Here is a 144,179-nt window from a genome sequence, read left to right on the forward strand (position 1 = left end):
TCCAAGAGCACCATGTAAAAAATATCTTGGCCATTAAATGAGGTGAGCCTCCATGAGTGCCTTATCGCCTAGGCGCTGCCTTGAAAACTATGATAGGAGTCACACAGACCCTCAAAGGAAAGAAAAAAACAATTACCACTGTTGTCACTACACACAGTCACCACTTCTGTCTCGTTTAAAATGTTCATATGAACCACAGAAAGAAATAAGAAATGCAAATAACAACTTTATCGTTTACTGGTTCACACTAACCCAAAAATGAAAGCCCAGGTCTGTAACAGCACCCCTAACACCACTGCTAGTTCATACAAAGGGATAAACAAAAGGAAAAGACCCATTGTAACATTTAGATCACAGCCAACATTAAATGTTGAGCAAAACCCATGAATGCATATTCGAATGGCACCCAGAAAACGAAAGAAAAACAGAGATAAAGATAAGTAAACAGAGATGAACACAAATTTACGTGGTTCGGCTTATAGCCTATGTCCACGGGTGGAGCAGAAATCTACTATGAAATCAGCAATGGAAAAGAATACAAAACTGTGCACTCACTACCTCACTCACAGAAAACCCTAAACCCCAAATACACCCAAAGTCTCTCGACTTCTCTCACAAGACAAAGACAAAAGAATACAAGAGAGAAACATAACACTTCGGTTCGGACCCACAAGCTGAATATGGATCGGACGTTTCCACCACAAACCACTATGAAATTTTGCCTTCGGGTTTTTTTATGAGTATTTGCCTTTGGGTTTTTCTCAACATAATTCAGAGTGGATTCATGAAGCGGGTCGCAACAAAGAATTCTAGGCACAACCATAACATTAAATAAACTGTTTGGAACACAAACTGTTGAAACAGTTCAGCACAGGGGCCCTCTTCCAACCAATCTACTTTCCAATCTTTGCACCATACACCATGTAGCAGAATGTCCAGCAGTTAAGCAGCAGTCAATCATACAACCAAGAGAGAATAAGAAAAAGTGTTGTCCTTGGAATCGATCAGGGCAGAAGGGTTTTCTCCAGTCTTAAGAAATATAGAAGAAAAAGGAGAAAACAGAAGAAACAAGGGATCTAAAACAGTTTTTGCTATGATACAATGTTTCATACAGTAGATCAATTGGAGAAAAACAGGAGAAAGAGAAATGAAGAAAAACAGCATAAGTTTTGAGAGCCAAAATTGAGTGGCAGAGCCCACTCTTGTTATTATATATTAAGAGAGTCAAAATAATGTTAAATGACAGTAATGCCCCTGTGGAATGTATTCTATGTATTACAACACATACAGATTATCCAGCAATCTATTAGCTATTAGATTAAACTTTACCATATCTTTTGAAAAATGAACTAAATACTGAACCAGCCAGTTAATGGATTAGCAGTTCAACCATCTATATGTAACATCCAAAACTTCAAAAAATAAAACAAGGTCAGTGTGACGCCTCCTCTTGAAGGTTTCCTGAAATTAAACTTTGATAGGAGCAGTCAAGGCAATCCAGGTCCTTCGGAAATTGGAGTCATAAGAGATAAGAAAGGGTTTATACTAGCACTTTACTCAGGACCAGTGGGGGTTGGAGACTCTTTAAAGGCTGAATGGTTTGCAATTTGACAAGGTGTTCAAATTGCAAAAGACATGAATTTGGAGAACCTGGTGATTGAAAGGGACTCCAAGGTGGTGGTGGTAGGTTCGCTAAGAAATCCAGACTCAGTGATTTGCTGTTATAGAAATGAATTGAAGAAATTCCAGTGGTTAACAAAACAGATGAATCCAAGTATACAATGGGTGGGAAGGGAGGCAAATGCATTGGCTGATGCTTTAGCAAAGCAAGGGGTAATTAGGGACCAGTTGTATTGGGTGCAATTGTAATTACAGTGTGAGCTCTGAATTAATAGTGAGGCTGCATTTTGCCCCTCCCTTTGGGATGCTTGTAACAGTGCCTATCATTATTGTTTTCAATGAAATTTAATGATCTTTTACTTATCAAAAAAAAACCGAAAACCATCACAAGTCAAAGAAACAATCATCAAAGAAAACTATTAAAAGCACCAAGTAAATGGCTCCTATACAGAAACCAAAGCCTGAATAGAGGTTGACCAAGGGACAGATCAAGGTTGAACCAACCTTTTCCACTGACCATTTTGCAGTGTGAACAGGTTTACAATCTGGTCCTGCCCAGATTTTGAAAAACTAGTCTTAACTGATGAGGTAAAAAAGGAATTGAAAAAGCTATCATGTCTCTAGCACACACAAATGAAGCGATTAGGTTGGCAGAATTAGAACTCTGGCTCCTCCATACTAGCAAAGATATACCTCCCCAAATCGCCTAAGATAGGTCCAGCACCAGCAGCTCGAGCTTCTCTCCCATCTTCGGTGAACCCATAAGAGATTGTTCCTGTACCTGCAATTAATACACAGCCATGAAGGTTCCCCATTGTCCCACTTGCTAGAGCTGCCACAGCGTCATTGTGGACAAATAATTTTACATGGCTTGGGAATACGTCCCTGGAAAAAAGATCGAGACAACAATCAGACCCACCACTACCAAAAAAGATAAACAGATAAAACACATTCTTACTTTTGTCTATGTGTGTATGTGGGGGATGGAGGGGGTTAACATACAAGGAAAATGACAAAGCAAAACTTATCAAGGGTCCCTGCCCTTTTTCAACCCAAAAAATAATTACTTCATACAAGCAGCAGAACTGACAATGGACAAGTAAGTGCAGTATCAACATATAATAAAGAAGTTGGCCATTTTGCAGATCTGAGAACCAGTAATTAGAGAGAAGAAGAAGATGTGAAACTACATATTGAGTTCAACAATCTGCGTATTCAACATTATTGTTAGGTTAAGTAGAAAATGTGAAACTACATATTTACCCCCCCCCCCCATATCTCTTATGTCCCTCTTCTGCCCATTATATTTCTCTACTCTCCTCCTCAAGTGAACATAGACATCATTCATGCTCAACTTGTCAAGAATCGCCTCTGATTTTGTTTTTAGAACTCCTTTCGTTAAGAAATCAGCTGGCTGGTAAGTAGTCTTCATAAAAGAAAGACAAACTTCTTGGGCTTCAATTTTCTCCTTGATAAAAAATGATAGTCCAACTCAATATGCTTGGTGTGGTCATGTCAAACTGAATTATATCTCTCTAGGAGGAAGAATTACATTAATTAGAGCCACACTGTGAATCTCCCCACATATTTTATCTCCACCTTTCAATTCCCTGTGAGGATAGCGGGGCAATTAGAGAAATACATGAGAGACTTCCGTTGGAAACCAAGAGAGGACAGAAAGGATCACCTAGCCAAATGGGAACAGGTTAGTAAGCCTAAGGAAAAGAGGGTCCTAGGAATAGGAAACATAGCTTTGAGAAACACTGCTCTACTAGGTAAGTGGTTATGAAGATTTCATTTTGAAAGCAATAGGCTTTGACACAAAATTGTAAGCATTCATAGGCCGGAAAGAATTGGCCAGGATGCTAAACTAACCCCTCACTCTTCCTCGGCTTCTCATTGGAAAGCAATTCATGAGGTTTAATCATTTTTCAACTCTACTTGATTTGATGTGGGAAGGAAGGGGGAATAAAATATGGTTTTGGGAAGATTTATGGATAGGGGATACTCCACTTAAAGACCAATTCCCTGGGATCTTCTCCCTTTCGCTTTTAAATGGAGAGACTATATCTAGAACAGGATCACCTTCTCCAACTGGGATGAATTGGAACCTAGGGTTTAGAAGAGGTTTGGGGGAAATGAATGCCCTTCTTTGATCCATCTGCTAGACAATCTAAGGCAAGTTCACATGGACCCGTCCCTTGAGGACTTTAGAGTTTGCTTGGCTTCTCCCAATGGTTTATTCACTTGCTCTTCCTTTTTCAAACTCCTTGTCTCGCCTAACTCTCAAAGGGTGGACTTCCTATTGAAAGAAATTTGGAGTAAGCTTATCCCACCTAAAATTCAAGCTTTCTATTGGGAAATCTTTCTTGGTAAGGTAAATACTTGTGATAATGTGTAGAGAGAAGGTCTTTGATTTTCCTTTCTCCTCATATGTGCTTCTTATGCAGGGGTAGTGGTGAGACCTTATCCCATTTATCATTATCCTGTCCTTTTATGCAAAGAATCTGGGTGTTTTTTCCACTCTCTTTGGATGCAAGCAGGTCCCCCCATAAGATGTAGTGGGCATCTTCAATCCCAACTTCTTAAGGCAACCAAAGAAAAGAGGAAAAGTGCAATGGAGAGTCAATGAAGCAGCAATCTGTTGGGTGGTTTGGGGAGAATAGGATATTCTCTAAAAAGAGCAAGAGCTTAGAGGATGTGATAGATAGCAAAAAAATTAAGGCAGATTTATGGGTAAAGACCGCGGATTGCTTTCAAACATTTTCTATCATTAACATCTTAAGAACTTGGACTCAAGTATCTCATTCATCAAGAAGTTTAGAGTAAGAGTGGAATGGAAACCTCTAGAAGGCAACAAAGTTAACCTGAACTTTGATGGAAGCTCCATAGGAAATCCAGGAAGGGCAAGAATAGGTGGGGTAATAAGAAATTTTGAGGGAAGGATTCTGGCATTATTTTCAGGACCGATTGGTTTGAAAAACTTAGTAAAGGCTAACTGATGGATCTTTTGCAAGGCCTTACATTAGACAAACAACTAGGCTACAGGTTAATGGAGGCTGAAGGGATTCAAAAGTAATCATTTCATGGGAAAACACAAGCATGTCACGGTCTGACACAAGACAAAGGCATATCCCTTGGACTTTGAGATGTGATGAGGGAAGTGGCTAAGATTGCAAAAGGCATAGGGGCTGAATTTAAGTGGGTCAGAAGGAGTTTGTACGGATTTGCTAACTCTTAGACTAAACAGGGTGTAACAAGACAATAGTTGCTTTGGCTGGTTTGTAATGGGGTTTTGAGCATAAGGAATAAATTACATATGATCAAATTGTTGGAAGGGTTAGAAATCAGATTTTACAAGGCCGGATCAGGTTTAGTGGATGGCTGAATTTTTAAATTTTTCTAACCAAACCCGAGAACCGATTTCCTAACCATTTGGAAATCTCAAATTTTGAGATCAATCTTGCATTGAACCAAACCAAATTTGAAACCCAAATTAAAACTGATTATACCTGATATGGAGACCATAGTGTGCAGCTCTTAAAGTGGTAGTTCACGCCCAATATCAATCCCAAAATCAGCCTCCAACTGAAGATGGCGAGTGTGTATGTGAAGCTGATTCAGCAACACCGTTTCAGAAAAACCGATTCCCAACTTGCTTGGACCAACGTGGGTGTATGAACCCAATATCCTCTAATGCTTTTCTTGCAAAAACACAATAGGGAACTGATGGAAATCAGCCCCTATCACTATTGGGTCGAATTAGGATTTCTGAGAGGCAAGAGAGAAGAGAAGAGAGCAAGAGATTAGAGAGAACTGGGTTAAATTGTAGCTCCCCTCTTAGCCCCTTATATAGAGCACACTCCTAATCTAATTAGGAGCTGATCCAAATCAAATTTAGATTAGGACTTTATCTTTAATTGATATGCATTATCTTCTTAAGAGAATGGGTGCTCTATACCCAAATCTATACCAATTTTCAACCCAAATCACATGACAACTTAACTAATCATATTAGTATGGACCTTGGCCTATTTTCTTTAATGGTTCACGTCTAAAGGTGTTGCATGGACACTTTTGGCCTGAATATTGTATGGCGTTGGACCCACAAAGGCCTCACACAAGTCCATAAGGGTTCAGCCCCACCTCTGGAAGAGGTTAGGCCAAATTCACTACTCGGGGGTAGTTAACCCTAGACCCAATCAACTTGGGCTCAATTTGGGCCCAATATTTACACATAAAGTCGATCAGGTAATCAACCCCATAATGGTCTCTTACACCTAAGCTTTCAGCCCATAATCATCAAAACACTACCCACAGGGAAGAACCTCTTCCCTGACTACAAAATGCAATGTCACACTCTTTGCTCAGATGGATCCCAAGAATAAAACCTTTTGCAAACCTTTTTTCATAAAATAATAATATAACATATAAATACATTTTTGCAAATCAGATTTCAAATATAGTTGAAATCCACTGCCGACAGTTTAGGTTTCCATCAAAGAAAGTGTAAGGCCATGTTTAGGAGTGCTTGTGTTAAAAATAAGTGCTTATTGAATAATAAAACAAGTGCTTATTCCAATAAGCATTTATTTGCATTTAACACCCAACTTATTCAAGTGCTTATTTAAAAAAAAAAAGCACTTATTTCATATTGAGCATTTGGCAACCTTTTTCTCCAATAAGCACTTGTGAATATTTTGCCCTTCATTTTCTTTCAAATTTTCAAAATATACCTTGTGGGCGGTGGGCTCTCTCTCATACGGTTAAAGACTTCAACAACCCGATCCCATGCAAAGGATCATATTCAATAGTCCCATTTTTTTGGGCGGTTTCTCATCGCCTGGAACCGTTCTCACAAGTCCTAGTCGTATCTCCTTTCTTCACTCCCCGAAACCTAATCATCCATTTCTCACTACACTTGTTTTGCTGCCTCAACCAAGAGGAGGAGGAGACATGTCTAAATACCCCCTATTAGCTCAGTTTAGTTTCTTCACAAAAAGAGGTTTAAGTTCAATATCCGTTGTCATCCATCACAAAACAAAGCAATATACTGTTCATCGTCTTCTCCAGGACGAAAACAAAATAGCTTGGCAACAACAGTTCCAGCAAACATTACCAATACAAATTGGATCCAAGCATAGCTGAAGGCAACAAAATGGGGTGGAGATATACCTCTTTGATGTTCGTTTCTTTCTCTACCATTCTGTTGTTCAATCACTCAACTAACATGTGATGTTTTGCCTATTCCTTCCCTATCAATTATCAATTACTTAACCGTATTGGTATCTCTATGAAATTCCACACTTACCATAGCTCCTAAGGACTCGAAAGATGAGTTCGGAAGTGACATTAATTTGCACCTTCTGGAGGGTTTGTTCCATGTAGAAATTGCGGCAAACAATGTTGGAGATGGGGGGGATGGCGGTAAAGTATTCATCGTTGGGCTTTCCTCTCTCGTGGTGGTTGTCGTCGTCGTGTGGGAGTTTTGAAGTTTAAGTCGTGAAAAATCGGAAAAGAAAAAGAGTTGCAAAGGAGATAGAAGGGAAAGTAATTGGTTGTACAAAGGAAGACGGTATGAGTAAATGGGGACAGTTTTGGTAGAAAAAAAAATCGAATAATTGCTTATTGTTTAAGCACTTAAAAAATGGAAATTTGGGCTTAAAAAAATAAGCACTTATTTCGGGCTTATTTCCCAAACACCAAAAAGTGCTTAATGGTGTGGTCCCACACAAATAAGCCCTTATTTTTAAGCACTCCCAAACATGGCCTAAATCCTAATATTCACTTCGTCAAACAAAAGGGTTGATCCTATCACTATGATCACCCACTTAAGTAATTTCCTAAATTGTCCCAACATACCCAGATATTTGACCCTTGATAGATCTTACTGGTTGGCATATCAAATAGACAAAAACAATTCAGCCCAAAACCTAGTGCAATATCATAATTAAGTCTGGGATCAAGTGCAACTTTCCACTGCCCATCTATCTTCAAGGTCAAGGGCATAGATGGAAATTGGTTCGGGTTCAGTGTTTCTTTCAAACACCCACTAGTTGTGCTTGGGGTCTAACCCTAGCAGCTCAGCAACGAAGGTAGGTAGAACCCTGGGTTTGTTTGTGTTGCGAGGTGAATCCTTCACAAGGAAGATGTTTCAAGAGTTAGAGGAACGTTAGGGAGAATGATGGAGATCTTCAAACACATCAATCACTAACTGATGAGAGTAATATTTTTTTATAGATACTGATGAGAGTTATCTATACTACTTTAAAAAGTACGAATAGCCTCAAGAATATTTCTAGAATTTTGTGATGACAAAACTTACCCCTCTATATTTAAATTTATTGATAAAAAATGAGAGAAAATAGGGTAATTAGTTATTAATATTAAATGAGTTGAAAAGAGTAAATTATAAAATATTCAATGCATTCATATATCTCTCATTAAATACAACATTTAAGGTATTAATTTGCATTCACTTTCATTGAATCATATATTTAAGGCTTCTTTGTTTCTTCTCATCATTAAATTCTATAATTAAATACATACATAATAAATTAACAATTCCAATAACATAAAAGCTCATACTTTTAAAATCTACCAGGAAAAAATAGTATTTTCATCTAGGTGGTGGTAAGAAATTAAACCATTTGGGTCAAATGGGCCAATCCATGTTGCCACAATTAAATAGTAAAATAAAAAATATATAAAATGAAAAAATATAGAAATTAAAAAAATGGGAACGTTTTTAACATCATATTTTCTACACATTAAAACAATAATAAATATGACAAACAATGTTTTAAAAACCAACTCAAAGGCCGACCCACTTTTACCTTCGGGTCACAAGTCACCAATTAGACTGTCGATGTCAAATGAGTCAAACTGCTTTGCGGCAACACTATGTGTGTGTGTAAAAATACATATTTTATCAATAAATAATATAATTATGTTTTACATATATTATATGTAATATATGTATTATGTTGCATTTATGTTTTTTAATTCCGTTTTAATTTTTTATTTACAAAAAAAATATTAAAAGCTGCAATTTGGGGTCAAAAAAGGGTTTTTTTTCGCAAAAATAGCAAGGCAAGGCGCATAATGCCCTTGGAACGTATCTTAAAAAGTTACTCAAAAAAAATATAATCCCAATCAGACATCTAAGTTCAAAGTTATGGCTTCCAAAAGTTTGCACATAATTAAGTGCACAACCTACGACTTGGTTACTAAGTCTAACAGGTAATGGTTGAACCGCCCAAGTTAGATGGTTTTTAACCAAAAAGGGGGTTCAACAAAACCAAACCTAGAATCAAGGCTGAGTGACGGTTTGAACGGTTCAATCGGGCATGTTAGTAACAAGTTGAAAACATTGATTATAAATAAGAAATGCTTTTATTAATGATGGAAATGAAATGTAAAATTTAAAACCAATTAGAAGTAAAACTATTTTCCTACTATATCTCATTAAATCTCATATCTAAGGTATATTCTCTTATTAAATCCTATATTTAAGATATATTTTTCTCATCATCAAATTCTACTAATTAAATCCACAACATTAATTTTAATAATATAAAAAAATAAATATTTTGAAAAATAATTTGAAAACAAAACCGTTTTCTTCTCTCTCGGTGGTGGGTAAGCAATTCAACCACTTCAAATCCATTAATAAACAATGCCATAATTAAATAATGAAAAATTAAAATAAATAAAATATATAATACAAAAAAAAAAGAACTGGGCATGTCATTTATATTGTATATTCATTATACTGAACAAAAATAAGTATGAAATGTAAGAAGTATTTTTGTAAATGATGAAAATGGAATGCCAAAATTAAAATCAACCTAGAAATGAAATGATGTCATAGTCAAATAATAAAATTTTTAAAAATAGAAAATACAAAGAATCACAAAAATAAATATTATACATTAAATATAATTTTATCAATAATGGAAATGTAATACAAAATTTAATGTCAACTTAGAAATCAAACTATTTTTCTTTTTGGGTCATGGGTTAGTAGTTTGGATCAAATGGATTAATCGATGATATAAGAGTTAAATAGTAAATATTTAAAAAATAATAAAAAAGTATAATTAATCAAAAAATATATAAAAGATGATGTATTAATTATGTCAAACAAAAATTAAGTGTGATAAGTAAAAATTATGTATATTATATAGATGAAATATATAATTTAAAACTGATCCAAAAGCAAAGTTATTTTCTTATTTAAATGGTGGGTCAATGATCCAACTTTAAAAAAAAAATCATGATATCATAATTGAATAATAAATAGTTAAAAAAAGATAGAACACAAAAGATAAAAAAGTATAGAGTTTGTTAAAGGCATTTCGGAACATTTCTAACGTTATATAATCATCATATTAAATAAAAATAATTGTTAAAATAAAAATTATTTTTATTTAAGACAGAAATGGAATACAAAATTTAGTAGTAGGTGCACATTTAGTAATAATAACAATAATTGTTATTGTAATTTAAAATTTCTGCAAGTCCACATTTTGTACAAGCATAGTTGTCAAGGCGTCACCTAGTCGACTAGGCGCCCTTGGCTGGGCACCTCACCCAAACGCCTTGACATTTAGCAACTAGGCGCCCGCCTAGGCGACAAAAATGACAAGGCGGGCGTCTTTTATAATATCATTTATATTGTTGTATCTTATTAATGTATGTGTTAATACATTTTATTATATGCTATATATATCAATTATATTTTGTTTTAATGTTTTACTATTGAAATTTAAAAGATCAAAGGGTTTTAAGAAGAGAAAAAGAAATAAATAAATAAATAAATAAATAAAAGAAAAGAAAAGAAAAGAAAGGGGAAAGAAACAATAGAATAATAAAGTTCTTTTTTCTATTCTCTCTCTAATTAAATAAAACAGAAACTTCATCCTTGTTTTTTTTTTCTATTTTACTTTCCATCTTAAATATTTATCATATAAAGTTAATAACCTTCTTTAGCTACTAATTAACATGAATTTGCTCTATTAAATACTTATTATAGTAGTACTATTCTTGAAAATAATGAAATTAATATATGTAAAAGATTCTTATCTTTTAGATGTGATGATTTGCCACATTTTTAGAGGAAATTTAATGTTCTTAATAAAGAGAATTGTTATTTTTCAATTAACATACATGCTGAATGGTATATTAATTATGTAGATGAAATATATAATTTAAAACTAATCCAAAAGCAAAGCTATTTTCTTATTTAAATGGTGGGTCAATGATCCAACTTTTCAAAAAAAAAATCATGATGTCATAATTGAATAATAAATATTTAAAAAAAGATAGAACACAAAAGATAAAAAAGTATAGAGTTTGTTAAAGACATTTCGGAACATTTCTAATGTTATATAATCATCATATTAAATAAAAATAATTGTTAAAATAAAAATTATTTTTATTTAAGACAGAAATGGAATACAAAATTTAGTAGTAGGTGCACATTTAGTAATAATAAAAATAATTGTTATTGTAATTTAAAATTTTTGCAAGTCCACATTTAGTACAAGCATAGTTGTCAAGGCATCGCCTAGTCGACTAGGCACCCTTGGCTGGGCACCTCGCCCAAACGCCTTGACTTTTAGCAACTAGGCGCCCGCCTAGGCGACAAAAATGACAAGGCGGGTGCCTTTTATAATATCATTTATATTGTTGTATCTTATTAATGTATGTGTTAATACATTTTATTATATGCTATATATATATATATATATATTATATTTTGTTTTAATGTTTTACTATTGAAATTTAAAAGATCAAAGGGTTTTAAGAAGAGAAAAAGAAAGAAAGAAAGAAAGAAAGAAAAGAAATGAAAAGAAAGGGGAAAGAAACAATAGAATAATAAAGTTTTTTTTTCTATTCTCTCTCTAATTAAATAAAACAGAAACTCCATCCTTGTTTTTTTTTCTATTTTACTTTCCATCTTAAATATTTATCATATAAAGTTAATAACCTTCTTTAGCTACTAATTAACATGAATTTGCTCTATTAAATACTTATTATAGTAGTACTATTCTTGAAAATAATGAAATTAATATATGTAAAAGATTCTTATCTTTTAGATGTGATGATTTGCCACATTTTTAGAGGAAATTTAATGTTCTTAATAAAGAGAATTGCTATTTGCCACATGCTGAATGGTATATAAAACTAGGAAACTAGCCAAAAGTCAGTTTTTCATTTTATAAAATTTTTATCGCCTAGGCAACTAGGCGCCCCAATGTCGCCCAGAATCGCCTATACGCCTTGAAAACTATGAATTCAAGTATTGAAGTTTATTATTAACCATATTGTTACTTTTATTAATTTTCAATTTCTATCCTAATTATGATATATCTAAAATTAAAGTAATTAATATGAAAAAAATCCATACATGCAACACACGTGCTTAATTACTAGTATCGACTAGAGTACAATTAGACCAAAGGAAGCTAACAATGAAAGAACTACAACATTGGTGGATGTTCATTTTTTATAGAAGAACACTGTCCTAAAAGTGGAAAGGATTAATGACAACCCTTCTTGCTCATTAGAATCCAGGAAGATTGTTGCAGCAAGTAGAATATACTTAAAAAACAAGGAAACATGGAAATGTCTTGGTGTCAAAGGCATTCACAAGACTAAAAGGAAGTCTCTTTGGAACTGGATCAAACAAGAAGTTGTTGAAGGTCAAGAAAAACCTCAAGAAGATGTTAGTGTTTTAGTTGATCAAAGGTCGTAGCTTGTGAGTTGTTCTTGGCTTTGGTTGTTATCAAGTAAAGATGTGTGCTCGTGGATTTGAAGTGGTTCTTGTCTTTGTTTGGCTTTGAGTTTTGAAATTTGTCTTTGGGTTGTTTGGGGTCTTCTTCTATTGTGGGGTTTTGTCTTGTGGTGATTTTGTAGGTTCTGATTTCAGCTGGTTTTGTTGAGGATAGGATGGCTTGGAGTGCTTGTGTTGGGTTTTAGAGTTTTGTTCTGTCCCTTTTTCTCTCTCGGGTGACTTCTGGTCACTCTCCTCTGTGATTTCTTTTTTCTTTTAATAAATTTTATTTTATTACCAAAAAAAGACAACAAAGATGCATTTTAACCAATATACAAAAAGGAAATTGTAATTGATCAAAAGACAAAAAAGGAAATTGTAATCCAAATATCAAGAGGACAAACCTAAGCCAGTTCAATATATGTTGCTGATCTATAGGATGGTTAACACCAGATACTGCTAAGCAAACAGCACGTACAGCAAATCGATTAGAACCAGCCTTTGAAAGGGCTTCTGCCATCACTTGTTCCAATGTCTCCCTTGCTGCACTTTCTATAGAATCCAAACCACCAAGAATTAGAATAAATAATCATATCATGGCAGACACTTCTTTCCTATTAGAGTTTTTATTTAATTCTTTTCTTCCATAGATGATAAAGAATTTCATTCAAAAACATCAATTATTTCCTCGCAAATTCCTCCATGAAGTTTACCAAAAGAAGACATCTCCACATCAATTTTCCCTTTTTCTTCCTAGGGGGAGATCTAGCATCTCAAAACCTAAATAATATCATGCAAAAACATCCATTAGATCACAAATTGCATCATAAAATGATTCCAGAATGAAGAAGCAACAATAAATAAAATGAAGAAACGAAAATAACAAATCAATCACCTCATCACCTCTCCACAACCTAAGAACTTCATCCTTCTAACTTGACTAGGGATAAAATGAGGCTCAACTTCTGGCGGTTACAAATGATGCCACCACTATACTATCTCTATCATGTAATATTGAACTCACTATAAAGGGATAAGAAAAAGAATTTTCAACCAATATTCTATATACTTCCTAATTATTTTCAAAAAAAAGAAAAAAAAAATCTATGCACTTCCTGATGCTTGAATTACCTCCAGTTTCTGTTTCTTTCTCCAATTTTCCCTTGGCATGGACAACCACCGGCAATCCGGTGTAAGCAGATGATTGAGTTCACCTTCTCAAAAATACTCAGCCGGAGTTATGGGTTGGAACTTGGAAGGCTACCTTAGTTAGAGTCAAGAATGCCCAATTCAACATTGCCAACCACCCAAAATCAATCGAACAAAAGTTTAACATATATATATCCTTGTTGCGTATCGTTCTGAATTAATGTCGCAACTAGATACATAAACGTAGAATAATATATATTAAAATTGGGAGCCTTTTACTGAAAGAATGCCACAAATCAGAGAAGCATGGAACAAGTACAATAGAACAAACGGGAAAAAATAGATAAATCAAAAACAAGAAAATATAAGTAACCAGGAGGGAGATCGACAAAACCCAGAAATTTAGAAGATAAAGAAGCCCATCAAATCTAACATCCACATAGAGAAATACGAAAATAGTACGAGAATGGGAATCGTATCAGATAATCCGGATCGAGATAGATCGAACAATTGGGTTATTACCTCCAACACTGTTGTGGTTGGAACAACCCGCGACAGCCCTCGCGAGAACGGGAAGTGGGTCGGGAAGTTGCTCGGAGCAGGGCATGACTGGCAAGCAAACGCACACCGTCGAAGTCGCTCCTCCATCCAACCCGAGAATGACGTCCGACCCATCTCGACTAACGGGCATTTCGCGCTCGAAGTCCCAAATTTCTCCATTTCGATACCTCTTCATCAGAACACTCTTCGACACTAAAAACCACAGACAAATTGCAGGAGAAAAATTGACCTTCACAGCTAATCCATGAAAATACTGTGATGCGAGCGAGCGAGCGAGAGAGAGGGGGGGATTTGAATTCAGACGCCAGAGAGGGGTCAAATATAAGAGGTTGAATTGAATATGGAAGATATTACAGCCGTTTTCTCTTTGTGGGACCAATCCATGTCTATTTCTCCATCCAACGGCTTGAAATTGGGGAGTACTAGACGGATTTTGTGACCAGCTTTCCCTCTTCTCCGTGATTCTCTGCACGCGATTTATGGTCGGACATATTCGGTTGGTGTTGGCGAGAAGGCGTTGAAAACAAGCAAGCAATGACAAGCAAGGCCAACTGAGGGGTCGTTTAGCTGTTCCTTTAGTAGAGACGGGTATTCAAATCCCGCTGGCACCAAAATTGGGGGGAGGGGTGTTTACTTGCTACACGTGCGACGCACGGGTTTTATTAAGAAAACTAGTGAAGACCCTTAAGATGCACGAAAAAATCTGAAAGATTTAATAATTTTATTTTTCATTTAATGTTGATTTATAAAAAATAATTATTATTAATTGAATATAAATAAATATTTTTAATAAATTTAGTTTATTAATAATTTGTTGTAATTTTAATAATTTTATTTTTTATTATTTTTAAATGAAATTTTGATTAATTTTAAATAAATAAAAATAATTATAAAAATTAACATTTTTATTAATTTCACTAATAATTAACAATTATATAGGAATGACAACGGCGTGGGTTCAAGGTAGGGCACCCCATCACTTTCCCCGCCCCATAGTCAAGACACTTTACCTCATCCCCGCCTCATCCCTAGTGTCACGCGGGTTCAAGGCAAAGTAATCACTCCTCAATGTTGAACGAGTTCAGGGGCAAGGCACCCCACTCCTCATCAAGGATGAAGAATCCTTGAATTTCCCAGCCCCGTCCCCAGTATTGGGCGGGTTCAAGTAGAGGTGTAAATTGGGTCATGTTGTATCGGCATGACACAACCCGCATGTGGCCCGCACAAAGTGCGAGTCGTGTCATGCTGGCCCACGAGGCGTCCTGGGCCTTGCCTCCCTCCTCTATGATAATTTGGGGGTCGGTTCGGCACGGCCCACAACTCGAGCCCACATAGGCCCGTGCTGTGCCATGGGTCAGGTTGGTCCATGGGCCAAACCTTGGACCAGGCCATGCCGCACACCAAGCCAAGCTCAAGGCAAGGCACCCACTCCCTGTCCAAGGTTTTTAAAATTGGACTGAATAGGGAATTGTTATGGGGTCAAACGGTCTAACGGTTCTGAAGAGATGAGAGATCCATCATATGGATGGCCGAACCCTGTAGGAAGGTTGGGCGAAATTTCAAAAATTTATCTCTCTCCCATCTGGGAATCACATTCCCTATTTTAGAAAACTGCAATTTCAATGATTAATCTTGAAACAAACCAGACCAGATCTGAAACCAAAAGGGAGGAGAGGGATATACCTGATACGGAGTAATAGTAACTCCCAACGAAGGTGTTCACGCCCAAGGAAAAAACCAAAATCTGCTCCCACTGAAGATGACACAGTGTGAGGTGAAGCAGAATCAACAGGATGACTCTTCAACAAGAACTGAATTCTTCAACAATAATGTAGTAAAGGGCTGGTGAGAACAACTTCAGATTACCTCCTCTAGCAAAAAGCAATATCAAGAACGGTTCTTGATCACTTCCACTGGTGGAGATCGAACTGGGTAGGGTGGCAAGAACAGGAAGAAAAGAGCAGAAGACAGGAGCAGTCAAATGTAAGTTGTCTTCTCTCTTAATTCATCAATAGACTGTGAGTGTGTTTGGAGGTCCGCCCTGCTCTCCTATTTATAGCCTTAAAGAGAGGTTCCCTTAATCCTATTAGGAGTTTCTTAATCCAAATTTTATATTTGGATATGGACTCTCTTTAAGAGATAAGGATAATCTCTTATCTTATCTGCAAATAAAGATCAATCTTCCTAATCAAATTAGGAGTTTCCTAATCCAAAACTTTATCTTATCTGCAAATAAAGATCAACCTTCCTAATCAAACGGGCTTTAGGCTCATTAAGTCTATGTGCTCACTTAAACTCTTAACTTGCTACCCAGTTGACTATCCTTGTATGTCGTGTGACCCAAACATTGATCTACACATCAGCCACATGGGTTCAACCCAGTCTTTGTTACAAGGCCTGGTGGAATTCACCGTAGGAGACAATGAACCCCTAAGTCCATCACCATGGGCTCTTAATGGGCTCAACATTTACACTAAATGGTCATTGGGTCCAGTCACCTTATGAAAACCCAAGAACTGTGGGCAGATGCAAAATTAGCCCATCAGGTATTACCCTCAATGGTCTTACATTTAACCTCTCAGCCCATAATGATCAAACACTGCTCAACAAGAGAGGACTTCTCCCTCGGCTGCAAGGTACAGTGCTACACTCTCTACTCACATGGATCCCAAGAATTAAATCCTTTTGCAAACATTTTGAAATCATAATATATATATATATATATATATATATGTATGTGTGTATGTATATCTTTATATAAATATATTTTGCAAAAAAAACAAATTTCAACAGTTGAAATCAACTGCCGACAGTTTAGGTTTCCATCAAAGAGAGTGCATCCCCGATCATTCACTTTGTCCGACAAAGGGGCTGATCTTGTCACTATGATCGCCCACTCAGATGAATTCTCGGATTGTCCCAACATACCCAGGTTTTGACCCCCTCTAAGGATCTCACTGATTAGCATATCAAAGACAGCCTAATCCGACACCTATTGCAGTATCATAATCGAGTCTAGGGGTCAGGTGAAACATTTCAGTTTTGCCCATTTATCTCAAAGGTCTAGGGCAATACGAGAATTTTGGTCTGATTCAGGGTTTTAAGAAAACCCCCACTGCGTGTACCTTAGGTCTCACCCCGACAGTTGAGACAAGCTACCCCAACCAACTTGGTGGCACATTAATGTCAGCCTTGGCAGGATAAATCTCCCTGGATCTATCCAACGGCTGTGAAGATTCTAAACTAACACGAGTCTCATTAAGTGTCCAGTTTAAGGGTATTACATAGAAACACACCACAATGACATGAATCAATTATGTACTTTATTCATTTACAATAAATGTTAAAATGTACATCAATCTGATTGGAGCTAAGGGCATAACTGTCTAACAGGTTCGGTCCAAACAGATGACCCACTCTGACAAAAAAATTAAAAAAACAAAAAAAATGCCAAAAACTGTTGTCCGAGTTGACGGTTCGATCGCCCAGGTCAATGGTTCTCTAACCAAATAAACAGTTTTGGACAAAAAGCGGTTTTGAGGTGAAATGGCATCCGGTTCCCAATTTTTTCCGGTCAAATCATCTGGTTTGATCCAGTTTTGAAAACATTGTATCCGTCAACCTAATATTCAATTTGATGATGGAAATGATCAAAATGATATATTAAGTATCAACCACATGGTAAATTTCTAAAAGTACACTAATTGTCTTTAATATCCAAAAATGTAATTTTATGAAAATTTTGGAAAATTTATTTTACTTGTGTAATTTTGAAAATTTATTCAAATTTATTTAAATTTTTATTAAATAATTTATTTTCTTTTTAAATGGTTTACTTACAAAATTATACTAATTTATCTTATAATTTCTAATATAAAATAACCAATAATTTCCTTTTTCCAATATTAGACTAATTTATCTTAATAATTTGTGTAATTATTTGTTTAAATTATAGTTTTCCATTTCCCATAGTCATTTATCTTTAACAATTATCAATAAATTGCAATGAAAATTACATAATTTTTCAATGGTTTTCCAAAATCTATCAAATGTAATAAATTTTCCTAAAATTTCTAAACTATTCAAATAATTTCCAATAATTATTTAATGTATTTTAAATAATCTTTCAAATACTTTATATCTTTTAATTTCAAAAATGTTATTTTACGAAAAATGTAGTTTTATGAAAATTTTTGAAAAATTTATTACATTTGTGTAACTATGGGGATTTATTGATTTTTTTTTTAAATTGTTATTAAATATATTTTTTTATTTTGTAGTTTACTAACAAAATTACATTAATTTATCTTTTATTTTTCAATATATATTAATTTATAATTTCATTTTCTAACATTATAATATGTTGTTCCCCTATTTGTATTTGGTTATTAATTATAATAATAACAATAACAAAAATTTTATACATTGTGATGATTGTTAAATATATAATTCTCAATTTTATAGTAATTGGTTAAAGAGTTTTCAATTTCTATAAAATGTTATTAATGAGTTAATTAATAACAATATTTATTAATTTTTGATAATTTATTAACCATACTAATTAGAATATTTAATTTTTGTTAATTTACTAATCGTATTTATTTACTTTTGGTAATAACACTATTTAATACTCATTGAATATATAGGTGCGAATAAATATTAACCATATTTAACTATTTATTAATTAATATTAATATTTTAAATGAGGGAGAGTGGATATAGATTGGAGGGGGATGCATTTTAGGAATTGATTAGGGAGTGGGGCAACATGATAATTTTCTACTGGTTTAAATGAGATACCTTAGGAGAGAGATTATAGGAATATTTTTAGGTAGTTGGGTGACATGGCTTAATGGGAGTGGTGGGAAGGGGAGAGAGAGAAAGTCAAAGAAAATGCAGGGTGGGGATAATGGAGCAAGGAGACTTGACCGGATCGATTTGGTTGGCAACAACCTACAACTGAACTGAACCAATCATTGAACACTCATAATTTCAACTAAATTTATATTCTAATCTCTAATAAATAGCAATAGTTTAATCTTCAATATTTATTGAAAATTTACAGCAAACGTACACAATCATTGAAAATAAGTTTATAATGAATATATAATAGATATCAAATAAAAATACAATAATTACAAAAAATATAGTAAATACTAAAAATATACTAAATTAGTCAATAAATAGTGTAATCTTAAACAATAGTTTAATCTCTAATAAGTATTAATCTATAAACTATAAAAAATATATAATTACTAACAGTTGTTTAATCTCCAATAATTATTGATAATTTTCTATTAAATAACAAAAATAAAAATACATTTATAAATAATTATTGAGAGCATATTTATAAAAAATTAAATAATAATGAAAATAAAATAAATACTAAATATAGTATATATATAAATATATAATGAATATAAACTATAATTATACAATTATTACTAATAAATATAATTTTATTGATAGTTATTTTCCATAATTATTAATTGATATAAGTGAAATTAGTTATTTACAATATTATTTAGTTATTGAAATAATATTTTTATTTAAATTCTTAAAATATTAATTATTTATTGAATTTAATAATCCATAAAATTACAATTGTACTATTATTACCTAATTGGTTATTAATTTTGTAAAATATTAAATTATTATTAATATGAATATTATGAATTCTATTATAATTATTTTTCTACTTTTAAGATTTTTTTAATTTATTACATAATTTCGTTATTTTAACTATTTAAAATTTTATCATGTTAAATATTTAAATAATATGTAAAATATTTAAATTTTTCATTATTTGAATTTTATTACATAATATTAAATATTTTTTTATATTATTTAGCTATTTTTAATGTTTTTTATTTAAGATTTTTAGTTATTGAAATATTTAAATAATGTTTTATTTTTTAATGTTAATTTTTTATTATTTGAATAACATTTAAATTGAATAATTTGTAAAATTATAATTTATTTTGTTAGTACATAATTTCATGATGAATTTTGTAAAAATATTGAATTATTAATAATATGAATATTATTAAATCTATTATTTTTTGTGTTTTGAATAAATATTTAAAATTTAGTATATAATTTTGTTATAACATTTAAATAGTTATATTTTTTTTAATTGAAACTTTCTTTAGATAGATATAGATAAAAAGTGGGGGAGAGGATAAATAAGAATTAGAGATAGTTTAGGGGAGAATCTCTCTACTAAATTAGAGATAATTTAAGAGATAAATAGGAGTTAGAGATAATTGAGGACATAAATAGGAATTAGAGACAATTTAGGAGGAAGTGGGAGAAAGTAGTTCCACTTGGCTAAACATTAGAAAAGCAAATCCCTCTTTCTTTTTGGTTGTGTTAGAAATAATTAAACATATGAGATTTCCTTATTGGTTTAATGGGTAATTATATGGAATTAAAAAATAAAAAAAATTCAAAAAAACAAAAAATTAGGAAGGGGGTTTGAAGCAAGGAGAGGGCTGCTCACATGGTAGGACCAATTTTAATATATATATATATATATAGATAGATAGATAGATAGATAGATAGATAGATAGAGAGAGAGAGAGAGAGAGAGAGATTTTGAGAAATGAGCTTTTTTTTCTTTTTTATGGCATTTCCCATTAAACCGTGTTCATGTAAGTCCAATTCAATCATTTTTTTTGGATTATGTTTAGTTTATTCGATCATAATTCAAGTTGCAAGTGGTTAATTTCCTATGTATACTTTTTGTAACTTAATGCTAAACTTTTTATTAATTTTTAAGACTTTATGGTTTGTAATTATTTTTGTATTATTTTGAGGTAAAAATATTTTTTGGTTTGTAATTATTTATGATAAATTTTGTTGAAGCTAAATTTGGTATTTAAAGAAAATTAGTGTATTACATCAACATTTTCTATTTCGAATACTACAGGAAGGAAAATATCTGCACTTTTTTTAGAAAATAATATAAGTGGTCTTTGTTAAGATCAAAACATATTCATAGTGTAACTACATGGAGCTAATCATCATGATGAAGACATCCATTGCCAGAACATAAACACAATTGTATGTCCATGATCTAAAATCGTAAATACACAATGTGCAGTAACACCAAAGTTTGTGATGACGCTTACAACATCGCACTGCCTTTGTAGTAGCAATAATATTACTCCAAACACACACTTACGGAAGATACCCTTGTGATGCTCTCAGGATTCCCATAAGAGGGATCACATTACAACAAGCAAGTTCCTAGAAGAGGTTGTAGCTTCATACATGCAAACTTTAAGGATAGGAATTCCCAATCCTAAGGAATTCTCATGGACACGTGGCAAAACCTTGAGTCTCTTACTTATTTAGCACTTAATGAATTTTAAATACCTTTCCACGATGGGAAAATTTCATGGGTCTCTCCCTAGCGTTCCTCTAAAAACACTAGCCTTTTATCTATGTAAGGGAAAAGAAGCCTCCTAGACCCCAATGTTAGACACCATTATATAGCCCTAACCGTAGGGTTTCTTGAGGGGATCTCTCTCCCTCTTTTCCTCTCTTCCCCAATATTCTCTCCAGACCTTTGGAGACTTGACCAATCGATCGGAGTCCATGTCTTTTACATTAGAATCTTTGGTTCTCGTCTCCAATCTCAAGAGGAAAAAAGGAATCTTGGGGATTTTCCACATTATGGAACTCTGATACTCCAACCCTATTCTAGTTCTTTGCTTCAATATCCCGTTCTGATTATAACAAGAAAGTTTCAAGTCTTTATTTTTTTCTTTTTTATGAGTTTTCTTTTCTTGTGATACAATGGTGAACCATGGATTTTCAACAAGGTGTAAGGGAGGATTCATCATTTTTGAACTACTTGTCAAAGAAAACCTTGAGCCCTAGTCCCAAATATGCGCCTTCATATAGCCTCATTGATGAGAGTAGAATTTATCATATTTTTATCCCCAATTACTCTGCATTTTATACTGAATTAGCACCTAATTGGACTCATATTTCTGTTCAGGGCATGAAAGAAGGCATCAAAAGCAAAGAAAGACAAATCGAATGATTTTTCACAGTTTCGACATCGTTCAGTGATTTGGGCCTAACTCGTGTCTCCGAACTCCGAATGGGCTGATTTAAGACCCACTAGAAAGATAAGAGAAAAATCCACACTTTCATGTTTTGAGATTTCACAGATTTGGCCTGCATCGAAGTCAAATCCGAGCCCAAAGTCGAGGAAAATTCGTAGGAAGGCCCAATCCGCGGCTGAAGCCCAATTCACAGAGGAGGTTTATTACAAATCCAAGAACAAGAAACTAAGAAGAATCCTTCTAGATCTAAATTCTTGATGTAATCTTAGAGTGATAAGGGGATTGAGTTCAAGAGATAAAGAAATAAGATTAGAATTAGGATAGGACTTTCTATTTCTTGTAAAGATCAACTTCAAGAGAAAGTAGGAGACCACCCCTTCCCCTTTAATCTATATAAAGGAGGGGGCGGACCAGCTTTAGGCATCACTGAATCACTGAATCACTCAAATTCTGATTTGAATCAAGAAGAAAGGAGCAATCAGTCAAGAAGGGTTCAAGAATTCAAGAAACTTCAAGAAGAAGGTGGCGGCAAGAAGAGGAGATCTCAACACCATGGGCGAATTCAAGAGTTCTTTCTTCCCCTTTGTTTGTTTTAATTCTTCCATCATGAACTGATTTGTTTTCTTGCTAGGGCTATGGAAAGCCTAACCATGTTAATGAATATATTTTTATCTTCTTGATTTATCCAAGATTGTGATTTCATATAGTCTATGAATTATTGTGCTTATTGCAATTAAGAGCTTGGCCACCTCTTAATTGATTTGGGTTATGTGAATGAATTGAGAGAGTAATTTACATAATTGACAGAATAATTCATAGTGTGAATTGAATGGTATATAGAGATATATATACATGATTCATCTGAATTTAATGGTTTTCTTGGACTTAATGCACTTCCATCTTGAGAGCTCTACTCGAGAGATCGAAGGGTTACCTGATGGGCGTAGGTTTAGTATATCTCGAGAGAGAATATTAAATAAATTTGGGAAAATCTCAGCTTATGGGAATGACAATTAGTCTTGGATAATCGGACCCATCAATATTCATTACATTGGTTAGGTGGACCAAAAGTTCTAGCGATTTCATCATTTGCATATTCGATTAGTGATCACCCTTGTTTTTATTTTCTTTGTTCCAGTTTTATTTTCAGTAGTTTTTGCTCAATCCTAAATTTTGATTGTCCAAATAATTAGGGAAAACTGTGATTCTAATACTTATTTTGTTAAATCTCCGTGGGAACGATATTATTATACTACTTGATAACTAGTGCACTTGCTAGGGTTATATATTTATAGCTATCAAGTTTTTGGCGCCGTTGCCGGGGATTTAATCTTAAAATAATATTAGAATTTGTTAACCTTGATTAATTTGGACCTTTTATTTCTGTTATTATTTTATTTTTATTTGTTTTTATTTCTGTTACTATTTTTTATTTGTTCGAATTTTGCTGGTTCAGATTTACTAGTGCATGACACGCACTAGACAGGAAGGTTTAGCAGAATTTGATCCTGAGATTGAAAGGACCCTTCGCTTGTTGCAAAGGGCCAACAAAGGAAAAGCAAGAGAAGATGTTGTTAGTTGCGAACCAGCCATAGAGATAGAAGGAGAGATGGCAGAAGGAAATCACACCCTCTTGGACTATGCTTGTCCAAATATTGATGGGGCGACATCCAACATTTGCAAGCCTACCATTCATGCCAATAATTTTGAAATAAAACCTGCAATAATTCAAATGATCCAAACTAGTATTCAGTTTAGTGGGTTACCAAGTGATGACCCTAATGCACACATCGTTAACTTCCTTGAAATATGTGACACCTTTAAACATAATGGAGTTAGTGATGATGCTATTAAGCTAAGATTATTTCCTTTTTCATTGTGTGATAGAGCTAAAGATTGGCTCAACTCACTCCCTGCAGGAAGTATCACCACTTGGAATGATCTAACCCAGAAATTTTTGGCTAAATATTTCCCACCCTCCAAAACAGCAAAGTTAATTAATGATATTACTACCTTTGTTCAATTTGAGAGGGAATCCCTGTATGAAGCATGGCCTGGAATGACTACCAAGATTGACCATATCCTTCTCAGATCAGAATCATCCACTTGACTCCTTACCCTAATCCATGCCTATTTACCAAATTGTAGCTCAAAATTCCCCTATTTAATTCATCGTCAAGCTAAGATCCTATTTCATCAAATCTCATTAATTAAAGCTTACCATCCATCATCCTAACTTCACATGACAAATCAGACCTTACCACTATGTTCGGAGACCCAAAAATCCCCTGCATGTCAAATTTCATGACTAAACACCTCCGTTTAACCGTTAAAAAGGTAAGATACCATTTCAGGCCCTTTCGTTGGTTGAAAAACCATAAGCTAAGACTGCGATCTGAACTAAAACAACCAATCTATAACTTTAATCAAAGATCCATCACTTCCAGGATACTCAAATATGCCAACCCACCAAATTTCGTCCCAAAATTTCTTTATTTGACCACTCATCAAACAAAGATTCTATTTCAACAAATCTCATTATTCCAAACTTGTTAGCCATAGATCTCAATCATCTCAACCCCATTTGTTTGGTCAGACCTCACCACTATGTTCAGGGACACAAAAGACCCCAACACGCCAAATTTCACAGCCTAATTCATCCGTTTGACTGTTAAACTAGAAAGATATTATTTCGATGCACAAGATTAAATTGCCATGTCATCTGTCCCAGCCAGAAGCCTCAAAAGGGTGATGGATGATGTCAGACCCATTCTTGACTCATTAAAACACCTGGACCAATGAAACAATGCCTAATAAGCTTAAAAAGCTCAAAATACCAAACAAGCCGCCACTTAAAGCTAGGAAAAGACAAAACCACATTTGAAGGTTCATCAAATTTATGTTTTTGCCACTGTCAGCCCCAAATATGGGGCTACAACGTCTGGCACGCCCCAAGATCCCATTGGATACACAAAACCCATGAAAACCACCCCCAAATCGAAGAGAGTTTTTCACTAAACAAGAAATCTTGACAATGCACCTATTTCTTTGAAGAATCTTTGTCTATTTTTATGAAAACCTCTGTTGAATCCTAAGCACTGTAGCTGGGCAAATTTCAGACCTGGCCCCCTCCCTTTCTCTATAATTACTGATATGATTCAAGCTTAAAAGAGGCAACCTGAGGAAGGGGGAGAGACCAAGGGGACTAAAAGGAGGGAACCTGAGAGAGGTCCCTAGAAAAAGAAGGAGAGAGAAGGAAGATGAGAGTTTCCTAACTTCTGTAACCCACCTGTTCTGCTTGAAATCTCAAAATCCTTGAAGCCAAGCTCAAGCCTCATCCCCTGTCTTCGAAACATAACAACAGAAACACTTAGCCCAGCTCCTGCCTTACTCAAGTTTCGTTTGAAGTCCTTTTAGCTGCTGAAAATCTTTTGGCAAGGTACATGATGTGGCATGATCCGAGCACTCTTAGCTGGCTGCTGACTGGCTTCTTGTTGGCAACGAACGACACTTGAGAAGATGAAGAAGAAGGATTCCCGGGGATTTGCCCAGTGGGAATACTCCGCAGCTTAAGTTAGAACGCTGGGGAGGAAGAAGAGAGAGTATAAGAGGCTAAGAGTGTAGGTCGCGCTAGATCACTATGTCTCGAGATTAGCTCGTGAGCAAATAAAAGTGCAAGTTCAGATCTAATTCGAGAGAGAGAGCCTGTCTCTCTGTTTAAAGGGCTTTTATAGGGGCGTTCTTGTCAAATCAGGCATAACCGCCACTGGGCTCCTGTTGCAGCCGTTACCTGCCAGGGCTGCACAGGTGATGGTTACAATGTACTACCCGCTTGGCTGAGTGACACGTCTTCGAAGGGAGAGGCACACCACCGTCTATCGAGAGACATGGGGCAGACTGTCAATCGAGCAAGGATTACGCCGTCAGTCGAGAGATGTGGCGCAGTCTGACGAGTACGGTCTTGTTAGATGGAAGCTTCCTGAGAGTGTCGCATCACAGTCGCAAGCTACTTCATAGTGGGCTACCCCTGTCGCGAGCTACTTTGTAGCAAGCTCTTAGGGGTACTTCGAGGTGACCCTTATCAAGGTTGGTCTTTGGGCCAGTTCTTCTGCCCAGGTGTTGGAGCGAGCTGGTTTCCCTAGCTCGCGAGCTGAAATAATCTTGGAGTATTCCCTTCTCAATAGCTTGGGGGATCTGGAGCTCGCGTTATAGCGAGCTCCCCCTATAGAGAACTATGACATAGCGAGCTGTTCTACAGACTCGTTACTTGGTCGCAGTCAAGCCAGGCTGCTGAGCTGTTGCTCATGCTGAGTCAAGCCCACGTGTCATCATTTCAGTAGGTCAGGTCAAATCATCCTCCATCAATTGCCCCCCACTCCTCGAGCTAAGAGTGTTTCCTTAGTGCGAGGAGTTCATGGAGTGTGATGGATAGATTTGACCGAAATTCAAACTTGATTGACTGCTCATATTAAATGCCTGCGTGGGAATCAAGGGATTTTTTGACTTTTTGAATACCGAAAATGTGCTGAAGTGGCTCTTAACTCTGGATGTCGTGCAACCGTCATTACACCAATCATGAGATACGTGCAACCAATCATATTTCAGTTTCAGAAGGCGTGCGGTCAGTTTGACTGCGAACCGTCAGATCTGCTTCGATCTGGGCCATTGATTCAGGGGTACAGTGACTATAAATAGGAGGACCCCCTGTGCCTCATTTCCTTTCATGCCATCTTGCTGTCTTCGGATTCTGAGGTCACGCATTCATCTAGTCTACCCGAGTTCCTCAGTTTACTTCGTTTCGTCTTTTCTGGTGAGTCCCAATCACTGTCAACCATGTCTAGGTACCCATACCATACCTACCACCGGGTGGTAACCAGGATGACGATGCTCCCTCGAGCTCGAGGGGAGCTTGGGAGCAGGTCCCGGAGGCTCGGGAGACCTCCGACGATGTAGCATATACTTCCCGGGGGAGGGAGCTTGACACTTTTGGCCCTTCCTCCATGACGGTGAAAGACTCAGGTCTCTAGTCCGCTATTTTCACCTCCATGGGGACCTGGTCTACAACCTCCCCACTGGCAACTTCCCTTGGGAGCTTGGTCCTAATGATATAGTTATCTTCCAGGAATAGCTCGAGGCTGGCCTGCGTCTCCCCTTGCACCTCTTAATAGTGGAGGTGCTAAACCATTTTAACGTCACCATTGATCAGCTCTATCCCAACGCTATTCGGAACATGGTTGGGACTATATCTTTGTGTTATGAGTATTGTCTTCCTTTGAACCTTCACATTTTTGCCTCTATTCTTTGTATAAAAAATGCCACTCCTGGGGTTCCACCGGAGAGGCGCTTTTACTACCTCTCTCCCCGCTGCGGCTATAAGCTCTTGTATGAGCTACCAAATAAGATTCCCGCCTGGAAGCGGGATTATTTTGTGGTCCGTAACCCCGAGGGGTGACCCTTCCCCACTTCTTGGAGGGGCACTATCCAGGACCCCGGGGCCGAGCTGGACCCCGAAACTCGGAAAACGATGCTGTCCTGGGCATCGGTAGGCTTCCTCTGTTCGGACTACTTGATCGAGGAGAAGCTCGTGCAGGCCGGCCTGAGTCTGGGTAGGTTGTCTTTTTAGGTCGCGTAGTGTCTTGTAGTAATATTGCGTGTATACATGTACTATGTTCTTTACCGAACTGACGTCTTGTGGTTTCTTTTTTGGCAGCCATCATGTCTGGTGTTGATTCGCGCCGCCTCCGTCCGAAGGAGGTGCTGGCAGGGCCAACCTCGAGGAGGGCGAGCTCCTGCAGCAAGGGGTGGTCCCTCCAGGTCCTTCTCAGCCATTTCCCAACCCGCGGTTCCCAGTGGGGAACTGGGAGGGTGTGAATGACTTCGTTGTGGCTCATCGGAGGAGCCGAAGAACGATCTGCAACGAAGAGGTCGCTAAGTGGGGGGCGATGGAGCCTGGGGATCTTGCCGCGCTCGCCGCCTCTCACTGTATGGTGGTAAGTGGTCCTTCTCTTCTTCTCGTCTTTCGCTTCCTTTTGCTGTCCTTTGACTCTAGTCTCTTATTGGCAGGTGAACATCGCCATACACGCCATGGCCCTCCAGACGCATGTCCACTCTTGCGATGCTCATAACCAGAAGGTCAATGTTCAGAAGCTCCAGGGCGAGCTCGACCGGACTCGGGGCAAGCTCCTTCACACTCGCAAGGGGAGCGAGTCACAGGAGCTGCTCGTCCGAGACCAGGAGGCGCAGATTGCCAAGCTTTCTGAAGAGAGCGCGCGCTACAGGGAGGAGTTGTCGAGGGTGGCAACGGAGAGGGAGCTCCTTCGCCAACAGGTTTGGGACTTGGAGTCCACTCTTCTGGACCGAACTTGGAACTTCGACAACATGGTGGAGGCCGAGCGGGAGAGAGCGGTATGGGACTTCAAGGACTCCCAGGAGTATCACGACTTCCAGGTGGAGTATGGCTCGAGCTCGTACCTTTCCGGATTCAAGCTCTGCCGTTGGTTGGTCCGAAAGAAAATTTTTGGGCTCAATCTTGACGACATCACTGTGAAGGGCCTGTCTCCCGAGACGACGGACTAGGCGGAGGAGGAAGAGCCTGACTCCCTGGAGGACGAGGACGAGGACGAGGTGGACCCCTATGGCTGGCGGCGTCGATTTTCTGCTTTGATTTCCGGTGGCTCCCAGGTGCCATAAACCTGGTCTTGAAAAGATCATTGTTGGGCGATTGTGCCCCTTTTACCTTCTATTGAACTTTCTCGAGCTGTTTTGCTCATTTTTTTTTGAAACAGTAATGAAATTTCTTTTCTTCTTCTAAGTATGGTGTGCTCTTTCTATTTTTGCTAAAGCGATCTCATCACTTCGAGCTATTAGGGCTACATACCCAAAATAGGACCTTTTGGCAGTTACGTTTAAGGCATCCCTATAGTATCCCGCGGAGTGGTTACCATGTATGCCCGAACTATACATTTGTTGCTTATACCTTAGTTCAACCAATGTGCCGAGACGAGCCATGCTTCATGGGGTTTAAACCTGAGCTGCCTACGCCTCTGATATTTCATACTTTTCCTTCGCCACTGAAGTGGCTAAGTCTTTCCTGATGCCGAGGTCTTTGTTAGCTCGGTGTTTTATCCCTTAGGCTGAGTGGGTGACATAGTCTGCCCTTGAAGTTTGCCCATGCCATGGAGGCGACTGGGTCTTGTTGCGCTGAGGTCGTGTTAGCTCAGCATTTTGGCCCTTAGGATCCGGGAGTGACTCATGGTCTACTCAGTAGTTCGCCCATGCCATAGAGGCGATTGGGTCTTATTGCGCCGAGGTCTTGTTAGCTCGGCATTTTGGCCCTTAGGCTCTGGGAGTGACTCGTGGCCTACTCAGTAGTTATAGGTAATATTGCCTTAAGTTGACAATATTCCATGCCCGAGGTACTTGTTTCCCTTCAAAGGTTTCGAGCTCGTACGTTCCTTCCCCGAGAACTCATTTCACTTGGTAAGGTCCTTCCCAATTCGGTCCGAGCTTACCAACGCCGGGCTCAGGTACCATAGTTTTTCGAAGGACCAGGTCAACAACGCGGAGGTTCCGCTTCTTGACCCTGGCATTATAGTACCGAGCTACTCATTGTTGATAAGCTGCGGTCCTGATATATGCAAGGTCCCTTACTTCATCGAGTAGGTCGAGGTTGGTACGTAGCTCGTCTTCCTTTTCCTTGTCGTCGTATGCTTCCAATCGTAGCAAGGGAACCTCAATCTCAGCCTGGATGACTGCTTCGGTGCCGTAGGTGAGGTTGAAGGGAGTTTCTCCTGTGGCGGTCTTCTCTGTGGTTCGGTAAGCCCATAGAATGCTGGGTAGCTCATCTGCCCATAGTCCTTTAGCTTGGTCTAGGCGTGCTTTGAGTCCGCGGAGAGTAGCTCTGTTCGTGGCCTCTACTTGACCGTTTGCTTGAGGATGTGCGACCGAAGTGAAGTTCTGTCGGATCCCCATGTCTAGGCACCGGTTCTGGAATTTGATGTTCTCGAACTGCTTGCCGTTGTCAGAAATTAACACCCGAGGTAGCCCGAAGCGGCATACGATGTTCTTCCAAAAGAAGTTCTGGACATTTCGGGCTGTGATTGTTACGAGAGGTTCGGCTTCTACCCACTTGGTAAAATAATCCACTACTACCACTAAGAACTTCCTTTGGCCTGTCGCTGGTGGAAATGGTCCAAGTATATCGATGCCCCATTGCTCCAAAATCCACGGGCTAGTGAGAAACTTGAGATCAGCAGCGGGCTGATGGTGGATGTTGGCATGCCTCTGGCACTTGTCACACTTCCTGATGAGCTCAATGGCGTCTGCTTTAATTGTCGGCCAGTAGTATCCCTGTCATAGTGCTTTTTGGGCGAGGGCCCTGCCCCCAAAGTGTCCGCCGCAAAGACCCTCATGAGTGTCACGGGGTACGAGCTCGGCTTCGGTAGGTCGCAAGCAGCGCAGATAGGGGAGCGTATAGGATCTTTGATATAGCCGTTCGTCTATCATGACATATTTGGCCGCCTGACGCTCTACCCTTCTGGCGGCGTTGCGGTCTGCAGGGAGGGTCCCATGTAGCAGGAAGCTCGCGAGCGGGACAATCAAGCTCGGCTCTACTTGGACGACAGGAGCGACCTCCTCTGCCCCCCCGAAAATGCTAGGCCGAGGCAAGTTCTCTATGTTAGATGGTTTTGTATGCCCTTAGCTTCAATCAGAATGATGTACTTTATGAGTTTATTGTAAATGAATAAAAGTGCATATTTGATTCATGTTCCCTTGGTATGTTTCTGTGTAATACCCTTAAACTGGACACTTAATGAGACTCGTGTTAGTTTAGAATGTTCACAGCTAGTGGATCGGTCTGGGGAGACCTATCCTAACAAGGTTGACACTGTGGTGCCACCAAGTCGGTTGGGGTGGCCTGTCTCAGCTGCCAGGGTGAGACCATAGGCACATACAGTATAGGATTAATTGAATCTTTGAACTGGACCAGATTTCCAGTATTGCCCTGGACCTTGGAGATTGATGGGCAAAACTGGAAAGTTACACCCGACCCCTAGACTCGATTATGATACTGCACTAGGAAATTGTTCAGCACACGCTAAAAGAACGAGTGCAGACAAGTTGGAATCCAAGACCAGCCGTTGCCTATTTGTAGGCTACCCAAAAGGCTCTGTAGGTTATCTATTCTATGACTCAAGTGAGCAGAAAGTGTTCTGCAGTCGAAATGCATGATTCTTGGAAACCGATTACATCCTGGACACCCGTCGTTAGGAAATTGTTCTTGATGATGAGAGCTCAGGAGCAGTGGGAGATGTCCCACAAGTTCCAGGTAGTGACCAACCTAGAAGATCCACTCGGGTATCCAGGCCACCAGTCCGTTATGGCTATGACCAGGATAGTTACCTGGTGGAAACCTTGACTAGTGAGGAGGATCCCGTGACTTACGTGGAAGCTATGTTGGGCATAGATTCCCAGAAGTGGGTGGAGGCCATGAGGGCAAAGATGGACTCAATGGAGACCAATGGAGTCTGGACTCTAGTAGATCCGCCCTCCGGGGTAAAAGCAATCGGTTGCAAATGGATTTACAAGAGGAAGAAGGGCCCCGATGGTAGGGTTGAGACCTTCAAAGCTCATCTGGTGGCGAAAGGGTACACTCAGAAAGAGGGCATCGATTATGAGGAAACCTTTTCGCCTGTGGCCATGCTTAAATCCATTAGGATCCTACTGGTTGTAGCAGCATACCATGATTATGAGATTTGGCAGATGGATGTCAAAACTGCAATCCTGAATGGAGATCTTACTGAAGATATCTATATGCAGCAACCACAAGGCTTCATTGCTGCAGGTCAGGAAAACATGGTATGTAAACTTAATAGATCCATTTATGGACTTAAGCAAGCTTCGAGAAGTTGGAACATCCGTTTTGACTTTGCTGTCAAATCGTTTGACTTCGAGCAGAATCCGGATGAACCCTGTGTCTACAGGAAGTACAGTGGAGATAAGGTTACCTTCTTGGTTCTGTATGTAGATGACATTTACTCATTGGGAATGATGTAGGAATGTTAACTACGGTTAAAGTATGGCTTTCACAGCAATTCTCCATGAAAGACCTTGGAGAAGCCTCCTATATACTGGGTCTTCGACTCTATAGAGGTAGATCGAAGCGGATAATAGGATTATCCCAATCTGCTTACATTGACAAAATAGTCAAGAGATACAGCATGGAAAACTCCAAGAAAGGAAATGTTCCTTTTAGGCACGGAGTCACTCTCTCCAAGAAGATGTCTCCCAAGACTTCTGAGGAGATTGATGGCATGAAAGACGTTCCCTATGCCTCTGCCGTAGGGAGCATCATGTATGCCATGCTGTGCACTCGTCCTGACATAGCTCAGGCAGTGAGTGTAGTAAGCAGATTTCAGGCCAACCCAGGGCAGGAGCATTGGACTGCTGTGAAAAACATACTTAAGTTCCTTCGAAGGACAAAAGAGTTTTGCCTAGTATTCGACAGTAGCTCACTACAGATCCAAGGGTATACAGATGTCGACTTTCAGTCGAATACAGATGATAGAAAGCCTACATCTGGATATGTTTTCACAATAGGATCGTGTGCTGTTTGCAGCAAACAGGGGTCCACTACAGACTCCACGACCGAGGCCGAGTACATTGCTGCAAGTGAGCCTGCCAAAGAAGCCGTGTGGATGAAGTTCGTTCACGAGTTGGGAGTAGTTCCGTTCAGCACATCACCCATTCCATTGTTGTGTGACAACAATGGAGCCATTGCTCAGGCTAAGGAGTCACGAGCCCACTCGAAGTCGAAGCACATCGAGGGGAAGTACCACGTACTGCGGGAGATTGTTGGTAGAGGGGACGTCCTGATTCAGAAGGTAGCGTCAGCGGAAAATGTAGCAGACCCATTGACGAAGCCACTATCACAGAAAGTGTTTGAGAAACACGTGGAAAGCATGGGACTCTGGCTAGTACCTGATTGGACCTAAGTGCAAGTGGGAGCTGTTAGACAGTTTTGTATGCTCTTAGCTTCAATCAGAATGATGTACTTTATGAGTTTATTGTAAATGAATAAAAGTGCATATTTGATTCATGTTCCCTTGGTATGTTTCTGTGTAATACCCTTAAACTGGACACTTAATGAGACTCATGTTAGTTTAGAATGTTCACAGCCAGTGGATCGGTCTGGGGAGACCTATCCTGACAAGGTTGACACTGTGGTGCCACCAAGTCGGTTGGGGTGGCCTGTCTCAGCTGCTAGGGTGAGACCCTAGGCGCATACAGTGTAGGATTAAATGAATCATTGAACTGTACCAGATTTCCAGTGTTGCCCTGGACCTTGGAGAATAATGGGCAAAACTAGAAAGTTACACCCGACCCCTAGACTCCATTATGATACTGCACTAGGTGTCGGATTGGGCTATCTTTGATGTACCAGTTAGTGAGATCCTTAGCAGGGGTCAAAACCTGGGTATATTGGGACAGTCTGAGAATTCATCTGAGTGGGTGATCATAGTGACAGGATCAGCCCCTGTCGGACAAAGGTAATGATCGGGGATGCAGTCTCGCTGATGGAAACCAAGACTGCCGGCAGCCGATTTCAATCGTTGAGATTTGTTTTGCAAAGTATATTTTATATGAGATATAAAAGTATATATATTATGGTTTCTAAAATGTTTGCAAGAAGGTTTTAATTCCCGGGATCCATACAAGTAGAGAGTGCAACACTGTTCTTTGCAGCCGTGGGAGAGGTCCTCTCTTGTCGGGCAATGTAATTATGGGCTGAGAGGTTAAGGGTAAAACCATTGAGGATAATACCTGATGGGCTAATCTTGCATCTGTTCACAGTCCCTGGGTGTTACAAGGTGGCTTGGCCCAGGGACCACTTAGGGTAAGTGTTGGGCCCATAGAGCCCATTTGATGGGTTTTAGGGGGTGCACTGTCCATAAAAGTGTGTTCGGCCAGGCCTTGTAACAAAGGCTGGGCCGAACCCATGTGGCTGATGTGTAGATCAATTCTTGGGTCCCATGCCAAGAAGGAAGCCCAACTGGGCAGCAGTTGGGAAGGTTAAGTGAGCACATAAGCTTAATGGGCCTAAAGCCCATTTTGAACTGGGCTATTTTATTAGTTAATAATGGGGCGAATTCTAAGATGGATTAGTAGATAGGATAGGGTCTTGACCCTATCCACTCATAGAGTGCAGATCTAAATGTGATTCCGATCTAAAAACCTCCTAATGAGATTAGGAGAAAGCTAATGTGATTCCCAGTTGAAGGGAGAGAAAACTTTTTGAAATTCGCCCCTTATTCTGCAATCTTTGGGCGTCCATGGGATGGATCTCTCATCCCTTCACTCTATGTACACGGTTCTCATGGTATTATTGCTGATGTTGGGTAACCGGGACAGGGCATCGGCCTCAGCGTTCTCCGACCTTGGGATTTGCCTGATGAAGTATGACTGGAAGTTGAGCAGGGCCTCCTGCACTTTTGCTAAGTAAGCAATCATAGTCGGTTCGCGAGCTTCGTACTCTCCTATGACCTGATTGAACACGAGCCGGCCTGGGAGCTTCGGGCTCGCCCGAACTAGAGGCCTCGTGCTCAACCGGCCTGGGGACTTCGGAGCTGAAAGTGCATTCTACAATGAAATTTGCTAAGGCTTAAGCTTTAATAGCAGTCTGCGGCTTATATTGGAGATCGTACTCGCTGAGCTCAACGGACCACTTCGTTAGTCGACCAGAGACTTCGGGCTTGAGTAAGACTTGCCTCAGAGGTTTGTTGGTGAGAACGATAACAGTGTGAGCTTGGAAGTACGGGTGGAGCTTTCGTGCTACGATAACCAGTGCGTAGGCCGGTTTTTCTATCTCAGGTTATATTGTCTCTGCTCCCTACAGCACTTTACTAACATAGTAGATAGGTCACTGGACCCGATCTACTTCTTTTATTAGTATCGAGCTGACCACTTCGTTGCTGGCGAGAGGTACAGCTCTAAAACATTGCCCTCTTCAAGCCTGGTTAAGACTGGTACAGCTCTCGTCTACATAACATTCCACCTTTTGGCCAATCAATGGCTTAAACAGTTTATTTACAAGTCTTTGGATGGTCGCCCCAACATTTTTTTAATCTGAAGGGCATGACCTTGTAATAGTACAGGCCGAGCTTGGTTATGAAGGCAATTTTCTCTTCATCGGATGGGTCCATCCTGATCTGATTGTAGCCCGAGTAGGCGTCTAGAAAGCTCAGCAACTCATGCCCCAAGGTCGCATCCACTAGGCGGTCAATCCTAGGGAGTGGGAAGCAGTCCTTTGGGCAAGCTCGGTTCAAGTCGGTGTAGTTGATGCACATGCGCCATTTACCGTTAGCCTTTTTCACCAGAATGGGGTTGGCCACCCAACTCGGGTAATGGACTTCCCTGATAAAATTGGCTGCAAGGAGCTTCCCGACCTTCTCGTCGACTGCCCTCCCGCTCTGGGGCTAGGTTGCGTTTCTTCTGTCTAATGGGCCTAACTACAGGATCAATATTAAGCTTATGAGTTATGATGCTGGGGTCTATACCGGGCATTTCCGCCGCGGACCAAGCAGAAACATCTAAATTCTTAAGTAGAAAGCGTACCAGTTTGGATCGCAGGGGCTCCTCGATGGAAGCACCGATCTGAAGTGTTCGGGCAGGGTCCTCTGCCAAGGTTGGGATAGAGACGGTCTCCTCTGTAGGCGCAGCTCACTCCTCACTCTGCTCCATGGGTCGCTCCAGCTCTAGGTTGTCGGCCACATTGTCTTTTCCCTTGAGGGCGGCGACGTAGCATTTGCGAGACTCAAGCTGGTCACCTCGCGCTACCCCGATGCCAAAGTCCATGGGGAACTTCATGGCCAAGTAGTAGGTGGACACCACTGCCCGTAAAGCATGGGTAATCGGCCGACCTACTATGGCGTTGTACGGGGAGGGGGTTGCGACCACCAAGAAGTCGTGGTTGAGCCTCACAATGCTACGCCAGGTGCCGACTTCCACAGGTATCATCACCCTTCCTGGGGGCTGAACTTCCTCTCCGCTGAAGCCCACCAGGGGAGTGTTCGCGGGCTTTAAGTTGCTCTCCTAAAGCTGAAGTTTGTCGAAGGCCGCTTTGAAGAGGATGTCTGCCGAGCTGCCAGAATCGACGAGGAGTCGCTTGACTTCAAAGTCATTGATCTTCACCTTTATGATGAGCACGTCATCATGGGGGTAGTGGAGCCGCGTGCATCATCCTCTGTGAAGAAGAAGGGGTCTTCTGTCCTTGGTCACTTCGGAGGGTTCTGCCCTTCCCTGCCGGTCTTGCGAGCTGACGCGCGAGCTGCTGCTGAGGGGCAGCCCGCCACGATCGAGCCTCCGACTATAACATGGATGATCCCCCGGACTGGTCTCTCCTCCGGGGGCTGCTTCTGCGATTGTTCCGCTTGCCTGCTGGACTCGGGAGCATCTCTACTTTGCTTCCCTTGTCGACCTGCTTTATTATTATTATTACTATTATTTTGTACAAAATTTCGTAAATATCCGCGACGGATGAGCTCTTCTATCTCATCACGGAGGTTTTTACAACTTTCGGTACTATGACCGTGATCTTTATGAAAATTACAATACAAATTTTTATTCCGGGTGCTAGGGTTGGCCTTCAGCTGAGGTGGCCACTTCACATATGAAGCGTCCTTGATCGCCATGAGGATCTCAGCCCATTTTGTGTTGAGGGTCATGTAGTCCCTTTCTGCTGCTGGAGCTCGGGAGGGCTGAACTGGCCTCGTCCCCCGAGCTATGACCTTCTTTTTCCTGCTGTTGCCCTGAGACGGGGGTTCTTGTTCCCTCTTTCTTTTTTCTGGGGCCTGCTCACCCTTCTGGTTGATCTCCTCCTCAGTCTAAATATACCGATCCGCGAGCTTAAGGAACTCGGTTACGGTCTTGGGTTGGTTGACAACTACGTGCCACTTGAACTCCTTATGGGTGATACCTCGCTTGGCTGCTGTGAGGTGAACTGCGGGATCCAGTTGGGTATCTGCAAACAAGCGTCATTGAACTGCTTGATGTAGCTCTGGATGGACTCCCCTTCGTTTTGCACTATGCCAAGGAGGCTCTCTTGAGTTCGCGGGCACCTCTTGCTGGTGACGAAGTGGGAGGTGAAAACTTGCACAAATTGCGCCCAACTTCTTATTGAATCGGGCGCGAGATTTCGGTACCAGGTGCGGGCCACTCCTTTGAAGGTAGTGGAAAAGGCCACACACATGCAGGACTCACTGGCTTGTGCCAGGTGCATCTGGGACTGGAAGGCATCCACATGGTCATTTGGATCGAAAGACCCATCATACTTGTCTAGAGGGGGGGGGGGGGGAGCTTGAAGTCCTTTGGCATGGGGACAACAAGGAGTTCTGGAGCTTGAAATCCTTCAACCTTGGGTAGCACAAGCGCTGAAGGCATAAGGGCAGTGGAGTCAATGCACAACAACTACTCCTAAGTTACATAAAGGCATCAAAACCACTGTCAATTGCTCAAAGAAAGGACTGGAGGCCATTTTTTGTTGATCATTTCCCTCGATCCCTTATCATTCATTTCAGATGATAGTCAGCCCATTTGAGCATTCCATCTAAGCCTTTCTTTGACAAAAACCCAGAACTTTCCAAAGATGGTTGAATCAAAAGAAAAATCAAGGGGCAAAAAAAGAAGCATGAAAAGAGTATGAAGAAAAGGCAAAAAGAACTAGAGGCAATTTCACTAAAGGGCCCCACATTGTCAAAGAGTAATACTTCTCCCTTGAAAGATCAACTAGGGCAAACTTAACATGTATTTCATTTCATAAGTCACATATACAATCAATAGACAAAGGGAGGCCTTCTATTAATCGTTTCACCGTGTCTTTGATCCACTAACCAATCCTCTGAACCTCTTCTTTGACTAAACCCCTACCTTAGGAAATAAATGTCAAATGTTCAAATGCCCTTACAATAAGTAAAAAAAAAGGGAATAAAGTCAAGGAAAAACTAAGTCATCAAAGTGAAAATTTGAAGGAAAAAAAAAGAAAAAAGAGTTGGGGCAACTAAGCTAAACATCTGTTTCTGATTTCATCTTCACCCCACATCATTCTTCACCCCAACAAAAAGTCCTCATAGATCAAGAAAGATGTATGGCTCATGGCATGGAAATACATGAAAACATTTCTCATCTAGAGGGAATAAAAAAAGAAAAAAAAAGAAAAGAAGAAAAAAAAGTGCTAAAGGTCCCATTTGTCAATTCAAGCATCTGAAACCTATGTCAAAAGAATATTTGAGCCTCCTATCTTCCGATTCTAAACCATATCTTAGGTTTCTCATCCAAAGGGAATAAAAAAAAGAAAAAAAAGGAAAAGAATAAAATCTAAAAAAAAAAGTTGTAAAGGTCCCATTTGTCAATTCAAGCATCTAAAACCTATGTCAAAAGAATATTTGAGCCTCCTATCTTTCAATTTTGAACCATGTCCTAGGCCATGTTTTGTCCCATCTAATAAGACCTCTTCGATCTTTGAGAGATTAACAAACTAACCTCAGACACACCTTTTTTCGCTGACAATGACAGAATCAAGTGTCGGCCTCCCAAGTAAAAAAAAAAAGAAGAAGAAGAAGAAGAAAAAAGAAGTTGGACCTAGAAACACTAAACCAGGGGCAAAAAGGGAAAAACAAAAAAAAAAGAAAAAGAAAAAGGGAAAGATACATTCCAAACTTGGGGCAAGCATATCAAAGAACAATAAGTTCGATTCAGCAAAGTTGTGAATATTCAATCTTTGTGTAAAGGGGCAACTTTCTCTTGCTCGAACATTTTCCGGAAGTGAATTTCCAATTGGCATCTAACATTTCTAAGACACATATCTTTAAAAGTAAAGTATTGCTATCATCAAATCTCACACCATATTAACGGTAAGCAAGCTCTTTTGAGTGTAATTGTTTTGTCAGAAGTAAGCTATCACCTTTCACTTAATCCTTGTCAATCTCTTGTCAACATCTTCCTAGTCAGCATCATACGCATTATTCTTTTCTCCATCCAATCATCACAAGAAAAGAAGAAAAGGGTTTTTACCCGTTTACCATGCTTTTTAAAGTCATTCAGTTTCCAAATAATCATGTTATCTCCTACACTATAGCACATAAATCAATTTTTGATCATCAAATATGTTCCAAAGTCCCTCGTGGCATTGAAGTCCCTTGTGGCACCAAAGTCCCTCGGGGCATTAAAGTCTCTTGTGCACCAAAGTCCCTTGTGGCATCAAAGTCCCTTGTGACATCAAAGTCCTCCATGGCATTAAAGTCCCTTTTGGCAAAAAAAAAAAAAAAACAAAAAAAAATTTCTTGCGTTATCGCATAGCGAAAAGCTCAATAGCATTCTTTTTTTCTTGCATCTAAAGCGTCCAAAAATTTATTTTCAAATCATTCAAAAGTTTTCCAGAAAATCCAAAACCTTTCATCCCAACCATCGAAAAATCATTCATCAAATCCAAAATTTTGGCATGCACCTAATTCGAAGCTCTTTGCAAGTTGCTTTTATCTAAATCCAAAAGTCATTAATCATCAAATTTCCTTTCATTTACATCATCCAAATCCATCTGCACTCGGACATAATTGAATACCCATAAAATATCATCAAGATCTCTCATTTTGTGTGATCCACCTTCGGGCATAATCAAATACCCATCAAATATCATCGAAATATCTCACTTTGTGTGATCCACCTTTAGGCATAATCGAACACCCATCAAATATCATCAAAATCTCTTGCTTTGTGCGATCCACCTTCGGGCATAACCGAATACCCATCAAATATCATTGAAATCTCTTGATTTGTGCGATCCACCTTCAGGCATAACAGAATACCCATAAAAAATCACCAAAATCTCTCGCTTTGTGCGATCTGCCTTCAAGCATAATCGAATACCCATCAAATATCATTGACATCTTTCGCTTTATGTGATCCACCTTTGAGCATAATCGAGTACCATCAAATATCATTGAAATGTCTTGCTTTGTGTGATTCGCCTTCGGGTATAATTGAACACCCATCAAATATCATCAAAATCTCTTGCTTTGTGCAATCCACCTTCGGGCATAACCGAATACCCATCAATTATCATTGAAATCTCTTGCTTTGTGTGATCCACCTTCGAGCATAATAGAATACCCATAAAAAATCACCGAAATCTCTCGCTTTGTGCGATCCGCCTTCAAGCATAATCGTATACCCATCAAATGTCATTGAAATCTTTTGCTTTATGCGATCCACCTTCGAGCATAATCGAGTACCATCAAATATCATTGAAATGTCTCGCTTTGTGCGATCCACCTTTGGGAATAATCGAATACCCATCAAATATCATCGAAATCTTTCCCTTTGTGCAATCCACCTTCGGGCATAATCGAATATCCATTGAAAATCATCGAAATCTCTCGCTTTATGCGGTCTGCCTTTGGGCATAATCGAATACCCATCAAATATCATTGAAATCTCTCGCTTTGTGCAATTCGCCTTCGAGCATAATCGAATACCCATCCAAATTCATAAAAAATCCTCCACCTTCAGGCATAAACGAATATCCATCCAAATTCATCAAAATCCTCCGCCTTCGGGCATAATCAAATACCACCCGTCCGAATTCGTCAAAATCTCTCTAGCATAATCTCTTACCCATCAAAAACCATCAAAGTCTATCACCTTTGTTGCTTGCCTTCATGCAAAATCTTGGAGTCAATCAAAAGAATTCACTTGGCATCATAAAAATAAAAAACACGTGTAAGCTACCCTCAAGCAAACTACTTGTAAAATAAAGAGAAAAAAAACTTTCAGAACATTCCTAAAATCAATTGTGGAGTTCAAAAATCTTTTTCCCCCGATGCATGGCAGTATGTCTAGAAGCACAGAAAGCTTGATGAGTTGTGACCAGACCACCTTGTAAAATCTAAGCCATTACTGGGGGCACTAAACTTACTTTAACATCATACACATTGCACCACACAGTTTTTGTCGCTTGAATTATCAAAGTCTTAATGCGCAAGTGACTCCTATCTGAAGGGATCTTATTACCTATTAAAATGACAACATGCGCTATAGCAATCACAAGACCTTTGTCAAGCTTTCAAAATGGTTTCCTAAAATGATTTCAACATCAAACATAAAAAATCATAACCCATAATAAGTCCAATAAAGAAATCAAAATCCATAAACTGCCATCAAGGATTTTAGTTAAATATCTGATTTCAAAAATTAAAACCCATAAAAACCAAAACAAACATAAAAATCCATCAAATATTTATATTAAATAACTGATTTCAAAAATTAAAACCCGCAAAAATTAAAATCCATCAAATACTTTCAAAAATTAAAACCCATAAAAATTGAAACAAAATAAAAATCCATCAAATATTTTAAAAAATTCCCATAAAAACCGAAATATAAATCAAAATTCATCAAATATTTTCAAAAACCAAAACCCAAAAAAACCAAAACAAAAATCAAAATCCATCAATTATTTTCAAAAATCAAAACCCATAAAAACACAAAACAAAAATCAAAATCCATCAATTATTTTAAAAAATCAAAACCCATAGAAACTGACAACAAATGTCAAAATCCATATTAAACTTCCATGAAATATTTTCAAAAATAGAAAACTCAAATAAAAAATCAAAATCCATATTAAATTAGTAAACTTCCATCAAATATTTTAAATCTATAAATCAAATAAATAATTCAAATCGAGAGTCTAAATCCATCGAATATTCAAATCAAATAAATTTCAAAAATCAAAACCCATAAAAATCCAAATCAAGGGTAAAAAACCATTCAATATTCAAATCAAATTGCCAATCAAAATCCAAAATCCATCAAATACTCAAATCTAATTCAAAAATGAAAACCCATAAAAATCCAAGTCAATGGTCAAAACCTTCAAATATTCAAATCATGTAGCCAAAATCTATCATATATTAAAATCCAAGTCAAAAGTAAAAAACCATCAAATATTCAAATCAAATAGCTAATCAAAAGCCAAAGCCCATCAAACATTTATATCAAATAAGACCCGCAAAAAAATCAAATATTTCAAAAACCATCAAATATTCAAATCAAATAGCCCATAAAAATTTAAATCAAAAGCCAAAGTCCATCAAATATTTAATCAAATAAAACCTGCAAAAAATCAAATATTTTCAAAAATCAAAACCTGTGAAAATTTCAATTAAAATTCAAAATCCATCAAATATTTAAATCAAAATCAAGACTTGTATAAAACTCAAATAAAAAACCAAAATCCATATCAACTTAGTAAAAATTCATAAAAAAATTGAATCAAATAAAAAATTTGATCTTCAACATCAATTATCAAAAACCTAAACTAGTAAAAAAAATTAAATTATCAATTCAAATGCCACAACAGAAAAAGGTCAAACCCACACAAACTCAACTTATTGGCATCTAATAAATAACAAATTTGAAATCCCTAAAAATAATAATAATAAAAAAAACTTTACAAGCTTCATCACGTACTAAAAAAATATCGAAAAACAGATGCATGCATTAATAAAAAATCAAAGATCAACCAAATTATTTTTGGGATGGCACCACTATGTTTTTCTCATGTTTGTTTGACAGTTGCGATTTCCTTCCAAGGCTTGGGATGGTACAACACCTTCCAAGCAAAGGTTTTGCACTACTTCAACTTGAACCCTGACTGAAGTTCGAGTAGCGAAATCCCCTCCTTTAAACTCTTGGCCCTTACAAAAATGTTCGTGTGCTTCTTTTTCTTTGTTGTTCGGTAGCCTACTACCTCCAACAAAGAGGGGCAGCTGTTAGCACCCAATTTTTGCTCGGTCCCTTCACCCTACCGTTTTGTACCCCCCTCTTAGACCCAAAAAACTTAAAAACACAACTAGGTTGACTTGATACTCTCTAAAACCCGGAATACCTCCCTTTTGATGCAATTCACAAGACAAATAACAACCTTGAGGTCAACATTAACATCTGATCAAACACCATGCCCAAACTTGGAAAACTATAACTTAGTTGCACATCAGTTTTCATGACTAAACTATAAAGATCCATCGTTCGTTACACCAACTTCCTTTCTGATGGCCTGGAATGACTACCAAGTTCGTTACACGAACTTCCCCCGTTTGATCCATCATCAAGCCAATATCGTATTTCAGCAAATCTTATTAATTAAACCTTACCATCCATTATCCCAACTTTACATGACAAATCAGACCTTACCACTGTGTTCGGAGACCCAGAAAACCCTAGCACAATAAATTTCCTGACCAAACACCTCTATTTAACCGTAAAGATATAAGATTCCATTTCAGGCCCTTTCATTGGTTGAAAAACCATAAGCTAAGACCATGATCTGTACTAGAATAGACAATCTATACCTCTGATCAAAGATCCATCACTTCCATTAGATTTGGGATACTCAAAAATGCCAACCCACCAAATTTCGTCCCAAAATTCCCTCATTTGACCCTCCATCAAACAAAGATTCTATTTCAATAAATCTTATTGACCCAAACTTGTTAATCATCCCGACCCCATTTGTCTGATCATACCTCACCACTATGTTCAGGGACCCAAAAAACCTCAGCACGCCAAATTTCACAGCCTAATTCATCCGTTTGACTATTAAACTAGAACGATACTATTTCAATGCAACAGATTAAATTACCACGTCATCTGTCCCAACCTGAAGCCTCAAAAGGGTGATGGATGATTTCAAACCCATTCTTGACTCATTAAAACACTTGGACCAGTGAAACAATGCCTAATAAGCTTAAAAAGCTCAAAATTCCAAATAGACCCCCACTTAAAGGTAAGAAAAGACAAAATCACATTTAAAGGTTCATCAAATTTACATTTTTGCCACTATTAGCCCTGAACATGGGGCTGCAACGTCTGGCACGCCCCAAGATCCCATTGGATGCACAAAACCCATGAAAACCACCCCAAAATCGAAGAGAGTATTTCACCAAACAAGAAAGCTTGATTGTGCACCTATTTCTTTGAAGAATCTTTGCCTATTTTTGAGAAAACCTCTGTTGAATCCCATGCACTATACCTGGGTGAATTTCAGACCTGGCCCCCTCCCTTGAGGCCCCAACTTTTGTAGAATTCCAAAAATACCCCCAGGTCGACCGCAAGGTTAGTTGAAGCATGTTTGAAGCTCAAAATGCTGCGGAAAGACTAAGGGGCGCAAAAATGGGGTGTCTACAACTCTCCTTTGGTTTAATATAAGTGCAAAGAGATAGGGAATATTATATGATGAATTCTCTAAAGGCCTTCTGTCATTTGAATGAAAATAGCTTGTATCGGTGAGTGGAGATGCACCATAAAATTGGGCTATCCATTTTGCTAATGCAGCCAATGGGATTGCTTCATGAGATGATAGGGATGTCATAGACCGAGGTGGGAAAGGCCTATCCTAAAATGGAAGACTCTTTCATGGTACCTTGGGGTCCACAATATGATGGGTCAGCACTTACCAAACATAAAGGTTTACCTAAAATGGCAATGAACCTTGTCTGATGGAGGCCAAATTGAAAGCTCATTAGATGGGTGGGTACTTGATCCTTCACAAAAAGTGGTAGTGTTATGCAGCTGAAACAGTTGGCCCCATGAACCTATGTGATTTCTAAAGGGAAGGAAGATTCATCATATAGTTGGCTGAACCATGCAGGGTGGTTGTGTGAAATTTCAAAAAATTCTTTCTTCGTTCTGGGAATTATATTCCCAATTTTAGAAAAACTGCATTTTAAGGGTCGTTCATGAAACAACCCAGATAAGATCTATAATCGAAAAAAGGGAGGGATATACTTGATACGAAATCCACAAACGTAGCTTTCAAAGTAGGTGTTCACGCCCAAAGAGTGTACCAAATCCTGCCTCCACTAAAGATGGCACAACTTGAGATGAAGTAGGATCAATAATGTAGTCCTGTATAGCAAGAACTGCAATCCTTCAGCAAGGGTCAATCAAGGGAGTGTGAGCATGATTCAGATATGATTTTTCTAGCAAAAATCAGAATCAAGATCTAATCTTGATCAGTCCAAGAATTGGAGACCGAATAGGGTAGGGCGGCAAGAACAAAGGGAGAGAACTAAGAGCAGTAAAAGTGTAAAGCTAAAGCAGTTCACCCTCTATTTATAAGCCTTAAGGATCAACTTTCCTAATCCTATTAGGAGCAGTTCTTTTGATCCAAATATTTATTTGGATCTAAACTCTTAAATGGATAAAACCTATCTTATACTGTTGCTGATCCAAACCCATATCTAAACCCTAATTTGCCCAAATAATTAATCTAGTTCGATATGGGCTTTAGGCCCATTATGACATCAGGCTCACTTCCCTCATAATTCCTGGCTAACTTGGCTCTCTTTGTATGGTGTGGGACCTTAACATTGATCTTCACATAAGCCATATGGGTTCATCCTAGCCTCTATTACAAGGCCTGGCCGAATTCACTACTGAACACAGTGAACCCCTGAGCCCATCAGTATGGGGTCTTAGCAGGCAGAACATTTACACTGAATTGTCTTGGGTCCAACCACCTTATGAAGGCATAAAGACTATGATCTTAAGTGAGATTATCCTATCAAGTATAAAAGCCCTAAATGGTCTTACACTTAACCTCTCAGCCCATAATGATGAAATACCGCCTGACAAGAGAGGACCTCTCCTTCGGCTGCAAGGTATAGTATTACACTCTCTACTCAGGATGGATCCCGGGAATTAAAAAATTTGCAAATATTTTTTTCATTAAACATAATGTATATATCTCTATATAAATATATTTTGCAAAACAAAGCTCAAACAAGTTTGAAATCAACCGTCGATAGTTTAGGTTTCCATCAAAGAGAGTGCTGCCCCCGATCATTCACTTTGTCCGACAAAGGGGCTATTTCTGTCACTATGATCACCCACTCAGGTAAATTCTCAAACTGCCCCAACATACCCAGGTTTTGACCCCCGCTAAGGATCTCACCGATTGGCATATCAAAGATAGCCCAATCCAAACCTAGTGCAGTACCATAATCAGGTCTAGGGGTTAGGTGTAAATTTCCAGTTTTTCCCATTTGTCTCCAAGGTCCAAGGCTTAACTAGAAAATGGTCTGGTTCAAAGTTTCAAGCAAACCCACACTGCATGTGCTTTGGGTCTGACCTTGGTAGTTGAGACAAGCCACATCAACCGACTTGGCAGTATATTTGTGTCAGCCCTGGCAGGATAAACCTCCCCAGGTCTATCTAATGGTTGTGAACATTCTAAACTAACACGAGTCTCATAAGTGTCCAGTTTAAGTGTAATTACATAGAAACATTCCAGATATAACATGAATCAATTATGTACTTTTATTCATTTACAATAAATGTCAAATGTACATCAATATGATTGGAGCTAAGGGCAGATATTGTCTAACAATTTCCCACATTTCTAGGGACTTGCACCGTGTTCACGTCACTGAGATAGGAGGGAAATCTCAGAGATGAATAAATGGAGATGAAACATAGATAAAATACCATTCTATGTAATATAACATGAAACAATATTCGGTCGTGGACTAATAACTATTGCCTTTTATCAGAAATGGCACACAGACAATTTGCCAAACTGTTGAGCGACAACAAATTAAAGGGACCTAACTATGCTGACTAGTACTATAACCTTAATCTAGTGCTCATGTCTTGAAATTGGACAAGGTTACCAAGAAACCTGCACTGGAACGTTTGGGAGACAGTGATTCTGAAGCATGATGGAGAAAGTATTAGGAATGGGAGGAGAAGAACTCTCTTACCCAATGTTATGTCATGGCATCTTTAGACAATAACATCCAAAGACAATTCAATAAGATCGAAATCTGCAAAGATATTCTGGATAGTTTAAAGACTATATGAAGAGTAAAATTGTTCTGCCAGACTGATGGTCCTCATGCTGTTGATGACCACGAGAATGACCGATAGCGTGCTGGTTCATGACCATGTCATGAAAATGATATGGTACATAAATGAAATAGAGGCTCCCGAATCCTAGCTTGACGGTGACACAAAAACTGATGCTGTCCAAAACTCTTAGCCCTCATCCTTTAATTAGTTTGTCATGAACTATAACATAAACAAGCTAAAGGTTAGCCTTCAGGAACTTAGCAATATGTTGTAGAGGACTGAAGAACTGATAAAGAAGGACAAGTCGATGGCCATGCTTGTTAAAGTTAGAAATCTAGCAAGAGAAAGAGGAGGGAAAAGAAGAAGCCTCAGAAGAAAGCATGCAAGCTGAAAAACCAGAAGAAAGACAAGTCATCAGATGAATGTCACTTCTGCAAGCAGATAGAACATTGGAAAAGGAACTGATGCGGCACGATCCAGGCACTCCTAGCTGGCTGCTGAGTAGCTCCTATCTGGCAACGGACGACACCTGAGAGGAAGAAGATGAAGGATTCCCGGGGGATTTGCCTGGCGGGAATACTCTGAAGCTTAAGTTAGAATGCTGGGGGAGAAAGCAAAGAGTGTAAAGAGGCTAAGAGTGTAAGTCACACTGGATCACTAAGTTCTCAAGATTAGTTCGAGAGCAAGTAAATTTCAGATAGGATCTCAGATGTTCTTGTCAAATCGGGCATAAGCGCCACTGGGCTTCTGTCGCAGCCGTTACCTGCCAAGGCTGCACAGGTGACCATTACAGGGTACTACCCAATTGGATGGGTGACACGTCCCGGGAGGATAGGCACGCTACCATCTGTCGAGAGATGTGGGTACAGTCTGCCGAATGGACAGGGACTGCGCCGTTAGTCAAGAGACGTGGCGCAGTCTGACGGGTACGGTCTTGTCAGATAGAAGCTTCCTTGAGAGCGTCACGTTGCTTAGTCGCGATCTACCTTGTAGCGAACTACCTTGTCACGCAGCGAGCTATCTTATCGCGAGCTACTTTGTAGCGAGCTCCCAGGGGTACTTCGAGGTGACCCCCATCGGGATTGCCTTTGGGGCAGTCTTTCTACCTAAGAGTTGGAGCGAGCTGGTTACTCTAGCTCACGAGTTGGAATAGTCTTGGAGTATTCCCTTTCGGTCGCTCGGGGGAGCTCGAACTTGCGCTGTAGCGAGCTCCCCCTACAGCGAGCTATGACGTAGCGAGCTGTCCTACAGGCTCGTTACTTAGTCGCAGTCAGACTGCGGTGCTGAGCTGTTGCTCGTGCTGAGTCAGATCCACGTGTCATTGTCTCAAGGGGTCGGGTCAAATCATCCTCCATCAATTTTCCCCCACTCCTCGGGCTAAGAGTGCTACCTTAGCGTGAGGAGTTCATGAAGTGGGACAGGTGGATTTTATCGAAGTTACAACTTGATTGACTGCTCGCATTAAATGCGTGCACAGAAGTCAAGAGATTTCTAACATTTTGAATGCCAAGAAACGCGCCGAAGCGGCTCTTAACTCTGGATGTCATGTTGCCGTCATTACCTCAATCATGGGAGATGTGCATCCAGTCACATTTCGGTTTCAGAAGGCGTGCAGTCTACTTGACTGCGAACTGTTAGATCTGCTTCAATCTGGGCCGTTGGTCTAGGGGCACAATGGCTAATTTTTAAATCCCTTACTAGAAAATTATTTATTAATTCTTTTTAAAATTAGAAATTGAGTCTTTTTTCCCATCATATATAGATTGAAGAGTCGTTGTATGTGGATTTGTTTTTCTTTTTTTATTTACATATTGTACATATAGAGTAAAAATACGATAAAGTCACTTTCCTATATATATTCAACCTTTTAATATATTCATGTATTATTTGTTTGACAAGTTTGTGAAAAATAGAAATAATCTTATGACTAGGGTGATCAATCAATTATTGAAACCTTTTTGAAGCAAATTTGTTATTGTATATTTTGATAATATTCTTATTTATAGCTGGAATATTAATAAATGCAAACAATATTTACTCAAAGTGTTTGATCTTTTGAACATTAAGAAGTTCAACAATCTGAAGAAATGCTCATTCATGTAATTGAAGCACATTTTCCTTGGCTTTGAGCTACAAGTCTAGGGAATCATGGTGCATAAGTCCAAGGGTGATGCAATTAATGACTAGTCAACTCCAAAGAATATACACAAGGTCAAGGGTTTCCACGGACTTGCCTCATTCTATACATGGTTCATTAGGGATTTCAACCATCAACATGACCCCCTATAATAGATTGTATGTAGGGCTGTTCACGAGTCGGGTTGGGTCAGTTTACTGCGGTTTTTCCAACTGACCCAACCTGGTCGGGTTATCTGACATAGAAACCAAAACCGACCCAGTGTTAAGTAAAACCGACCTGGTCGGTTTGAGTCGGGTTGGGTCAGTTTGGGTTAGTTTCGGTTCTAAGTTCATCCCTGTGATAAAATCTTGCTAATTTTAAAAAGTCATAAATTGAACATCATTTCAACCATCTCCTATGATAAAATTTAAATGAAAAGTTAATCACAAAAGTTGTTCATTAATCACTATTCACTAATGCAAAGTTTCTTGCAACCATTCAAAAACTAAGTGGCCTAATGGGCTTTGGAACTTCATGTTTGAACTAGGAAGTAAGTCGGTTCAGTTCGAGTTGGTTTCGGTTTTCTTATGTGAAAACCAAAACCGACCCGAATCATTGATTTGGGAATTTGCACAACCCGAAACCGACCCGTGCTGAAGAAAACCCGACCGACTCGGGTTGGATCGGTCTGGGTTGGTCGGTTTGGTCGGGTTGGGCCTTCTTATCAACAGCCCGAATTGTATGAAAGGCAAGGTGAAACTTCAATGGATTGAGGCAGCTTTCTACGTGATCGAACACAAAATTATTAATACTTAGCACTCCCTAATACCAGCATCTTGTTCAAGCTCAAACGTGATGCTTCCACGGTCAAGATTGGAGCTGTCCTAGTGCAACTAAAGCAACATGCTGCCTTTGTCAACGGGAAGTTAATAGGATCCCAACTCAACTATAACACCTATTTTGACGAGTTCTTTGCCATCAGCAAAGCTCTTAAACATTGACGATACTACCTTATTTTACTCAGTTTGCCATATATTTAAATCACAAGGCCCACAAACACCTTCACTCTCGAACCCAATTGTCAAAATCTTATGGTTTACGATACGATCCACGATTTGAATCATGAATCCCAAGGGGTTTTGATCAAATCTTATGTCAAATCCTTTTTCTACAAAAATCTTGCATTTTTTTTTGTTATTTTTAACCCCATACTTCACTCCGGGTGGAGGGGGGTCACCTTAAGATTTTATTAGAAAAATCAATAAGCTCAACGAATACAGGGGAGGAAAACCCACCTTCTCCCAAGCCCAAGTACAATGCATGAAGCTATCAAAAAAGAAACAAAAAGCCCAAACCAAGAGCTATTTACAACGTAGTCTAGGAAGAAGCAAAGCATCATCGAAAAATAAAAACTGAATGTGTCATGGAAGCGAATTCTGAGAGGAAAGTGTAGATTATCTGATTTGTCACAAGCCAAATTAGGTAAACCATCTGTCACCACATTCTCGTATCGGAGAATACGAGTGTAGTGAATCTGAACACCCTCGGATATTTCTGTTATGTCGTCTATCCAAGGAAGCGTGGTCCACGGGGGTGAAGATAAACCAGAAAGGACCTGAATCATAATCAAGGAATCACACTCCACTACAAGCCTCTTGGCATGATATATAGCATCCCAGATTGCTCTGCATTCTGCTACTATATTCGTTGCGCAGTCATAAAATGAAGTAAAAGCAAAGATAAACTGCCCATGGTCAGAGCGGAAGACCCCACCTGAAATACCTGGATTACCTCTGGAGGCTCCATCCACGTTCACCTTACACCAACCTGGACTTGGGAATTTCCAAATCACTAGTCTCTATGGACGACGAGTCTACAAATGCCTAACCCTCAAGGCTGCCAGGGTTAAGCTGTCCACAAAACTTGGATCCTGAGTAGGCATTACCAATAAGTTTCGTGGATCCATTTCATTACTTTAGCAATTATCAAACCTGCTGCTTTGGTTCGCCCTTCATATTTACACTTGCATCTTTCTTTCCATACTCCCAAATAATAAAGAGAAGGATCGATGCAATTATTTCTTTCATTTGAGATTGACCACTGCTGCCCATATCTAACCAATAAAGCACTTTGTCTTTAGCCGACTGAGTATGAAGAAGAACACTATACAAGCAAGTGATTTGTAGTTTCAATCTTCTAGTTAGCACAGCAAACAAGCTGAAACTAACGGGGTGCCAAGTCTCCTTATACTCTCATCTGTAGGTGAAGGGGAGGAGAGATCCATCCTATGGACGCCCAAAGATTGCGGAATAAGGGGCGAATTTCAAAAATTTTTCTCTCCCTTCAACTGGGGATCGTATTCCCTATTTAGAAAATCGTATTTTCAAGGATCAATCTTGAACCATAAACTGAACCAGATCTAAACCAAAAATAATGGGAGAGGATTATACCTGATACAGAGAAGTAATATCTCCCAATGGAGGTGTTCACGCCCAAGGAAGGATCCAAAGACTGCTTCCACTGAAGATGGCGCAATGCAGGGTGGAGCAGAATCAGCAACGTTCTTCAAAAGAACTTGACCCTTCGTAAGGATCAACTGGACGACTTGAGTACAACTCCAACCAATCTTTTCACAAAAGATTGAAATCAAGATCCAATCTTGATTGCTCCCTAGAACTGGAGATCGAACTGAAGGAATGACAATAGCAGGAAGGTGGTGGCAGGAGAGAATTCGCAGTATATAGAAATCTCTCAATCTCTCTTTCTTCAAGCTACTCGGGCATCCCACAAGTTCCAGGTAGTGACCAACTTAGAAGATCCACTCGGGCATCCAGGCCACCAGTCCGTTATGGTTATGACCAGGATAGTTACCTGGTGGAAACCTTGACTAGTGAGGAGGATCCCGTGACTTACGCGGAAGCTATGTTGGACATAGATTCCCAGAAGTGGGTGGAGGCCATGAGGGCAGAGATGGACTCAATGGAGACCAATGGAGTTTGGACTCTAGTAGATCCGCCCTCTGGGGTAAAGGCAATCGGTTGCAAATGGATTTACAAGAGGAAGAAGGGCCCCGATGGTAAAGTTGAGACCTTCAAGGCTCGTCTGGTGACGAAAGGGTACACTCAGAAAGAGGGCATCGATCATGAGGAAACCTTTTCGCCTGTGGCCATGCTTGAATCCATTAGGATCCTGCTAGCTGTAGCAGCATACCATGATTATGAGATTTGGCAGATGGATGTCAAAACTGCATTCCTGAATGGAGATCTTGCTGAAGATATCTATATGCAGCAACTGCAAGGCTTCGTTGCTGCAGATCAGGAAACCATGATATGTAAACTTAACAGATCCATATATGGACTTAAGCAAGCTTCTAGTTGGAACATCCGTTTTAACTCTGCTGTCAAAATGTTTGACTTCGAGCAGAATCCGGATGAACCCTGTGTCTACAGGAAGTACAGTGAGGATAAGGTTACCTTCTTGGTTCTGTATGTAGATGACATTCTACTCATTGGGAATGATGTAGGAATGTTAACTACGGTGAAAGTATGGCTTTCACAGCAATTCTCCATGAAAGATCTTGGAGAAGCCTCCTATATACTGGGTCTTCGACTCTATAGAGATAGATCGAAGCGGATAATAGGATTATCCCAATCTGCTTACATTGACAAAATAGTCAAAAGATACAGCATGGAAAACTCCAAGACTGACACTTACACTATGGGCTCTATGGGCTCTATGGGCCCAACACTTACACTAAGTGGTCCCTAGGCCAAGCCACCTTGTAACACCCAAGGACTGTGGGCAGATGCAAGATTAGCCCATCAGGTATTATCCTCAATGGTCTTACACTTAACCTCTCAGCCCATAATGATCATACACTGCCCGACAAGAGAGGACCTCTCCCTCGGCTGCAAGGAACAGTGTTGCACTCTCCACTTATATGGATCCCGGGAATTAAAACCTTCTTGCAAACAATTTAGAAACCATACATATATACTTTTATATCTTATATAAAATATATTTTGCAAAACAAATATCAACGGTTGAAATCGGCTGCCGGCAGTCTTGGTTTCCATCAGTGAGAGTGCATCCCCGATCATTACCTTTGTCCGACAAAGGGGCTGATCCTGTCACTATGATCACCCACTCAGATGAATTCTCGGACTGTCCCAACATACCTAGGTTTTGACCCACTCTAAGGATCTCACTGATTGGTACATCAAAGACAGCCCAATCTGACACCTAGTGTTGTATCATAATCGAGTCTAGGGGTCGGGTGTAACTTTCCAGTTTTGCCCATCAATCTCCAAGGTCCAGGGCAATACTGGAAATCTGGTCCAGTTCAAAGATTCAATTAATCCTACACTGTATGTGCCTAGGGTCTCACCCTGGCAGCTGAGACAAGCCACCCCAACCGACTTGGTGGCACTACAGTGTCAGTCTTGTCAGGATAGGTCTCCCCAGACCGACCCACTGGCTGTGAACATTCTAAACTAACACGAGTCTCATTAAGTGTCCAGTTTAAGGGCATTACACAAACATACCAAGGGAACATGAATCAAATATGTATCTTTATTCATTTACAATAAACTCATAAAGTACATCATTCTGATTGAAGCTAAGGGCATACAAAACTGTCTAACAGTAGGAATATCACTTTTCAAAAGTTTCCAAGCAAAGAAAGATATTTTTGGTGTTCTTTTATTCCAAACTAGAGAATGCCATAATATAGGTACCCATCGTGGAGAAATAGCACTCCAGGATGAACAACAAGAGAATGTGCCATTTGGGGTGAGCTTCCAAATTCTAACATCCTTACCATCCTTAAGAGAAATTGGGAGAGAAGCTAAATGAGACATTATGTGTGAAGGGTGATTATGATCAATTCCATCCCAATGTCAAGTTCTACTTCTGTCCAAGATATCATTGAGCTATAATCCCAAGTCTATCGAGTTGGGATTGAGAGCAAAGTGAAAAAGAGGTTACGACCCCACCAATTTCCCTGCCCAAAAAAGAATATCACCGGAGCATACATGCCAAGATGTAAAGTGAAAGAAATGCTCCAATAATTCCGTCGTAACTTTCCAGGTGGAAGAACCCTTGTACTCCCCCTGGATATGCCATTTGGAAAAAAGTTTCCTTCTGAAATAGAACGACCAGCAACTCTCTTGTGTGAGCATCAGCCAAAGAGATTTCAGTCTAAACACTGTACAAAGATCATCAAAACTCCTTATACCAAGGCCCCCTGCCTCTACTGAATTGCAGGCAGTGGACTACGAGACCCAATTGTGCTTCAACTACTCAGTCCTAGCCTATAGAAAGTGTTTAAACTTGCACTCCAAGTCCCTAGTGATAGACTTAGAAATATTAAACGCCATAAGGAGGTGAATCGGCATTAAACAGAGAACATGCTTTAAAAGAGTAATTCGATTACATTCTGAGAGTAACTTCCCCTTCCAAGAATCAAGTTTAGCATTAATTTTCCTCATCAAATCATCAAAATATGTCTTCCGGCTTTCCCTTTATGTAAGGGAACACCCAAATAGGTGCAGGGGAGATGCTGATTGCCAAAGACGAGAACCAATTTAATCATATTGCATATGGTTTCAGAGACTTTAGCAAATAAATAGAAGTAGCTTTTCCTTTTGTTGATCCGTTGGCCAAAGCCCATCTCAGAATTATTCAGAAAACCCATCAACTTATTTAAGGCAGAAATAAAGCCATAATAGAATATGATTGTATCATCAGCATAAAGGCAATGAGAGACAGAGCAACAACCTCTGGACACGTGATAAAACATATCCAGATTGTTAGAGAATAAATTAGATTAACCTCTACTTAGAACCTCTTTAACAATTATAAAAAGATAGGGGGATAGGGGATCTCCCTGACGAAGAACTCTGGAAGACTTAAAAAAACTATACAATGTACATCCAATCTTAAGTGAGAACCAGCAGTTGCAGACCACTTTACGAATCAAGGCAATCCGCTCATAAAAAAAAACCAAACTTCGATAAGACTAGAAAGAGGAAGTTCTAATCCAACCTATCATATGCTTTCAACATGTCCAGTTTGATGATAACATTGTTTCCTCTAACATTATAGTCAATCTCCTGGGTTAACTCCTGAACCAGATCAATATTATCAAGGATATTACGGCCCTTGATAAATCCAACTTGTTGAGGAGAAATCAATTTCTCCAGATGACTACCAAGCTGATCCACCAAAATTTTTGAGATAACCTTGTAGGAAAAATTGCATACACTAATTGGTCTATAATCAACAAAACTTTGAGGGCTCTGGCACTTGGGAATTAAAGAAATGTAAGCAGAGGAATTACTTAACGGAAGATCCATACCATTAAAAAAATCCTGGACAACAGTTGTAACACCCCTACAGATAATATCCCAGCAAGAAGTGTAGAAATAACCAATGAAACCATTACGGCTAGGTGAAGCGTCCTTACAAAGGGAAAAAAAACTGCTAATTGAATTTCTTCTACAGTTGGAGGGAGGAGTTGGAAGTTCTCTAAGTCTGTAATAACGTGAGGAGTAACATCCAGAAGACCTTCAGGAATGTGACAAAGTTCTGCTGAAAGGAGATTTTCAAAATATCGAGTGCCCTCCAAAATTATCTAGTCTGGCTCTATTGCCCGAGACCTGTCCTCAAGAGTGACTTCACTCATCATGGTGTGTCGCTGATTTGCCTTGATTGTCACATGGAAGAATTTCGTATTACGATCTCCTTCCTGTAACCATTTAGCCCCTGATTTTTTATTCCAGTAAATTTCTTCCTGTAAGAACCAATGATGTAATTTTTTTTTGCCTCTCAGGTTATTCAAACTTTCCGAAGAATTACTTTTAGCATGGCCGATTTCTTTTCTAACACCTTATCTTCAGCTAATTTAATGTTTTGAAAAAGGTCCACAAAGACTTTTGTTCTAGGTTCGCAAACCTCTACAAATCCATTTCAGTTTAAAGACCAAACTTTGGAGGGCAATACCTGGAGCCAAAAGATTTCAATTTCCATTTACCATATACAAGGAGTTATGGCTCAACCACAGCTATTGAAATTTGAACATAGAAGGCTTTCTGATTGTATCTACAGATAACTTGTATAGCAAAGGCCGATGGTCAAAATACAAACTATTCAGATGAATAACTGGAGCCATAGGAAGGCTTGCCAACCAGTCAATGCTCACCAGACAACGATCAAGTTGGGCCCAAACACAGGCTTGGCCTTCTCGGCCATTACACCAAATGAATGCTTTTCCACTGAAGCCAATATCATGCAAACCAACGACAAAAACAAAGTCCTAAAAATCGCTCATGGACTGAAGGTTTGGGCTGAAACCCCCTAGCTTCTCAGACGGGTCAAAGAATAGCATTAAAATCACCCAACATAAGGCAAGGGAGAGACATATTATTAAGGGAAACAGTTAGAGTTGACAAAAGTTGTCTCAGTTCCTGTACAGAGCATCTAGCATGCACAACAAAAAGCACAAACAGGTCTAAACCCAGTACCTCAACTAAACAACAGATAGTAGAGTCTGTGGAAAAAATAGAGGAAACCACCCAGGAAGGGTGCCAAAAAATTACCAGCCAAAAATTAACACCATTATTCACCTAATAACCACCAAAGTTTAACCTCTGCATGAAAGAATGCATGTGGGTGGTAGAGATTTTGGGTATAGCTAAAGCTAACAGTCGCACATCATGTGACTTCTTTAACTTTTTAATCTAACGAAAAGTGGGGTTGTTTCCCAAACCCCTAGTATTCCAGAATAAAATATTCTTCAATTAAGAGAGGAAAAGGGCGTACCTTGACCTGCTTGGGATCTAGTCACTCTTTTTTCAGATGACGGAACAGTGTGATCCTTTTTCTTTTTTCGTATTTTTGTTTGACTTGTTGAAAACCAGAATTAACAACTATCTCATCCTCAATGGCCTGAGTAGGTGGAATATCTAAAGATTGAGCCGTGGGAACCATGTTAATGTTCTTTGTTGTTTTGTCACTCTCAAAGAGAGACAAATCCTCTCCTTCAAAGAGATTTTACAAAGCTGTTACTCTGTCTCCCAACCTCTATTGAAATTTTTTTAAATCATCAATAGAGATACGCACACCATCCTTTTTGTGTTTAGACTGTACTTGTCTTACAGGGAGCTCTCCAACCCTGTCAGTTTTCCTAGGTAGAAGAGCATCATCCTTTGACACTGGGATGTGAGGTTTGCCAGAGAGGTCTGCATGATTTTTGTCTGTAAAATCTCTCTGTTGTTCAATAGCATTCTTTAAGGAATTTACCAACTGTAAATCTGTCTGGCTCGGCTCTGTCCAATGCTCGATGGTGATGGGAGCATCTATTCTGACATCGGCCATGCCTGTCAATTCAGGAGCAGTTTCAATAGGTGTTTCTTTGTTTCTTGTCTAAGGAAGCTCAGGCCCTGATGGTTTGATCACTAGAACATAATTCTGGACTGGCTTTTCACTAGAAACAGTCTATTGAGTGTTCTCGCCCTTGTTTGATCTTTTCCTGAATTTATTATGTTTGCAATAGGAGGGAAGTTTCTCATAAACAATATCCTGCCAGAACCCTTCACAACCAGTACTGATCCAAACTCTGGCTAGATGTTGCTTCAATAGATCCAGCACAACACAAACCCTAGCTGCAGACGTTCCAGAGAGAGTGATGGTAGCTTGGTAAAATTTAATCACAGGGCCAATGGCCATATATATGGACTACAAAAGGTTTTCAACAAAAAAAAATTCACCAGCAAGAAAGGAAATGCGATCCAGACGGGAACAACCAAAGGTTCCCAGCTAGGTCCGAACTTTGGAACACATTTGAACAATCTGAAAGTAAACAATTTTATTCTGAAAAATTCATGCATCCATACCTTTTGGAAGTCAACTTCATCAGCAAACATGATTAAGATATGCTTAGGATCAAGCGTTGTAACCCAGATCTCTCTCTGCAGTCAAAAAGTTCTGCAGATAAACTCCTTTATCTCCGGGAGAGAAGGACGACCATGCATACACTTTCTGATTAGCGCTCACTTCAGAACCTCATAGGATTTTTCAAGAACAACATCAGGGAAGAAGACAGTCGGTTCTCCTTGCTTCAAACACGGCTGGACAACAGGAACATCAACCAATGACTTAGAGAGAGGAGAGAGACGAGAGATAATCGATGTAGAGGGTTTTCGGATCTGTTGCAGTTGGATCACTCGAAGAAGACACCATGAACACCTAGGGTCTGAATCCTACGATTTATACACCCATCTAAGAACCTACCAAATAGTCTATGGGTTCAACCTAGTGGGACCCTTATAGCTGATTTAACTCCCGATCCCAATGAGGCCTAATGTCAAGGTGGACAATATGCTTTCTAAACACAAGGAAATCTGTGCCAGAGTCAAAGCTCAACTAGAGGAGTCCAATACCTACTACAAAACTCAAGCAAATAGACATAGATCTCAAACAAACACAAGGAAATATATGCCAGAGTCAAAGCTCTTTTCCGAAGAAGGTGATATGGGTGGTTCAAACCCCTAAAGGATTTCTAGTTGATGGACCTCGCAAATTACAGCACAAGAAACTTGGACCTTGTCGTATCATTGAGAAAATCAATGACAACACCTATAAAGTTGAGCTTCCCTTTCATTTCAAGACCTTTAATATGTTCAATTTTAAACACGTGTCCTTACCATGGGGAGAGATCTCAAGCTCAAGGTGGAGCTTTCCTTAACCCAAAGAGGATGGTGTAGAGCAACGGAAGTAGAACAAGTGAGGGTTCAACCCACGAAGCCCAAGGGAAAGAGTCTTAGCCCATTCCGGTAGAAAGAAAGAAGAGATAGGCAAAGCCAAAATACTCTCATTTCATGAAGTTGTGAGGTTGTGCGAATCAGCAAACCAAAAACCAGGTGTCGCTCGATACATAACAACCTCGCAAGGTCATAATTCTACGAGGCCATTGCCTCACGAGATCATAAATCGACGAGGCTGCGAAGTTGAGTTTCAAACCTTGAGATCTAAGTTTGAGAGATCAAATTGTGATGCCTACACAAGGGCATGCTACAAGGCTCCTCTGTGTGCCTTTTGAGTTCTTCCCCTATAATGCTTGTTGACCTGACCTGTTACCATCAGCACAAAACTCGCTGACCAAACAGTCGACGTGAAACAGAGTTCACCAATCCTCTACCAATATAGATTACTATTTCCAATTTTTATCTTCTACCTAGGGTTTTCTCCTTTATTATTGAGCCAATCTATACTATATATAAAAGTGTGGATGAAGTGTGAAACTTTTTTTGGACTAAAATTACCCTCTATTTCTTTGTTTCAGAAAGGGTATAAAAGTCATTTGTTATAATTTAAATAATAATTGAAAATGTAACTTCAATTATTACTTTCCACCTCATTTAATCCTCTCATTAAGTCTTATACTTGAGGTATTAAATATCATTTTCTTTTATTAAATCTTATATTTAAGTTATTTTCACTAATAAATGCTACTAATTAGATCTATGTTAATATTTTTAACAATATAAATCCATATATTTTAGAACTAACTCAAAAACAAAACCATTCTTTATCTAAGTGGTGACTAGACAATTCAACATTCGAATCAAATTTGATCAACCTATGAAGTCATAGTTAGGTGATAAAAAATTTTAAAATAGAAATAAATATAGAAAATAACAAAGTATATAAAAAATAGACACATTAATGATATTTTTATTAATCAAATAAAAAAATAAGTGTAATAAACAAGAATTATTTTCATTGATAATGAAAATGAAATGCATAATTTAAAATTGACCAAAATGAAATATAAAAATTAATAATAAATAGTTCAACTTTTGGTTTAAATGTGTTAATCTTTAATGTCATAAACAAATAATAAAATCAATAAAATATAAAAGGACAAAAATGAAAAAATACGTAAATTTTGCAAAAAAAATTGACACATTTTTAATATCATATATGTTTATCATATTAAACAAAAGGTATTTACACACAAAATTACAAAAAAAAAATATAGAAAAAATTGAACACATATATAATTCTATATTTACACTACTATTAAAAATATGAATTAGATTGTGAAACTTTCTTTTGACTAAAATACTCATTTTTGAATTTAGTTCCTATTTAACTATAAGGTTTAAATTGTAAATTTATAGCTACTAATTTTAACCTCATTCAATTCTTTTGGACGAGGTGTTTATGTAATTAGATTTCGATTTTGCAATCTACATCCGATTAATAATAAAAAACAAAAAATCATAAAGTTTATAGAAAATTTTGGATATATTATTACTATCATTATCATCATCTAAAATTGCCATGCGCAAAGCAAATGTATACTTACTAGTCTTGTAAAATGGCCTTTGGAACTAAATTGAACTTTGTGTTAGCTATAGCATCTATATAAGTTGCTCAACACTATAACGAGCAAGTTTTCATTAAATAGAATTCCTTCACTAGAATAGAGGTTCAAGGACATCTCCTTTGCTAGTTGCAAAATTTAAAGCTTGGTGCTTTCTCCGAGTTAGATGCCCACTACCTCAGTGTTTGTTGTCATCAATCGTCTTTAATGAGCTCACTCCATTTAAGGACTATTGACTGCACCACAATGCTTTGACACATGGTAGAATTCATAGTATGAACTAGACTAGGAACAAAGTAAGAAAAATTGGGAACAAAAATTTTAAAGAACTAAAGGGTACATGGCCAAGACAACAATACCATAACATTATTTGACTCAACTGATCACTACATCAAGACTACAAGACTTATAATATGCTAGCACCTACATTGATACTAATCATGAAGATAAATACCATCAACTTCACGCCCACTTCCAATCATCCCCTTTGTGCTTAATGTCAACCCTAGTATGAGAAAGCAAAAAACAATTCTAGGGGTGATGAGTAAAATCAGTTGACCCCACCCCAAAAGGCCTCTTGTATATTAAACATAGCATACTATATAATTACAAAAGTTCCCTTATGGGCTGAAAGGAAAAATAAAACAAAAAAGCTGATATATAGTGTACAATAAGAGCTATGCTAATATGATTATCAAGTCTCTTCACACTCACCCTCAAACTGATGCAGGGGTATAAGCATCAATTTTCCTACAAGAAAGAGATGTTGGGGACGAGACAGCCTTTATGAAGATATGAGCAATCTGCAAGTTGGAGGCTACATGAGGATGAGTAATAGAGCTAACAAGGAACATTTCTCTAATAAAGTTACAATCCACCTCTATATGCTTAGTCCTCTCATGATAAATAGGATTTGATGCAATCTTGATAGCATTAGTATTATCTGCATAAAGAGGAATGGGTGTAGGATTGGGAGCACCAAGAGTCAAAAATAAAGACTATAGCCAAACTAGCTCACTACACAGAGAAGACATCACCCTATACTCTGCTTTGTAGAAAACTTGAAAACAATCTTATTACATATTGCATTTCCAAGAGAGGAGAGAATCACCTAAAACACACACCACCCAGTAGTAGAGTGATAGGTGTCTGGGCAACTACAATCAAGTGAAGCAAACGAGGAGCAAAGACAAACTGACTTACAACTTGAACAGCATGAGAAATATTAGGTCGAATCATACTAAGATAAATTAGAGACTCCACAATCTGTCTATATAGAGTGGCGTCAAGAAGTAATGGGCCTTCTAATTTGGACAACTTAGCATTCAGCTCTAAAGGAGTATTAACATGCTTATTATATGTAATGTTGGCTAGTTTGACAAGATCAATGGAACATTTTTGTCAGCACACAAAATATCCTCAAGCATTATGACGAACTTCCAAACCCAAGAAATAAGAAAACTCAAATCCTTCATGTGAAAGGAGTTATGAAGAAGCGACTTCAACTCACGAATCCCCTCATCATCATTCTCAGTCAATAGCATATCATCAACATATAATAAGAGGATAGTAATACCCTAAGGTCTCTTACAGGCTAAGAGTAAGTAGTTAGAGGAGCTTTAACTGTATCCTGTTGCAATAACAACATCCCATGACCTTTCAAGCCATGCTTGAGGAGCCTACTTCAACCAATATAAGGACTTCTTTAGCCTACAAACTAGAGAAGGATCATTGCAATATCTAGGAGGGGATTCATATAAACATTCTCCTTCAATTGACCATGAAGAAGGCATTCTTCACATCAAACTGATGAATGGACCAAGATTGGACGTTAGACAAAGCTAAAAGGACACAGACTATAGTAATTTTAGCAACTGGAGCAAACATCTCCTCATAAGCAATTCCACACTCTTACTTGTATTCTTAAGCAACTAACCAAGCCATATACCAGACAAAAGAGCCATATGACTTTAGTTTAACAATATATACCAATGACTCCCAACAATAGAGATATCTGGAGGGGTAGGCACAAGGTCCTAGGTGTCATTCTCATGTAAAGCATGAATCTCTGCATCCATGGCCTCTTTCCACTTTGTACTAATGACTTGCTAGCATGAATAAGAAATATCTGTGGAGGATAAGACAGTAGAGAAAGAGCTACGGTTTGAAGGAAAACCATAATGGTCAGATAGTCGAAAAATACAAGTAAAATGATGAATAGAAATGGAAGAACTAGTATTTGAGGAAGGAATATCACTTACTGGAGGAGCAGATGGATGATGTTCAAGATTGGAAGGAAGGGGGTTGTAGGCGTAGGGTCTAGAGCACATATGCACTTGCGAGAGAAGACAAGATAGAAGGTCCTTCACAGTTGGAGGAGAAAGACCCTTGGAATCAAAGTTCTGCAAAATAGAGATAGAGGGTGCAAGCAATCTAGCAACTCTAGCAAAGAAAGAGATATATTGCAGAAACACAACATTCCGAGAAATATGAATACGATGGATAGAAAATCATAACATAGAAAACTCTTGTGATCTAAACTATTCCCTACAAATCTACACATAACAGATTGAGCAAACAATTTGAAATGTTCACAAGAAGGAAGATGTACAAAACATAAGCAACCAAAAACATGAAGATTAGATAGGTCGGGAGGATGACCAAAAAGCTTCTAAAAGGGATAAGTATTCACAAGAACAGAGGAAGGAAAACAGTTGATCAAATACACATTTGTGCTGGCTGCTTCTACCCAAAATGAGGGTGGAGCATGAGATTCAATTAACAAAGTTCTCACAACATTAAGAACATGCCCATTCTTATGCTCAGCTACACCATTCTGTTGAGGAGTGTCTAAGCAACTTTGTTGTGACTGGATCCAACTTCTAATTCTGTTCATTTTGTGCTTGTGGGATAGTTAAGACAGTTTACCTCCCTCTGTTTGTTTGTAATCCTTTCTTGTATAAATTCAATGAATTTCCGTTATTAATCGAAAAAAAAAAAACAAGTATAGGACTTTATTTTAAAAGACAATAGGAGCACTAGTGTCTACAAATGTAGGCACTCCACTAATCTCAAGATAAGCAAAAAGGCTTTTAAACTTGTCCATCACATCAAAAATAGATGGTTGATTATCACCATCACATCAAGATAAGCCAAAAAAGGCTTAAACCTCTCAAGCTTCAAGTGAGGATTTAACTTCTGACCATTGTGATCTTACCCCTTATTTTTTATTTGATAGAAAAATGAAGCAAATTGCTCTTCTTTTAAGTCTGAAAAAAAAGCTACCCTCCTCTCTTCTCCCTAAACAAGTATGTTGTTGGAAGGGCCAAAACATCTGCAATAGTATATACTGCCAATGAAATCAAATTCAAAATTCAGCCCGACAACGAAACCAAACACCGTGTTCTTCTCAAAAAACTTCCTACACTAATCAACATCAATGGGATCTCTCCAATCCAAAGCAGTCAATCTCCTCCTAAATGCAATGAAGAGAAGTAATAGTTTCTCTTATCAGCTAGTTAATTTTGGCTGTGTTATTAGCCTAGGAATAAGTAATTGTAGCTTTTCTCCAAATTTCCTTTGATGTAGAGAGGAACATATAGTTGCAGGCTATACATGACCACACAAAACATATACTATCAGACTCTCCAATTCCCATTTAACATATGTAGGATCATCTGCCTGCAGCTTCAATTCTCATGAGATAATAAAACTTGCCCCAACCTCCAATTGAGAGCTTGGTTGACTGTGACCACTCGAAATAAATTGTTTCAATCCAAATTTCACTATAATTATTTGGCCATTGGGAGTCTCTTGTCCCCATATAACCACCCATACTACGCTTAAAGTCAAACAAAATAGCCATTCTGCCACAATCACCACCAAGTAGTAAACAAATAGCCACAACTCCGTCAACAAACAAGAAAAAATACTAAGGAACAATCTCGCACAGCATTGAAAAATCACACAATCAATTCTTGTGGCAACCCTAACAACTTGCCATAGTTCCAAGCATCAAGAGAAAAGGAGCAAAACACATAGGACCAAATTCAACTATGATCCATTGAATGCCAAATCATCAAAACAATATTCAGAAACCAGCAACAACTCATAGCATGAGAGAACATAGGCAAAAAGCAAAGCTCAAAAAAAAACTTTAGGCAGGGCAAAAATATAGATAGCAAGAAAAAATCCAAAGTATTAATTCTGCAACAGAAAAATGTTAAATTTCTTTTGTTCTATTCCAAAAAGTGACTCAGATCAAGTACAGGTGATCATAATCCGAAAGATTCACGCATGAAGGTGCTGACCAGCTGGCTTAGTTGGTATGGGCTCAGGCTAGTTGTAGTGAAACTTAAGATGGAGTCCTGCCTTCACCAGGGTTGGAGGTTCATGGGTTTGGAGGATGGGCTACCTCCCATTGTTTAGCCCCATGAAAACATAAAAAAGAAAAGAAAGATTCTTGCATGATGACGAACTAGTTACTACAATCAAATCTGTATCTTCATGTAAAATCAATAAATAAAAAAAGGAAATGGCTTCAAACCAATCTGCAACTTGATTCAAAATAACCCTAAAATCAAACCTTACCAGAATATAGGGTTTTCTAATGGGCTGAAGATCAACTATACATCTGGTGACATCATCTGTATAAATGGTGACAGTGACGTACTTCAGGAAAAGTGCAATATTACTTTGATACCAACTTGTACAATAGCCAACAATAATTTTTTTTTTGGTCAACAGCCAACAATAATTTTTTTTTTGGTCAACAGCCAACAATAATTGATTGCTTGAGAATAAAGCAAAATGACGAATAATAAAAAAAGAGAGAAGAAAAGAAGGAAAGAATTTCAGCCTCCATTATAATATGGATTACAATGATTATGTTACCGTTGACAACTGAGCTACTTGCTTAACAAAGATAAGTTCCATTGTCCATCAAACTGATCTCACCCTGACCCTACCGCAATCAAAACACCACACACCAATTATCCTTATTAAACTCAAATTATCTCAACCATTCTCATACCTCATACCGAGTAAGTGTAATTTGTAGAAAATAATTTAAAAAGCAAAATTTACAAACATTAGCAGTAAGAAAATACAAATCAAGCTAAAAGGAAAAATATTACAAGATAAGTAGTAAAAGCTAGCAATGTTGTACTGAGTACTGACTAACAAGCCTCATCCTTGAGTAAACTTAAATTCATCTACTATTAGATATTAGTTAAGGAAAACCTTACCAACAAATTCTATGAAATATCTAATGGAAAGATATATTATTCTCATGATCAGTAATACATTCATGCGACCATGAAGTAAAATCAAATCACATAATCCTGGGGCAATTCTTTAGTTAAGGTCAAACAATCAAATAAGGAGGGCTTTTAACCTTCCAAACCTAAAACTAGATAAAAACCTTACCAACAAATTCTATGAAATATCTAATGGAAAGATATATTATTCTCATGATCAGTAATACATTCATGCGACCATGAAGTAAAATCAAATCACATAATCCTGGGGCAATTCTTTAGTTAAGGTCAAACAATCAAATAAGGAGGGCTTTTAACCTTCCAAACCTAAAACTAGATAAAGTAATAATAAGACTAGCAGTTCATGACAATCGTTTAAAAATTGTTTACCAATGGCTTATTCAACAGAAGTCCATAGATATGTCAAGAAACAAATTACTGCAAGATGCAGAAATTGATTTTAAAGAGTTAAAAAGTAAAAATGAAAAAGACAGCAAGTACATGTTTCTACTAGGCACATTTATAGCGAGAACCTCAATCTGCATATATTAAAACATTATCTTTCTATGATGTTGAAAAGAAAAACATACATGGAATTGAACATGAAGCTCAGGAAACATTACACAATAGCTATGAAGAAAATATCCTTGCATTAAATCAACAAATCCTCATCTTACTCAATTAAAATAGGTGCCTCTAAACTCTCACCATCAATCCTTTTTAGGAAATCAGATGGAATGTCACCACTGAGAATTTGCACTCTGAACTTGACAATCTTAGCACTGCACTCTACAAGTTCAAAGATTATGCCATCTCCAGTTCTCAGGTTGTTGTCCATTGCAAAATTTCTCCAGCTGGGATCAAATCGTTTAAGGGCACGATCCCCATAATAGAGCATATTCCAGTTCTTGTTCTGGTAGGTAAGAACCACAGGAACAACATTTGATGGAAGTATAGAGCGTACTTTGGAAGGAAGTGCCTATAAGAGAACTGGGATGAATTAGAACATATTCTTTGATGGTGATGCATATGATAGTTGAACAAAGGGTTGTCGACATTAACAAGGTTGTCAGCTACATCTTCCTAATAATACCTTGTGGCCAGGGTGTCACCAGAACTCTAGCTCAAATTCTTATGAAAAAGATATCAACATTATCATCCCCAATTACATTACAGTCTCATCTCTTATAATCATGGTTTAAAATGTCGTGAAATGTCAAAAAAATGTCGTGTGACATATGTCAGGTTCAAGAACTACCGACAGAAACTTTGGGGTGAATATGAAAAACACAGTAAGTCTATCGAAATGTAATTTTAGTCAAATGTCAACCAAAACTGTCTAAACACAGAAAAAAAAGTGTAACATTTAATAAAAATTCCAAACTGCAATTGTCTTTCAAAGTGTAGAAGGAAAAGAAAAGGTTACATACCTGGAAAGTTGAAACAACGGTTTGTTATTTTTGAGCTTAAATGAAAAGTCAGGTTGCAGAAGATTTGTTGCTTCATCATCTGTCGAACCATGGGAATCTTTTATTGAGAACAAGAATTAGGAGATTCAAGCTTGCTTTCCTAGGATGTCCACCCTCACAAAAAATGAATGTATCATCTGCAAATTGCGAGTCACTACCATATTACTCCTACCCACTCTCCAACCTCTAAAATAACCCAACTTGTTTACCCTTTGGAGAATTCTGCTAAAGACATCCGCTATGAGAGTAAAAAGAAAAGGGGAGGGAGGGTTCCCTTGTCTTAGTCCCCTTGTAGCTGGAAAAAACTCCCTTACCACACCATTCAATAGCACCAAATAATGACAAGTTTTCAAGCACCCTACAATCCAGCTACACCATCTTTCCCCAAAACCATAACACTACAAGACTTCCAAAAGGAATACCCAATCCACCATATCATAAGCCTTCTCCAGATCTAACTTACACACAAAGCCTCCTTTCCCCCTTCTCTTAAAATCCTCCACACATTCATTTGCTATCATTATTTGGCCTGTAATTTGTCTCCCATGAATGAAAGCTCCTTGAGATTGAGAGATCATATTTGGGAGGGCCACTTTTAATCTTAGTGAGAGGACTTTAGCCAGGATTTTATACATGCTAGTCACCAAGCTTATGGGTCTGAAGTCTTTCGGCCTTAGGGCATCTACCTTCTTGGGTATCAAAGCCAAAAAAGTCGAATTAATTCTAGGGCTAATAAAATGTTCCTCTGCAAACTCCTCAAACACCGCCAACAAATCATATTTGATTATCTCCCAACAATCCTGATAAAAAGCCATTGTGAACCCGTCCGGCCCTGGCGCTTTCGATCTATCCATAACAGCCCTCCTAATTTCTTCCAGTTCAAAGTCTCGTTCCAATTGATTTGCCACTCCTAGATCCATCCTGGGCCAATCCAACCCTTCCACCATGACTCCTCCCTCACCCACCTTTTTATAGACTTCTTTAAAGTGATCAACAAAACATGATGCAATTTCCTCTTGGCCCCTTGAGATTTCACCATTTACTTCCAATTTATCTATAACATTTTTCCTTCTCCTACCATTGGCTATTGCAGGGAAGAATTTTGTATTACCATCCCCCTCATTGATCCACTTATGTCTCAACTTTTGCCTCCGACAAATCTCTTCTCTTAGCAAAATCTCCTCTAGCTCCTTTCTTAATGTCCACCTTACTCTTCTATCCTCATCTGTCATCAACCCCTAACTTTCCTTCATGTCCAACTATTCTATTTTAGAAGTGACTCTTATCTTTCTTTCCTCAATTCTTCCAAAATGTTCTCTATTCCATTCCTTTAATTTGCATTTTATATGTTGTATTTTATTATTAAACCTCACTTCCTTCCACTCAACATTCCTCACCTCCTCATTCCACCATTCTTCCACTCTATTAAGAAAATCTGGATGGGTGAGCCACATATTTTCAAACCTAAAGGGAATGGAACCATTCAAAAACTCCTCTGAACCAATTTTAATTGGGCAATGATCTGAGTTAACTCTAGGAAAGGCCCTAGCCATCAAACTTCCCCAATGGTCTTCCCACACTACATTGAAAACAAACCTATCCAATTTGAACAAACAGGGGAAGCTTCTAAATTGGACCAAGTGAAGATGGTCTGTTGGAAAGGAATCTCTTTTAACTCACAAGCTCCAAAACTCATTAAACCTCCTCATACTTGTGGACACCTCTTGATTGGGATTGTTTGTCTCACTTGTGAATCTTATCACATTAAAATCCCCTCCTAGACACCAAGGCCCGTCTCACAATCCTCTAATTGTTAGAGTCAAGTTGAAAGTTTAGAAAGAGAGAAAGAAAGATACAACAGATTTGGTGGGTGTGACACACTGTGTCAGTCGACACCTAAAAGAAATATTTATACTAAAAAGGTAAAAGGACAAATCTGCCCTTACTGTACAAAAGAAAGAGAGTACATAGAATAGTTATACAACAAACAAAGGTAAAAGTACAAAAATAGCCCTGCGGCTAGATCTTCACACAGTCTCTACGCTCCCCCCTCAAACTAATGCCTAGGACTAAGCATCAGTTTGTCCATGAGAAATAGATGTCGAGCCCGAGTCATTGCTTTAGTCAACAAGTCTTCTAGTTGGAGCCTAGAGGAGACATGAGGAAGAGATATGATACCCTCAAGAAGGAGATCGCGGATGAAGTGGCAATCAACTTTTATGTGTTTAAGTGCGCTCATGGAAGACGAGGTTGGAAGCAATTTTAATTGCACTGACATTGTCTGCATAGAGAGGAACAAATGATGGTGGTTCATGAAGTATTTCAAATAGAAGAGCCCGAAGCCATATGATCTCACTACACATGGAAGACATAGCCCTGTATTCATCTCCAGTGGAAGATTTGGACACAGTAGCTTGTTTCTTGCACTTCCACAAGAAAAGAGAATTGCCTAAGAATACACACCATCCAATAGTGGATCGTCGGGTGTCAGGGCATCTAGCCCAATCAGCATCCGCATAAGCCATAAGATTAATAAGGGATGAGGAGAGAAGAATATCCCGTGTGACAGGGTGCCTCACACATATCTAATGATCCAATGAACTACAGATAAATGAGGTTATCTTGGGGAAGACACAAACTGGCTCACTATCTGACTGCATAAGATATATCTAGCCGGGTCATGGTGAGATATATCAAATTGCCCACTAATTGATGATGAAGGGTAGGATCTTCAAGAAGAGAACCATCATCTCTGTTGAGTTTCAAGTTCAGTTCTAGTGGGGTATCCACAATCTTAGAGTCACTAAGATTTGCTAGTTTAACAAGATCAACCGCATACTTTTGTTGATTAACAAAGTAGCCCCGAGAGTTTCTACTCACTTCAAGTCCCAAGAAATATGTCAAAGGCCCCAAGTCCTTCATCTTAAAGGACTCACTGAGTAACTGTTGTAGCCTAGCAATTCCTTTTGTATCATCCCCTGTAATGAGAATATCATCGACATAGAGGAGCAATGTCGTTACTCCCTGCTTCCACCTTAAGATGAATAAAGAATAATCAGAAGAACTTTGGATAAAGCCAGCACCAGTGATGACGGATCTAAACTTCCCAAACTAGGCCCTAGGAGGTTGCTTCAGGCCATAAAGTGACATTTTCAAATGACAAACAAGTTGCGGGTCTGTACAATATCCAAGAGGGGGCTTCATATAGGCTCTCTTTCAACTCCCCATGGAGAAAAGCATTCTTGACATCCATCTAATGGATTGTCCATTGTTTGGCTATAGATACAACCATCAGAAGTCGTACATTGGTCATTTTAGCTACAGAAGCAAACATCTCCTCATAGTCTATCCCATATTCCTGTTTGTAGCCTTGTGCAACCAGCCTAGCTTTGTATCTGTCTAGGCTTCCATCAGATTTTAGTTCACAAGAATAGACCCATCGACTTCCTATGAGAGATGTCTCAGGTGGAGCTTTGACCAAATCCCGGGTGTCATTCTCAAGAAGGGCTCGAATCTCATAATCCATGGCATCTTTCTAGTGTGGTTCTGCTATAGCTTGCTGGTAAGATCTGGGAATGTCTGTGGTAGATAAAATAGCAGAAAAGGAGTTATGGTTTGGTGAAAAACCATAATGGTCAGGTGGGCGAGAAATTCTAGAGGATTAATGTAAAGCGAGAGTAGTAGGTTCAAGGGGAAGGTTAGGTACACTTACTAAGGCAGCTGGAGTGATCAGATCAGCAACGGGTGGCGGAGCAGGGGGGCATTGAGACTAAAGGTCATTACTTCCTGAAGTAGGTCTGAAGTTGTTGCGGAGGTGACAAAGGAATATTTGAGGTACCTGTAGAATCAAAACTGTACAACAAGGAAGTGGAAGGAGTTGGGAATTTTACTGTTCAAAAAATGACACTTTCAAGAAAAACTACATTATGAGAGATTCTAATATGACAGACCGAAGGATCATAGCAAAAGAACCCTTTAGGTTTAGAACTGTACCCCATAAAGGCACACAAAACTACTTGTGTAGTTAACTTTGTGAGTTCATGAGGTGGAAGGTGGACAAAACAAGAACAACCAAAGACCTTGAGCATGGATAAGTCTAGGGGTTTGTGAAAGAAAGATTGAAAAGGAGAAGAGTTATTCAAAACAAATGACAGAAGACGATTTATAAGATACACAACAGTGTTGGCCTCCTCCACCCAAAACCAAGAGGGTACATGGGAATCCTGTAGAAGTGTTCTGACTACACTCAAGATATGCCCATTCTTCCTTTTTGCTACCTCGCTTTGTTGTGGGGTGCCTGGACAGGAATTTTGGGGTTGATTCCCATATTGTTTTAAATAATTTTGGAAATCCCCATCAATATACTCTCCCCTTAAATCCGATCGTAGCACACTTATTCAAGCATCAAATTGGGTAGTAACATAGGTGTGAAAGTGTTTAAATACAGTGTACACTTCAAATTTCTTTCGAAAAAAATAAACCCAAGTGAAACGGGTGTAGTCATCAACAAAGGTTACAAAGTACTTATATCCTAGTCGTGAGACAACCGGAGATGACCAAACATCACTATGTATTAAATTAAAAGGAATTGTTGCATGCTCAGAGTGAGAAGGAAAAGGTAAAAATAACTCTTACATAAACCACAAGTGATGCAATCTTTATTCACATTCTTAAAGGAAATAGTAGAAATAGGTAAACTACCAGAAGCAAATAACTGATCAAGTTTCTTAGAAAATGGATGGCCAAGGCGTTTATGCCACAAATGCCAATCATTATTACAGTTAAAGTATTCAAAGCTAAAAGTAGTAGAAAGCAAACACGAAGTTGAAGTAGGTTCAGTCTTATTCTTTTCAAATTCCAAAGCAAATAGTCTTCCCAGCCTATGCCCCTTCCCCTTCACCTCCCCAGTTTGTCGGTCCTGTATCAAACTATCATCAGAAGTGAATGAGACATTGTTACCTTCCTCTACAAGTTGGCCAACAGAAATCAAATTGGTGGTAAGCTTAGGTACAAATAAAGTTTTGGATAAATGAAAAGGAGATGACTTAGAAGTAGATAAATACAAATCATCACAACCAAGTATATCCAGTTTTTCACCGTTTGCAGTAATAATATGTTTATTAGGAAGATGGGATTTGGGATACTGACCAAGAGTGGCCCCTGTTATATGGTTAGAGGCTCCTGTATACCAGAGGTGGTTCGGTGAAGGGCAATAGGTCGGTGACTTACCAGACAGACCAATAGCAGAGAAAGCTAAAGAGATGACCAAGGACATGATCTATCGAATCCATTCTTCAGACATGTCGGAGGTCTCGTTTTGGCCAACTACAGAACTAATAGAGGAGGAGGCACCTAAACCATCTACAACAGTCTGATAGGCTTTGTAGTTTCCTTTCTTCTGATTTAATCCACTACCTTTCTGAGGCCGGGTAGGACATTCAGTAATGATATGGCCAACCTGCTTGCAATATGTGCATGTGTTCTTCTTACAATGGGAGACAACATGCCCATACTCTTTACATTCATAACATTGTACCTTAGAAAGGTCCTTCCCTTTTGGTTTACTTGCCAGGAAAACAACATCAATGTTGGAATCTTTCCTTCCATCTAGTGTAGTCTGTGTAGTCAATCTGGTTTCTGCTCTCAAAATCTCCAAGGATGGTATCTAAGTCAAGAAGTGTTCCTCGGCTCAAGATATTAGATTTGGCAACTTCAAACTCAGGCCTTAGATGCATTAGGAAATGCATAATTTTTTTCCTGTCAAAGTGTTCCTTCATGTACTTCACACAACAGTCTGAAAGATCCTTTCCCATGTGAACTAATTCATATTCTGTCCAATGGTTGATGAGTTCAGCATAATATTCCTGGACCTTTTTGTCTCCCTGATAGTATAAGAAGATGTCAACCTCTATCTAATATTCTCTAGAGGTGTTCGATTGCTGATAAACTTTCTTGAGATACGGGTACATCTCATAGGTTATCTTGTACCCTCTCATAGGAATAGCAATATCAGTTTCGACTGAACCTAGAATCCATGACGCAATTTTTGCATTGTCAATCTTCCACTGATTCAGTCCCTTAACATCAGAGTCATCAGGTTTAGATACAGAGCCATCCAGATATCCCCAAAGACACTTAGCTTCGACATGGAATTGAAAGTTAAACTTCCATAATGCGTAGTTCATACCATTGAACTTAATAGGAAGAACCTCCATCCTTTCTGATGCCATTGGGAGACAAAAGGCAACAACACACACTTCCAGAAAATCAATAAGATTCGATCTAGAGGAAGAAAGAGAATACCTTTCGGCTGATGTCCAAGAAAGGTAACTGTAGTGTTCTGCCAAACTGAAGAGTGGATCAAAACTCCTCAAAATCAAAACCGATCCAAACCAAACCAAAGGGATTCAGTAGATCTGCTCTAGGCGACACCAGATCTAAGATTTCAGGCTGATCTGATGTCACTACAAGGAGATCTAAGAAGAAGGTGAATCTGATGGCACAACAATCCAGGAAAAAGATCTGTAAAGTTCAAATCTGTAGCCGATCTAGGAAGAAGATTAAAGGACACTTGAGAACTTCTCAAATACTGTTAGAGAGTTCTGGAACCAGTAGTAACTGAGATGTTCAACGAGATGTTATGTGTAGATCAGGCTGTGACCTGCTCTGATACCATGTCAGAGTCGAGTCAAAAGTTCAGAAAGAGAGAAAGAAAGAGACAACAGATTTGGTGGGTGTGACACACTGCGTCAACACCCTAAAAGATATATTTATATAAAAAGGTAAAAGGACAAATCTGCCCTTAGTGTACAAAAGAAAGAGTACAAAGAATAGTTATACAACAAAAAAAAGTAGAAGTACAAAAACAGCCCTATAGCTAGATCTTCTCACAGTCTCTACACTAATATCATAAAGCTCCTCTCAGAAATGACTTCTCTATACCTATTAGGCCCATAGATGTTTGAAAGCACCCAACTAAAGTCATCCCCCAAGTTCTTAAATTTAATAGACACTGAATACTGGCCAACCAATTCCTCTAGTGGATCTAGAATCTCATTCCTCCACATTGTTATTAAACCCCCTAAGGCTCCCCATGATGGCACCACCACCCAATTTATTCCTCTAGTGCTCCACACACTTCTTACCCACCTCCTACCCATTTCAGCCACTTTTGTTTCTTGCAGCATTACTATATTTGGCTCTTCCTTTTGAAGTAAATCCTTTATTACCCTTCTCTTCCTCTCACTCCCTAATCCTCTAATGTTCCAGCTAATAATCTTCATAGAACCTCGATTAAAAACACCCCATACTCATTGTAACCTGTAGAGAGGATGAGCCAAATGGCCCATAGGCTGTTCTTATTTCTTTATGTTTCTATTTTTTTTTTTGTTAATGGGACTTTATGTTTCTTGTTTAATTAAGTTAATCGCCCAATTAAGGGACTACTTGTAATTACAGAAAATTTGTAATTATTTTTAATGAAAAGATTAGGGAAGGGAGAGATGTTCGAACAACTCTTCTCCTAAACCCTATTACAGCTGAACTCTTCTTCTCTCTTTTTGTTGCTGATATCTATCTTGCTTTCACACCTTTTAAATCAGTCCTCTCATTCTCTTGGATTGTTTTCTTCTTGGTATCAGAGCGGGCTCCTTTCTTCTTCTTTTTTTTTTCCATTTTTTCCCATACATAGTGTGTATGGAGAGCTGAATCGAATGAGTGATTGAAGAAGAAAATAGCCCAGTTGGTAGTGGTCTTTTGGAGAAAAGAAAGCTGTCTTGTTCATTGTTTTGACAGTCCTTGGAGTTTTTTGCCCAAAACCCTAATCAACTGGAGAATTCTGATTGTAGGCCCCATAGGGAGCTTCACCTTGGCGCTCAGTGACTGAAGTAGTTCTCGTTCTTTATCTTGAAGACCGACCCAAGTCTTGTGCAGTTTTGTGAAGCCTACAGGGAACGGCTGCATTTTTCTTATTTCTCCAGGGTTCCGGGTGGGACGCAGCTCACAGATAAGACTTCATAGAGTTTGGTACTTGGTGTCTGCTTTTTCCTATCTTCCTTGTTTATCAATTGAAGCTGTTTGAAGTTCTTTTGGAGTTGCTTGAGGAATATGGATGTCTCTGGATTTGAGAATAAGTTTGGCGCAGAGTCCGGACAAGTTTTGGGAGCACTCATAGAATCTTTATAGGATGTGACCACAGTCAAGCTCGATGGGACTATGTAGCATGGTCACAATCAATAAAGATACACGTTTGTAGTAGAGGCAAGTGGGGTATATCTCCGGGAGCAAGAAAGCACCACCGGAAGGTGACCCATCTTATGAGAAATGGTTGCAACAAAATTACACTATTATTGGATGGTTAGTGAATTCGATGCAACCACAAATTAGTCAACACTATTTATGGATGAATTCAGCTAAGGAAATATGGGATAGTGTTGCTGAAACCTATTCACAAAAACTGAATGTGGCCAGGGCATATAAGTTAAGGAGTAATGTGAATAATATAAGGCAGGGGGAGAGACCTTTACCAGTATACTTCTCAATGCTGAAATCCTTGTGGCAAGAGATAGATCTAATGGAAACAGTTGTTTGGGAAAGCACAAATGATGCTGAGACATACAGGAAATTAGTTGAGAGGAATAGGGTCTTTGAATTCTTGACAAAGCTGAATCCAGAGTTTGATATTACCAGACAGAATATCCTAGCTAAAGATAATGTATCTTTGTCTCGGGCTTATGCCATGGTGAGCAGTGAAGAGAGAAGGATTGCAGGAGGCTGGTCCAAGTTCAAGGGACTATCCCAAGTGACCATTTTGCTAATATGGGGCTGAAACCTAAGATGACTACAGGTAGTTCAGGTGGTTCAAGGAAGGAGGTTATGTGTGACTACTACAAGAAACCCAAACATACAAAAGATAAATGTTAGAAACTGCATCCAGAACTTCTTCCACCTCATTTTCAAAAGAAGGTTGATAATGGGAAGTTAGGAAGTGCCAACACAACCACAATCTTAGATAATGATAGGTGTTTCACAGGTGAGAGGACTGCTAGTGAGCAGTTAGCTGTTATGTACAAGGTTCAAAGTATCAATACAGGGCAATACGCCGCTAGGGCATATCGGTCCTTTTCTTTATAAGTTTTATTTTTTTTCAAAACATGTTCAGAGGGGTCGGTTTAAGTCCCGGCTACCCTCTGAACTAGGCCCTAACCCAATACTACCCCTACAGGGGCGTATCGGGAAGGGGCCAATACGATACATATCAGCCGATACGGGCCGATACATAACAATTTTTTGAACCTTGGTTATGAAGGCGGAGTATGAGAAGTATGGGAGGATGATCATCACCTTGAGGGTGCAGCCTCCTCCAACTCTTTGAGCAATCCAACTACTTCTGCATTTGTGCATTCAGGTATACATGCTACTGTCGATTATGTAACTATCTCAGGTAATCGTAAGATCCCTTGGATTATTGATTCTGGTGCTTTTGATCATATGACCAGCCTTTCCACTCTATTTAGCTCTTATGATTTGCTTCCCGGTCATGATAAGATTACCCTAGCCAATGCTCACTTGCTCCCATCTCTGGCAAGGGAGTCATCAAAGTTGAGGACTCTCTTTCTCTTTCTTCTATCCTTCATGTCCCTAGACTGAAGAACTCTCTTTCTCTTTCTTCTATCCTTCATGTCCCTAGACTGAATACTAATTTCATTTCTATGAATAGCCTAACTAAATCCTTAAACTGCAGTGTAACCTTCTTCCATTCTTATTGTATTTTTCAAGACCTAAAGTCTCACAAAGTGATTGGGAGTGGCCATAAGGTGAATGGAATATATCTGTTGGATACTCCTACACAAAGCCAAGGACAACCTAGAAGAACTACTTTTGGATCTACCTCCTCAGAGTCTTTTAGTCGTGTCATGTTATGCCATTTTCGTTTGGATCATTTATCTTTTTCTGCTTTGAGTCATTTATTCCCATAATTGTTTAAGGGAATTAACTTGTCTAGCCTTCATTGTGAGTCTTGTGAGTCATCAAAACATTGTAGAAATAGTTATCCTTTGAGTAATAAAAGATCATTCTTTCCTTTTCATACTGTGCACTCTGATGTGTGGGGGCCATACCACTTACCCCCTATGGGAGGTTATAGATACTTTATCTTGTTCATTAACGATTTCTCTTAGTATACTTGGTTATTTTTTATGAGATCTCAATATGAAGTTCCCAAACTTGTGAGGCAGTTCCATGAATTTGTTCTTACCAAGTTTGATACAAGAATCAAAATATTCAGATCCGGTAATGCAAAAGAATACTTTTAGAAAAACCTAACCTCTTATCTCACTGATTTGGGGTCATTCAATTGAGTTCTTGTGTTCGTACTCCGGAACAAAATGGAGTAGCTGAGAGGAAGAACCGTCACATAGTTGAAGTTGCAATACGCATTTTGTTTGCCTCACATGTTCCTACAAGATTTGGGGAGGATGTTGTTCTCACTGCAACCTATCTAATCAATCATATGCCATCCAGAGTGTTAGGCTTTAAGTCCCCTTTTAACCTCCTTTATCCAGATAAGGGAACTCTTTTCTATTCCCTTCGTGCCTTTGGCTCAGTGTTTTAAAAGCGAAAGGCACACAAAAAGCAATAGGTCCAAATGCGCTTGAGGCGCAAGGCGAGGCGCACGCCTTTTTAAAAAAGGCGCACAAAATTAATAAAAAACTAAAAATAGAAAAATAGAAAAAACATGTAGAAATTCTAAGAAATCGGGAAAATATCAAAAAAACAAAGTTAATTACAGTGGGGCGGAGCCCTTGTTTTAGTGTAAAACAGTTCCACTAGAAGAAACACAATGAAAAAAAAGATTGGGCAGAACCCCTGTTTTTAGTGTAAAAAGTGAAGAAACAATAACACAATGAAATAAAAAAATTGGGCAAAGCCCCTGTTTTTTTGTGAAGAAGAAGTACCTGATGATTGAACTGCTGAAGGCTCGAAGAGTTAAAGATGCTGTAGTTGGTCGTTCGACTGAGAGATGGCCTCTGATAATCGAACTTCAAAGGTGGTCGTTCGAATGAGATAACCGAAACTGAGTTGAAGGCCTGAACTTGATGATCCAAGAAGAACCTAGGGGCTGAGGGCTCTGAACTTTTCCATTCGAGACTTCGACTGATACTGCGAGTCTGAGAATCTAAGAAGATTTTTGTGAAAGCAAAAAGCCTTGCAATGGCAAGTTTTTGCTCTCTCGATTGGGTCGCGAGTTCCTTCTTTCAAATTTGCCATACCATATCCCAATATTTTGGCACATAAAAGGAAATAAATAATATATATATGATTATAATCATCTATAAAAGTAAATTTAAAAACAAAATGAAGGGCAACTTAAATAGGCGCTCGCTTGGACCGCCTGGCGCCTGGCCTGAGGCGTATGCCTTAGGCACAGAGGCAAGCGCCTTCCTAAAGTCTGGCTGCCTTGACCCATGAGAGGCGCCTACTCTGGAATGCACCTCGCCTTGTGCCTCAGGCGCGCCTTTTAAAACACTGCTTTGGCTGCACTTGTTGTGTACACATTTCTAGTACCCAGAGACATAAATTTGAACCAAAGGCCCACAAGTGCATCTTCCTTGATTATGCCTCCACACAAAAGGGTTATTGTTGTTTTGATCCTAGCACTGGGACTCGTTATGTTTCAATGGATGTTACCTTTGCTGAGTCCACTCCTTTCTATGGTTCATCTCGAGAAGAGGATTGTTCACAAGGGCAGCATTTGTCACAGTTGTTTGCACTCCCCCTTCCTATCCCAATTCCTACATTACCTCCTCATATTCTTTTCAATCATAGGCGGTACCAGCAGCAAAGGACCAGGAGTGAGCAAATTGTTTCCTCTACATCAAATGAGCCTCCTACACTTCCAGTTGCTGAAGAGACAATAGGTACTGATACCACCCCCTTGCAGCCTCCCTTTCCAAATCGTCCCTATATCTATTAGGAAAGGTAAACGGAAGTGTACTGTACATTGCATTTCCAAACATCTTTCCTATGGCCTTCTTTCTCCTTCAATATTATGCCTTTCTTTCTTCTGTTGCTTCTAACTCTACACCCAGATCTATATCAGAAGCTCTTACTATTCCAAAATGGAGGGATGCTATGAGAACTGAAATAGAGGCTCTGCACAAGAATGACACATGGGAAGTGGTTGATTTGCCTAAAGGGAAGGAGCCAGTGGGCTGTTAGGCTATACACAAACTTATAGGACTGACTATCTAGAGACTTTTGCTCCTGTTGCGAAGATGACATTTGTGTGGATTCTACTATCTTTGGTAGCTCATTCAAACAGGCCTCTTTATCAGTTGGATGTGAAAAATGCATTCTTTAATGGAGAATTACATGAGGAGGTTTATATGTCCCTCCCACCAGGGATGTATGGCACAAACATGGAGGGAAAAGTGTGCAAGTTGAAGAAGTCTCTCTATGGGCTCAAACAGTCACCTAGGGTACGGTTTGAAAGGTTTAGGGCTGCTCTTGTTAATTTTGGTTACATAGAAACTCAGTCTGATCATACCCTCTTTGTGAAGAGGAGAGGTTCATTGGTGCTACATCTCATAGTCTATGTTGATGATATTGTAGTGACTAGCACTGATGTAACAGGGATTAATGATCTTAAATATTGATACAAAAAATTGATGATCTTAAATCCTTCCTTCATATAGAGTTTGAGATCAAAGATCTAGGGGAGTTAAGGTATTTCCCTGGTATTGAAGTGGCTCGGTCTAAGGATGGAGTCTTTATCTCTCAGCGCAAGTATGTGCTAGACTTGCTCACTGAAACAGGCAAAATGGGTGCAAGACCAATGGCTACTCCTATTGATATGAGTCACAAACTTTCTGCCTCTAATGGAGAACTGTTGAAGGATAAGGGAGTGTTTCAAAGGTTAGCAAGGAAACTACTATATCTTTGTATGACTCAGTCTGACATTTATGTTGTTAGCTGCATTAGCCAGTTCATGCATGCTCCGAAGGACACTCATATGGCAGCAGTAGAGTGGATTTTATGTTACTTGAAGAGTACTCCTGGGAAGGGCATTCTCTTTGCTAAGCATGGTCATATGAAACTAGAGGCTTATACAGATGTTGACTGGGTAGGCAACATTGATGATAGGAGGTCAACTTCGAAATACTATAGCATGGTGGCAGGTAATATTGTTTCTTCGAGAAGCAAGAAACAATCTGTTGTTGCTAGATCTTCAGTTGAGGCAAACAATCTGTTGTTGCTAGATCTTCAGCTGAGGCCGAGTATAGGGCTATGGCTCATGGGGTTTCTAAGTTACTTTGGCTTCGATCCCTGATGGAGGAACTAGGTGTTGAATATGATAAACCATTAATGCTATATTGTGATAATCAGGCCACCATCAACATTGCCCACAATCCAGTGTAACATGATAGGACTAAGCATATTGAAATTGACACGCATTTCATCAAAGAAAGAGTGGGTTCTAGAGAATTTTCTCTACCATTCGTTATATCTAAAGAACAATTAGCTGACATTCTTACCAAGGGAATCTCCAAGGCCAAGCTATAACATGGCACTGGCAAGCTGGGCATGATTGATATCTATGGGCCTTTATGTTTTTTTATGTTTCTTGTTTAATTAAGTTAATTGCCCAATTAAGGGCCTACTTGTAATTATTTTTAATGAAAAGATTAGGGAAGGGAGAGATGTTCAAACAACTCTTCTCCTAAACCCAATTACAGCCGAACTCTTCTTCTTCTTCTCTCTTTTTGCTGCTGATATCTACCTTGCTTTCACACCTTTTAAATCAGTCCTCTCATTCTATTGAACTGTTTTTCTTCTTAACCCTTCACTAAATCGGTCCTTTCCTTCTTTCCCCTCTTGCACTGAATTCAATGTCACCTTCTACATCTGAACCTCAATCTCTCAACCTCTGTCCTCTTTTTCTTTCTAGACTTCCCTTTTGACTCTTTCTTTATAGAGTACACCTTTAAACTTCCTATCTTTTTGAGTTTCAGACCCATCTGTTCTGCTACTTCACCAACCTTTTCACCCTCTCCAACATTTGCTTCCTCTACCTCCTTCCTCTCTAGCTCACTACCGTCTTGTTCTCCCTCTCCCCCTGATACCTCATTGTGCTCTTCAGCATAGCCTTCTAGAGCTTTAAACTCCTCTAAGAACTCACACACCAGCTTCCATATTCTCTCCCCTTGCTCCAGACTATCCGAAACCTCAACCCTTCCCTCCACCATCTCTTCCCCTACTCATACACTACCCCTGAGTGAACAGCAAGCAATGGTTGGCACTCTGGAGCATCTGGAAACACAGGGAGGTTGTCAGTATCCATAACCGAGTTGACAATTTTACCTAGGGAGCTTGGTTCCGTAAAGGCATTGGGACTGGTACCAATTGGAGTGAAACACAACCCAAATAGAACCCTTCCAACTCGATCTGGTGGTTGACAAGGTACAAGAGGATTACACGAAAGCCCCTGACAACTGTTATCAGAATCACTGGTGTACCCTCACAATGCATTGGGAAATCGCTTGAATCCCCTGCTGGAACACCCTACAATGTTGAGCCTCTGAAATAAGGTTTGGACACATTGGACTCAGGTTTTGTTCCCTACCGAAGGAGCACTCTTCTTCTCCAAGAGCCAACAGTCCAGCTTCAGAACTTGACGACAAAGTCACGTTCTCCATCTCCTCATTATTGTCTTCCTCCAGAAACAATTGCTCCGTGTTGAAGCTCTCTGAATCTTGGAATCCTTTGTTAGTTTCCAGACAAATGCTACTAATACTTGATGTTTTAGAATCATCAGTCACTCTCTTGATCACGTGTCGAAGAATCATCTCCCCTCTGGCCTTCCTCCAATCCTCCCTTTCCACCACTGTCCTTTTACTCCTCAGATTTTTTTCCTCTAGAGATTCCAGTCACTTGGCCTTGGACGGCTGCCATTGGAGACTCCCACTGTTCGTCTTCCGCCCTGGTTTGTAGAGTGAACAGGAACACTCAACACGGACGATGATGGACCTAATTTACCATCTATCGTCACCTTTTTTAAAACCACCCCATGCGCCTTAAAAGAGTCACGTGACCCCTTTAGTAAGGCCGGGCTTGGCCCATTACTAAGGCCCATTTTTTCACTAATCAACCCACTTTGATTCCCCTTCAAAGACACTAGGCCTAATTCCTTCCCACTCATTTGGGCCCCACCCTTTTCACCAACTCCAATTGACCCCAGGTGGAGAGGCCTGGGTCGGGCCCACACCAGTTTCCTCCACTCGCTGATTCAGCTGTGCACCTTCCTCACTAGTCCCCACATGTCCCACAAATTTAAATTTCGAACCTTTTAACTCCATATGGCCTAGACTCTGGACTGAACGTTTGTCACCCTCCTTTCCATTGTCATAGTTTCTTTTTAAGGTAATTGTCTGTTGACCATCTCGTAGAGCCTCTGCATAGAACCTACCGCCAACGTGGGCCAATCCACTACCTTTTTGCTTAACTTTCAAGTTACTTTCCTCACCACTTTCCAAAGGTGTTAAAGTTTCTAAAGGGTCTGAAAACACCCTTCCCTTATTGCCACGTAACCATCTTCTTTCCACCTCTTCATCTTCTCTTCTTCTAGCTTCCAACCACAGGGCCGCTTCAATGTCTGCTACTAACCATACTGAGAAGAAATATCCTCCTTCAATCAATTTAATCTTTCTAGGAATGTCTTCCGGACACAAACAACTAAGATTTAATGCTGCAGACAAGCAGATCTTTGACAAAAACTCCATCTAGGTGTGCCTTGCATAACATGGCAATTGAATCAAAAACTTCAGGCTTCCACAAATGAAACGGCAATCCCATCAGTCGAACCGTAACTTTGTCTTGAACATTCAGTTCCTTAGCATTGGCCATGGGAGACCACCTTGAGACCGTAACTGCACCACACTCCATCTGAAAGCAAATTGCTTCTACCGCTACTTCAGCTTCCAGCACCTTCAGCAGTGCTTTGCACCTTTCAAAGGGAGTTAGGATAACTGTACTTCTCAGGTTTCAAGTTCTTCACCAACTCCTCAGCAGTCCTCTTCGAATTCCTTAGAGGTTTGCTTGTTTCAACGACCAGATGCTTTTCCCATTCCTCCTTTGAAGCAGTGAAGACCACCCTACCTTCACAAGGATTTCCACCTACTGCTGTCATCCCTACTGTTTCTTCTGTCATGTTCATTACTAAGGACTTGTTGGTTTCCTCTTAACTCTTCTCTTAAGAGGAATCTTTTAACTTTAAGAGAAAAATTGTTGTTTATTTCCTCTTATATCTTATCTCTTAAAGTGCAATCACCAATACCAATGTACCTCTTAATATAATTATTACACTTTCAGATGTCAGACTTCAGAGCAAAAGAACAGGCCCTAACTCCACAGGATCTGGATTTTGCAAGCCTGCCCTCCCAGCCAAGAACTCTGAGTAAATTCGAGATCTCCCTCCAACCCTCCCCCTTCTTGCCTTCAGGAAAGCAAACCAGCTGTTTCTTCCCCACCCCAAAAAATTCATACAATATCAGGAATCTCCCCTTTGCATTACTTCTCCTCTCTGCCACATACCTTCTATTCCCTTCTTCAAACAATCCTCTGCACTCCTTCCAGTTCAAATGGATTGGTTTTTCTAGAAATTCCTCTAACCAACCTAACACCTTTTCTCCAACCAAGAAAGATCATAGCTACCTTCACTTCTCTAATCTTCAAAGTTTGCCTTCCCTGCATCTTGAAGCTTTCGAACAGAATTGCTTTGCCTCACATCTGACTACTCTTCTCCATTTTACTTCAGTCACGAACCTGCATTCCGAGTCCATTCTTCTTCCTCCCCTAAAATAAACACCCAGTCACGAACCTGCCTCACATCAAGTACTTCATTGCATGCTTCAATTCCATCTACTACTCTTTTTGTCTTCTTGATCCTCTTGTTAATTCCAACCCCAAAAAAAGTCCCCCTTCAGTCTAGAAAACACCTTCAGCACTGTCACCAACCACCAAGATAAGTTCCTTCTACCACCACCCTTAAATCAAAAAATTCTCCACCAAAAAGAAGGATCAAGGAGGCTGAAACAAGATGAATTTCCTTCACCTCAATTAAGCTATGTGCACTTACTAAATTCTTCCACTTGATGGTTCTTGAATATACAAACCTGAACTTCCCTTGTCTTAGGGGCCAGAAGAATAATTGGAAAATGCTTGAGAAGCATTGAATAAGAGTTGTTCACTAGTGAGCCAAGAAACTGTTGTGTAAAGTCAGCTAGAATTTTGGTGGAACCCCAATCCCTACTAGAAGCCCTTCCAATGGGGATTTACGCATCCCATCAAGGGAATGTCTGAGAAAATATTGGAGGTACCTTTATAATTAAAAGACTCTAATCATATGGATTAAAGTGAATAGGACAAAGACTAATTAGAATCAACATCTTTTGCAGAATCAAATGGCATCTTCAAACCTACTTGCCAAAATATTAGACACAAATCAACTGACAGGACCTAATTTCCTAGATTGGCTAAGGAATTTAAAAATAGCTTTAAATTCTGAAAGCTTAGCTTATATCCTAACTACATTGATCCCGCAAGCCCCTGTGGAAAATGTGGACACTGAAGAAGGGTTCGCATACAGTAAGTGGAAGGATGACGATATGTTGGTTAGATTCTACATGTGAACCTCTATGAGCAAAGAGTTGCGGAGGCAACATAAATACATGGAGAATGTGCAAAGCATACTACAACATCTACAAGAGTTGTATGGTGAGAAAAGCTGCTCAGTTAGATATGAGATATCTAAGAACCTTTTCGGGATGAGAATGTCGGAGGGACAATCAATAAACGACCATTGTCTGAAAATGATAGATCACATTAAACAGCTTGAATGGTTGGGATTTGTGCTGGACCCCGACTTGGCTATCAACCTAATATTGCAATCTCTTCCAAGCTTCTTTCCGCAATTCTTGATGAATTTTCACATGATCAAGTAGGGGAAATCCGGGACAATCGGGGATTGGGGGTGTTTTTAGGGATGAGAATGGGGTCATTTCTGCCATGTTCTCAGGCCCAGTTGGAGTGGGTGACTCCCTTAGAGCTGAGATCCTTGCAGTTATGGAAGGAGTCTAGAAAGCCAAGGAGTTGAACATCAGGAAACTCATAATTGAAGGGGATTCAGAGGTGGTGATAGGGTGGCTGAATAAAAATAACAATGGCTTATGGAAGTACAACAATGAGAGGAGGAAATTTAAGTGGCTGGTGCGGGAGATGGAAGTTAAGATATGTTGGGCTAAAAGATCAGCTAATTCCCTAGCTGATGGTTTAGCTAAACAAGGGGCAGAAAGGGATTCACTGTTTTGGGCTAAGCTGTAACTTTAGTGTTTTTTCCTTTTCTTTTTCCTTTTCTTGAGGTCCTCTGTTGTTCTTGGAAGATAAGTGTGTTTGTCTTCCTCTTGTAAATCTTCTATTGATGATTTAATGAAAGTGTTATTGATCAAAAAAAAAAATCCACATGAACAAATATGTGAATTGTGAAGTACATGCAAAATCTATAACCCAAGTAGAGGTTGTGCTAACAATGATTCAGTGCCTCACATATTTGTATGTCCATGCAGAATCTATAACACAAGTAGAGGAGTGCAAACCAGCCGAACTCCTAAACATGCTGGTGACTGTAGAGGGATCCATAAAGAAGCCAAACAGAAGGATACGATACTAACTGTGGACAACGCTAAGCTTCAAAAGGAAAGTCCAAAGAGAAGCAAGGTCCAAAGGCTAAGGGAGGGATCAAGAAAAAAGAAAAAGATAAAGACGCCAAAAGAAGGGAAAGTGCTTCCACTATGGGAAGGATGGGCATTGGAAGAGGAACTACAAAGAGTACCTTGGAAGTCTAAAGGACAAGGACAAGCCTTCAAAATGTAACTCATCATTGCTCATTGTGGGGGCTAATATCACTGTTAGCACCACCTCTATTTGGGTTATAGATTTCCACATTTACCTCACATATTTGTATGTCCATGCAAAATCTAAAGAAAAGTAGAAAGCTAAAGGTCGGCAAGCGGACCCTACAAGTGGGAAATGGAGCATCTTGACAGTATGGTCGGCCAGAAATAAAAGAAAGAGAAGAGAAGAGAAGAGGAGAAGAAGAGAAGAGAGAAGAGAGAAGGGTTTTGCAATGTAACAGTGTTGGCGGCGCCAGCCTTTATTTTAATATATATAGGGCGGCAGAAATAACAAGGGAAAAGACCCTTGTTCCCCTGAGTATAATAACAGCCATAACAGAAAGGAAAAAACGAAATAAAAGAAACACTTTAACTAGCCAAACAGACCCTAACATCAACAACTAAATTATTTTAACACTCCCCCTCAAGTTGGAGCATAGATGTCAATCATGCCCAACTTGTCACACAAGTCTTTGTGCCGCACATGATGAAGACCTTTGGTGAAGATATCTGCAAGTTGTTCTTCTGAGCTGACATATGGTGTATACACTTCTCCACTTTCAAGTTTCTCTCTAATAAAATGCTTGTCCACTTCAATGTGTTTCGTCCTATCATGCAGGACTGGATTAGCAGCAATATTGATGGCAGCTTTATTGTTACAGTAGAGTGACATAGGATTTCTCACTGCGAAACCCAGTTCACCTAACAGATTTCTTATCCACATGATTTCCGCAACCCCATGAGCCATCGCTCTATACTTTGCTTCAGCACTGGATCTAACCACCACACTTTGTTTTTTACTTCTCCATGTGACCAGGTTTCCTCCTACAAAGGCACAATACCCACTGGTAGACTTTCGATCATTGACTGCTTCTGCCCAATCTGCATCAATATATACTTCCACCTTTAAGTGACTATGTTTCTGGAACAACAAACCAGCTCCAGGAAACTTCTTGAGATATCTCAAGATCCTCTCTGCAGCCTCAAAGTGAGTTGTCCTAGGGCTGTGCATGAATTGACTAAGGACACCCACTGCATAGGCAATATCAAGCCTGGTCATAGACAAATACAAAAGTCTCCCCATGAGTCTCTGGAACTTCTTTACATCTTTCAAAATTTCTCCCTGACTGTTTGTCTCCCAGATGATGATTAGGTTCAATTGGTGAATCAAATGGTTTTACCCCCAACTTGCCTGTATCTTCTAGTAGATCTAGTACATATTTCCGTTGGGAAATAAAGATGCCCTTGTGAGAGTAGGCAACTTCAATTCCAAGGAAGTAACGTAAGGGGCCTAGATCCTTCACCTCAAATTGAGTGGCTAAGAATTTTTTTAGTCTCCGGATTTCAACCTCTCAATCTCCTGTGATCACTATATCATCCACATACACAATAAGAGTTGCAATTTTACCTTCACCTCTTTTCACAAATAGAGTATGATCTGACTGGCATTGTTTGAACCCCATCTGTTGAACTGCTAAATGGAACTTACTGAACCAAGCCCAAGGTGATTGTTTCAACCCATATAGAGATTTTTTTAACCTGCACACCTTTTGTTCACTGCCTTTGGCACAGAACCCTGAGGGTTGGGTCATGTACACTTCCTCTTCCAAGTCACCATTCAAGAAAGCATTTTTTATGTCCAATTGGTGCAGTTCCCAGTCAAGATTTGCTGCCAAGGAAAGAAGAATCCTAATAGAGTTCATCTTGGCTATTGGAGCAAAAGTCTCTGCATAGTCCACTCCATATACCTGTGTAAAGCCTCTTGCTACCAGTCTAGCCTTGTACCTTTCAACAGTTCCATCAACCTTGTGTTTCACTGTGAACACCCACTTGCACCCCACTGGTTCCTTCCCTTCAGGAAGGTCTACCAACTCCCAAATGCCATTTTTGTGTAAAGCATCAATTTCTTCCTACATTGCATCTATCCATTCAGGTTTAAACAAAGCTTCTGCCACAGTCTTAGGAACAGGGACACTGTCCACAGAAGAGAGGAAGGCACGGTATGAAGACGAAACATGCTCATAGGACACAAGATTAGAGATAGGATGATTAGTGGTACAAGACCTAACACCCTTTCTCTTAGCAATAGGAATATTAAGATCATTGGTGACAAGTGAAACAACATTTAGAAGAACAACATATCAATAGGAGCAAGTGTACCTGGCTGATGAGACGGATCTGCCTCGGGTGAATCCGATGATGTTGGTTGCATAGTGTCAGGTTCCACGGCTCTTGAACTCTGCTGGCTCTTATGGCGACGATGAAAAACCCGGAATGGAGGATGGTCGGGTAAAGGAGGTAGTTGAATTTGAGTTGTCGCCTGTTTCTCCTCAACCCTACTCTCCCCCTGAGGAGAAACCGAGAAAAAAGGTTGATTCTCAAAGAATGACACATCAATGGAAACATAGTACTTGCGAGCAATGGGATCAGAGCAGCGATACCCCTTTTTAGATAAAGGGTAACCAAGAAAAACACATAGAATAGCCCGAGGACAAAGCAACAACACCCAAAAACACGCATCGGAATGGTGGACAACGGGGCTGTAGGGAACAAAAGCTGATGTGGGACCTTATACTCTAGTAGCCGAGAGGGCATGCGATTGATGATATACGTAGCACACAAGACTGCATCCATCCAAAACCATTTTGGCACATTCATATGAATCAATAAGCCACGAGCGACTTCGAGAAGGTGGTGGTTCTTCCGTTCAGCCACACCATTTTGTTGGGGTGTCCTGGCACAAGAGCTTCGCTGAAGTGACCCACTTGAGGCAAAAAACTCTATGAGATCACTATGGAAATATTCCTTCGCATTGTCCGACTGGAAGATATGGATTTCCGTTTGGAACTGAGTGAACACCATGCATTGAAAATCTTTCACAATTTGTGGCACTTCATCTCGAGATCGCATAGGGTAAACCCAAGTGCATCTAGAATAATCATCAATCAAGGTAATGAAGTACTTATAGCCAGCCTCAATAGGTAGAGTAACAGGGCCCCAAACATCAGAATAAACAATATGAAATGGAAATTCAGATCTTTTATTTCGCAAAGGTAAAGAACTTCTACAATGCTTACTCAATTGACAAGTTTGACACTGTAATTGACTCACCGACAAGGACTCAAACAACTTTGGAAACATAACTTTTAACGACTCAAAAGAAATATGACCTAGACGACTATGCCATAAATAGACTTGACTCTCACTTGACGAACTCATGGACTCTGTCGCCACAAGACCAGCATTATTCTCCAACGTAGAGATCATCCACCATGCTTCCTCTACCAATCGTCTTCCCCGAGGCCAAATCCTGAAACACACATGAAGACGGAAAAAAAGTGACTGAGCAGTTCAATGAGTGAGTTAGACTACTAATGGACAGCAAATTAATAGGTAATTTCGGAACATACAGTACATTAGGAAGGGTAAAGCCAAGTGGGAGAGGTATGGTACCTCGGCCAGCTATGGTAGAAAAAGAATCATCAGCCAGTCTTACCTTATCTCTCCCAGAGAGAAGGTTATATGTCTGAAACAAATTTGACTTACCGGTCATGTGGTTTGAAGCTCCGGAGTCAATAATCCAAGGAGAATCAATAGTATGAGATGACACATGGGAGGTTGTGGCATTACCTGATGTAAACGCAAACGAGGTAGAGGGAGTAGGACCAAAATCCATCTGGCGGAGAGTCCTACCATACAATTCTAAATGTTCACGAAAGGAGTTGATAATATCTTCCTTAGGGTCAGAACTGGGATGCCTCTCCTGAGTTACCGAAGGACTAGTCTCTGTCGACGCCATGTTAGCTGAGTTGTACCTTTTTTGATTCTGCTGGCCTGGTTTCTTGCCCTGATCAAGTGTTGACTTCTTACCCAAATCCTGTGCCCATTTAGGTTTTCCATGGAGATCCCAACATGTATCTTTCGTGTGTCATGTCTTCTGGCAGTGAGTGCACAAAAGTTTGCTCTTATCATCTGTTTTTTTTCTGAGTGTCACCCTTTTTAAAACCACCTCCGACATTTGTATCTGAATTTCCCCAGACAGATAGGGCAACTGACTCCCCTTCTACACCATTCATCACACTTCTTCTGCTTTCTTCTGACTGCACCAAGGCATACACCTCCTGAACTGATGGCAAGTCTTTACTACCCAAGATCTGCACCCTAATGGACTCATACGAAGGATTCAGCCCTAGGAGGAAGGCAAAAACTCGTTGCTGAGATACAAGTGACTTATAGGCCTTTGCATCTTCATCACACTTCCAATTCACATTCTGATAGTGATCAAGTTCTTTCCATATTGATGTCAAATCAGAATAGTACATCGAGAAACTCCTCTCCCCCTGCTTGCAAGTAGAGGATTCACCTTGTAGTTGATATATCTTGGCATAGTGTCTCTGCTCTGAATAGGTGGGCTTCGCTTGTTCCCATATCTCACAAGCAGTTTCAGCCCACATAAAAGTCTTCCTTACTTGTGGCAGCATTGAAACCAAGAGCCAAGACATCACCATACTATTCTCTTGGTTCCACCTATCATACTCAGCACTTCCATACTTCGGTTCCTTCACTCTCCCATTGATGTATCCTATTTTCCCCCTAGCAGTGATATAGAGTTTTATTCCCCTAGACCACTCAAGGTAGTTTAGACCATCAAAGGGAATAACAGCCATGGGAAAGCTCATATCCATTCCCCCACTCACTCCATTGTGGCTCCCTGAAATCTCTGAAGTAGCAGAATTCTCAGATGACATGGTCAAACAGATAATCAGTCCCAAACACCGGACTTAGGACCCCTCCTTACTCCACAAAACACTGCTCCACTCAGTCCACACCCACACACTTGGGTTTAAAAAACCAGGTTGAGCACAAATAGCACCAAATCCAGGACAAAACAGAGGTAGTATTCGGCAGATTTCAGACCTGTACAGTTTTAACAGTCCCAACCTACCAGAATTCCAGAATGTCTAATAGCCATTAATCGGCAGGAGAGATTCTTATCACTTATAATCCAATCGAATCATTGAGATGACAGGCCATCCTTGACCTACAGTTGTCTTAACATATGAACAGGATCACACGATCCAAGAAAAACAGGGGTATACAGATTCGACAGCATTCAGCCGCCCAGATTCATATGGTTTTCACTCGGTACATGACCAAGGAGGGTAAAGAAGAGAAAACGGGAGAACTATACCAGTTGTAGAGCTGTTTTTTCAGTCCAGGTTCAGATTTTTGTTCCGCCCAAGTTCAGCAAGTCTGTTCGATTTGTTCTCTCAGTAAAGGTTGTTCGATCTGCTCTCTTTAATCAGTATTCCCGCTCTGATACCATCTTGACAGTATGGCCGGCCAGAAATAAAAGAAAGAGAAGAGAAGAGAAGAGGAGAAGAAGAGAAGAGAGAAGAGAGAAGGGTTTTGCAATGTAACAGTGCTGGCGGCGCCAGCCTTTATTTTAATATATATAGGGCGGCAGAAATAACAAGGGAAAAGACCCTTGTGCCCCTGAGTACAATATCAGCCATAACAGAAAGGAAAAAACGAAATAAAAGAAACACTTTAACTAGTCAAACAGACCCTAACATCAACAACTGAATTATTTTAACAGAGCAAGAGGTGCTATTTTAGCTATGGGGGCCCATATCTTGCCACTACCATCAAGGTTGAGTTTAGAACTCAACAGTTGTCTTTACATGCCGGATATGGTTAGGAATTTAATTCCTTTATCAGTTTTAGATAGTGAAGGATATACTATTTCCTTCAAGAACTTTAGTTCAATTTATTTTGGAAATCAAATTTTATTGTTCTAGCATTGTAATGGATGGTATATATCTCATCAACTTTCATGGTTCCCTAACTTCTTTAGTAAAAAGAGCATGATAACACTATTTCCATTCCTAAAAGGTGAAGAGAACAAATAAATCCCAAGTATATGTGGCACCTGAGACTAGGTCATATCAAAGAGGACAAGATGAACAATTTGTGTAAGGATGGACAATTAGGTCCATTCAACTTGAGCCCTATCCAACTTGTGAAACATGCCTTCTAGGAAAAATGACCAAGCTATCCTTTGAAGGATATGGGGAAAGGGTTGTAGATATACTTGCTATCATACATAGTATGTGGGCCCCTAGGTGTAACTACTAAAGGCGGATATAACTACTTCATTACCTTCATTAATGATTACTCACAGATGTGTCTAAAGCCTTTGAAAAGTTCAAAGAATTCAGAAATGAGTTAGAAAAACAAACCGAAAATAGTATTTAAGGTTCTTTGATCAGATCGGGAAGGTGAACACCTTGGTTTCGAATTCTTGGATCACCTAAAGGAAAATGGAATTATCTCACAATGGACTCCACCAGGTACACCCAAATTAAATAGAGTATCTGAAAGAAGAAATCGCATGTTGGACATGGTGCGGTCCATGTTGAGTTACATTGACCTCTCAATATTGTTATGGGGATACCGATATGCCCTACTTACCACAACTTATATACTGAAGAGAGTGCCTCCAAATCCATTCCTACTACACCCCATGAGATGTGGTTTGCTAAGAAGCCAAGTCTTAAATGGAGTATCTGAAAGGAGAAATCGCACTATGTTGCACATGGTGCAATCCATGTTGAGTTACACTAATCTTTTTTTTTTATCAATAACTTTGAAACTATTTTGATTAAAATACTTTAAGATACAACCATAAGTTACAAAAGAAATCAGCATAGTAAGCTGACCCAGTACAGAATTACAAATGTGCCCAAAACATATATGTTCTTTGAACCCCTTGCTTTGCTAAGCTATCTGCCAAACTGTTGGAAGATCTCCTTACCCATCCCACCTGAATTGACATGTTCCTTGACATCCATTTAAATCTTCTGAAATCATTCTTCAACTGCCATGTCACCCCTTCCCCTTTCTGCAACCATTTTATCACAGTTTTTGAATCTCCCTCGATGATCAGTCTATTGATCCCCAACTCTTTAGCAATCTCAACCCCATATACTGCAGCTAGAAACTCTGCCCTTGTCACATCACCTACCTCCACAGGACCGGAGTACAGGGCAATGGTGGAACCATTTTCGTCTCTAATGGCCCCCCAATACCTGAAGGGCCTTGGATACCCACACAACTCCCATCAAAGTTTAGCTTCTTCCAACCATCTGTTGGAGGGGACCAAGTCTCAACAAACTGTCGTCTCATAGATGATGAAGCAGCAATAAGTCCCCAAACCCTGAAGAAATCTTCGACCTTAAAGGCTGAAAACAGCTTCAAACTTTTTACCCAATGAGCCACCCTCAATGTTATTGCTTCAACCAAGGCTTCCTTGCCTTTTTCTTTACTTTCAAAGATCCTATCGTTTTTTTCCTCCAAGATGTTCCAAAGTATTGCTGCTCTAGTACACCTCCAAAGAATCCTTCCCCTCCTTGTCATACCACTGATACCATTAGGGTTGAATAAGTCTTTCACCCTGTTAGGAGAGGACCACCTGCACCCAAAAAGGGAAGTAAACCAATTCCACATAAAACTGACAAAAGGGCAAGATATAAGAAGGTGGAAAACAGTCTCACCATTCAATTTACACAAGACACACCAATTAGGGACAAGCACCAATTTGGTCTTTTCCTTTGAAGTACATCAAAGGTGTGAATACAACCATGAGAAACTTCCCAATAGAAAGCACTGATTTTAGGGGGGATAGGAGGGCACCAAATTTCTTTGACTGGAAATTGAACAGAAGATTGTGTGGCAACCATCAAATGAACAAAAGATTTACAAGAAAAGGACCCTACAGCATTAGGACCTCACATTCTAGAATCTGACCCACCTTCCCCCAAACAAGCTAAACTCAACAATCCCAACAGCTCGGACACTGCAAGAAGTTCAAACTCTCTAAGGTTCCTGTTAAATCCAAAGTTCCAATTCAACCCTGGAAGATGAGATGGCTGACTTAGGAACTCTGAAATAGGCTTACCCTTGAACCTGGAAAGGTCATAAAGAGAAGGAAATTTCTCACCCAACGGAATATCACTGATCCACACATCCTCCCAAAATCTGATTTTTCTACCAAAAGACAAGTCATACCTGATAAAATTTAGGAAAGTAAGGAGAACATCATGGATGGCCTTCCAGAGAGCAGCCAAGTTAGCCCTATGGAGACATCTAGCATCCCATCCGTTGCTCGACATGCCATGAACACTTGCAACCACTCTGTGCCTTAATTTCTCATTTTCATTCGGAAACCTCCAAAGCCATTTGCTAAGCAAAGCCTGATTCTTGAGTCTAACATTCCCTATTCCCATACCCCCTTGCTCTTTCAATTTCCTCACCTTTTCCCATCTAACCAAATGATCCTTCTTTTTTTCCCCAGGCTCCCAGAGAAAATCCCTCATGATTTTTTCAATTTTCCTCACTATCCCTTGTGGCATCCTAAACACTGACATGTGGTACACTAGGAGATTTGCTAAAGTGGATTTAATTAGGGTTATTATCCCCCCAATGAGATATAGTTCCTTTCCATGCCGCCAAACGTTTCTCAATCCTTTCCACTACCGGAGACCAAAAGCTAGCGAATTTAGGGTTATCTCCAAGGGGTAAACCCAAATATTTCATTGGCCGCTCACCTTTCTTGCAGCCTAGGGAATTTGCCAGAACTCTCACTTCATCCTTTTCGACATTGATTCCAACCAATAAACTCTTTGACCAATTAATCCTCAAATGAGACATCCTCTCGAAGAGTTTCACAACCAACCTCAAATTTTCTACTCCCTCTTGCTTTCTCCATCACAAAAAATAAGAATATCATCTGCGAATTGTAAATGAGTGACTAGCACATTATCCCTCCCAATTGACCAACCCCTGAATAATTGCACACCATTTGCTTTTGAAATCAATTTGCTTAGGGCTTCAACAATCAGAGTAAATAGAAAAGAAGAAAGAGGGTCACCCTCCCTAAGTCCACAAAATCCTTCAAAGAAATCATACACTATCCCATTAACTATTACTGAAAAGTGACTTGTTTGTAGGCATCCCATGATCCACTTACACCACAAATTTCCAAATCCACATTTTCTCATAATTTCAATCAAGAAATTTCAATCCACTATGTCATAGGCTTTTTCCAGGTCTAGTTTGATAGCCACTCCCTTTTTCTTTTAATCTCTTATGAGCCTCCACGCATTCATTGGCAATTAAGATTCGATCAATAATCTGTCTATCCTACACAAAAGGCCCCTTGAGCTTGAGAAACGATTGGGGAGATCACCTTTTTAATCCTCAGAGACAACACCTTTGCTATCCACCTTATAGATACTAGTGACTAGACTTATTGGCCTGAAATCCCCTAGTTGGTTGGCATTAGTTTTCTTTGGGATTAGAGATAAAAAAGTAGAATTCATTCCCGAACTTATCACCCCTCTCCTATGGAATACATTAAACACTCTGATCAAATCTCCTTTAACTATGTCCCAACAATCTTGATAAAATGCCATAGTGAAACCATCTAGTCCTAGTGATTTTGATCTATTCATAGAAAAGATAGCTTCCTTGATCTCTCCCTCTTCAAACCTTTTTTCCAAAAATTAGACTTCAGACTCCTCCAAAGTCTCCCAAACAATGCCTTCAATCCTCCACCTTTCAATTAAGGGTCTTCTATAAATAGACCTAAAATGCTCTAACAATGTTTTAGCATTCTCCTCTTGGTCCGTAATCTCGTTTTCCCCCACTACTAAAGAAGTAATCATGCACTTTCTTCTCCTTCCATTTGCAATGGCATGGAAGAATTTTGTATTTCCATCTCCTTCTTTGACCCATCTCTCTCTTGACTTTTGCTTCCAGCATATCTCCTCTCTCAATAAGGTCTCCCCTAACTCTTTCTTCAAATTCCATCTCAGCTCCTTTTCACCTTCAACTAGAATTCCTTCTACCTCTTTTTTATCTAATGCCCCTATTTGAGAAATCAAATCAGCTTTCTTATCCTCCAATCTCCTAAACTTCTCCCTATTCCACTCCTTGATCTCCTTTTTCAACAATTAAAGCTGCTTTAGGAACTTTTGTCCTTCTCACATTGTAGGTACAGCCATACTATTCCACCAAACCTTGACTTTCTCTTTAATTTCCAGATGAATGAGCCACATATTTTCAAATCTGAATGGAGTTGAGCCACCATCACTGATTCTCTCAAACAAACAGATAGGCCAATGATCTGAGGTGATTCTTGGTAAATTTCTCCCAATTATCCCTAGCCAATGCTCTTCCCAGTCAGGTGAAACTAAAAACCTATCAAGCTTGGAAAGTATAGGGATGTTTGAAGGTTTAACCAAGTATAACAGGATTGCCCCAAAGGAATATCTCTTAACTCAAAAGCTTCAATAAAAGAATTAAACTTTCTCATACTCATTATAGTTCTTCCTCTACCCCCAGTTGTCTCACTCACAAACCTTACTACATTGAAGTCTCCCCCTAAACACCAAGGTCCATCCCAAAGTCCCCTAATGTCCCCAAGCTCCTCCCATAATTTCTTCCTTTCTTTATATGAGTTTGGCCCATAGACATTCATGAGAACCCATTCAAAACCGTCTTGTACACCCTTCAGCTTAATAGAAACTGAGAAATGGCTTACCAATTCTTCCAAACACTGGACTACTTCTCTCCACATTGTTATAATACCCCCTGATGCACCCCAAGAGGGAGCGAAGCTCCGGTTAATATTCCTCTCTCCCCACAAGCTTCTTATCTACTTCCTGAATTTTGGATTCTTAAATTAGAACGAAGTCCGGTCTCTCCTTCCTCAATGCCTCTTTGACTACTCTTTTTGTAATTTTTCCTAATCCCCTTATATTCAAGCTAATAATCTTCATGATCACACCAAATACTGACCCCAGCCCTGCCCTAGCCTATAGACCCCCTCTCCTTCTCCCTCCCCTAGCACTGAACTCCTTATCCCCTTCTACATCACTAATGAGTTTTTCAACTTCATTTAGCTTTCTTCTCCTCTTGCCCCCTTTTTCTTTGCTTACCTTATTTTGAGATTCCTTTTCCTTAATTTTTTTCCACTTTCAACCCCATTTTATCAGCCAAAACCACCACTGGGTCCTTTACACACTGATCTTCTTGGCTTCTTTTACTATCCCCCGCCTCCTTTTCTTCCTTCCCCTTAACTAAGACCCTCCCAGCCTCCTCATCACACTCACCTTCTTGGGATTGAATCCTTTTAGTGGTTTCTTTTTCCCCTTCTGTACCTATCCCTCTATCAGGCCCTGCTCCTTCCTTAGCCTTCTGCCTTCTTTCACCCCTAGCCTCAGCCACACCCACCCCTTCTTTCTCTCTCATTATCTCTCTCACATCACCCACATCTCCTAATCCCCTACTCATCTCTCCTTCTTCTGGCAAATTCATGGGCAAATCATAAACTTGGATGGGATATAACAAAACTGTAGGACCAACAAAACACATATTAGCATCAAAAACTTATATACTAAAGAGAGTGCCTCCAAGTCCTTTCCTACTACACCCCATGAGGTTTGGTTTTTTAAGAAGCCAAGTCTTAATCACATTAAGATTTGGAGATGCCTGACTTTTTCAAAGAAACTTAAGAGGGACAAGTTGGAAGCAAGAGTTGACAAGTGTAGGTTAATTGGATATTCCAAAATGTCATCTAGGTACTACTTCTATTTCCCTAGTGACCAAAATGTCTTGGTCAGAAAACATGTTGTTTTCCTTGAAAAAGAGTTTATTCAAGAAGGGGGCATAGGGAGGGAAGTTCAGTTCAAGGAGTTATCATGAGCCTCAAAACCTACAACATCCCATGTACACATTGTACCCGTAGGTAGATCTAGTAGAGTTTCTTTCCCTTCGAAAAGATTTGATTTCATCCATGTGAATGTAGAAAAAAGTTTTTCGAGGAGAAAGTGATCATGGAGATGATACTACTAGCTATTAGGAAGCAATGTCAGACATCAATGTGGAAAAGTGGCTTGGAGCCATGAAATTCGAGATAGATTCTATATACTCTAACAAAGTTTGGGATCTTGTCAACCCTCAAGAAGAAATAGTTCCTATTGGATGGAAATAAGTCTTCAAGAGAAGGATTGGCTCAGATAGATAGGTAGAGACATTTAGCAAGGCTAGTTGCACAAGGGTATCGTCAAAGACAAGGAGTTGACTATGAAGAAACCTTTTCACTAGTAGCCATGTTACAATCTATTAGGATTTTACTTGTGATAGAAGCATATCACAATTATGAGATTAGGCAAATGGACGTGAAGACCGCTTTTCTCAATGGTTACATTGAGAAAGATATTTATATGGAGCAACCAAAAGGCTTCACATCCAATGACCATAGTCATAAGGTATGCAAACTTAAGAGATCAATTTATGGATTGAAGCAAGCATAACGGGTATGCAGTTTTTGTTTCATAATTAGGGTTTCTATGCACCACCATGGGTGTGATCTTGGTTATTCAAGATTCTTTAAAATTTTTATTTCCACTACATCAAGAAAACAAAGGATCCACTAGAATCTCACACAGCATGCTAGATGCATGTGAAGGCAATATCATCCAAATAGTTGTTTTGGTTATATATGATTACATCTATACAATTAGGGTTGCAACTTGGGTGGGCTTGGGTTGGACTTTTGCCAAAATTTCATTGGGCCCAGCTAATGTAAAATGTTATCTCAGGCCAACCCAAGTTGCACCCTTACAAACAATCCAGCAAGCTTCTTATGGGGCATTAACTATATTGAGGAGCCACTACCAGGTGCAATGGTAAAATTTCAAGTAGACAAGTTTGAGAACATGCAATACAAATCTGACAACAGCCACTTTGTACAAAAATTGCCAAAGGTTGGGTCCTCATCCAATCCATCCCTCCCAAGACCCTAGAAAGCTAGACCATTGTTTGGTAATAGCCATTTTCATTAACCATATATTGACTTAAAAGGGAAAAAGACGAGAGTAGAGAACTTCAACTTCACAAGCTCAAGGTTCATTGAATCATCTGGATGAACTACTTTATATAAATATTTTATTACCAGCTAATTGTGGGCCCAACACCGTTCTCTACACCATGAACATGTCAAAGAAACTACTAATTGTTCTTGTAATCTATGTATGGAAGTTAAGAAATAATTACCATTTGATATTTAGGCTTGACTTGTGACTTTGAAAGAATGCAATGGAAGTATGGCTTATCTGAAAGATAAAACAATCCCTCATCTTTCCTCATGGTAGACTCTAGTTCAGGTTGAGCTTGAATCCCAGGCTAATGGTGTTCTGGAGATTGTGAGTATTTCCTTTTCTTACCTACCAAAAATGAAAGAAATGACTCCAATAAGAATTAGTAAACAGGCTAAAACTTTCTCATTATTATTTAACATTACAAAATGTGTTTTTTAACTATAAAAGACATATTGACATAGTAATATATGTACACCTTTATAATTTTCATGTTCAAAGAAACAACTAAGGATGTCAATGTCAGTACCACTTGCCAAAGGATCTAACTGCAAGATGTATCTAAAATTATCGATGGTGTTAGACATTGTATGCCCTTAGCTCCAATCAGATAGATGTACACAAACATTTATCAGTAAATGAATAAAGTACATTATTGTTTCATGTTCTCATTGGTGTGTTTCTATGAATTACGCCTTAAACTAGACACTTATGAGACTCGTGTTAGTTTGCAATGTTCTCAGCCATTGGATAAACTTGGGAAGTTTATCCTGACAACCTGCCGAATTGGTGGAGCAGCTTGTCTCAACTACGAGAGTTAGACCCCAAACACAACAAATGGGTGTTTGGAAGAAACATTGAACCTGGACCAATTTCCAGTTATTCCCTAGACCTTGAAGATAGATGGGCAAAACTGGAAAATTGCACTTAACCCCAGACTTGATTATAAAACTATACTAGGTTTTCGACTGAACTGTCTTTCATATGCCAACTAGTGAGATCCATCAAGGATCAAATATCTGGGTATGTTAGGGCTACCTGAGTATGTGATTATAGTAATAGGATCACCCCCTTTGTTAGACAAAGAGAGTATCAGGATTTACACTCTTTGATGGAAACTTAAATTGTCAATAGTGGATTTCAATTGTATTTGAAATACAATTTGCAAAATGTACTTATATGTTATATTACTATTTTAAGAAAAAGGTTTGCAAAAGATTTTAATCTCAGGATCCATCCGAGCAAAGAATGTGACATTGCATTTTGCAGTCAGGAAAAATGTCCTTCCCTATGGCAATGTTTTGATGATAATGGGCCAAGAGGTTAGGTGTAAGAGACAATTATAAGGTTAATTAACTGATGGGCTTTATCTTAAATGAGTTCGTTATCCTTGAGTGTTCATAGGGTGGTTAATCCAAGTATCATTTGTGTAAACGTTGGGCCCAAGCTGAGCCCAAGCTGATTAGGTTAGGGGTTCACTGCCCCTAAGCGGTGAATTTGGCCTAACCTCTTCCAAAGGTGGGATTCAACCTTTATGGACTTATGTGAGACCTTTGTGGGTCTCACACCAAAAACTATTTAGGCCCAGAGAAGCTATGCAATACCTTGGGACGTGAACCATTAAAGAAAATGAGGCTAAGGTGAAGGGAAGGGAGATCCATCATATGGATGGCCGAACCATGCAAGGTGGTTGGGCGAAATTTCAAAAAATTTCTTTCTCCCTTCCAGGAATCCTACTCCCTATTTTAGAAAAACTGCATTTTTCAAGGTTCGTTATTGAAACACAATTTTGAAACAAAAATTAAACTTCTTCTCAAAGTTGGTATATAAAGACAATCTTTAAGTGTAATTATTCCTTCTCTGAAATACAAATCTACAGTTCTTATAGTTGTAGCTGCAACTGTTGCAAAAGTCCCCAAGTATAGCATCACTTTTTCGTCACTCAACCTTCTGTTTGTCGTAAACCTCTACAATGTGTTACATGCATGAGTAGAAGCCCCGAAGTCAATACACCAAGAAGCAAAAGTGACTAACAAATTGGTTTCTATGACCAAAGATTCGAAATTACCTTGCTTCTTGGTCTCTAGATACTGAGGACAGTTCCTCTTCTAGAGACCAGTCTGCTTGTAGAAATGACATGCATCTAATGCCTTGTCCTTTTTTTGCTTTTTAGGCTTGCCAGCTTTCTTCTGAGGCTTCTTCTTAGCCTTACTCTTTTTCTTGCCCTACTTGCCACCTTCAACAAGCATGGCTATCGGTTTGTCCTTTATTAGTGAATTTAAGACGGCATCAATCTTGGTGTCATCATCTAGCCCAAAGCCAAGAGCCTCTAGTTCATTGATGTAGCCCATCATCTTAAGACAATGGTCATGAACCTGTTGGTTCTCAAACATTTGTGTGGTCATAAACAACTTTAAGACCTTTTGTTGAGTAGAACGATTCTGCTCTTCATACATCGTCCTTAGACTATCCATGGTATCCTTGGACACTTCGATCTTATCAAACCGTCTTTATATCGGATTGTCTAAGGAGGCTATGATATAACACCGGGCAAGAGAATTCTTCTCTTCCCATTCTTGATATTCCTTCTTACGGGACTCGGAAGCCCTGTCACCCAGACGTTCTAGTGCAGGGTTTTTGGCTACCTTGTCCAATTTCTCGAACGTCAAAACCAACATAAGGTTACGGAACCAGTCAGCTTAATTTGGTCCCTTAAGTTTGTTATCATCCAATAGTTTGGCGAATTGTCCGTTTGTCATTTCTGATAAAAGGCAAAATATTAGTCCACGACTTAAAATTGATTCATGTTATTTACATAGAAAGGGCTTTTATCTATGTTCCATTTCCATTTCTCAATCTCTAAGATTTCCCTCCTATCTCAGTGACGGAGACGTGATTATGTCTCTGGAAATGAGGGAAATCACATAGGTGTATGGAGCCAACTATTTCAACTACAAAGCCCCACCACTTTCTGTAAAGGATCATATCCACTCATCTTATGAGCTTTCCTTTTGGCCTCTGTCAGATAAGGTTCATTGCCATTTTACCTTTCTGTCTAGTAAGTGCTGACCCGTCATATTTGCGGACCCTAAGGTACCGTGAGAGAATCTTCCATTTTAGGATAGGCCCCTCCCACATCGGTTTATGACACCCCTATTATCTTATGAAGCAATCAAACAAATTGGATCAGCAAATGGATAGCCCAATTTTATGGTGCATCTCCTTATTACTAATATAGCCCATCTTCATGCTAATGACAGAAGGCCTTTAGAAAATTCATCATATGAATCTCCCTATTACATGCACTTATATATCTGGAGGGAACAAGTTGAAACGACCCTATATCTAATTTAGGTCAAACCAAAGTGGATCCCACTGACTTTCTTAAAGACAGATTCAAATGGGCCCAAAACGGGCTAGGGTTCCGCACAGTTCCTCTTGGGGAGGAAGCTGATCTGGGGCCCATTGAGAAGGGAGACCATCCAATGATCTTTAGGGCACCATGGCAATGATGTGCATTCAGCCATGGTGTTCGTAAAGAGCTACTCACATTTAAACATGGGCCAAGTAATTACGGCCCATGTATGGAATACATTCAGCACATCACATACATCCACATGCATGAAATTGATCCAATCAATCAAATAGATTGTAAACCCTAATTAATTAAAGTTAACACATTATCAGCCCATTAAGGCCATGTATTATCTAATAATATCTAGGTATATGGGCTAAACTGCAAAAAGCAGTTCGGCCCATATAGTTGTTATGCTGAAAATGGGCTATAATCTTACTTTAACTTAGCAAAACTGGGTTTTACAGGGGTGGGGCGAATTGCATCATGTGATGGGGCATCAAACCCTTGGCCCACAACAGAATTTGGGTCACCTAAAACGTAACCCATGGGACTGAGAATAGACCTCATCAAACCATGGGTTCGGTCCAACCAATTTGGACCAAACTAGGTCAAATTCGGCCAAGGGTTTGGTGTCCAAAACATTTTGCAATTTTCAAGAATATGATCTAAAATTAATTGCAGCCAAAAAAGACAATCAAGATTAGCAAGAATACATAATCAAGGGGTTGTAGTGTGAGGATCTTGGACAATCTGCAAACCTACAAGAAAAAGATTAATCGCAGATAACAGATTTATTTTCTACAAATCGCAGATTGCAGATCTTGTATCTGCTAGATTTCTTCTTCTCTGCGCTCTTCAGCAAGTCTTCCAATGTAAAAAAAAAATAGAAAAACCTAATTTTCTATTAATTACATCAGATCGAATCCTATACATTTTGTCTAAATATATATATATATATATATATATATATATATATATATATATATATATATATATATATATATATATATTTACAGACCAAAATAATAGAATAAAGAATCCCGGGTGCGCAGATCTTGGCGCCATAAAAGATTTCAATCTCCATCACACATACAGCCCAAATATTCAAGAAACAATCGCAGAACCATTCCATAATTATAACAGAATAATAAAGAATTAATTTTCAGATCATACGCCCAAAAACTAAAAATCGAATTCTCAAAAAACTGCCAGTTTGCGCAAATCGGGTAGAACAGTTTCTGCCCATTTGTGCAAGTTCAGATCTAGTCTAAATTTGGTTCAAGACTTGAACCTAGCTCTGATACCACTGAAGAGAAGGGAGATCCATCATATGGATGGCCGAACCATGTAGGGTGGTTGGGCGAAATTTCAAAAATTTTCTTTCTCCCTTCTGGGAATCCTAATCCCTATTTTAGAAAAACTGAGTTTTTCAAGGTTCATTCTTGAAACAAACCGGACCAGATCTGTAACCAAAATAAAGGGAGGGATATACCTGATACGGAATCCACAAACGTAGCTCCCAACGTAGGTGTTCACGCCCAACGAGGTCACCAAATTCTACCTCCACTGAAGACGACACAGCTTGAGATGAAGCAAGAATTGCAATCCTTCAGCAAGGATCACACAAGGGAGTGTGAGCACAACTTCAAATTTGATTTTTCTAGCAAAAATCAGAATCAAGATCAAATCTTGATCAGTCCAAGATTCTAGAGATCGAATAGGGTAGGGCGGTAAGAACAGAGGAAAGAATTGGATTCAGAAAAAGTGTTTAACAGAAGGAATTCGCCCTCTATTTATAACCTCTCAAGATCAACATCCTAATCCTATTAGGAAAGAGTTCTTTGATACAAATCTTTATTTGGATCTGAACTCTTAAGTGGATAAGACTTATCTTATCCTCTTGCTGATCCAAATCCAATTCAACATGGGCCTTTAGGCCCATTAAGTTATCAGGCTCACTTCCTTTTTAATTGTTGGTTGACTTGGCTCTCTTTGTATGGTGTGGGACCCTAACATTGATCTCCACAAAAGCCATATGGGTTCAGCCTAGCCTCTATTACAAGGCCTGGCTGAATTCACTACTGAACACAGTGAACCCCTGAGCCCATCAGTATGGAGGCCGAAGGACTATGGTCTTAAGTGAGATTAGCCTATCAGGTCTATAAGCCCTAAATGGTCTTACACTTAACCTCTCAACCCATAATGATCAAACACTGCCCGACAAGAGAGGACCTCTCCCTCGGCTGTAAGGTACAGTGTCGCGCTCTCTACTCAGGATGGATCCCAGGAATTAAAACCTTTGCAAACCTTTTTCATAAAAACAAAATATATATATATAAATATATTTTGCAAAACAAATCTCAAACAAGTTTGAAATCCACTATCGGCAGTTTAGGTTTCCATTAGAGAGAGTGTTGTCCTTGATCATTCACTTTGTTCGACAAAGGGGTTGATTTTGTCACTATGATCACCTACTCAGGTGAATTCTCGAACTGTCCCAACATACCCAGGTTTTGACCCCCGCAAAGGATCGCACTGATTGGCATATCAAAGACAACCCAATCCAGAACCTAGTACAATACCATAATCGATTCTAGGGGTTAGGTGTAACTTTCCAGTTTTGCCCATTTGTCTCCAAGGTCCAGGGCATAACTGGAAAATGGTCCAATTCAGAGTTTCAAGCAAACCCACTCTACATGTGCTTCGGGTTTCACCCTAGCAGCTGAGACAAGCTAGCCCAACCCACTTGACAGCACATTATTGTCAGCCTTATCAGGAAAAACCTCCCAGGTCTATCCAACGGCTGTGAACATTCTAAACTAACACGAGTCTCATAAGTGTCCAGTTTATGGGTAATTACACGAAAACACACTAGATATAACATGAATCAATTATGTACTTTTATTCATTTACAATAAATGTCAAATGTACATCAATCTAATTGGAGATAAGGGCATACACTGTCTAACATAAGGCCCATTACTAATATGATTAGTTATGAGATCGCATGACAACTTAAGTTGTCATGTGACTTGGGTTGAAAATGGGTATAGATCTGGGTATGGAGCACCCATTCTCTTATGAAGATAATGCTTATCAATTAAAGATAAAGTCCTAATCCAAATTTGATTTGGATTAGCACCTAATTAGATTAGGAGAGTGCTCCATATAAGAGACTGGAAGGAGAGGGACAATTTAACCCAGCTCTCCAATCTTTTGCTCTCTTCTCTTTTCCCTTGCCTCCCAAAAACCTTAATTCTAACCAACTGTGATAGGGGTTGATTTCCATCAATTCCCTACTATGTTTTTACAAGAAAAAGATCAAAGGATATCAGGTTCACACACCCACATCGATCCAAGCAAATCAGGGAACCGATTTTGTTGAAACGGTGTTATTGAATCGGCTTCACATATACACTGCGCCATCTTTAATTGAAGGTTGATTTTAAGACTGATATTGGGCATGAACTACCACACTAGGAGTTGTACACTATGGTCTCTATATAGGTATAATTTGTTAAAATTTGGGTTTTAAATCTGGTCCGGTTTAGTGCAAGATTGACCCCGAAATTTCAGATCTCAAAATCACCGAAAAATTGGTTCCCAGATTGGATTAGAAAATTTTGAAAATTCGGCTAGCCACCAAACCTGGTTCAGCCATGTGAAATCTGATTCCTAACCCTTCCAACAGATGGAACTAAGAATGGGGATCGCAAACAATAGGAAATTTGCATGGAAATTTTTGAAGAGAATGTTCAAATGCAACAAAATTAATTAGAACCAAGAATATCCAACCAATAAAAAACTCGTCAACAAATTTTAGAATATTAACACATTTAATTTCCATTTATTCAAACAAAACTTCATAAGAAATCAGAAACAAAATATATTTAGAAAAAGGAAAAGTTAAGGCAATATATGAGCTATTTAGTAGCACAATTGCATAAAGTATTAGATCACTCTACAATTACCTGTAACTCACTAGATTATGGAACATAAGTAATCACAACCTGAAATTTTGCAAGGTTGTTTTGTCAAGATAAAGACCCTATTGAACCAAGTAGAAGTAAATTGGACTTATCATCATTCATTTAATTCCTCAAAGAACATTAACTATCCTATTCTCTAGTAGACTAGACATATAGAAAGAGAATAGTATGTCCCACTCAAAAGCAAAATAGAAACAAATATAATTTTATTCTTTAGGACAAGAGCTTGACTTCTCAAAATTTGAGACTAGGATAGGGGTTAGTAGATAGAAAGCAAGGTCAATGGGTGGTGTAATGCCATGTGATTAGGCATCGTACACCATGTAATTTTCAATTCCTTCCTGCATCTTGCCTCTTCATTCTTCATATTTATATTGCAATCTGGTATGTTGTTACAATTCGATTACATTCTTGACTCTTGTTACAATGTGTTTACATCATTTTGTTTCTCATATAAGGGCCTGGGTTCCCCTGTTATAACAGTCCCCCCCCCCCCTCCCTGTTAAGCTGAACCTTGCCCTCAAGGTATGCGAGGAAATTGGTGTTGCAAGTGAGGGTAAGGCTCCCATGTGGCATCCTCCTATGGTAGATAAGTCCATACAACCAATGCTTCCAGTATTACATGAATGCCATTTTTGGCCCAGCAGAAGTCAATTATACATGATGGTTCTGTTTGCAAGTCCATATCAGCAATGAACTTAGGGAGGGTGGGTTGTGTGATTGCATGTGGCTTGAGGCAATTCTTTAGAACTAAAACATGGAAAACGGGGTAAACCTTGGAGTCTAATGGAAGATCAAGATGACAAACTAGTGATCCAATTCGTTCAACAATCTTGAAAAGCCCAAAAGAAACGTGGTGCTAGCTTGTTCCAATGTTATAGTGGAGAGGAATTTATATGGCAATAACTTTAGATAGACCATGTCACCAACCTCATAACTGACCTGGCGATGCCTGAGTGAGATTGTGGCATAGCTCCTTAAGTGTGGCATCCCGTTGCAGCAAATGGGTTTCTAGAGAAGCCACCAGTGTTGACCCTTATTCATATGGAAAAAGTGGTGGTGGGTCTCTGCCATATAATGCACGGCAAGGGGTATTATACCACCACTCTGGCCAATGTAACCAGGATGTCCATTGCCTTGGTTTGGACCTTGTGAAGCACCTTAAGTATGTGTCCACACATCAGCTGACCACCTCCTCTGTTTGTCCATCTGAGGGTGGTAGCTAGTGGATTTGTTCAAATGAACTCCTTGGAGTTTGCTCTCTCCAAAAGTTGCTAATAAAGATTGGGTCCCAATCTGAAACAATAAATTGTGAAAACCCATGAAGTTTGGCCACCTCTTTGATGAAGATTTCAGCTACTGTTGAGGCAGTGAAAGCATGGGCCAAGGCCAAGAAGTGGCTATTTTTGGTATCTATCCACCACAACCAAAATAACTGATTTTCCTACAGATATCGGTAAAGCCATGGCAAAGTCCATGGATATAGCTTCCCAAACTTGACTTGGAATGGGCAGTGGCTGCAATAGGCCCGCTGGTGATTGGGCCTCATATTTGCACTGCTGGCATACAGAGCATGCTGCTATGTGGCGTTGGATAGACTTTAGCATCCCCTTCCAATAGAATTGAGAAGATAGCCACTTGTAGTTGTGCAGCACCCCAAAGTGACCTCCTAGTGGGGAGTCATGGAAATAGCCCAACAACTCAAGTGGGCCGAATCTGATACTAGCATAATTGTCCTTGTAATACAGAATATTACCCTTGAGTGAGAAACCCGGTTTGGAGTGTGGATCTTGTACTAAATGGGCCTTAATTTGCTGAAGGTCCATACCATTTTCAGCACCCGATCTCAGTTGGTCCCACAATGTTGAAGTTGGTTGTAGTGGCACACAAATTGGTGTAAGTTGGGCTATGTAGTACTTGGCCGTCTTGACAGAGCATCTACCACCTTGTTGGAGGGCCCAGGCCGATAATCAAGTGATTAATCAAAGCCCATGAGTTTAGAAACTCAACACTGCTGATCTGGTGAGAGTATTTGTTGTTCAAGTAAAAACTTGAGGCAGTGATGATCAGTTCGGATGATAAATTTGCAGCCCAATAGATAGGATCGCCAATGTTGGACTACTAGTACCACCACTATTAATTCGCAAGTACACTGATGTGCTGCCTTATTGAGAAGATAAAGCCTTGCTGAAAAAGGCAATGGGTTGTCCATCTTGCATCAATGTTGCATCCACTATGAGACCCAAAGCATCACACTATTACAAAGGTTTTGGTGAAATCCGGAAGGATCAAAGCTGGTGGAGATGATACAGCTGTCTTGAGGGCCTCAAATGCTTCATGTGTTTTGTTGGACCAAGAGAAAGCGTCCTTCTTGAGCAAGGCTGATAGTAGAGCAGCAATCAGCCCATAACCTTTAATAAAGTGGCGTATCTTGTCAACCCCAGGAATGCCCACAAGTCCTTAATAGTAGCCAGTGGTGGCCATTGTCATATGCACACCACTTTTTCCAGGTCAGTTGATACTTTACCCTCTTCCACTACATGACCCAGGTAGTGGATACTTGATTGACCAAAGGCACATTTGGATTCTTTAGCATACAGCTTATTTTGTAACAAAATATCTAAAGTGTAACTAACAAATCCACCAAGTGTTGGGTCCAGTTAGGAATATATACAAAAATATCATTAAAAAACTAGAATGAATCGACGCAAATAAGGTCTGAATATGTCATTCATGAAACCTTGGAAGGTTGCCAATGTGTTTGTAAGATCAAATGGCATGACCAAGAATTCAAAATGGCCATCATGAGTCTGGAAGGCTGTTTAGGGGATATCGTCCACATGGACTCTAATTTGGTGATAGCCAGCCCTCAAGTTTAGTTTAGAAAAGACTTGGTCTTCCTTGATCTCATCAATTAGCTCGTCAATTACCGGGATTGGAAACCTGTCTTTAATTGTAATATTGTTAAGAGCTCGGTAATCAATGCAAAACCTCCATGACCCATCTTTCTTTTGAACTGGATAAATTTCTTAATTAACATCTCCTAGACTTGTTATTCAATTTCCTTTTTTTGAAAATAAGGATAGCGGTAAGGTCTTACATTTGTTGAAGGTGCTCCCGGAAAGAGAGGGGTCCTATGATCATGTTCCCATGATGGTGGTAATTCTGATGGCTCTTGGAAGAAAGCCGCATACCATTGCAGTAAATCTTTGAGTTGTTGCTGATAATTCTCTTGGCTCATGGCCCTATGGGCTTTGGATAATTCTGGGCTAGTATGGGTCTTGGCTGCCCTAGGTCTTGCCTGTCTTTGAGTAGAGATGAGAGGCTTGCTAGACCTAGTTTTCTCAATGGCTAACCATACAGGTATTGGATCCCGTTCTTCATAAAGTCCATGGTTAGACTGGCCCAATCACATAGCACTAGTCCCAATTGTCTTAACCACTGAATCCCTAACACAATACCTAGCCCACTCAGCTCCAAGGGGTAGAGGTCCACTATAAATTTTTGGCCCTGAATACTTATGTCATTACGGGTGCAAATAATGTCACATCACAGTGAGGTTCTATTGGCTACATGGACCTTGAATGCTACTATGGGCTGAATTGGCAACCCTAACTGTTTAACCAAGACGGTTGTCACGAAGTTTAGGGTGCTTCCACTGTTGATAAAGATTGTCACCAGCCAACCCTTCACCAAGCCTGAAACTCTCATGGTTTGGAGTGACGAGATGTGATTCAGTCTAATAAAAAACAGTAAAAATATTTTAGATTATAACAGAAGAGGAAGAGAAGAAGAAGAAGACAGCAAGAAGAAGGAAAGATGGAGAAAAAGGGAGACAGAAGGAGTTCGATAATCTCCTCTTCCACCTCTCTAATCTTTTATTAATCTTACTAAGATTAGATAAATTACAAGTCTGCCCTTGAGTGGGCGTCCACCTCATCAGCATACTTAGAAAACATAAAAAAGGACTAAAGGCCCATTAAGAACAAAACAACAAGGAAGAACTAACAATAAGATAGTAATGGGCTAGGGCCCATTCAGCCCAGTCTCTCTACACTCCCCCTCAAGCTAAGCATAGATATCAATCATGCCCAGCTTGCTTATATAGCGAATCATCTATCCTTTAGGAACACCTTTTGTCAAAACATCAGCCAACTATTCCTTTTTTTTTATCAATAACTGGAATTGATTAGATTAAAAGAATTTAGTTACAACGCTCCAAAGAGAGATAAATCTGCCAACTATTCTTCAGAAGCAATAAATGGCAGACAGACTTCTCCTAAAGAAACTCTCTCCCATATAAAGAGCCTGTCAACTTCTATGTGCTTAGTTCTGTATGCCGAACAGGATTATGTGCAATGTTGATAGCAGCTTGGTTGTCACAATATAGCATCATTGGCTTCTTAAGTCAATACCCAATTCTTCTAAAAGTGATCTCAACCACAAAAGTTCTGAAACTCCATGTGCCATTGCCCTATACTCTGCTTCAATCGAGGATCTAGCCACTACAGACTACTTCTTACTTCTCCATGATACAATGTTCCCTGCCACTATAGCACAATAACCTAAAATGGACCTCCTATCCTCAATACATCTAGTCCAATCAGCATCAGTGTATGCTTCTAGTTTTATGTGTCCATGCTTAGCAAACAAGATACCCTTCCCTGGAGTCCCTTCTAGATGACACAAAACCCTCTCAGCAATTGCTAAATGTGTATGTCTAGGAGAATGCATGAACTGACTAATTACATTGACTGCATAGGATATAATGGCCGAGTCATGCAAAGATATAATAAATTCCCAAGCAATCTCTAGAACACTCCCTTATCAGTCAATAGTTCACCATTAGTAGCTAATAGTTTATGATTGAAGTCTATAGGAGTGGAAGCTAGTCTAGCACCCAGTTTGCCAGTCTCTCTAACATACTTACATTGAGAAATGAAGATACCATTGGGGCCCTATGCTTGAGCAAGTGTTACTTCATCCTTGGCCAAAATATTATGTCTCATAATATCAAACTTGAGGTTAAGTCCTGTAAGAAACTCAAACACCCTGTTTCTTTCCACAAATTTTTTGAATGTCTCTGCATCCTTGGTACTCTCCCATACAACTGCTTCTATAACATCAATCTCCTACCATAGTGACTTCAACATTAAGTAGTAGACAGCTACACTCCCCTCCCCCTATTTTACATTTTTCACATCATTCTTCAACTTGTAGGCCCTTGCAACATTCAATTTCTGAGAATACATTACTATAACACTATCCCAAATCTCCTTGGCTGAAGTCATCCAAAGATAATGTTGACTTATGTGAAGCTGCATCCATTTCTCTATGTAGGATCAGTCTCTTCTGGTTTCTCCTTACTGCTCGTGAGAAACCCCAATTTACCTCTACTATAGACATGAATTTTTATAGATTGTGCCCCAGCCAAATAATTTGTTCCATCCAGCTTGATTGTAGTCACTCTTGTCAAAATGGAATCTACTAGACCAACCCCAAACACCAGGATCTACTTCATCTCACTTCCAGATTGCTCCATTGACCAAACAAAATTTAAAAAAAAAAAAAGAACAAGGTTTTCAAACTTCATAGACCTAACTGAGGTCAGTCCAACACTTAAAAGTCCCAAAACTAGGGTTTCACTACACTTGGCCTCCCGAGAGAAAGAGAAGCAGTAAGCGCTCCAACCAGAGCTTCCCGAACCTCTTCCAATTGTAACCGCCCACTTTTGATTCTCCAAACCCTCTACCAACTAGGCATAAAAGTTCTCTAAATAATCAGCAACTTATCTCTCCATACACTCTTCTAATCAAAGGGTGTATGGGAAAAGAAAAGAAAAACAAAAGAGAAGGAAGACCTGCTCTGATATCAAGATGTGATTCAGTCCAGTAAAAAACAGTAAAAATATTTTAGATTATAGTAGTAGAGGAAGAGAAGAAGAAGACAGCAAGAAGAAGGAAAGATGGAGAAGAAGGGAGAAAGAAGGAGTTTGATAATCTCCTCTTCCACCTCTCTAATATTTTATTAATCTTACTAAGATTAGATAAATTACAAGTCTGCCCTTAAGTGGGCATCCACCTCATCAGCATACTTAGAAAACATAAAAAAGGATTAAAGGCCCATTAAGAACAAAACAAGGAAGAACTAACAATAGGATAGTAATGGGCTAGGGCCCATTCGGCCCAGTCTCTATACATGATGAAAGCCCACCTAGTGCTTGGAGTGAAATTTCTAGTTTAATAGGCTGGATTTCTGTCAAGTCTTGCTTTTCTTGATCTATCATTCCTAGCAATCCCTCATTACCTTCATATTCCTCCCCCTTGATGTGTAGAACAAATGCTTGTTGTGTCTTACATCGATGGCCAGGCCCAAACTTTTCTTCACATTTTCAGCTCATGATAATCTCTTAAAGGGCATGAGAGGAAGAGCTAAGGTCAGTTTTCCCAATATGCTTCCTTCTTTATTGGGCCTTGTTATTGGCCCATCTGGCCTTGGTGGTTTCACTGTTGGAGCCCATGTTCAATGGATTCTCCTTGCCTCCGTTACCTTTTCTTCCTGGATTTGAGCAAGGTTTGTTGCATCTAATACAGTTGCAAGTTGCACCACCTTCACCTCTAGTCACAGTTCTTCCTTGAGGCCCTGCCACAAATGCCCTACCAAGGTCTCTCCTGCCATCCTTGCACCATGTTTACCAATCTTTCGAACTCCATCTGGTACTCTCTCACGTTGCTAATCTGCCTTAGTTTTGCAAGATTCTCATCAAAATCCTCATAACCTAAGGCTCTAAATCGTACACAAAGGGTGTTGGTGAAGTCCATCCAAGATAATCGTGGATGTCCTCACCGGTACCACTGGTACTAGAGGATTGCTTCCCCTTCTAGGTAGGGCTGCAAGGGCTACTCGATCATGTCCTAGTGTTTCATTGTATTCAAAAAATCTCTTGGACTTGTAGATTCAAGAAATCGGATCATCCCAAAGAAGATTGGAAAGATCATCTTGATGTTCTTGTCCGTACTTGAGCTTCCCTGTCTCCTACTGCCTTGGCTACCCTCCTTGCTCAACGTCCCTACCCACTTCTAGCATGCTCTATTCCAAATGGCATAGGACGATAGTCATTATTTCTTTGATTTCTCATACATCACTGGAGACACGGTGTAGCTCAACCCCACCTGACCAACTCTTGCCTTTGTGGCTCTTATTTGGCATCCAAGCTCTAATACCAAATTGTTAGGAATCTACCTAACTTTAGGTTCTTTCAAGGGAACCAACCTCCAAAGAAATTAGAGAGGGAGAGAGAAAGAGATGACTGGATGAATTCCTTCCTTGTTTATATTGCAATCTAGTAAGTTGTTACAATTCGGTTACATTCTTCTTACAATGTGTTGACATCATTATGTTATATTGTTGATGTGTACATCTCGTCTTATATACCTCATGCACCGGTTGCCTGTTCTTATATAAGGGCCGGGGTTCCCCTATTCTAACATTAAACCTCTCCTTCAATGGCTCAAAGAGGGCTGAGATGGGCCAAATTCATTCAGCCACCAACTCCACAAAGGAAGAGGGGTGAAGTTCTTTTCTCAAAGGGATTCTCTACTCCTCTTTTTGAATTAGGAGGTCATATGGGGCAGAGATACTAAGATACATCTCTCCCTCTGTTAACCAGTTAACCTAGACCCCTCTAAGTCCTACTTTTAAGGAGAAGGGGACAATCTTGAGATGGAACCCTCCCCCCTTCACCATCTCAAATGGGGGTCCTTTCACCATGCTAATACTGTTATAAATAGAACAGCGGGCTACAACATAGATCAGTCTTGAAACCAATAAAGAATACCCGTTCAATCACACAATAGCATTGCAATAAACCATAGGCATTCCTTCCCCCCTTTGCTTGAATGTGCTACAACACATGGCAGACTAAAGACACATTCCACAATTGAAGCTAGCAGAAAACAAACACTATTTCAATTGATAAAACATGCAGCACACGAAATGGTTTAAGCCATGCAGAATCTTCAAATAAATAATAATGCTTTGAAGCCAAGAGGCCATCGTGCATGTTGCAGTTCTAAACAACTTAATAAACAGACTAGATAGAGCTTCAAATGACTCAGCTATCCTTGCAAATTCTAGAAATAAAGGCTGCAATTATTCACTCCAAGGGCAGCCGAAACCAATAGAGGGAGATAATATTCAGGCCACACGGTGGTTTTTTATTTTTTATTTTTATAATAGATGAATCATTAAAGAGAAGCTGATAAAATCCAGAGATGCAGTAGGCAATAGTCAGGTCACACAGTGGTTATAACCATGTTACTCTTTTCCTTCGGACATATCACATTAAAACACAGAGATGAAATAGGCAATTCCAAAACCGAAATCATGGAGACGGCATCCATCCCAAATTGAAACATTTAAAACAGTGAATAGTGCTGTCAGTAATCGGTTCACAAGGGGAAAAATAAAAAGAGAGAGACTAGTAAATGAAATAACAAGAAACTGAGAAAGGAACAAGAAAAAGGATTAAGCATTGATCTAGTTGACACGAACAGCAGCATATAAATTTATTCAAGCAGAACGAGATATTTGCCATTGACTTTTATTCCAGCAGATTAGGGGTATCGGAGCTTCAAAGCCCTCTCATTGGTCATGCCTGAGGCATTTCGATGAGATACTGGACCTGAATATTGGCCTTTACAAAACAGCGCACTAGAGAGTCACAGCCGACCAAGCCCGCAGCTATCATCGATCTCGTCGGGTTACAGATCGAAATAAATCGGCAATAGGACAAAAAACGAGGGAGGTGTTTTTACCTTTCTCAATGTTGCCTTTATAGATACTTGATGGAGGTCGTTCTTGAGAGATGCAGCACCTTCAGAGCTCGATTCAGCCTGGTATGGCAGTTTGGGAGTAGGATGTTCGGCTGTTACAAGGCACTCAAACCTCTATATAGGGAGTTGAGCGCCGAAAAGAACCCATAACGCAGAATCGGTGAAAGCTTAATCACGCCCCCAACCATAGTTACTTCTACCCCGGTGAAGAAGAAGAATTTGCAAGGGCGGCAATGGTGGCGGACCTGGATTTGACAGCGAAAAAACCCTACCCAGAACAGGGTTTCAAGCAATGAAAAGAATAAGAAGAAATTGCAGGGGCAGCAATGCTGGCGGACCTGGATTTCACAGAGAAAAAAACCCTACCCAAAACAGGGTTTGAAGCAACGAGAAAGTCGGAGTGAAATGGGAGAGAGAAGAAGAAGAAGAAGAGGGAGGGGTGAACGCCGATGGAGAGGTTGCCGGTGGTGGACCGGCGGTTGCTGTCATCTTTAGTGACAATGGCAGTGTGCTCTGGTTCGGTTTAGTTTTAGAAAACCGGGCCGGACCGCCGGTTCGTCTATATCCAAAATCGGATTGAAAAAAAACCGGCCAAACCGATTTGACAAAAAAACTAAGGGGATGTTTGGAACCATGACTGTTTTTTAAAAAAAATGATGCCACGTTGGATCCACATAGGCGTTTCAACAAATGCCCATGTATCTCATTATTTGGTTCACCCGATTATTAAAAAATCTGGCTTGCCTCGAAAATCAGGACCCCACCAATGCATGAAATGCCAAATTTGGTGCTTCATGCATCGATGAACTATTTCCCCCAACGGGGTTGATTGATGTGTATCCTATATGGTGCTTATCTGTCAATACATACACGAAAAACAATGATAAAAATCACATTATCAAACAGTATAGTGTTGCTTACTGCCTACAAAACATTCTTTTGTAAAAAAATAGATTTTAAAAGCATGGGCATTTTCAACTAAAAAATTTAAGTGTTTCAAATAAATAATTTCGAATGCTTTAAAACTTTATCAAATTAAAATGGATTTGGGATGCTAGACCGAAGGTCCCGATAAAAAATAGTTAATTTTCTTGTTTTAAGATTAAAGGCACGTTCATTCAACTTTCAACAAGATTGCATATCAAAATGGAGTATCGACCTTAGGAGGTGATACCCAAGTTTTGGAAACATGTTATTAAGTCGGTAGCAAGTTTGTGAGCTAATTGATTACAATCTCGATACGGAAAGAGAAAAACGAGACAGCAAAGATCTGCACCATATGGTATAATCTTTAATGAAAGTCTTGGTGGGAATTGAGCAAATTCACAATAATTCTTCAATCACTCTCAAGATGTAAAGCTTGTAAACCCAAACTTGAGCCATCAATAATCCTTCCATAATGGCAAGAGATTTCGTTTCTTCCCTATAATAGGAAGCAGCCTGAATTAATATTTCTAATTTTATGGTTTTAATATTTTACATTCATTATAATAGTTGGTTCTTTCTTGTAAGACCACAAGCATGCACATGCTTATCAAAAAAAAGCATTCACATGTAGGGGTGAGCAAAAAAAACTGAAAAACTGAATCGATCAAAAATCCGACAGTTTCAGTTTGGTTTCGGTTAACCATTTAAGAAAATCGGTGACTAACCGAACCAACCGATATATATACAGTAATATATATTTATTATAATATTATTGATGTCTCATTGTGACACTAGCAAGTACACATCGTTCAAGTAATAAAGTAGTGAATAAAGTATCGTTACCACGAGGATTTAGGAAACAATTACCAATACTAAATTGGGAACTTCTTATCTGATCAACAATAAATCAAAACTTTATTCAAAAGCTAAAAATCCTAAACTAAAATCTATCTAAATTATTGGCCCAATTGCCTTCAATTCAGGTTAGAAGAGTAAACAGTTAATATTAATCTCAGAATTCAGCAATCAATCAAATTGAATCATTCGAATAGATTGTGATTGAGCCTTGGTTTGGTATAACCCCAAGGTCATGAACAGCCTCTCTCAAGCGCATGTTCATCCTATGCATGAGTGACGGTTCTTCTATCTCTACCAAAAATCTAATCATTCATGCATACAATTCTTCAAATACATCTAACGCATCAATTCAATTCTGAATTGATCACCAACTGAATTGTGCAAGTTATCTCTAACCCTGCATGCAATTTAGTTCTTGAATAGTTTATCTGAATTCCTAGAGTCTTTCTCAAGCACTCTAAGAATTCCAAGCTTAGATCAATTCGTCCAATCTAAAAATTTGCAGATCTGAATTTTTTTCTCCCTCTTCCATTCTTTCTTGATGTAATTAAGTTTGTAAAATTTCAGATCAGCGATCAATTTCTTTTTGATTCATTTGAATGTGTGAATTGTTCTTGAAGTTTCTTGAATAGGGGTTAATTGTAGATCAATTCAGCCAATTAAATTTTCAAAACTCATATATGAAATTTCAGATCTGAGATTTCAAGATCTAAATTGCTTGAAAGAGAATTCAGATCTGCAAATTTTCAGATTGGCCGAATTGATCTAAGCTTGAAATTCTTAGAGTGCTTGAGAAAGACTCTAGAAATTTAGATATACTATTCAAGAACTGAATTGCATGCAAGGTTAGAGATAACTTGCACAATTTAGTTGGTGATCAATTCAGATTTGAATTGATGCCTTAGAAGTGTTTGAAGAAATGCATGCATGAATGATTAGATTCTTGCTAGAGATAGAAGAACCGTCACTCATGCATAGGATGAATATGCGCTTGAGAGAGGTTGTTCATGACCTTGGGGTTATACCAAACCAAGGCTCAATCACAATCTATTTGAATGATTCAATTTGATTGATTGCTAAATTCTGAGATTAATATTAACTGTTTACTCTTCTAACCTGAATTGAAGGCAATTGGGCCAATAATTTAGATAGATTTTAGTTTAGGATTTTTAGCTTTTGAATAAAGTTTTGATTTGTTGTTGATCAGATAAGAAGTGCCCAATTTAGTATAGGTAATTGTTTCCTAAATTCTCATGGGAACGATACTTTATTCACTACTTATTACTTGAACGACGTGCACTTGCTAGTGTCACAATGAGTCACACCAGAGAACTCCTAATGGGATTAGGAGGTTTCTTAATCACTAAGAAAGAAAGGGGAGAAACCCTAATTCGAATGACAAGAATTCGAACCTTAAGGAAATTCGCAGAGAATACTCTGCAATTAGAGATTGGATCTCAAATAAACCCTAGAGAGGTGAAAGCAGTTCACTACCTTCTTCTCTAGTCTTCTCCTCCAACAGTCGCCACCATCTACTACCAGTTCGATATCTCTGTGAGGGAAAAGATCAAGAAAGCTTCTTGATATCAGTCTTTGCTGAAAAGATTGATCGTGTGTAGTGCTCATTGCTTCCATCGAGTTCTTCATAAGGACCCGGTTCGTGGGATGAACACTACTGGTTCTGCTCCATCATCACTGTGTCATCTTCAGTGGGAGCGGTTCTTGGAAGTTTCTTTGGGCGTGAACACTGACATTGGGAGATACTATTTCTTCAGATCATGTATATCCTTTCCCTTCTCTTTTGGTTCAGATCTGGTTCGGTTTTGGTTCAAGTCAGATCCTTGAATACTGTATTCTAAATTTAGGGAATATGATTGTCAGTTGGAAGAAATGTAAGAAATTTTTTGAAATTCGCCCACCCATTTTGCACCCTTTTGGCGTCCATATGATGGATCTTACCATTCTTTCAGAACTACCACAAAATAGCAGACAAAACTCTTTTGTCCTCCGAAGGTAATTTGAGTATGTTCTTTACAGTAGTCCAATGCTTCTGTCCTAGGTTTGACTAGTATCTACTTACTACACTCACAGCCTGAGCAGTGTCTGGCCGACTGCACAATATGCCATTCATGATGCTCTCTACGACTAAGGCATAGGAAACTTCTTTCATGCCCTCAATCTCCTCAAGAGTCTTGGGAGACATACCCTTGGAGAGAGTGACTCCGTGTTTGAAAGAGACAAATCCCTTCTTGAAGTTCTCCATATTGTATCTTTTGACAATCTTATTAATGTAAGTAAACTGGGATAATCCTATTATCCTTTTCGATCTATCTCTATAGAGTCGAACTCCCAAGATGTAGGAGGCTTCTCCAAGATCTTTCATGGAGGATTATTGCGAAAGCCATACCTACACCATAGTTAACATTTCTACATCATTCCCAATGAGTAGAATATTGTCTACATACAGAATCAAGAACATAACATTATCTTCCATTGATTTCCTGTAAACACAGGGCTCATTCGGATTCTCCTCAAAGTGAAAACTGTTTGATGGTGGAGTCAAATTGGATGTTCCAACTTCTTGAAGCTTGCTTAAGTCCATAGATGGATCGATTAAGTTTACACCATGTGTTCCTGACCTCCATCAATGAAATCTTGCGGCTGCTGCATATAGATATCTTCAGTAAGATCTCTATTCAAGAACGCAGTTTTGACATCCATTTGCCAAATCTCATAGTCCTAGTGTGCTGCTACAGCTAGCAGGATCCATAAAGATTTAAGCATGGCCACCAGTGAAAAGGTTTCCTCATAATCGATTTCCTCTTTCTGAGTGTACCCTTTCGCTACAAGACGAGATTTGTAGGTCTCAACCTTTCCATCAGAGCCCTTTTTCGTCTTGTAGATCCATTTTCAACCAGTTGCTTTGACCCTAGGGGGGTCTACGAGAGTCCAGACCTTTTTGGTTTTCATTAAGTCCATCTCGGCTTTAATGGCATCTACCCACTTTAGGGAATCTATATCCAACAAAGCTTCCATATAAGTCCGGGGATCTTCCTCACTGATCGTGGCTTCCATCAAGTAACTTTCTTGATCATAGTCACAACGAATTAGAGGTCTAGAATACTGGGGTAGACCTTCTAAGTTAGGTGTTATCTGGAACGTGTGAGACATCTGCCATTAATCTTGAGCTCTCCTCATCAAGAACAATTTCCTGATGATGATTGTCTTGGATGTAATTGAAGGGAAGGGAGATCTATCATATGGATGGCCGAACCAGGCAGGGTGGCTGGGCAAAATTTCAAAAATTTTCTTTCTCCCTTCTAGGAATCATATTCCCAATTTTAGAAAAATTGCATTTTTCAAGGATCGTTCCTAAAGCAAACCGGATTAGATCTGGAACCAAAATAAAGGGAGGGCTATACCTGATACGGAATCCACAAACGTGTTCATGCCCAAAGAGGGTACCAAATCCTGCCTCTAATGAAGATGGCGTAGCTTGAGGTGAAGCAAGATCAGCAATGCAGTCCTTCAGCAAGAATTGCAATCCTTTGGCAAGGATCAAGCAAGGGAGATGAACACGAATTCAGATCTGATTTTTTTTTTTGCAAAAATCAGAATCAAGATCCAATCTTGAGCAGTCCAAGAATGGAGTTCGAACAAGGTATATGGCAGCAAGAGCAGAAGGAGGAGGAGAACTGTAAGCAGTGTGTAACTTTTTAGCAGTTCGCTCTCCTTTATTTAAATAGAACTTTAAGAGCTTATCTCCCAATCTGATTAGGAGTTTCCTAATCTAAGTCTCTATTTGGATCTAGACTCATTAAGCGGATAAGACTTATCCTCTTATCCTTATCTACTGATCCAAACCCATATTTAAACCCAAATTCGCCCATATTGATTAATCATATAAATCTTGGGCCCTAGGCCCATTAAGTAAGTGGGCCCTAGGCTTAAAGGGATCAACTCCTAATCCCATAAGGAGTGGCTCATCAAAATCATATTTGGATCAGAAGTCCCTTTAAGTGATAAGGGATAACACCTATTTTATTTGTAGATTAGATCAACCCTCTCCTAATCCTATTAGGAGGCTCCTAAATCTAAATCTTATTTAAATCTTGGACTCTCTGAGTGGATAGGGTCTAGGCCCAATCCTATCAACTGATTTAATCCCAGATCCGCCCCTCATTTAAACTGATCAAATCAGTTCAGTTCAAAATGGGCTTTTGGCCCATTAAGGTTGTGTGCTCACTTAGCCTTCCAAGCTGCTGCCCAGTTGGGCTTCCTTGTATGGCGTGGGACCCAAACATTGATCTACACATCAGCCACATGGGTTCGGCCCAGCCTTTGTTACAAGGCCTGGCCGAATACACTGCTATGGACAGTGCACCCCCTGAATGTTAGACAGTTTTTATGCCGTTAGCTTCAATCAAAATGATGTACCTTATGAGTTTATTGTAAATGAATAAAAGTGCATATTTGATTCATGTTCCCTTGGTATGTTTCTATGTAATACCCTTAAACTGGACACTTAATGAGACTCGTGTTAGTTTAGAATGTTCACAGCTAGTGGGTCGGTCGGGGGAGACCTATCCTGATAAGGTTAACACTGTGGTGGCACCAAGTCGGTTGGGGTGGCCTGTCTCAGCTGCCAGAGTGAGACCCTAGGCACATACAGTGTAGGATTAATTGAATCTTTGAACTGGACCAGATTTTCAGTATTGCCCTGGACCTTGGAGATTGATGGGCAAAACCGGAAAGTTACACCCGACCCCTAGACTCGATTATGATACTGCACTAGGTGTCGGATTGGGCTGTCTTTGATGTACCAATCAGTGAGATCCTTAGCGGGGGTCAAAACCTGGGTATGTTGGGACAGTTTGAGAACTCATCTGAGTGGGTGATCATAGTGATAGGATCAGCCCCTTTGTTGGACAAAGGTAATGATCGGGGATGCACTCTCATTGATGGAAACCAAGACTGCCGGCAGCCGATTTCAACCGTTGAGATTTGTTTTGCAAAGTATATTTTATATGAGATATAAAAGTATATATATTATGGTTTCTAAAATGTTTGCAAGAAGGTTTTAATTCCCGGGATCCATAGAAGTAGAGAGTGCAACACTGTTCCTTGCAGCTGAGGGAGAGGTCCTTTCTTGTCGGGTAGTGTATGATCATTATGGGCTTAAAGGTTATGTGTAAGACCATTGAGGGTAATACCTGATGGGCTAATCTTGCATCTGTCCACAGTCCCTGGGTGTTACAAGGTGGCTTGGCCCAGGGACCACTTAGGGTAAGTGTTGGGCCCATAGATCCCATTTGATGGGTTTCAGGGGGTGCACTGTCCATAACAGTGTATTCGGCCAGGCCTTATAATAAAGGCAGGGCCGAACCCTTGTGGCTGATGTGTAGATCAATGCTTGGGTCCCATGCCATACAAGGAAGCCCAACTAGGCAGCAGTTAGGAAGGTTAAGTGAGCATATAAGCTTAATGGGCCTAAAGCCCATTTCGAACTGGGCTATTTAATTAGTTAATTATGGGGCGAATTCTAAGATGGATTCGCAGATAGGATAGGGTCTTGACCCTATCCACTCAGAGAGTCCAGATTTGAATGTGATTTAGATCTACAAACCTCCTAATGAGATTAGGAGAAAGCTAATCTAATCTGTAGATAAGATAACGGTTTATCCATATCACCTAAAGAGAGGGCTGATCCAAATATGATTTGGATAAGCAGCTCCTAATTGGATTAGGAGCTGATCTTTTAGGTTAACAAAAGGAGGGGGCGGCAGCCTTTAGAAGACACATAATCAGATCCTCTTCAGAGCTGAAATCACAGAAGAAAGAATTAAGCGACCCTGCAAAATTCTTTCTTGCAGCCTCCTTGTTCTTGCCGCCCTGTTTGCCAGTTCGATCTCCAGTTGTGGGAGAAGTCAAGATTTGATCTTGACATCAGTTCTTTGAGAAAGAATTGATAGGAAGCTGTGCTCACGTGCCATCCTGTTGTTTCTTGCGAAGGACAAAATTCTTGAAGAAGAATACTACTGATTCTGCTCCATCCTGCACTGCGCCATCTTCAGTGGGAGCAGTCTTTGGATCCTTCCTTGGGCGTGAACACCTTCATTGGGGGATACTATTTCTCCCTATCAGGTATAATCCTCTCCTACTTCTTTTGGTTCAGATCTGGTTCAGTTTATGGTTCAAGATTGATCATTGAAAATATGATTTTCCAAATAGGGAATGCGATTCCTAGTTGAAGGGAGAGGAAAATTTTTGAAATTCGCCCTCTAATTCTGCAAGATTAGGGCGTCCATACGATGGATCTCTCATCCCTTCAGTGGTATCAGAGCCAGGTTCAAATCTTGAACCAATTTGTTTCAGATCTGAACCTGCGCAAATGGGCAGAAGGCGTTCTACCCGATTTGCGCAGATATGGGTTTTGGGAAATTTGTTCCCAAATTAATGGGCGGATAATCTGAAATTAATTTTATATAAATCTGATTATTATTTAGAACTGTTCTTTATGATTTTCTTGATTTATGGGCTGTTCGTACAAGTGGAGATCGAAATCAAGATTTGCGCAGGGAACCTGCGCTTTTGCAATTTTTGGATTGCTTTATTACATTTGGTCTGTAAAATAATTTTTTTTTATTTTTTAGACTGAATGTATAGGTATTCGATCTGATGTAATTATTAATAGAAATTTGGATTTCTATTTATTTTATTTTTGGATCGAAGATGGCGGCACAAAAAAGGAGATTTCGTAGAGAAGGAGATTTCGCAGATGGAAGAATTACGATCTGCGATTTGCAGTTTATGAAACTGCAAACTGTGATCTAACCTCTGTTTTGTAGGATGGATCGTGCGAACAACCCTGTTTGACTGATTCTTGATTTTCTTTTATCAGTATTTAATTTTAGATTATTTTATTGAATTAAAGATCAAACCCTAGACCCATTCGAACCAAGATTGGTTCAAACTGTTTGGACTGAATCTAGGGTTTAATCAAGGCTGAAAGTCAGCCCTAATTTTCCCACTAATGGGCCTGAGGATTGATGTTTAATTAAATGGTTAATTCGGCCCAACCTGTAAAGGCCCAGTTTTAAATAGTTAAAACTGCTAAAAGCCCACTTAACACATAAAGCTATATGGGTTGAACCATTCGGCCCATATACCTAGATAATATTAATGGTTAATATTATGGATTTAAAATGGGCTTCAAATGGGCCTTACAGATGTTTAATTGATTGGATCAATTTATCCCTGCAAGAGATGTATGGATGTGTGATGTGCTACGTACATGGGCCATAAGTGCTTGGCCCATGCTCAATCGACAGTGGCTCTTGCGCACACCATGGCTGAATGCACATCATTGCCATGGTGTCCCTTTTGGTCATTGGATGACCTCCCTTAGTGGTGGGCCCCACACCTCATCAAGAGGTTACGTGCAGAACCCTAACCGATTTAGGCCCACCGAAATCTGACTTTGTGAAAGTCAGTGGGAGCCACTTTGGTTTGACCTAAATCAAACTAGGGCGTAATTAATTGTTCCCTCCAGCTAATATGAGTGCATGTGATAGGGAGATTCATATGATGAACTCTCTAAAGGCCTTCCATCATTAGCATGAGAATGGGTCCTTCAGTAATGAGGAAACGCACTAGAAAATGGGCTATCCATTTGCTGTTGGGCTTGTCTGAGTGTTTCATAAGATGATAGGGGTGTCATAGACCGATGTGGGAGGGGCTTCACCAGAAAATGGAAACTCTCTCACGGTACCTTGGCGTTCACGAATATGATGGGTAAGCACTCACTGGACAGAAAGGTTTACCTGAAAATGACTCTGAACCTTGTCTGACAGAGGCCAAAGGGAAAACTCATATGATGAGTGGATATAATCCTTCACAGAAAGGTGGTGGGGTTATGCAGCTAAAACAGTTGGCTCCATGCACCCTATGTGATTTCCCACATTTCTAGAGACAACCCGTAGTCTCCGTCACTGAGAAAGGAGGGAAATCTCATAGATGAATAAATGGAAATGGAACGTAGATTAAAATCGATATCTATGAAATGAACATGAATCAAATTAGGTTGTGGACTGATATTTGCTCTTTTATCAGAAAATGGCAAACAGATCATTTGCAAAATTGCTTGATGACAACAAGTTGAAGGGCCCAAACTATGCCGATTGGTACAGGAACCTTATACTGGTCCTAACTTCTGAAAAGTTAGACAAAGTGGCAAAGAATCCTGCCCCGGAGCATCCGGGTGATAGGGCTTCTGAGGCCCGAAGGAGAGACTATCAGGAATGGGAGGAGAAGAACTCCCTTGCCCGATGTTACATCATTGCCTCATTAGACAACCCGATACAGAGGCAGTTCGATCAGATCGAACTTGCCAAGGATATATTGGAAAGTCTCAGGACGATGTATGAAAAGCAGAATCATTCTACTCGACAAAAGGTCTTGAAACAGTTCATGACCGCACAAATGTCCAAGAGCCAGCAAGTTCACGACCATTGTCTTCGGATGATGGGATACATCAACGAATTGGAGGCTCTTGGATCCGAGCTGGACCTAGCGACCCAGATAGATGCTATCCTTAATTCTTTGCCTCCTTTAATCCGTTCATCATGAACTATAACATGAACAAGCTGAATGTCAGCTTGCAAGAGCTCAGCAATATGTTGCAAAGAGCTGAAGAGCTGATTAAAAAGGATGAGCCTGTACCTATGCTTGTTGAAGCGGGAAGATAGGCAAGAGAAAGAGGAAGGCAAAGAAGCCTTAGAATAAAGCCACTAAGGGCAAGAAGCAAAAGAAAGATAAAGCATCAGATGCTTGTCACTTCTGCAAGAAGATCGGCAACTGGAAAAGGAACTGTCCTGCCTACCTGGAATCCAAGAAAGGTAATTTCGAAACTTGTGTTATAGAAACCAATTTATTGGTAGCTTCTGCGTCCTAGTGTATTGATTCTGGGGCTTCAACTCAGGCGTGTAACTCACTGTAGGGGTTCAAAGTAAGCAGAAGGCTGAGTGAAAGATAAGTCACACTCTACTTGGGGACTACTGCAACTATTGCAGCCGCGGCCATAGGAACCATAGAGTTACCTTTTAGAGAATGAACAATTGTACTGAAAGATTGTCTTTATGTACAGAATTTAAGGAGAAATTTGATTTCTGTCTCAAAACTGTGTGCAGATGGTTATTCTGTCTTATTTAGTAATACGATTACTATTAAAATAAATAACAGATTCATCGGCTAAAATCCCCAAGAAGAGAGCCCGTGATACAGTTAATCCCACGTGTCTGTTGCATTACCGACTTGGCCACATCGGTATTGACCGAATCACAAGGTTGGTAAATGATGGTCCTTTGGATTTTCTAACTATAGAAGATCTTTCCACCTGTGAGCCTTGTCTACAAGGCAAGATGATGAAACGACCATTTAACGGTAAGCCTGAAAGATGTACAGGCACACTTGACTTAATACATACTGATTTATGTGGTCTCCTGAGTGTTAGGACACGGAATCAATACGTGTATTTCATCACCTTCACCGATGATTTTTCACGATATGGTTACGTGTACCTAATGAGACACAAGTCTGAATCCTTTGAAAAGTTCAAAGAGTTTAGACAAGAGGTCGAGAAATAGTTAGGGAGAGAAATTAAAGCCCTTCGATCAGATCGATGTGGCGAGTATCTCTCTGACGAAATCAGGGACTACTTGAAGGAAAATGGGATAGTATCACAATTAGCTCCTCCTGCTACACCACAACTTAACGGTGTTTCAGAGAGGAGGAATAGGACCTTATTGGATATGGTCCGGTTGCTTCTCATACACTCAGATTTACCCACATCCTTTTGGGGTTACGCATTAGAGACTGCGATTTACGTGCTGAATCGGGTTCCAACTAAATCGGTTCCGAATACTCCATATGAATTTTGGACCGGAAAGAAACCAAGTGTCAGACACTTGAAGATTTGGGGTTGTCCAGCACACGTTAAAAGAACGAGTGCAAACAAGTTGGAATCCAAGACCAGCCGTTGCCTATATGTAGGCTACCCAAAAGGCTCTGTAAGTTACCTATTCTATGACCCAAGTGAGAAAAAAGTGTTCTGCAGTCGAAATGTGCAATTCTTAGAAACCAATTACATCCTGTACACCCATCGTCAGGAAGTTGTTCTTGATGAGGAGAGCTCAGGAGCAGTGGGAGATGTCCCACAAGTTCCAGGTAGTGACCAACCTAGAAGATCCACTCGGATATACATGCCACCAATCCGTTATGGTTATGACTAGGATAGTTACCTGGTGGAAACCTTGACTAGTGAGGAGGATCCCGTGACTTACGCGGAAGCTATGTTGGACATAGATTTCCAGAAGTGGGTGGAGGCCATGAGAGCAGAGATGGACTCAATGGAGACCAATGGAGTCTGGACTCTGGTAGATCCGCCCTCCGGGGTAAAAGCAATCAGTTACAAAAGGATTTACAAGAGGAAGAGGGGCCCCGATGGTAGGGTTGAGACCTTCAAAGCTCATCTAGTGGCGAAAGGGTACACTTAGAAAGAGGGCATCGATTATGAGGAAACCTTTTCGCCTGTGGCCATGCTTAAATCCATTAGGATCTTGCTAGCTGTAGCAGCATACCATGATTATGTGATTTGGCAGATGGATGTCAAAACTGCATTTCTGAATGAAGATCTTACAAAAGATATCTATATGCAGCAGCCGCAAGGCTTCATTGCTACAGGTCAGGAAAACATGGTATGTAAACTTAATAGATCCATTTATGGACTTAAGCAAGTTTCAAGAAGTTAGAACATCCGTTTTGACTCTGCTGTCAAATCGTTTGACTTCGAGCAGAATCTGGATGAACCCTATGTCTACAGGAAGTACAGTGGAGATAAGGTTACCTTCTTGGTTCTGTATGTAGACGACATTCTACTCATTGGGAATGATGTAGGAATGTTAACTACGGTGAAAGTATGATTTTCACAGCAATTCTTCATGAAAAATCTTGGAGAAGCCTCCTATATACTGGGTCTTCGACTCTATAGAGATAGATCGAAGCGGATAATAGGATTATCCCAATCTGCTTACATTAACAAAATAGTCAAAACATACAGCATGGAAAACTTCAAGAAAGGAAATGTTCCTTTCAGGCACGGAGTCACTCTCTCCAAGAAGATGTCTCCCAAGACATCTGAGGAGATTGATGGCATGAAAGACGTACCCTATGCCTCTGCCGTAGGGAGCATCATGTATGCTATGCTGTGCACTCGTCCTCCTGACATTGCTCAAGCAGTGAGTGTAGTAAGCAGATTTCAGGCCAACCCAGGGCAGGAGCACTGGACTGCTGTGAAAAACATACTTAAGTACCTTCGAAGGACAAAAGAGTTTTGTCTAGTATTCGACAGTAGCTCACTACAGATCCAAGGGTATACAGAGCAGATTTCCAGTCAGATCCAGATGATAGAAATTCTACATCTGGATATGTTTTCACGATAGGATCGTGTGCTGTTTGCTGGAAAAGCAGCAAACAGGGTCCACTGCAGACTCCACGACCGAGGCCGAGTACATTGCCGCAAGTGAGGCTGCCAAAGAAGCCGTGTGGATGAAGAAGTTCGTTCACGAGTTGGGAGTAGTTCCGTCCAGCACATCACCCATCCCATTGTTGTGTAACAACAATGGAGCCATTGCTCAAACTAAGGAGCCACGAGCCCACTCGAAGTCAAAGCACATCGGGAGGAAGTACCACGTACCGCGGGAGATTGTTGGTAGAGGGGGCGTCCTGATTCAGAAGGTAGCGTCAGCGGAAAATGTAGCAGACCCATTGACGAAGCCACTATCAAAGAAAGTGTTTGAGAAACACGTGGAAAGCATGGGACTCTGGCTTGTACCTGATTGGACTTAAGTGCAAGTGGGAGCTGTTAGACAGTTTTGTATGCCCTTAGCTTCAATCAAAATGATGTACTTTATGAGTTTATTGTAAATGAATAAAAGTGCATATTTGATTCATGTTCCTTTGGTATGTTTCTGTGTAATACCCTTAAACTGGACACTTAATCAGACTCGGGTTAGTTTAGAAAGTTCACAGCCAGTGGGTTGGTCTGGGGAGACCTATCCTGATAAGGTTGACACTGTGGTGCCACCAAGTCGGTTGGGGTGGCCTGTCTCAGCTGCCAGGGTGAGACCCTAGGCACATACAGTGTAGGATTAATTGAATCTTTGAACTGGACCAGATTTCCAGTATTGCCCTGAACCTTGGAGATTGATGGGCACAAAGAGCCCATTTGATGGGTTTCAGGGGGTGCACTGTCCATAACAGTTTCTGGGGGTGCACTGTCCATAACAGGTTTCAGGGGGTCAAAACCTGGGTATGTTGGGATAGTCTGAGTATTCATCTGAGTGAGTGATCATGGTGACATGATCAACCCCTTTGTCGGACAATGGTAATGATCGGGAATGCACTATCTCTGATGGAAACCAAAGCTGGCGGCAGCCGATTTCAATCGTTGAAATTTGTTTTTGCAAAATATATTTATATAAAGATATACATATATATTACAGTTTCAAAATGTTTGCAAAAGGTTTTAATTCCTGGGATACATGTGAGTAGAGAGTGCAACACTGTTCCTTGCAGACGAGGGAGAGGTCCTCTCTTGTCGGGCAGTGTTTGATCATTATGTGCTGAGAGGTTAAGTGTAAGACCATTGAGAGTAATACCTGATGGGCTAATCTTGCATCTGCCCACAGTCCCTAAGTTTTTATAAGGTGGCTTGGCCCAGGGACCACTTAGTGTAAGTGTTGGGCCCATTAGGAGCCCATGGTGATGGGCTCAGGGGTTCACTATCCATAACAGTGTATTCGGCCAGGCCTTGTAACAGAGGCTAGGCTGAACCCATGTGGCTGATGTGTAGATCAATGTTTGGGTCCCACGCCATACAAGGAAACCCAATTGGGAAGCAGTTTGGAGGGTTAGTGAGCACATGGACTTAATGGGCCTAAAGCCCAATTCGAACTGGTTTAATTAGATTAATTAAAGAGTGGCGGATTTGGGATTTGGATCAGTAGATAGGATAAGGGATTATCCTTATCCACTCAGAGAGTCCAGATCCAAATACAGATTTGGATTTGGAAACTCTTAATAAGATTAGGAGGGCTGATCTAATCTGTAGATAAGATAAGGGCTTATCCTTATCTCTTAAAGAGAATCCAGATTCAAATAAGGATTTGAATCAGGAAACTCTTAATGGGATTAGGAGCTGAACTCTTTAAGGCTATAAAAGGAGAAGGGGGCGAACCTCCAGACACAACACAAAACATTCAGATCTCAGATCACAGAAAGAGAGAAGACAACTACAGTAAGACTGCGACATCTTCTGCTCTTGCGCCCTCCTCCTGCTGCCGCCATTGCCAGTTCGTTCTCTACTGTAGGAGCGATCAAGAAGAGTTCTTGATATCAGTTTTTGGAGAAAAACTGATCTGATGTCATGCTCACATACCCTCCATCGAATTTTTGCTGATGCATTCGGTTCTTGGGAAGAACCACCTACTGATTCTGCTCTATCCTGCATTGTGTCATCTTCTGTGGGAGCAGCCTTTGGATTTTCCTTGGGCATGAAGACCTTCATTGGGAGATATTATTTCTTCATATCAGGTACCTTCCTCTCCTACATTTTGGTTTCAGATCTGGTTTGGTTTAGGTTCAAGATTGATCCTTGAAAACGCAAATTTTCTAAAACAGGGAATATGATTCCCACATGGGAGAGAGAAATTTTTGAAATTTCGCCCTACCTTCCTATAGGGTTCGGCCATCCATTTGATGGACCTCTCATCCCTTCATCTGCTCCTCATACATCGTCCTTAGACTATCCAAGATATCCTTGGAAAATTCGATTTGATCGAACTGTCGCTGTATCAGATTATCTAAGGAGGCTATGATGTAGCACCGAACAAGGGATTTTTTCTCTCCCCATTCTTGATAGTCCCTCCTATGGGCCTCAGAAGCCCTTGATGGGATTAGAGATCCATCATATGGTTGGCCAAATCCTGCAGGTAGGTTGGGCAAAATTTTAAAAAGTTTCCTCTCTTCTTATCTGGGAATCACATTCCCTATTTTAGAAAATCTGCATTTTCAAGGATCAATCTTGAACCAAGAACCGAACCAGATCTGAAACCAAGAGGTATGAGAGGGATATACCTGATACAGACTAGCAGTAACTCCCAATGAAGGTGTTCACGCCCAAAGAAATCTCCAAAGACTGCTGCCACTGAAGATGACACAGTGTAGGGTGGAGCAGAATTAACCGTGTTCTTCCCAAGAACCGAACCCTTCAACAAGAATTCGATGGAGTCTGTGAGCACGACTTCAGATCAGCCTTTCTCCAAAGACTGATATCAAGAACTTTTCTTGATCGCTCCTACAAGAATGGAGATCGAACTGGCAATGGCGGCAGCAAGAGGAGGACGCAGGGAGAACATTCTAAACTAACACGAGTCTCATTAAGTGTCCAGTTTAAGGGTATTACACAGAAACACACTACAAGAACATGAATCAAATATACACTTTATTCATTTACAATAAATGTCATAAGTACATCAAACTGATTGGAGCTAAGGGCATACAACTGTCTAACAACTCCCACTTGCACTTAGGTCCAATCTGATATAAGCCGGAGTCCCATACTTTCCACGTGTTTCTCAAACACTTTCTGTGTCAGTGGCTTAGTCAATGGGTCTGCTACATTCTCCACTAATGCTACCCTCTGAATCAGGACGTACCCTCTACCAACAATCTCCCGTAGTACATGGTACTTCCTCTCGATGTGTTTGGACTTCGAGTGGGCTCATGGCCCCTTAGCCTGAGCAATCGTTCCATTGTTGTCACACAACAACGGGATGGGTGATGTGCTGGACGGAACTACTCCCAATTCGTGAACAAACTTTTTCATCCACACGGCTTCCTTGGCAGCTTCACTTGCGGCATTGTATTCGGCTTCAGATGTGGAGTCTATCGTGAAAACATACCCAGATGTAGACTTTCTATCATCTGGATCCGACTGGAAATCGGCATCAGCATACCCCTAGATCTGTAGTTAACTACTATTAAATACCAGACAAAACTCTTTTGTCCTTCGAAGGTACTTCAGTATATTTTTCACAGCGGTCCAGTGCTCCTGCCCTGGGTTGGCCTGGAATCTGCTTACCACACTCACTGCCTGAGCAATGTCAGGACGAGTGCATAGCATGGCATACATGATGCTCCCTATGGCTGAGGCATAGGGAACGTCCTTCATGCTCTCAATCTCCTCAGAAGTCTTGGGAGACATCTTCTTGGGGAGAGTGACTTCGTGCCTGAAAGGAACATTTCCTTTCTTGGAGTTCAACATGCTGTATCTCTTGACAATTTTGTCAATGTAGGTAGATTGGGATAATCCTATTATCCGCTTCGATCTATCTCTATAGAGTCGAAGACCCAGTATATAGGAGGCTTCTCCAAGATCTTTCATGGAGAATTGCTGTGAAAGCCATACTTTCACCGTAGTCTGCATTCCTACGTCATTCCCAATGTGTAGAATGTTGTCTACATACAGAACCAGAAATGTAACCTTATCCCCATTGGACTTCCTGTAAACACAGGGCACATCCGGATTTTGCTCAAAGTTAAACTTTTTGATGGTAGAGTCAAACCGTGTTATGGGCCCGGGCATAGGATCTCGTCACGGGGCGGTTTGCTAGGAAAATTCCTTGCCTTCCCCTTGCCTTCCCTTTGCGAGTTGACCCTATGGTGGCGGACTGAGGGGTGATTTGTTCAAGAGATCACCTAACTCTCCTTGTTCTCTTCTTGACTGAAAATTCGATACCTTTATTGAATAAATCAGCTCCTTAAATAGGAGATTACAGGAGGGTTTCCTTCTTGTATTCAGCTAAGGTAGTCCCTCTCTTATCGCAACTTAAACTTCTATCGAAACTCAAACTCCTACTTCTAAGAGGAACACAAAAATAGGGGATAAGGGAAAGGTACAGCTGGCATGTGGGCCCCGCTCTATGTTGGCACGCGCGACCCACCTTGCTGCTGTTGTGAGGTGCGTGTTGCTGCCGTGTGGTGCATGCCGCTGCCGTGCGGTGCGTGCTGCTGCCGAGTGCTACTGCCGAGTGCTGCTGCCGAGTGCTACTGCCGAGTGCTGCTGCCGTGCGGTGCATGTTGCTACCGGGCAGCTGGTAGACTGTATCGCGGCGTGCTACCGGGCGGTGCGTGCCGCTAGGTGCGCTGCTGTGTGCGCTGCTGCCTTTGGTTGTGACGCAGCGTGTTGCCGGGAGTTGTGTCCATAACATTACACCCCTCCTGGGCAACGGGCTTGTCCTCAAGCTCGAGGTCGGGGTAGGCGTTGTGCAGGTCGGTCCTTGGAATCCAAGTGGCCTCCGCTGATGGTAGTTCATCCTAGTCTACTAGAACCTTGAAGGTGTCCTGATTGATGCGTAACCGGACGAGAGCTCTAGGTTGGAGGATGGGTCTGCCGTCCTTGAGTGGGGGTAGAGGAGGCACTTGCGTTGAGGGAGTCCCTGTAAAAGGATTTAGTAGGGACACATGAAAGACATTGTGGATTTTGCTGTGCTCGGGCAGTTCCAGTTGATAGGCAACCTTCCCGATCTGTTGAAGAACTTTGAAGGGCCCGTAAAACCTTGGGGTCAGCTTTTGGGGGCCCCGTCGCCTGAGGGAGAGCTGTCGGTAGGGCTGAAGCTTTAGCCAAACGAACTGTCCTGGATGGAAGGTGACCTTGCGGCGGTGCTGATCGTAGGCCATCTTCATACATGCCTGTGCCTTCTGCAACCGTAAGGAGACTTCAGCCAGTAGGGCATCGCGGTCTTGGAGGCTGCGGTCTACTTCTTCCAACCGTGTTGAACCCGGTTCGTAGGAGAGAATACGAGGATGGTCTCGCCCATACACCACGCGGAAGGGAGTCATGCCGAGGGACGAGTGGTAGGATGTGTTGTAGCAGTATTCGGCCCAAGGAAGGCAGTCCACCCAGCATCGTGGTTGGTCCCCCACAAAGCAACGGAGGTACATTTCTATGGTGCGATTGACAACCTCCGTTTGCTCGTACATTTCTATGGTGCCCTGTAATCTGAATAGCTCCTTCTAGAAGGTGCTGGTGAAGACTGCATCCCTGTCACTGACAATGGTCTCGGGCAGCCCATGTAGGCGGAAGATGTATGTAAAAAAGGCGTGGGCCACAGAAACTGTGCTGTAGGGGTGGGACAATGGAATGAAATGAGCATATTTTGAGAAGCGGTCCAACACTACGAATAAGATGGATTTCCCTCCGACTTTAGGCAAGCCTTCAACAAAGTCCATAGAGATATCGGCCCAGATCTGCGTTGGGAGTGAAAGGGGCTGCAGGAGTCCTGCTGGGTGTAAGTTCTCCCACTTTTGTTGCGGACATACAGAACAGTTCTGGATGAAATCCCTGACCGAGCCTCGCATACCATGCCAATGAAAGTCTACACGGACGCGGTGTAACGTCTTCTGCACCCCTTCATGGGTGGCGTTGTGGATGCTAGCGAGGATAGCTAGAATCAAGGGACAATCTATTGGGAGATATACCCTTCCTTTGTACTGCGCAAGTCCCTCGTGGATGGTCCAGTTTGGTTTGGTTGTGCCCGACTGTAACTCTTGCATCAGGTCTCTCCACGATGGTGATTGGGGCAACACGCTCCTTAGGTCCTCCAGTAGGGTCACGCGGGGCTGGGAGACCGCACAGAGGTGCGCCGTGTCCTCTTCCTACCTGGACAGCACATCAGCGGTCCGGTTGGAGTCTCCCGCCTTGTGGTCTACGTGGAAGTCAAATCCTAGTAGTTTGCTTGCCCAGTGCTGTTGGGGTGGAGTAGTAAGCCACTGTTCTAGAAGGAATTTGAGGCTGTAGTGATATGTCTTGACAATGAAGGGTTTGCCCCACAAATACGACCTCCAGTGTTGGACAGCCTTGGCCAGTCCGATCAATTCACGCTCGTAGGCCGGTAGCTTGAGGTGCCGATCTGCTAGTTTGTGGCTAAAGAAGGCTATGGGGTGCCCTTTCTATTGCAGTACTGCTCCGATGCCTATGCCAGATGCATCACATTCTACCGTAAATTCTTGCTCAAAGTTTGGGAGTTGCAGCACGGGGGTAGTGGAGAGTGCGTCCCTTAGGTTTGTGAAGGCGGTGTTAGCTGCTTCATCCCATTGAAATGCATTCTTCTTCAACATCTTGGTCAATGGGGCCGCCAGGAGTCCATTGTCCCTTACAAACTTGCGGTAGTATGCCGTAAGCCTCAAGAACCCGCAGAGAGCCCTAATGGTCTGCGGCTTGGGCCACTCCCGAATGGCTTGAATCTTGGAATTAACTACCGACACTCCTTCCCTGCTGACTATATGGCCTAGGTAACGGACCTACGACTCTCCAAAAGAGCACTTGGTTCGTTTTAGGAAGAGCTTGTGCTGTCGTAGCAGCTCCAGAACTGTCCTTAGGTGACAAACGTGCTCCACTCACGAAGTACTGTAAATCAAGATATCGTCGAAAAATACTAAGACGAACTTGTGGAGGTGGGGCCGAAATACCTCGTTCATCAGGGCCTGGAATGTAGATGGGGCATTGGTGAGACCAAAAGGCATGACCAGGAATTCAAAGTGGCTGTGATGCATTCGGAAGGCTGTTTTCTCCACATCTTTAGGGGCCATTCGGACCTGGAAGTAACCTGACCTGAGATCCAGCTTAGAAAAGTATTGAGACCCGTGGAGCTCATCTAGCAATTCGTCTACCACCGGGATCGGGAACTTGTCCTTGACGGTTCTACTGTTGAGCTCCCTGTAGTCCACACAAAATCTCCAGGTGCCATCTTGCTTTGGCACCAACAAGACTGGTGAAGAGAATGGAGAGCGGCTGGGGCGTATGATTCCCTGTTCCAGCATCTCTGCACACTGCCTCTCTATCTCGTCCTTTTGTAGGTGCGGGTAGCGGTACGGCCTCACGACAATGGGTCCTGCCCCTGGTATTAATGGGATCCGATGGTCACACGACCGGCCAGGTGAAAGGCCCTTAGGCTCTGAGAATACGTCTGAAAAGTCGGCAAAAAGCCTCTCCATCTCTGCGGTGTGCAAGGCGTCGCCATGGAGAGTATGCACCTGTGGTTTTCTTGCTCTCATCTTGGTCCCTTTCCAGGTGACCCGCTTCCCATGTAAGTCAAATGTCATGGTCAAGGCGCTGAAATCCCATAGGATGGGGCCGAGGGTGATGAGCCACTTAATCCCCAACACTAAGTCGAACTCATCTAAGGTCAGTACAAATAGATCTGCGAGGAATGGTTCAGAATCCACCTGGATTTGGACGCTTCGGCAGATCCCTGGACTGTGAATTATCTCCCCGTTTGCTACAGCCACCTGGAGCCGCGGCCTGTCTTCCATTGGTAGCTTCAGTCGGAGCGCAGCCTGCTTGCTGATGAAGTTGTGGGTGCTCCCTGAGTCAACCAGAATCCGTACCTGTTTTCCTGCCACCTGGGCCTGCAGCTGCATGGTTTGGGAGTTTTGGACTCTAGTGATGACATGGAGAGAGATCTCGGGTTCTTGTGCCACCTGTTCCTCTTCTTCCTCCTCCAACTCGTCTACTAGGAGGCAGAATAACCGCTTGCAACGGTGGCCAGCTAAGTACAACTCGTCACAGTTGAAGCATTGGCCCTTGGCTCGGCGCTCTACCATCTCGGCCCTGGATAAGCGTCTGATGGGAGGTGTTGTCGTGCTGCTACTCATGCTAGTTGCAGCTCGGGTGGTGTTGCTGGTGAAAGGGCGTTGTTCCCTGTTGGTGGCCATCGAAGGCCCTCCTATGGTAGATCTTGGGTTCGCCCAAGTCATTGCGGGACGCCCCATGCTGGACGGCACTCGGCTGATCTGCAGCTTGCGCTCGAACGCTCGGGCCAGATTCATTGTTGTGACCAAGTTGGGTGGGCTCTGCATCTCCACATCAACCCTCAGAGGTTCCGATAGACCGGCTGTGAACATATCCACCTGCTGGTCTGGCTGAACTGAAGAGACTCTGGTGAGAAGGGTCTGAAACTGCCGCTAATGCTCCACGACGGTTCTGGTCTGCTTGAGGTTAATGAGCTCCCCCAAGGGGTTGCTCGTTAATGGGGGCCCGAACCGGAGGAGGCAATACGACTTGAACTGGCCCCAACTAAGGCCTAGTTCTTCTTGCTTCAATTGGTAGAACCAGAGCTGTGCTTCATCGGTCAAGTGGAATGCTGCCAGGCTGACCTTGTCCTTCTCTTTCGTGCGTTGATTGCGGAAGAATTGCTCACAGCGGTACAGCCATCCAAGTGGGTCACCGTTGCCGCTGTATGAGGGGAACTCCAGACGACTGTATTTGGGTATGATTGTTGCTGTTGGCGTGTCACTTTGTCGCTCACCGGAGCCCTCTGCCCGATCTGGGCGGCGGCTGTGATGAGTGGTTGCCCCTTCAGGGCTCCCTTCTCTGGTGGAGAAGTATAACTCCAGTAGACGCCGAAGTTCCCTAACGTCCTCTTTAACTTCCCTTACCTCCGCATGATTTTCCACGAGATGGTGTTCCAGCTCGTGAACCCTGGTCGATAGCTACTCCATGTCGCCCATGACGCTTGGCTCTGATACCAAAATGTTATGGGCCTGGGCGTAGGATCTCGTCACGGGGCGGTTTGCTGGGAAAACTCCTTGCCTTCCCCTTGCCTTCCCTTTGTGAGTTGACCCTATGGTGGTGGACTGAGGGGTGATTTGTTCAAGAGATCACCTAACTCTCCTTGTTCTCTTCTTGACTGAAAATTCGATACCTCGATTGAATAAATCAGCTCCTTAAATAGGAGATTACAGGAGGATTTCCTTCTTGTATTCGGCTAAGGTAGTCCCTCTCTTATCGCAACTTAAACTTCTATCGAAACTCAAACTCCTACTTCTAAGGGGAACACAAAAATTGGGGATAAGGGAAAGGTATAGCTGGCATGTGGGCCCCGCTCTATGTTGGCGCGCACGACCCACCTTGCTGCTGCTTTGAGGTGCGTCCTGCTGTCAGCGGTGCGTGCTGCTGCCAAGTGCTACTGTCGGGCAGCTGGCAGACTGTACCGCGGCACGTTGCCGGGCTGTCACAGGTGACTCCTTCGTCGCGCCATCAAGCACCTACAGTGAGCCATCCGAGTGCCAACCGCGTGCCTTCATGGTGTCAACATGTGTGTCATGGGTGGGCTTTGCTTGTATTTTGTAAGGGGGACCGCCAATGGTGTTATTGTAATTACTTAGTATGCTTTTCCATCATTTTGATGTTTCCTATTGTCACTCCCCCAAAAGCTTAACGTACTCTTTGAGGGGAGGTAGGTAGTCGAGTGAGCTCATAAGCGTGTAAAGGTTAAGCACGAGATCCCCTTGACACTGTACTGTGTGCTTGTGCTTACCACTGATTAATGCAATACAAATAGCCTTTTGCTAATTCGTGTGCCATCTTGTTGCCTTTGTGTGTGTGTTTGCTTTGTTTTGTAGGCTTACTCGCCCATTTCGAGTGCCGCACGGGGCCCCAACGATTACCCCCGTGACAGGGCGGTGCATGCCGCCTGTGCCGTGGCACGCTGCCGGGCGGTGCGTGCCGCTAGGTGCGCTGCTGCCTGTGGTTGCAACGCAGCGTGTTGCCGGGAGTCGTGTCCATAACAAACCGGATGTTCCAACTCTTAAAAACTTGCTTAAGTCCATATATGGATCTTTTCAACTTACATACCATGTGTTCCTGACTAGCAACTATGAAACCTTGCGGTTGCTGCTTATAGATATCTTCAGTAAGATCTCCATTCAGGAACGCAGTTTTGACATCCATTTGCCAAATCTCGTAGTCATGGTATGCTGCTACAGTTAGTAGGATCTGAATGGATTTAAGCATGGCCACGGGCGAAAAGGTTTCCTCATAATTGATGCCCTCTTTCTGAGTGTACCCTTTTGCCACAAGACGAGCTCTGTAGGTCTCAACCTTACCATCGGGGCCCTTCTTCCTCTTATAGATCCATTTGCAACCAATTGCTTTTACCCCGGGGGGTGGATCTACTAAAGTCCAGACTCCATTGGTCTCCATTGAGTCCATCTCAGCTCTCATGGCATCTACCCACTTCAAGGAATCTATGTCCAACATAGCTTCTGCATAAGTCATTGGATCCTCCTCACTAGTCAATGCTTCCACCAGGTAACTATCCTAGTCATAGCCAAAACAGACTGGTGGCCTAGATCTCTGGGTAGATCTTCTTGGTTGGTCAATACTTGGAACCTCTGGGACACCTCCCACTGACCCTGAGCACTCCTCATCAAGAACTATGTCCTAATAGTGTGAGTCCAGGATATAATCAGTCTCCAAGAATTATGCATTTTGGCTGCAGAACACCTTCTGCTCACTTGGGTCATAGAATAGGTAACCCACAGGCCTTTTGGGTAGCCTATGAATAGGCAACGACTGGTCTTGGATTCCAACTTGTCCGCACTGGTTCTTTTAACGTGCGCAGGACAACCCCAAATCTTCAAGTGCCTGACACTTGCTTTCTTTCTAGTCCAAAGTTCGTATGGAGTATTCGGAACCGATTTGGTTTGAACCCGATTCAGCACGTATATCATAGTCTCTAATGCATAACCCCAAAAGGATGTGGGTAACTCTGAGTGTACGAGAAGTGACCGGACCATATCCAATAAGGTCCTATTCCTCCTCTCTGAAACACCGTTAATCTGTGGTGTAGCAGGAGGAGCTAACTGTGATACTATCCTGTTGACCTTCAAGTAGTCCTTGAATTCGTTAGAGAGATATTTGCCTTCTCGATCTGATCGAAGGGCCTTAATTTATCTCCCTAACTATTTCTCGACCTCTTGTTTGAACTCCTTGAACTTTTCAAAGGATTCGGACTTGTGTCTCATTAGGTACACATAACCATACCGAGAATAATCATCGGTAAATGTAATGAAATACATGTGCTGGTTACGAGTCCTAACACTCAGGGGATCACATACATCACTATGTATAAGGTCAAGCGTGCCTGTACATCTTTCAAGCTTACCGTTAAATGGTCGTTTTGTCATCTTACCCTGAAGGCAAGGCTCACAAGTGGGAAGATCTTCTACAGTTAGAAAATCCAAAGGACCATCCTTTACCAACCTTGTGATATGGTTAACACCGAAATGGCCAAGTCGGTAATGCCATAGGCACGTGGAATTAACTGTATCACGGATTCTTTTCTTGGGGATATCAGCCGACGTAGTTTCAGCTATGTTAGTTTCTAGAGAAGGATGTAGAACATAGAGACCATTCTCCAATTCCCCGTATGCAATGAATCTGTTGTTTCTTTTAATAGTAATCGTATTACTAAAGAAGACAGAATAACCATCAACACACAACTTTGAGACAAATCAAATTTCTTCTTAAATTCTGTACAAAAAGGCAATCTTTGAGTATAATTATTCCTTCTCTAAAATTTAACTCTACAGTTCCTATAGCCATAGCTGCAACACTTGCAGAAGTCCCCAAGTAAAGCGTTATTTCTCCTTCACTCAGCCTTCTGCTTACCTTGAACCCCTGTAGTGAGTTATCACATGGATGGCCGAACCCTACAGGAAGGTTGGGAAAATTTTCAAAAATTTCTCTCTCCCATGTGGGAATCGCATTCCCTATTTTAGAAAACTGCATTTTCAATGATCAATCTTGAAACCAAACCAGACCAGATCCGAAACCAAAAGGGAGGAGAGGGATATACCTGATACGGAGTAATGGTAAACCCCCAATGAAGGTGTTCACGCCCAAGGAGAAGTCCAAAGACTACCTCCACCAAAGATGACATGGTGCAGGATGAAGCAGAATCAGCAGGATGGTTCTTCAGCAAGAACCGAATTCTTCAGCAAGAATGTAATGGAGGATTGGTGAGCATGACTTCAGATTATCTTTTCTACCAAAAGATAATATCAAGAACCTTTCTTGATCACTCCCACAGGTGGAGGTCGAACTGGCAAGGGCGGCAAGAGCAGGAAAGAGCAGAAGGCAGGAGCAGTCAAACTGCAGATCCTTCTCTCTGTGATTTTCGAACCAAGAATTCATGATCTGATTACTTGTTGTGTGTTTTTGTGGTTCGCCCTGCTCCTTTATTTATAGCCTTTAAAGAGAGGATCCCCTAATCCCATTAGGAGTTTCCTAATCCAAATCATGTATTTGGATCTGGACTCTCTTTAAGAGATAAGAATAATCCCTTATCTTATCTACAGATAAAGATCAGCCTTCCTAATCAAATTAGGAGTTTCCTGATCCAAATCTTTATTTGGATTTGGACTCTCTGAGTGGATAGGGATAATCCCTAATCCTATCTGCTAATCTAAATCCCAGAACCGCCCCTAATTAATTAATCTTATTAAGCCAGTTCGAGTTGGGCTTTAGGCCCATTAAGTCTATGTGCTCACTTAACCTCCTAACTGCAGCCCAGTTGGTTATCCTTGTATGGCGTGGGACCCAAACATTGATCTACAAATCAGCCACATGGGTTCAGCCTAGCCTCTGTTACAAGGCCTGGCCGAATTCACTATTGGAAACAGTGAACCCCTGAGTCCATCACCATGGGCTCTTAATGGGCCCAACATTTACACTAAATGGTCCTTGGGTCAAGCCACCTTATAAAAACCCAAGGACTATGGGCAGATGCAAGATTAGCCCATCAGATATTACCCTCAATGGTCTTATACTTAACCTCTCAGCCCATAATGATCAAACACTGCCCGACAAGAGATGACCTCTCCCTCGGCTGCAAGGTGCAGTGCTACACTCTCTACTCACATGGATTCCAGGAATTAAAACCTTTTGCAAACATTTTGAAACCATAATATATATATATATATGTATATATATGTATATCTATATATAAATATATTTTACAAAACAAATTTCAATGGTTGAAATTGACTGCCGGTAGTTTTGGTTTCCATTAAAGAGAGTGCATCCCCGATCATTCACTTTGTTCGACAAAGGCGTTGATCCTGTCAGTATGATCACCCACTCAGGTGAATTCTCGAACTGTCCCAACATACCCAGGTTTTGACTCCCTCTGAGGATTTCACTGATTGGCATATCAAAGACAGCTCAATCTGACACATAGTGTAATATCATAATTAAGTCTAGGGGTCAGGTGTAACATTCTAGTTTTGCCATCTATCTCCAATGTCCAAGGCAATATTGGAATTCTGGTCCGGTTCAGGGTTTTAAGAAAACCCACACTGCATGCACCTCAGGTCTCACCCTAGCAACTAAGACAAGCCACTCCAACCAACTTGGTGGCACACTAGTGTCAGCCTTGGCAGGATAAATCTTCCTAGATCTATCCAACGAGTGTGAAGATTCTAAACTAACACGAGTCTCATTTGTGTCTAGTTTACAAGTATTACACAGAAACACACCACAATAACATGAATCAAATATATACTTTACTCATTTACATTAAATGCCATAATGTACATCATTCTGATTGGAGCTAAGGGCATACATTGTCTAACAAAATCATTTTCTAATAAGGGTTTTAAAAAATGTCTCCCTCGGCAAAACTAAATATAAACAAAAATGACCAAGTAGAGAACTAATTCTTAATTGAATTTATTTGAATCATAGTAAATCAAAGTTATGATTTAAATCGTGTGATTTATGAACCAAATCGTTGGTTTCAAACAAAAATTGTAGAAAAAGGATTTGAACATAAGATTTGAATCAAAACTCTTGGGGTTCATGATTCAAATTATGAATCATTTTGTAAATCATAAGATTTTCAAAATTGGCTTGGGGAGTGAAGTTGCTTGAGGGCCTTATGATTTGAATAGATGACCATTTGAGTAAAATAAGGTAGTGTTATCAATGTTTAAGAGCTTCGATGATGGGTTAAGAACTTTGTAACCTAGGTGTTGTAGTTGAGTTGGGATCCTATTAACTTCTCATTTACAAAGGCAATAGGTTGCTTTAGTTGCATCAGGACTACTCCAATCCTGACTGTGGCATCAGGGAGTGCTAGGTCTAGAGAAATAGTGAGTTTGTGTTTGATCTTGTAGAAAGCTGTCTAAGCTACCTCATTTCATTGTAATTTCTGTTAGATAGTGTATGCCCTTAGCTCCAATCAGACTAAGCAGTCATGTGACATGGGCGAATATGGGTTTGGATACGAGTCTGGAGCACCTATCTTCATAAGAGGATAAGCCTTATCCACTGATAGAGTCCAAATCCAAATAAAGATTTGGATTAGAAACCTCCTAATTCAATTAGAAGTAGTGCTCCTTAAGGCTTATAAAAGGAGAGATCGAACTGCTCTAGTCATGAATCTACTTTCAGTTCTTACTCTCTGCTCTTGCTGCCCTAGAAACCCAATTAGTTCTCACCTTTTGTGACTGATCTTGATCAATTTAGTTTCTGATTTTTGCAAGAAAATATTAGAAATAATTCATGTTCACCTCCCTTGTACGATCCAAAGAGTTGGATTGTAGTTATGCTGAAAACTGCATTACTGAACCAGTTTCATTCCAAGCTGTGCCATCTTCAGTGGAGGCTAGTTTTGGGATTCAGTTCGAACCTGAACTGAAGGGATGAGAGATCCATCATATGGATGGCCGAACCCTACAGGAAGGTTGGGCAAAATTTCAAAAATTTCACTCTCTCCCATGTGGGAATCACATTCCCTGTTTTAGAAAATTGCATTTTCAAGGATCAATCTTGAACCTAATGAAGGGATGAGAGATCCATCATATGGATGGCTGAACCCTACAGGTAGGTTGGCGAAATTTCAAAAATTTTCTCTCTCCCATTTGGGAATCACATTCCCTGTTTTAGAAAATCTGCATTTTCAAGGATCAATCTTGAACCAAGAACCGGACCAGATCTGAAACCAAGAGGTAGGAGAAGGATATACCTGATACAGACTAGTAATAACTCCCAATGAAGGTGTTCACGCCCAAAGAAATCTCCAAAGACTGCT

General features: G+C 40.2%; 2 protein-coding genes across 7 annotated transcripts in view; both read right to left on the reverse strand.

The window, feature by feature from the left end:
* The window catches only part of LOC104589710 (Actin-like ATPase superfamily protein), a 65,927-nt gene extending 51,295 nt beyond the window's left edge, over window positions 1-14,632 (reverse strand). For 2 of the 4 annotated variants that reach the window (XR_016083585.1, XM_010248116.3), the window contains exons 1-3: window positions 14,072-14,630; window positions 12,805-12,952; window positions 2,314-2,505 (exon numbers count right to left, since the gene is read on the reverse strand). Coding sequence is in view for 3 of the 4 variants with exons in the window: in XM_010248116.3 (XP_010246418.1) it covers window positions 2,314-2,505; window positions 12,805-12,952; window positions 14,072-14,285 (554 nt within the window). In the remaining variant the exon portion in view is untranslated. Of the gene's footprint in view, window positions 1-2,313; window positions 2,506-12,804; window positions 12,953-14,071 lie in introns of all 4 variants that reach the window. The other 2 variants (XM_010248117.3, XM_010248115.3) reach the window with 2 other exon arrangements.
* Window positions 14,633-54,466: 39,834 nt separating this feature from the next.
* Window positions 54,467-115,886, reverse strand: LOC104589711 (B3 domain-containing protein Os04g0386900-like). 3 transcript variants are annotated; one of them, XM_088899904.1, is made up of 4 exons: window positions 115,381-115,886; window positions 99,396-99,565; window positions 66,566-66,836; window positions 54,467-54,556 (listed from the first exon to the last, which is right to left on the reverse strand). In XM_088899904.1, the coding sequence occupies exons 2-4, from the start codon at window positions 99,486-99,488 to the stop codon at window positions 54,504-54,506; spliced, it is 417 nt and encodes a 138-aa protein (XP_088756030.1). In that variant the 5' UTR covers window positions 99,489-99,565; window positions 115,381-115,886; the 3' UTR covers window positions 54,467-54,503. The 3 variants fall into 3 exon arrangements, with proteins under 3 accessions (XP_088756030.1, XP_088756029.1, XP_010246420.2); XM_088899903.1 differs by lacking the exon at window positions 54,467-54,556 and adding an exon at window positions 60,569-61,402 and having other exon boundaries at window positions 115,381-115,885; XM_010248118.3 differs by lacking the exon at window positions 54,467-54,556 and adding an exon at window positions 61,409-65,562 and having other exon boundaries at window positions 115,381-115,884.
* Window positions 115,887-144,179: the final 28,293 nt, after the last annotated feature.

The sequence above is a fragment of the Nelumbo nucifera genome, chromosome 3, assembly GCF_055504915.1.
Source record: "Nelumbo nucifera cultivar China Antique chromosome 3, China Antique-T2T, whole genome shotgun sequence".
Lineage (NCBI taxonomy): Eukaryota > Viridiplantae > Streptophyta > Magnoliopsida > Proteales > Nelumbonaceae > Nelumbo > Nelumbo nucifera.

Excerpts from the sequence above, each read along its gene's own strand:
- LOC104589711 (XM_088899904.1), bottom strand. The coding sequence starts at position 99,488 with ATGAGGAAAGATGAGGGATTGTTTTATCTTTCAGATAAGCCATACTTC. Across the intron at positions 66,837-99,395 it reads TCAAGCCTAAATATCAAATG|GCACTTCCTTCCAAAGTACG; the intron begins GTAATTATTTCT and ends GTTCTCTTATAG. Across the intron at positions 54,557-66,565 it reads TTTCCTAAAAAGGATTGATG|GGACTTGGAGTGCAAGTTTA; the intron begins GTGAGAGTTTAG and ends GTCTATCACTAG.